The sequence below is a fragment of the Aquarana catesbeiana genome, linkage group LG02 (assembly GCF_042186555.1).
Source record: "Aquarana catesbeiana isolate 2022-GZ linkage group LG02, ASM4218655v1, whole genome shotgun sequence".
NCBI classification, from domain to species: domain Eukaryota; kingdom Metazoa; phylum Chordata; class Amphibia; order Anura; family Ranidae; genus Aquarana; species Aquarana catesbeiana.
Window position 1 is genome coordinate 718,936,015 of NC_133325.1, and position 144,179 is coordinate 719,080,193.

Genomic DNA, 144,179 nt, shown 5'->3' on the forward strand with positions numbered 1-144,179 from the left:
TTTACTAGCTGTAAGCCATACTCATCAAAATGAACCATTTCCAGCTGAGCGTACGCAGATATGCGGCCTCGGCTTTCGGGGGTTATACCGGGATGATGCCCGCAGCTGCAGGCATCATCCTGGTACCGTTTTGTAGAGCGGGCGATCGGCTTTCCAGGAATAACAACTGATGCGGCTAAAATCCACTCGGCTGTTATCCCGGAGGAGCGGTAGGGGATTTCCCCCCCTCCCGCCGCCTCCCGCCACCTCCCGCCACCTCCCGCCGCTCTGAACGGGGCTCCCGTCCCACCGGGAGTCCCACTCATCGATCTGCCTCTTCTGGCAGCTAGGGAAAGACTGGCACAAAGCTGGAAATGGCTTTGTTCCAGTCTCCTGATTGTAAACACGGAAGCGACGTCACGTCACTTCCTGTTTACTCGGCTGCCAATGGCGCCGGTTTTAAAAAATATACAGTATTCAGAATCGTCAAAAATGGTGATCTGAATACTTTGAAGTGCAAAGGAGGGATTGGGGGTCTTTTAGACCCCCGATCCCTCCATAAAGTGTACCTGTCACCACCTATTACTGTCACAAGGGATGTTTACATTCCTTGTGACGGCAATAAAAGTGATCTTTTTTTTTTAACACAATTTAATAATATAAAAATAAATAAGAAAATTTTTTTTAAAGCGCCCCAGTCCCCGCGAGGTCGCGCAGCATACGTGAGGTGCATACGTGAGGTATCACCACGATCGTCAGAGCGAGAGCAATAATTCTAGCACTAGACCTCTTCTGTAACTCTAACCTGGTAACCGTAAAAAAAAGTTTAAAGTGTCGCCTATGGAAATTCTTAGGTACCGTAGTTTGTCGCCATTCCACAAGTGCGTGCAATTCTAAATCAAGACATGTTTGGTATCTATTTACTTGGCGTAACATCATCTTTCACATTATACAAAAAATGGGGCTAACTTTACTGTTTTGTTTTTTAAAATTCATGAAAATGTCCCTTTTCCCAAAAAGTTGCGTTTAAAACACCGCTGCACAAATACCATGTGACATAAAATATTGCAACAATCGCCATTTTATTCTCTAGATTCTCTGCTAAAAATATATATATATATATATATATATATATATATATATATATATATATAATGTTTGGGGGCTCTAAGTAATTTTCTAGCAAAAAATATGGATTTTAACTTGTAAACACCAAATGTCAGAAATAGGCTTAGTCATGAAAGGGTTGCAAGAAAAAAATGCTTGAAATGTATATAAAATATATGTATTTCATTATTTGAAATTAATTACTGAAATAAATTAACTTTTTGATGATATTCTAATTTTATGACATGTACCATACTGTATATACAGTATATGTAAAGAATGTAATTCTATAAATGCCCATGGTATGAGCATTCATGAGTTATTGGTGGATATCTTACCACAGAAATTGAGAAGTTCACACAATTTTAACAATTTACATAGAGACTGTAACAGCATTGTTTTATAATCATTCTTAGCATGTGTAACCTCCTCTTCAGGATGATCTATGATGGATACTCAGAAGCAATCACTGGGCTTTTAAATACTTCCATAGTTTATACTTAATTAACACATGAACTTGTCTTCAATTATCACCAGGATATTTCATCCCGAAATGCTGACTGTTGATTGCATGCTCTTCAATTTAATGCCAATGACAGTACACTTTAATGAGGTGTGCATGTGAGTTTCTACAATATATTAAACATTTGGCAGAGAAACAGAAAATGATTGGGTATTATTTCTGTTAACAATCAACCCAATTAAATTATCATTGCTAACCAAAATGTTTGTTCATGTTAAGAACTGGAGCATATTTTGGCCCTTTGGCATGTGTCTATAGCTTTTCAGGGTTTAGATAGAGATTACTATATCAATGTATAACAGCTGAGAAATGCAAGCTTTCTATCCTGACCTTTTTACTTTATTCCCAACAATCTAGCTATCCAAATTTATATTTCACTGGTATCTTCTTAACTTCTAGTGGTATTTATGGCAGGAAGCTACACAAATGTAATTTATTGTTTGCAGCAGGCCAATTGTGGCAATGGAAAGAATCCCTACCTACTTCCGACTCCCAACTCTCCCTATGTTTTATTTTAAATTTCATATACATATCTTTTTTTCTTGAGGTCTTCACTTCAAAACTGTGACATTGTGGCCACCTGATCACATGGTGCCATTCTCTGCAGCATTCTCATGTGAACCCAGCGTGGCCTGATGACATGACCCTGCATCCAGGGCTCCAAGAAAGTGGCTTAAATGATGCTGGGTGTCTCTGAACTCATGAGAGGTTTACCACTGAATCTCAGAGCAGTAAGTTTGGACAGCACTGGAAAGGAGGTAAATACTACAGTGATGTGTTTTATTTTTAAGTGATGGGCAATACAATTTGTTATTTTTTTTTATAAAGTTGAGTTGGGCTAAAGAATTGTTAATGATTGCTAGTGACACCAATAATAATACTAGTAATACTTCTGTTTACGGTGAAACTGTGGAAGTCTATGAAATATTTAAAGCCTAAATTTACTTTGTTAGTGTAAAGTAGAAGTATGGCCAAAGCTATTTTGGTTATACTTTTTCTGTAGGTCACAGGAGTGCAGTTCATTCTGTACTCCTGTGACCCGTTTTCAGCTGACAGTGGGCACATTGCAATCAAATAAAATATATTTATAGAAAGGAAAAATACTGCAAATAAGCATTCAAAATACTTGATGTTTCTGTGCTTTTACTTACAATTTTTATGTTGGTGACAAAATCTTTTTAAAGAACATAACATTTTGTTTAAGTGATCCTAACATTGAATCAAACAATGCCATGAAGTGTGACTATAAATACATTTTTAACTGAATGCACACAACCCAGTATATACCACAGTTTAAATCTTTAGACCCCAATTTAAAACTTATACAGAGCTTTTACTCAGAATCTTACTGTACTTCCTTTTCATCTCTTAAAAATGAAAACTTCTGAATTTTGCGGCACTTTTTAAATGTTTCATTTGCCACCCCTTTAAATTCAATTAAACTACCAGATTTCATTCTTCTTTATCCTTAATAAATTATGCACCATACCGTACTAAGTAGTCACTGCAAATTCACAATCAGTACAAAATGTATCACTGGTGTGACAGCATGGCTTACCATGTAATCATATGCTGTATCAATTATTCAATGCTTCTTTCAAGAAGAATTCTTTATTTACTTTAATGGATGGTACTTTGTGACAGTTGTCTTCGTTATCTTAGTGATCTTTGTTTTTATACTTCACTGCTCTAGCTTCTCTTCTTCTTTGCCTATCGTAAAATGTATTACAAAAGAATGTACATTTAAACACCTGGTCGGTCAGCTCTTTTGAGATGTTCCTGTATAAAGCAAAAAGAGTCTTTGTAATAAGAAAAAGGATTATCGCAAATAGAACAGTTTTTTTTTCACGCAAATTGAGATTTGGAAAGCATTTTCATTTCAGTGTCTTTACAAGTCTTCATGTTCGTGCCAAAGCAAAGTCAAGGCTTATTTTATTAATGGTATTATAACAGTAAATTACTTGGTGCTGGAGTGCAACTGATGAGTACTGAAATCTTAACAGAGAGTGAGGAGGAGCTGTAACAAGAGGATGCCTTTTGTATCTTTAAAATGTATCATTAAAACAAGGATTGAAATGTTCTAATTATGTGTGGAAATTAGCAGGTATATTAAATGTTACACAAATTGTTTGTCTTGATATGTTATAAATACATGAACAAAATACTAAAAATAAAAAGGATTCTTCAGCATTACATCTCTGTATCAGGACTAGAGACTAGAGAACACTCTCTGGTTCAGTTCCTGCCAGAACTCTCGAACATCACAAAAGTTCAGACCTCAACCACAAACCCCATTGAAGTCTATGGGACCAGAATTAGGAAAGATCAAAAGTCCCCATCTTGAAGGCTTATATGCAAGTTATTGGCCATAAAAAGGTTATGGGGGCCTAGGTACTGCCTTGGGAGGACATGTACCAATGCAATTTTTTTTAAAAGTTTGTTTTTAAAGGTGCAGTGATTTTAATGATGCTTAAAGGGGTTGTAAAGGTTTGTGTTTTTTCACCTTAATGCATCCTATTCATTAAGGTGAAAAAACACCTGTCAGTGACCGGCCCCCCAGCCCCCCCCATTTTACTTACCTGACCCTTCGAACTTGACCCACAGGGACATGCTGTCTCTCTGCCTGGGGTTCTCGGCTGTTAATTGGATAGATTGACAGCAGTGCAGCCATTGGCTCCCACTGCTCTCAATCAAATCCAATGAAGCGAGTGCCGGGGGGGCGGGGCCGAGTCCTGCATTCAGCCTCTATGGACGCCAAATGCTGGACTCGGGAGCGCGCCCACAAGGTAATCCCCTTGGGGAAGCGCTTCTCCAAGGGGGTTATCAGATGTTGTTTGTAATATGAAATATTGCATATTAACATTTTTGCATTTTCATATGTAGCCAGAGGGTGGAGCTGACGGCTCTTTTTTCAAAGACTCTCTGTTTAGAAAAGCCTGCTGCTTACAGAGCTCAATAGCACATTATCCTTTCACTCCCTCTCTGTATGCCTCTAGAGCTAAAGGGGTCAAGGCCCACCCGCCAAGTGGCCGCATATTTGCATGTGGCTGGCGCCAATGGGGTTAAAGATGCCAGCGCCCTAACAATCAATGATTCATACCTGAATGTAAACAAACAAGCCCAGGCAGTAAAAAATGAAAAAAAATAGTGTAGTAGCCCCCCTCCCCACAATCTTTACCAGGCCTTTCAGATCTGGTATAAATTTTAAGGGGGGCTCCACATGTCCTCAACATGCCCATTGCTTGTGGGGGTCTATGGATATTTTATATGCCACAAAATGTCTTACCCAGGGCTAAGTGATATCGTAAAAGCATTTAGGCCTGATCTCTGACTAATACGCATTCCTGTCTGATTGGTTATTAGCAAAGAATAAGAAAACTCAATGTATTTCATAACTTTTGATATAAAAACAATACAACCAGATGTAGGACATATTTACTCATATTTGTTAATTAGCAGTGTTTTAAACCCAAACACCCTTATATTAGAAAGTATGGGAAGCCATGAGACCCATTACACCTCCTAGGTAAAGTAGACATCCAACAAATTTAAACTTATTAAAAAGGGAATTTCACACTGGACAATACTATGCAAGTTAGCAGCTTGTAACCTGTAAGTATTTAAAGTTATTAATATCTATAGAAAACTGGATCTGTGGCATTATGATAAACACAGTAACATCCCATCGGCCACTCCACAGCCACTTAATTGGTCAAATTATGTCTGGCAACACCCCCCTCTGGGGCCAGAAAAGAGGGACTGCAACCTCATTTGACAACTCTCGTTTTACAATCAAAAGAAGGACCATCTGCAAAGACCTGAGAGACACTTAACCATCTTGCTTGTTAATTGGATTTTGCTGAACCAGGACTTGTATTTTTTAAGTATTTTTTTTATTGTTCAACCATTTTATTTTGCTGTTGTATTGTTGTCTCTTTGTTACATTTGTAATACCCCCTTTTTTGTAAAGATTGTATCTGCACCATTTTTTTACCTTTTCATTACTGTATTAAATAATCTATAGAAAGGTGTTAACAGTTGTCTCTAATGCACTAACACAGAACTTAAAGAATCCCTGCCTCTTTGAAGAGCTCTACTATATGATAAATCTCTATATATATACCTGTGTGTGGAGAAAGTGGTGGAGAAAGTGTGTGTATAGACATGTATTTAAAGTCATAAATTGCTATTGCTAATACAGTGAACAGTTGGCAGTGTAAAGAGTTAATTGCTCAGTTAACTAAACCCAGTGACAATCTATCTTAGTCTGTTGGCACTTAGAATGTGGTCCCACAAGCTGGAAAATTTTTTTGTGCAGAGTGAGGCTGAGAGTGTAATTGTGTATCAGTGACAGTGAGGTGTGAGGTTCACTATTTGTCACAAGAAGGTGAAGAGAGAGTGGTCTGGCACCACATTTGTCACAGAGAGCAAGTGGCCTGGTATGGTTCGGGGGGAGGGACATGCTGGGTCCCCCTTTATATGGCGTGAAGTCCCCCTTAAAATTCTTAACAGGCCAGAATTCACCCCCCATAATTTTTTTAACTACTTCCAGACGGCGCCGGCGACCAGCTCCCGGTGTGATTGAACACAGCAGGAGCAAGTAGGCAGGTCTGGCTGCAGTGATGGCTGCCGGCCATGCATGATTATTCGGGGCAATGACAGAACGGCGGATTTTTTTTACCAAAAATATGTAGCAGAATACAAATTGGCCTAAATTGATGAAGAAATTAGATTTTTTACATATTTTTCTTGGATATATTTTATAGCAGAAAGTAAAAAAAAAATGTATTTTTTTTCAAAATTGTCAGTCTTTTTTTGTTTATAGCGCAAAAGATAAAAACCGCAGAGGTGATCAAATACCACCAAAAGAAAGCTCTATTTGTGGGAAAAAAAGGACATTAATTTTATTTGGGTACAACGATGCATGACCGCGCAGTTGTCAGTTAACGTAATGCAGTGCCATATCACAAAAAATGGCCTGGTCATTAAGGAGGTAAATCCTTCTAGGGCTGATTTAGTGGTTAAATTATTTTTACTGTCTGGGCTCCTTGTTTACATTCTGCTGTCAGGCTGGAATGCTGGGCTGACAGAAGAAATTAGTCTGTGACCTGAGAAAAGTGTGTGGGCCTCTCAGGCTCGATGGGAGGGGGTATGTGGACAGTGCATCTGCAGCTGCTGCTAGAGTGCTGACAGAGGATGGAGCCTGTCCTGGCTCCTGCAAAGGTTCAAGAAAGGAACGGTCGCACATTTATGGTGTCCTGCTGCAATGAATGGAGTGGCAACCTCAGCCTGGACTCTGACCAGGCCATGCCCCCAACGCGTTTCACTCCGTCCCCCAAAGTTTTGTCATGGGGAGCAGAAATGAGTCGTTGGTTGTGCGGCTCTTGACACCCAACACAAAACACTGGCAAAAATGCACCTAAAACAAATGTACATGTGTTTTACATGTGTTTTTAGTGAATTTTCAGTAAAGTCTATGGGGCCAAAATCACACTGCAACTGGCAGTAGCTTCCCAAAATGTGTCACAGTTGTGCTGCATTGATGTGAGTGGGTACCATTGGAAATAATATGTTTGGGTATGCTTTTCCACATTCACTTAGCTCTGGGGAACATTGCAAACCTTGCAAACAAAACAACCTATGTGCCTTTGGTAAATTAACCCCAAAGTGTCTAAAAGGGAAAAAAAAATCTTTTGTTTTCTCTCTTAACTGCTTCAGCTATCTAGATGTGTATAGTACATCCAGAATTTGAAGAGTTTAAAACAAGATCACAGCTGCAGCAGCCTTGAGCTTGTTTCTTTTTTTATCAGCAGCCGCCTGGCTTTATAGATCCCAAACTCTATGCTTGATCCGCTGTATCAGCTGTAACAGAGGCCAGGGGAGGCATTAGAATGCCACCTAATGATAATTATTGGTACCATAATTTTTTGCCATTCTCCAAGCACATTCTGTTTGGAGGCATGACATATTTTATATCTTTCTCCATACTACCTCAGGTTTTTATTTTGTACAAAAAAATGGGAGTCAATTGTGTATATGTGCAATAAAATACATTTTATTTAATTTTCTGAAAATATGAAAGTATATTCCAGCCTGAGTGGAGAAGGGTTAGAGCCTTTTTCAGCTTTCCTTTGCTGTCTGAGACTTCAGTGCGGATAAATCACTTTACTTTCGACGGTATTTGCTAAAATTGGTACACACAGAAGCTGGTCCAGCTGTGCATTGTAGCCAATCAGCTTCTAACTTCAGCTTGTTCATATAAGCTTTGACAATAGAGCCTAGAAGCTGTTTGATAACTATGCACAGCGTCACCAGATTCTTTTGCACCAGTTTTACCCCTCTATGCATCTAGGCTGGGAATAAGATTCACACATGTGGTATCCCCATACTCAGGAGGCATAGCAGAATATGTTTTGGGGTGTATTTCTAAGTATGCCTATGCTGTGTGTGAAACTTGTTAAAATGGCAACTTTCTGAAAACATTTTTAAAAATGTAATTTGGGTACAGTGTTGCATGACTGAGTAATTATTAAAAGTGTGACATCGCTGAAATCTGAAAATTGGCCTGTCCTCTTTGCATTGCTTTCCTTGTGTGAAATACCTGGTGATCCTGCCAGCCCCCCTGCTTTTCTATTTCAAACTGACAATGCAAGACATGGAAGCACATGCATCCGGTGCGGTCAGTTTGCTTCCTTGTATTCTACTTGGGAGCACAGCCTGCCTGTACTCCAGTGGTTAGAGTTCTGCCCCCCCTGCACTGGCTCTACACTATAAAGGTTAGTGTACTGCTGTTTTTCTGCCTCCTGCTGACACGCCCCCATTGCCCAGCTCCTAAATGTGTCTTTCTGTCTACATTTTACACTGGACTGTCTGTGATCTGTTCAAGGTGCTGCCCACCATTGTCATAAGGAAAACTGAGGTCATGTGACCACAAAAAAAGAAAAGAGTATTTACATCTTTTGGTAACAAAAAAACACTGAAATTTTCTTGAAAATTTGTTTTGTTTCTGTTTCTGTCCCTATTGACAAGATTTCCCATAACTCTCAGCCCCACTGATTACCTGTCCTTGGGGCAGGAGGTGAGAGAAAATCTTTTGAAAGGCGAAATGGACTGCAATAGAAACCAAACACAGATTCTTACCTTTCCATACTCAATCCAACACATTTTTTTTTTAAGTTGGATTTGAGCTTTATTAGAAATATTAAAGCAGCTCCCCACTGACTGCTGACATCTTCAAGTGACTGGCTTCTAAGTATCAAATGCCAGCTGCTTTCATTGGCTGGGCAGGAATGACATCACTCTAGCACAAGTTCGATGGCACAACTATCTGCCCATCCCCGCATGCCAAGGTTCTAGGTGTAATCCTAAACTTTGAGCTATCCTTTAGGCCCCACATCAAATCACTATCCAAATCTTGCCGCCTTTGCAACATCTCCAAAACACACCCCTTTCTAACCGATGACATCACAAAGCTCCTAGTTCACTCCCTGGTTATCTCTCACCTTGACTACTGCAACTCCCTTCTTATTGGCTTTCCTTTACATACCCTATCCCCCCTTCAGTCCATCATTAATGCTGCTGCCAGGCTCAATCAAATTCAAAATACTGTCAACAACTTACAAAACCATCCACAACTTAGCCCCTACCTACATCACCAGCCAAGTCTCAAAATACCAACCTAATCATTCTCCTCATTCCTCCCAAGACCTCCTGCTCTCTAGCTCCCTCATCACCTCCTCCCATGCTCACCTCCAGGACTTTTTCAGAGCCTTTCCCATCCAATGGAACTCCTTACCCCAATCTGTCTGATTATCTCCTACTCTGTTTGCTTTAAGACGATCCCTGAAAACCCTCCTCTTTATAGAAGCTTATCCAGCCCACAACTGTATTTTGATTTTCTCCATCAGCCCACCCCCCACAGTTAGTACCTTTTGTATGATTTGACCCTCCCTTTTAGATTGTAAGCTCTAACGAGCAGGGCCCTCTGATTCCTCTGCTATTGAATTGTATTGTATCTCTACTGTCTGCCCTCATGTTGTAAAGCACTGTGCAAACTGTTGGCGTTATATAAATCTTGTATAATAATAATACATGGTATGTAATATGCAATATATACAGCAATAGACCCATCTCAGAGTACAAACTGACAGCAGCAGAGGAATAGATAGAATCATTAAATATAATCATCTGGATTGAGGTACTCCCTGCACTCCTCAGTACCCTGGCCATGTTTGATCACATAATAGTGAATGTCTTCACTATTAGGCTGAGACACCACAATTTTATCAATATATATTTAGAAAAAATGTAGCAGCGCTAAAAAAATGTGACAAACACTAAACAAATAGTGATCGACAGTGATATTAATATAAAGTTAATTGAGATATAATTGGAATTTGTCAAAAGTGAAGATGTTCTTCAGTGTGTAGCTAGTCGTGCTCAAATTCCATAACCAAGGTGTAAATGAATGATTGTTAAGGTATAAGATGAATCCTCCACCGCAACCACAGTGTTAACACCACACAGAATGCACGCTTACCCCAAGGCAAGCTATGTAAGCCTGCGACCAATTACCCGGCCAGGGCCTTTATCCGGGGGAGATTTAAGGAGACCGATGCCCCAGCAGATTCTTAGGAAGTGGTCAGCATACAGCCCAGGTCACCCGAGTCCCGGATTCAGATAAAGGTGGTCAAATAAAGATGCCGTTCAGATGTTCCCCAAAATAAAAAGGTTCACCATAGTGTAATTCTGACGGACCATCATTTAATAACAATTAAATTAACACTTACAATATCCAGGAATTAAAACAACATAGCAGCCGGCCGGCTTGTACGAACGCCCGTCCCTTGGACAGCACACGCGATGACGTCAGCACGTCAGCTCCTCCCGACATGCGTTTTGTCATATAATGACGTCGTCTGGGGCACAGGCGACGCACTGACGTATCGCGTAATATATACATGTGAGTGAACCAAGCCTCGATATGTGTCAGAAACCGGAAATCATCTGACGCTTCACCAGGAAAACTGGCAAATGACCAAATCCACCATATTTGATGTTGGAAAAATGGTCTGCCACGAACAATCGAAGGCAGAGAACTATAAAGGACTAAATATTAAAATCAGGAGATCTAATGACACCGAGTGTTTATAAAAACATCCCGGTCATGACCACTTTCTACAAAAATTTCAAAGAACGACATACCCTCACTACCATATTCAATAGACTAAGGCAGCAGGCACCTAAAACTAAATATGGGACACGAGAACAGATGGAATTAGTATGATATTTCATAAGGATTAAGCCTGTTAAAATTTATATGCAACCGCAATGTACCCAAGCATTACTAATGTAGCACTAACTCTCGATGGAGCTGCTGGTTTGGCGGGCTTGTTACCTTCACTTTCCTTCCCTCTGTTTTACGGGCACTGAGTCTAGGGTTCCGTTGAGTTTACCTCTGGACGATACACGCACCAACGTTTTCAATGCTTTATTAAACGATTTACTAAGGAAGTAGCAGGAAAGAGGCAGAAGGGAAACTGCAGAAGAAACTCAAATATCTTCTTATAAGATTCTTGATAAATGTCCTGGTAGAATTTGGATATTACAATAGGATGCGCTCCCCTCGTGGGACACACTCTTTGCTCGCCTGGATAGGCCTCTCTCACTTGCCTAGCAGCCAGTACATAGCACGAACAAAAGTCTCTGCCACAGACTTATTTGGGATAAACCTGTACAATCCTCTGCCACAGGATGTATGGGTTTTCTGCAAAGAACGTCAGTCACAGTGCTTGAACCTTTAAGCCAACCCGGCAACACTATGCTGTATAGTTACTTTTTATGATACGTCCTCCAACCGAGTCACCAGGCCCCTCTCCAGACCAGCACGCTGCATGATCCTTCCTTGACGGGTCCTCCCCTGGGATCTCCTCAGTTGTCCAGCTTCTTCCCTTCTGGATAGACAGCTCAGGACCATTCCTTGGCTGCTGTGGTAGGCCCCAGACAAGCTTCTGTGCCCACCCCTGCGCCGTAGCGGTGTGGGCATCCGGAACGGAGGACCATGAGATTGCTCTCTAACGCATACCTGTCGGCCAGGAGGGCCAGCAGGTGGCTGTAAAACGAACCCCACAATATGGCGTCTGTCCCATAAATACCCTCGCCCAGAATGCAACTCGGAGGACCACCTCCACCAAATTGTCTCCGGGACAGAAGAGCATCCATACGCTTTGACACGTTGCCTTTCCAACACTGGCCAGTGATAACAGCGACACCCACTGGTCAGTATGGAAACACACACAACGTCAGCCAAGCTGAAACAGACCTAACCTATTTAACGAATAAGTTACTAAATTTACCTAACATATGGTAGATCGCAAGTCTATCAGCGCTACATACTCCCCCCCACTACAATAGACGTAGTCGCCAACGTCTGTCCAAAAACAGTAACTCATGCATTAAAAGGGGGATCAACGCAAGAGATAAAATGATAATTCTCCCACTCTACAAGGCTCTGGACCGGCCGCACATGGAATATGCTGTCCAGTTCTGGGCACCAGTCCTCAGGAAGGATGTACTAGAAAGGGAGAGAGTACACAGAAGGGCAACAAAGCTAATAAAGGGTCTGGAGGATCTTAGTTATGAGGAAAGGTTGCAAGCACTGAACTTATTCTCTCTGGAGAAGAGACGCTTGAGAGGGGATATGATTTCAATTTACAAATACTGTACTGGTGACCCCACGATAGGGATAAAACTTTTTCGCAGAAGAGAGTTTAATAAGACTCGTGGCCACTCATTACAATTAGAAGAAAAGAGGTTTAATCTTAAACTACGTAGAGGGTTCTTTACTGTAAGAGCGGCAAGGATGTGGAATTCCCTTCCACAGGCGGTGGTCTCAGCGGGGAGCATTGATAGCTTCAAGAAACTATTAGATAATCACCTGAATGACCGCAACATACAGGGATATACAATGTAATACTGACACATAATCACACACATAGGTTGGACTTGATGGACTTGTGTCTTTTTTCAACCTCACCTACTATGTAACTATGTAACTATGTAATTCCCAAACCTGGGAGTAAGTATTTGAGTTTCTTATAACTTGGATAGACAAAGAGAGAGGAAAAGACGGTGGAAAGTTATTATAAGACTTACATCTATAAACATTATGTTCACATCCGCAAACAAAACCATCCTACGATTGTACATAACCTCACTATCTATCTAGCTGAAAAGCCTCCCAGCTTGATAAGAGATCCAATAATTACTGAAAAGGAAAACTTATTAAACACACACATATATATACTGTACAAAATTGGGAGCAAAGCCTCATTTCTAGAGAAAATGAGCCTCTCTTCTCTTTATCCATATCGGAATAAACTTAAAGAGTCCATTCCTGTACTATGATCTCTTCAAACAAAGGAAAAAAATTAAATCCGGCTAGCAAAAAAGAAGTCCTTGGATTTAAAACACTGAGCATAATATGTAAATCTTGACCACGCAGATTTCTTTACACTGACACTAACTAGCTAACTTCTTGCAAAGTTCTTTTGTCCAGAATTACCAATAAAACCGGGGATCTGGCAATGTCAGTGTTTTTCCCGTTTTATCCACGGTAGTAATGAAATATACAACATCATCTTTTCCCGGCCTGCAGATAACCACTTTGTCAGCATAGATGTGCCGACCGAAGTTCCAGTGCATGAAGCATCCACTAAAACGTTCATCCATCTTAACAGAACATCCAGTCTTTCGGAAAGGCTTAGGCACAGACAAATAGTCCCAAACAGCTTCACTGTACCAAAGTTCCCGATTAGTTTCAGTCACCTGCATTATATCCTGGAGCACATAGGGGAACTCCAAACCATACTCGGCAGCTACACGCTTGTTTAACATCCTCTGCAAACGTGCAAGTTTGGGCAAAGATATGTCTCTCCCCATACCAGGCGGTACACAGGAATCCAATGATTTGCTCACCATAGACCCAACCGGTGTCTGCAGTGAACTAGCAACTTTTGGCAAAGTCCCGGTAACAGTACTGTGTGGCTCCACACAGGGTGATGTCTTCCCAGAACTCAGGGCTGTCCATTCAGGGAAAGTCATAGCAGAGGCAACATCTTCACCTTGTGACCATAACAGCTCTTGTGACATAGTCTCAAATAGGTCATCATCCTCGGAAAGATCCGACATGGATTCTAATTCCGAGTCTCTCAACTCTTCTGCTGGTAGATATTTACTCACAGTCCCAGATACATTCCCCATCAGTGGCTTACCCGTTCCTGACGTGGACTCTGGTAGCTCCGGTTCAGGTAACCTCTGGGGTAGGCCTCGACCATGGCCGCGGGAAGCCTTCACATATCCCACCTTCCTTTGAGTAGATACAACAGGAGTAGGTGTAGTGGATGCAGAAATCAAAGTAATGTCCCCTGACGAGACGACAGCAGCAGTGTCTCTTTCCAAAACATTATCAGCAACAACAGGCAAAGTGGTGGCCTGTCGTTCTCTCTCCGTAGCGGTAGCAGCTTCTACTGTGGCGATACCTGTTGTCCAATCTATCCGATAAGCACGGGGCGACATGGTAGGTTGCTCCACCACAAACCACAAACAAGTACTCTCCACATTGCGGACATCGGCCAAATGGACGGAGATGTACGGCCAATCCTTCACATCGGTGGCAGATCATACCCAGTCCCTTAATATCTCCTGAGGTATACAGGACAAACCTCCCCTGTGGCTTCAAACGAACTCCAGTATCTGTAAGCAGAGTTCCAGATAGCGCAGCATTCATCACGGTGCTTGCAGGGAACATTCTCGGTCCCATGATTGGCTGCATCGCTGGAAAATACATGGCCACACTCTGATCTTCTCAGCACGATCATGAGGCCTTTCCTCTCCTCTGGCGCCAAACACATACACGCGTCCTACGCGGTAACAAGTAGGGTAGGCTCCTCCCACTTGTTCTTCTGGTCACGTAGCTCCCGGGTCCTCACTGGCGCCCACCGTCTACGCATTTAGAAATAAAGTCCTGCAGTTTAGCCTTTTCTCTTCCTGAAGAATTTTTTTTCAAAGTCCAGCTCTCTCCGTAAACTCCCAGTAAAACACCTCTCTGGGTTGTGAGAATTGACGGTCAACAAATCCCGGATGACGCCCCCACATGTAGCACTAACTCTCAATGGAGCTGCTGGTTTAAGCGGGCTTGTTACCTTCACTCTCCTTCCCTCTGTTTTACCGGCAGCCGGTCTAGGGTTCCGTTGAGTTTACCTCTGGACGATACACGCACCAACACTTGAATACATTTTCAATGCTTTATTAACCACTTGCCGACCGCCTCACTACGATGTACGTCGGCAGAATGGCATGGGCAGGCAGAATCATGTACCTGTACGTGATCTGCCTCCCGCGAGCGGGGGGGTCCGGTCAGCTTGTGTCTGGGAGCGATGAGAGGTGAGGGGAAGGCCATCCATTCGTGGCCCCCCCTAGTGATCACTCCCAGCCAATGAGGATCTTCCTCTGCCTCTGTAATGTAAACAGAGGCAGAGGAAGTGATGTGATCTCTCCTCGAGCCGGTCTTTTTTGTTCCGGCGCCGAGGAGAGAAGACATCAAGTAAGTGCACCAACACTACACATTCAGTAGAACATGCAGGCACACTTTTCACCCCCCCAGTCAACCCCCGATCACCCCCCGATCACCCCCCTGTACCCCCTGTCACAGTGACACCAATAGCAGTTTTTTTTTTGCATTGGTGTCAGTTTGTGACAGTTATAAGTGTTAGGGCAGTTAGGGTTAGCCCCCTTTAGGTCTGGGGTACCCCCCTTTAGGTCCAGGGTACCCCCCTAACCCCCCCTAACAAAGGTTAACCCCTTGATCACCCCCCGTCACCAGTGTCACTAAGCGATCATTTTTCTGATCGCTGTATTAGTGTCACTGGTGACGCTAGTTAGGGAGGTAAGTATATAGGTTCGCCGTCAGCGTTTTATAGCGACAGGGACCCCCATATACTACCTACTAAAGGTTTTAACCCCCTGATTGCCCCCTAGTTAACCCTTTCACCAGCGATCACCGTATAAGTGTTACGGGTGACGCTGGTTAGTTAGTTTGTTTTTTATAGTTTATTATAGTTTTAGGGCACCCGCCATTTATTACCTTATAAAGGTTTAACCCCCTAATTGCCCTCCGGTGATATAAGTTACGTTTTTAGGGTCAGATAAGGTCTGCGTCGCCCCAGGCAGCATCAGGTTAGCACCAGTACCACCCACGCACGCAGCATACACCTTCCTTAGTGCTATAGTATCTGAACGGATCGATATCTGATCCGATCAGATCTATACTAGCATCCCCAGCAGTTTAGGGTTCCCATAAATGCAGTGTTAGCGGGATCAGTCCAGATACCTGCTAGCACCTGCGTTTTGCCCCTCGGCCAGCCCTGCCCAGCCCACCCAAGTGCAGTATCGATCGATCACTGACACTTACAAAACACTAAGCACACATAACTGCAGCGTTCACAGAGTCAGGCCTGATCCCTGCGATCGCTAACAGTTTTTTGGTAGTGTTTTGAATCAGTCGCTGACAGTCAGGAGCTTTTTTGCCTGTGAGTCTCACTAGTGTACCCCTAAATTTAGAGCCCAAAATGGCAAATCGAAGGTACACTAGTGAAGAGGCCTACACGTTTCTGAGCATGACAGATAGTCAAGAGGAAGTCACTCATCTGTCAGATTCAGCTCAGAATACGATCCTGTAGAGGACAGTGGCTCCATGACAGATAGCTCTGACGACGGAGTTGTGGTCCCTGCTAAGGTCAGGCGTACCAGACCCCAATCTTCTTCTTCTGTCCTTGAAGTGCAAGAACCGCAGGTCCCTCGTATGGAGCAGAGAAGTACTAGCGCCGCTATTCCTTCTGGTGAACTGGCAAGCACCAGCGGCCTAGTAAACCCTGGTCGTACATCCAGCACTGCAGTATCACATGGTGACATGGCGAGTCCCATAAGTGCAGTTCAAGTTGGTGAGGTGGCAAGCACTAGTAGTGTCCCGCTGCCACCAAGAAGACGAACACAGGCCCGTTGTGCCCATAGTGCCCTTCCTGCTGCATTCGCCAATCCGAATTGGGAACCCACCACTTCTGCAGCACCCGTACTTCCCCCATTCACTGGCCAACCCGGAATTCAGGTGGAAACAGTTGATTTTAAGCCACTGGATTTTTATTCGTTGTTTTTCACCGAAGATCTCTATAGATCTATTGTGGACCAAAGCAATTTATACGCTGGTCAACACATCGCCGCTAATCCCCAGTCCTCCCTTGCCAGAGATTGGAGACCAATTACGGTCTCCAAATTTAAGATCTTTCTGGGCCTTTCCCTCAACATGGGCATAAATAAAAAGAGTGAGTTGCGGTCATATTGGTCCACTGACCCAATTTACCATATGCCCGTGTTCTCTGCTTCCATGGCCAGGGCACGATACGAGCAGATTTCGCGGTTCATGCACTTCAATGACAATGAACTCTGTCGTCCTCGTGGAGACCCTGGATATGATTGGCTCTACAAAATTAGGCCCCTCGTAAACCACTTTAACCAGCGTTTTGAAGACTTGTTTACTCCCCATCAAGTTGTCTGCGTCGATGAGTCCCTGATTAAATTTTTTGGCCCCTTGTCATTCAAACAGTATCTTCCCAGCAAGCGTGCCAGATATGGGGTCAAGATGTATAAGCTCTGTGACAGGGCCACAGGCTATACATGTAAATTTATGGTTTACGAGGGCAAAGATAGTCACGTAGAGCCGACAAACTGCCCTGACTACATAGGAAGCGCTGGCAAGATAGTGTGGGACTTGGTGTAACCCTTGTTCGGAAAGGGGTACCACTTGTACGTGGACAATTATTACACGAGCATGCCACTTTTTAGTCACCTTTTTGATCAACAGATTGGAGCATGTGGCACCGTGCGACCTAATCGCCGGGGCTTTCCCCAGCGGCTTGTAGATTCCCGTCTTAGGCTGGGGGAGAGAGCTTGCTTGCAGTGTAATAATTTGCTCGCTATGAAGTGGAGGGACAATAAGAATGTTTTCGTTCTTACCTCCCTTCATTCAGACATGACGGTCCAAATTACTACGGCGACTGGTGTTGTGGAGAAACCCCTCTGTGTCCATGAATATAACCAAAATATGGGAGGGGTGGACCTCAACGACCAGTTGTTGGCGCCGTACCTAGTTGCCCATAGGGCCAGACTCTGGTACAAAAAAGTGTCTGTTTATTTATTTCAATTGGCTTTGCTGAACGCTCATGTGCTATACAGAGCTTCAGGACGGACTGGATCCTTCCTTAAATTCCAGGAAGAGATCGTCAGAGCCCTTCTGTTTCCAGACAGTGCTCCACCTCACCTTCCCCAACCAAATGCAGTAAGCCGGCTGCATGAGAGGCATTTTCCTTATGTCCTCTTGAGTACCCCTACCCAACGAGTCCCCCAAAGAAGATGTCGTGTCTGTAGCAAGCGCGGATTTAGGCGTGACACCCGGTATTATTGTCCCTCCTGTCCTGACAATCCTGGTCTATGCATTGGTGAATGTTTTGAACGCTACCATACACTAGTTGAGTTTTAGCGTAGGGTACAGCATTGCACAGACTAGGATACACTTTCACAGGGTCTCCCAAGATGCCTTCGCATTTTGAGAGACCCAAACCTGGTACCAGTTACAAAAGTTAAAGTTACTAAAAAAAGTGTAAAAAAAAAAAATAAAAAAAATAAAAACACAAAAAAAAAATAAAATAAAAAAAAAAAAATAATTGTTGTTTTATTGTTCTCTTTCTTTCTATTTTCTCTCTATTGTTCTGCTCTTTTTTACTGTATTCTATTCTGCAATGTTTTATTGTTATTATGTTTTACCATGTTTGCTTTTCAGATATGTGTTTTGTTGGTAACCATTTTTTTGTTTTCAGGTACGCCATTCAGCTGCAGCGCGGATTTATTTATCTTGACAGCAACAGCGTTTGCTCCCACGATATATAAAGCCGTGACTCCAGCGCTGTCGGAGGTGATTTCACCACCACAGTTACATACTTCAGCATATATGCCGAAGCGTGGGGGCAGCAGTGGGTGGAGGAGCGATTTGCTCCTGCCTTTTGTGGGAGGATGCCCCCATGCTTCAGCATATATATATTTTAGGCACAGGTTGCGATAAAAGGCTTTATTTTTAACTATTTTTTTTTGTATTTGCTTTGCAGGTATGGTAAGTCTTACTGTTATACTGTAACGTTACTTTGTTTTATTGTTAACCATCATTTGCTTAGCAGGTACGCCATTCAGTTGCAGCACGGATTTATTTATCTTGACAGAAACAGCGTTTGCTCCCACGATACATAAAGCCGTGACTCCAGCGCTGTCGGAGGTGATTTCACATACTTCAGCATATATGCCGAAGCGTGGGGGCAGCAGAGGGCGGAGGAGCGATTTGCTCCTAACTTTTGCGGGAGGATGCCCCCATGCTTCGGCATATATATACAGCGCATGCATGCCCATCATTAGAAGTGGGTGGATGAAGGGAGGTATTCTAATGGTGGGCATACACACCGATCAATCTCTTTTTTTTGTTCAGCCCACAGGCTGCATGAAAAAAAAGTTTGCTGGACTTTGAGTGGTTATACCAGAATGATGCCTGCAGGTTTAGGTATCATCTTGGTATCATTCTTTTCAGCCAGCGGTCGGCTTTCATGTAAAAGCAATCCTAGCGGCTAATTAGCCTCTAGACTGCTTTTACAAGCAGTGGGAGGGAATCCCCCCCACCATCTTTCATGTTTTTCTCTGGCTCTCCTGTCCCAACAGGGAACCTGAGAATGCAGCCGTTGATTCAGCCAGCTGACCATAGAGGTGATCAGAGACCAGAGTGGCTCCAAACAACTCTATGGCCTAAGAAACCAGAAGCTACGAGCATTTCATGACTTAGATTTTACCAGATGTAAACAGCGCCATTGGTAAATTGGGAAAGCATGCTTTGAGGGCAGAGGAGAGATCTAGGGTCTAACAGACCCCAGTTTTTTCAAAAAAGAGTACCTGTCACTACCTATTGCTATCATAGGGGATATTTACATTCCCTGAGATAACAATAAAAATGATTAAAAAAAAAATAAAAATGAAAGGAACAGTTTAAAAATAAGATAAAAAAGCGAAAAAAAAAAAATAAAAAAAAAAAAAGCACCCCTGTCCCCCCCTGCTCTCGCGCAAAGGCGAACGCAAGCGTCGGTCTGGCTTCAAATGTAAACAGCAATTGCACCATGCATGTGAGGTATCACCGCGAAGGTCAGATTGAGGGCAGTAATTTTAGCAGTAGACCTCCTCTGTAAATCTAAAGTGGTAACCTGTAAAGGCTTTTAAAGGCTTTAAAAATGTATTTAGTTTGTCGCTACTGCACGTTTGTGCGCAATTTTAAAGCATGTCATGTTTGGTATCCATGTACTCGGCCTAAGATCATCTTTTTTATTTCATCAAATATTTGGGCAATATAGTGTGTTTTAGTGCATTAAAATTTAAAAAAGTGTGTTTTTTCCCAAAAAAATGCGTTTGAAAAATCGCTGCGCAAATACTGTGTGAAAAAAATGAAACACCCACCATTTTAATCTGTAGGGCATTTGCTTTAAAAAAATATATAATGTTTGGGGGTTCAAAGTAATTTTCTTGCAAAAAAAAAAAAATTTTTCATGTAAACAAAAAGTGTCAGAAAGGGCTTTGTCTTCAAGTGGTTAGAAGAGTGGGTGATGTGTGACATAAGCTTCTAAATGTTGTGCATAAAATGCCAAGACAGTTCAAACCCCCCCAAATGACCCCATTTTGGAAAGTAGACACCCCAAGCTATTTGCTGAGAGGCATGTAGAGTCCATGGAATATTTTATATTGTGACACAAGTTGCGGAAAAAAGACACATTTTTTTGTGAAATTACACCCCAAAATACATTCTGTTGCTTCTCCTGAGTACGGGGATACCACATGTGTGAGACTTTGTCAGGCTTTCTAAGGGCGTAAATTTTTGATTTCACTCTTCACTGCCTATCACAGTTTCGGAGGCCATGGAATGCCCAGGTGGCACAAAACCCCCCCAAATGACCCTATTTTGGAAAGTAGACACCCCAAGCTATTTGCTGAGAGTATAGTGAGTATTTTGCAGACCTCGCTTTTTGTCACAAAGTTTTGAAAATTGAAAAAAGAAAAAAAAATGTTTTCTTGTCTTTCTTCATTTTCAAAAACAAATGAGAGCTGCAAAATACTCACCATGCCTCTCAGCAAATAGCTTGGGGTGTCTACTTTCCAAAATGGGGTCATTTGGGGTTTTTTTGTTCTATCTTGGCATTTTATGGCCTTCGAAACTGTGATAGGTAGTGAGGAGTGAAATCAAAACTTTACGCCCTTAGAAATCCTGAAGGCAGTGCTTTGTTTTCGGGTCCCCGTGCGCGGCTAGGCTCCCAAAAAGTCCCACACATGTGGTATCCCCTTACTCAGGAGAAGCAGCAGAATGTATTTTGGGGTGTAATTCCACATATGCCCATGGCATGTTTGAGCAATATATCATTTAGTGACAACTTTGTCCAAAAAAAAAAAAATTGTCACTTTCCCGCAACTTGTGTCAAAATATAAAATATTCCATGGACTCAACATGCCTCTCAGCAAATAGCTTGGGGTGTCTACTTTGCAAAATGGGGTCATTTGGGGGGGGTTGTGCCATCTTGGCATTTTATGGCCTTCAAATCTGTGATAGGTAGTGAGGAGTGAAATCAAAAATGTACCTGCTCCAGTGCCCTTGCGGGTTACAGTATGTGGGCAGGACTAGGAGACCCCTCTCCGTCAGACTGAATTAACTCATTACCAATATCAAAAATGGTTTTCCAAAACATTCAGTCTCCAAACATTATTTGACCACGCACAACAAAGACCCCTCTAAAACCATCTTCTTGGGGATTGATAAATATCGCCCCCAATGGAGAGGGAGTTCTCTTGTTAGGAGCATCTCTAGACTCGAAATACTATGGGTTCATAAAATCAAATGCTATACTCCATATGGTCTTAATGTGGACATAGATACCAATGCCTTTATAGACAATTCTTGAGGCAATCTTGGTCTGGTGTGTTTGTTATACGGCACTTTTAATGTATGTGGGGCATTATGTTTTATATATGTGGGGCATTTATGTTCTCTTATTATGTATATGAGAGGATGTTATAGGCTCTTTGTGGGTCAGTGGAAACCATCTCTGATCTAAATATGATGTTAATTGACTAATACCCCGTATTTCCTGTGTACATAATTACTGGGAACACTGCAAATATGAACTGCACAAAGTTTCTAAATGTATCATGCAGTGTTTGTATGATATAGACTCCTTAATTGATTATATTATCTTCACTGCCCTCTATTTGATCATATATATGTTTAAATATTATTTTTAATTTTTAAATTTTAGTTACTGTATGAGCAACTTAGTAATGCTTGGGTACATTGCGGTTGCATATAAATTTTAACAGGGTTGATCCTTATGAAATATCATACTAATTCCATCTGTTCTCGTGTCCCATATTTAGTTTTAGGTGCCTGCTGCCTTAGTCTATTGATTATGGTAGTGAGGGTATGTCGTTCTTTGAAATTTTTGTAGAAGGTGATCATGACCGGGATGTTTTTATAAACACTCGGTGTCATTAGATCTCCTGATTTTAATATTTAGTCCTTTATAGTTCTCTGCCTTCAATTGTTCATGACAGACCAGTTTTCCAACATCAAATATGGTGGATTTGGTCATTTGCCAGTTTTCCTGGTGAAGCGTCAGATGATTTCCGGTTTCTGACTTATATCGAGGCTTGGTTCACTCACATGTATATATTACGCGATACGTCAATGCGTTGCCCGTGCCCCAGACGACGTCATTATATGACGAAATGCGCGTCGGGAGGAGCTGACGTGCTGACGTCATCATGTGTGCTGTCCAAGGGACGGGCGTTTGTACATGCCGGGAGGTTGCTATGTTGTTTTAATTCCTGGATATTGTAAGTGTTATTTTAATTGTTATTAAATGATGGTCCGTCAGAATTACGCTATGGTGAACCTTTCATCCCTTACCTTAACAATCATTTATTTACACCTTGGTTATGGAATCTGAGCACGACTAGCTACACACTGAAGAACATCTTCACTTTTGACAAATTCCAATTATATCTCAATGATCTTTATATTAATATCACTGTCGATCACTATTTGTTTAGTGTTTGTCACATTTTTTTAGCGCTGCTACATTTTTTCCAATTTATTTGTATATGTATCCCACTCTAGCAGCTGATTTAGTTTTTATTTTATTTAATGCATATATTTATATGTTCCAATAGCGCGGTATTTTTTCTATTTTTTAATCAATATATATTTGCCTTTCATGGTTCCTATCTCTGTAGATGTGATTAAATTAGTCACCGGCAAAGGTCCTTTCGGTGAGTACCAGTTGAAGTTTGGGAACCTGCAGGTGTTCCCACATCATTGTCTTGTTATTTGCTGTTGCTGTGACTCAATTATGTGGAAGAGGGCCTCCGGGACAGAAGGGAACTCTAGTCTATAGAGTTCCTGGACCTGCCTGATCAAAGAGCCCTCCCTTCCTCTTCAAGTGATGGGGGCGCCAACTCTTCCATGGGTTGGGCAGTTTCCAATAGCACCCCCTCTATGTTAGTTCCACAGGCACAGGGGCGTCTGCTGGCATACTAGGTGAGATTTGTGCAGTAGGAGTTGCCTGCTTCCCCCCTGACTCCACAACCACTGCTACATGCCTAGGGGCATCCCACAAAGCCCCTGGCCATTCCTTAGGCATATTCTCTTTCACTGGGGACAAGCCCTTCTTCCTTGGACCCAGAGGATCCAACACAGGTGGAACTGCCACTGGTTCCACTGATGCTGTTGCAGGACAGGACTCTGAAGCTGGCTCACTCTTGTCTTGGATGGCAGACAAATGTGCTGTGGATGGAGCAGAAGTATAGCTGGACTGATCCCCCATCTCAGGCTTTTGACAGAGCTCAACCCCACTGCTTTTAGGGGAGTGCTCAACCCCACTGTCCCTAGTGGAACCCTGGTGTGGAAAGCCTTCATCCTGCTGCACTAGGTCCAGAGAGCCCGGATGTCTGTTCTCCAATTTCTGCACGGGTGGTTTTGTCTTTTCCCCCATCTTCCAAGGGGCCCCTTCTGCCAAGGCATCCATCTTTCACATGGTGCCTCTTCAGCTATCAGAACCTCGAACAGGAATGCCTGGCATCGCCCAGAGCATGCCCATGGTGCCAAGGCCAAGGTCAGTGCACCACATTCTGTGCACAGAGGGACCAGGGTCTCAGTTGTCCCAGTGTGACATGCTGCCAGTCTTGCCATAGTCCACAGGCCATCAAGTATAACATCCTTAATAGTAGGGATGGGCCACCCGCACGACAGCATAGTGAAAGGCCTGCATGATGCAAGTATTGCTGTCCACAATCAAAAATGTCCTTTCTTTAGCTCTGCCCAGCCTGGAATGCTCTCAGATGGTATATACTTTTTCAAGCTTCCACCACTACTTACAAATGCTGTTCTACCTTGTTTGGGAATTTCGGCCCTGCAAAGGATCCTCTCGATCAGCTCTGCAAGAGACTACATATTAGCATCTCTGGAGTATCTCACGTCCATGCCCCGTCTACTCTGGGCTCCACCCACCCTGGGGATTTATGTGGGCTCTAACTCCACCCATTGTATCACTAGAGGAGGAAATTATCTAAAAAGGGAGCTAACACCTAATTACAATTTTTGACTTACCATGCTTTAACGGCAAAAGAGCCATCTAGTATACAAACCTTACCTCTGAATTTGACAAATTTTCATCCAAGTCTGAATGATATCACCCAGCTTGAAGATCTTTCTGTTCCAGATTTACCATGAGAGGTCTGCATGAATATACCTCATAGATGTGTCCTGCAGAACTAATAGGGGCGCTAAGGAGATCAGTCACTCAGTGCACCATTAGCCAGCCTCCTTAACAGAGAATGCTGCCACAGCAGCAGTTAGATGGCAGCATTTTTTTTTCTAAATTAGGGACAAAACCAGATAAGAACTACTTAAAGAAGTGTTCCAACAATAACGTTTAGGCACTTGCTTCCATTTTTAACATCAAGAAAAAAACAGCTTTAAAGTGAGTTTTCTGTGATCCACTGCAACCACTTTTCACAAAGCTTCTCACATATGGGGCAGGTGTACCTGCTCCTGAAATCTGAGCTGTAAATTTTATACCTTAATGCTTCACCTTTTTTTAATGTGATTGGTGGTCCTAAGAAACTTATTAAAACTACCATGTTGAAACATCAGGCTTTCATGAATGAAGGTCACCAAAGAACCTTAAGTACATGCTGTATGTTAGTAGGTAATATATATAATGGCTACTCAGTAACATCCTTGGAAATTTGAATATTTATTTGCTACATAGTAGAACACACATATAACAAGCTAACGTGTTCTGGCTGTGATAGCCTTCTTAACGGCACTACTAAGTTGAAACATCAGGCTTTCATGAATAAAGGAAAACGAAGAACCATAAGTACATACTGTATGTTAGTAGATACCAGTGGCAACTGGTGGCCAATATTGTGGGGGGGGGCACTCACATTAAACTCCCCCCCAGCGCTCGCTCGATCGGCGATCCACTCGCACCCCCGTGCGAGTGATCGATTGATCGGGAATGTGGTGATCTACTTGCACCAAACTTCCCACCGGCGCACGATCCATGGCCTTACCTTATGCTGTGGTGCTGTGGTACAGGTGTGGGGAGGAGACCGATGGTGAGCTGAATCCAGGGTAGGGCTCCAGGAAGAGGCTGTTGCTGACGGGGCCATTGTTTTTCCTCCCAGTAAAACAGGAAGTGGGTCCTGAGACCCAATTGGCCGGGTGTCCTAAGACTTTTGGCCAATCAGGTCTCAGGACCCACTTCCTGATTGGCTGGGAGGAGAAGCAGGAAGACATTAGCAAATATTAATTCGCTAATGTCACAGAACTGGGTGGGCTCAGGAACGCTGTACTCTGCGCCTCGAGCCCACCCTTTTTTTAAGCCATTTAGAATCTCAGGCTCTAATCTTGTGCTTAAAAAAAAACACCCCATTAAAATCCATGGGTCTGGCACCCTGCATGGAGATTAGGGCCGGGCGCATAGATTAGGAGGGTGGTGCCCCTGCGCCCCTAATGCATGGGTCGCCACTGGTAGGTACTACTGTATGAAAACTGAAAGCAGAAGGATTTCCTAAATCACCAGAACCATTATAACAGATTTATATTTTTACCGTTTTTGTCTGAATATAGATCTAAGTTTGTCCCAAACATGTTTGAATCCGTTTATTGTTGACTGATGCACAACAGTTAAGCCTGGGTAAAACAAGAAGAAGTTGGGCAGGTAGGCTGTGTTCTTTGTATGAATATCAAGGATTTATTTTCATGTTTGACTAATGTGTGACTTTAGGTGTGGACAGGTGCCTTTCAATGTCACAGAACTCATGCATAGCTCCCAACTGTCCCTGATTTCGAGGGACTGTCCCTGATTTGGAGCAATGTTCCTCTGTCCCTCATCCCGCCTCATTTATCCCTCATTTTGGTCTGATCTATATAGATGTATATAAAATGCACTTTTTATCTATCAAAAAGTGTTTTCTAGCGCTAAACCTTTCATTTGATTCATCTAAATTGCTGCATTTGTAAATTCCAAAAGCCAATATAAAGGAATAGTAGTGGTAAAAAAAGGACTTGTGGGCCAGAGCACTTTTTGCGATTTGGCACTGCGTTGCTTTAAGTGACAATGACACGGTCATGTGATGTTGTACCCAAAAAAAATTGACGTCCTTTTTTTCCCACAAATAGAGCTTTCTTTTTTGTGGTATTTGATCGCCTCTGCGGTTTTTATTTTTTGCGCTATAAACAAAAAAAGAGCGACAATTTTGAAAAAACAGCAGTATTTTTTACTTTTTGCTATAATAAATAAAATATATAATTTTTTTTTCTTCCCTCAGTTTAGGCCGATATGTATTCTTCTACATATTTTTGCTAAAAAAATCACAATAAGCGTATATTGATTGGTTTGCACAAAATTTATAGCGTCTACAAAATAGGGGATAGTTTTATGGCATTTTTATTTTTAATTTTTTTTATTAGTAATGGGGGCGATCTGTGATTTTTATCGGGACTGCGACATTATGGCGGACACATCAGACATTTTTGGAATATTTTGGGTATAGTCTTCACGTTCTTACATTCCTACTGCAGCTGATTCAGGACAAATAAAACCGTTTGATGTCACCATCCTGGTCACTCACAGCCCTCATTTGCCAAAACATTTATTAATACAAGATGGATTCTCTCTTTTTGCTTTTTTTTGTGATAATTTCTGCTAATATAACCATTTAAAGTGAGATATATTAATCCTCCACGCACAAAGGCATGTATAAATTTAGCAGAAAGCAATTAAGACACGCTACTACAGCTTAATTTAGTGTGTTTAAAAAACAAAATCTAATTAAAGTTAATAAGCTATAGATTAGATTCAGAGAGTCATTTATTAAACAAGCCTGTACAAGTAACATATTATGAAGAGGTTGTTTTTCAAAAACAGAAGAAGTTGCTTGAGCATTATTGCATATTTAAGAGTTGGAGCTTCTCAGTGTGATTGCATTATGTTCTGTATTACTTCACACAAATATTACATTGTTAGACAAATATGCTAGAGATTTTTCAGCTTGAACCTTGCTATCTTAAAAAAAAAGGTTTATTACAAAATCTCAATGTAGGGGTTCTCCCACATTTAAAAGATTAAAAGGCCAGACAACTCAAAACCACTATTTCAGTCCATGGGAGGTGCTAGAGCATTAAAGCAGTAATAAACCCAAAAGTAAACAGCGAGCATTCACACTGGGGTGGGGGGCTCTAGTTTTAGCGATGCTTAACCGTAACTGTAGCTGCGCTATTCGGCCACTAGCGGGGCACTTTTAACACCCACTAGCAACCGAATAAAGGGTTAAATGCGCCTGTGTAGCGCCGCTGCCTAAGCGCTTTGCAGGCACTTTGGCAAAGGTACCCATTCATTTCAATGGGCAGGAGAGGTGGAGGAGCGGTGTATACATCGCTGCTTCGCCACCCCAAAGATGCTGCTTGCAGGACTTTTTTTAATGTCCTGCCAGCGCATCGCCCCAGTGTAAAAGCACTCTGGCTTTCACACTGGGACTGCAGGGGAGGTGTTTTACAGGCGCTATTTTTAGCCCAAAAGTGCCTGAAAAACGCCCCAGTGTGAAAGGGGTCATATTGTATTGCAGCTTGCCAATTCTTAGAGGTGATGGCTGCATTTGTTTTTTTAATCTTTCTTTCTTTTATTTTCACCTGGTGATCCAGCCAGTAAGTCTGTTGTTTTTCAACAAAACGCACTGACAGGGATGCTTACAATGATTGGCTTTTATTTATTTATTGATGGATATTATGTATCCCAAAAGGAACAAAAACAGTGGAATGTTGTTATATTTGGACTTGTTTTATTTGTATTTGTTTATAGTTGTGCTACACTATATTTTGTTTTATTTGATATATTGAGAGTCACATGTGGATACACTCTAAGTGGTGTGGGCAGCAATTACACTAAACCTATTAGAGACTAATTACATTATATATTGATTTCACATTATTACATTGATTATTGCACTGATTATATATCCCCCCCCCCCCCAACTGACAAAGCTGCTGCCTAAATGTTTTTCTGTTGCTCCTTCATCCTGAGCATAGGCACTCTAATGCCACACGGTCGGACATTGATCGGGCATTCTGACAACAAAATCCTAGGATTTTTTCCGACGGATGTTGGCTCAAACTTGTTTTGCATACACACGGTCGCACAAAGTTGTTGGAATTTCCGATCGCCAACAACACGGTGACGTCAACCACGTACGACAAGACTAGAAAAGGCCAGTTCAGAACCAAGCGCGGCACCCTTTGGGCTACTTTTGCTACTCTCATGTTAGTAAAAGTTTGGTGAGAGACGATTCGCTCTTTTTCAGACTCGTGGCTTTCAGATCGTTTTCTGCGGTTCAGTTTGTGCTTGTGGGTTTGTATCTGGTCTTCAGTGCGTGCAGCGAGTACCATTGACTTGTCATTGTGTTCTTGTTCGTTCGTTACTGTCTTTCAGGTCGCTCTTCACAGGCCTTGCTGTTCTTCAGTTCGTTCTGTTACTTCGTTCTGAGCAGCCGACCGTTTTCTAGCCATGTTGCGTATACATACTCCTCGTAGAGTTCGTGCTGTGCGGGGGCTTGGTGTTGGGGTCCTGACCTTGACACAATTCCAGTCCATGAACAGAGTGGGGAGGAGTTCATGGACCAAGAATTGGTTGCTTCAGCGTGACCAGTTCTCTCATATGCCTTTGCTCCGTGAGATCCGTGAGAATAATCCTGATGATTTCAGGAACTTTCTCCGGATGACGGACCCAGTATTTCACTGTTTGTTGGCTTCGCTGACCCCCTATATCAGCAGGCAGGATACCTGCATGAGGCAAGCCATCACTCCGGAGCAGAGGCTCGTCGCTACCCTGCGGTACTTGGCGACAGGGAGAAGCCTGCAGGACCTCAAGTTCTCAACAGGCATCTCCCCCCAGGCTCTGGGTATCATTATCCCAGAGACCTGTTCTGCCATCATCCAGGTCCTGCAGAAGGAGTATATGAAGGTAAGATTTATATCCTTTAATATCACATTTTATTGTATTGAATGTTTGCTAATATATTGTATTTCTTTACTCATTCCCTAATTACCATGGTTGTAATATGCTGTAAATGTCCCCTTTGTCCTCATGCATGCTTGAATTTTATGGGGTTTTTTTGGCCTTCATACATATTTGCCTTCACTTACTTCCCCAGCATGCTCTCCTGCCCTATATTCACATCATGTAGTCACTTAACAATGTATTTTATCAGCTCCATAGTAGTGCTTTACCCCAAAGACCCCCTAAAATGTTTATAAATCTGATTTGTGTTTTAAATTCAGGCAGAGTGCCAGAGGCTTTTTTTGTTTTTTTGTAGTGTCCCCAAATCATTTTTATTAACCCTCCCTCCCCCCAACTGCTAAGTCAGCTGATACCAGTTCTCTATCTATCCTCAATCATCTATCTGCTGACTTAGCCAAACCCATACACACTATATCCATCTCTTTTGTGCTCAGATGTATGGATGAATTCCCCAAAGCATGTAGTGCAAGGGCCTGCCTGTATACTTTCAAATGGTACTGTTTAAAGTTTTTGTATCCTATTAATATCTTGATAGGTAATAGCAGAATGTCCAAACGTGCTCAAATGTGTACAGTGTGTATTTATATCTTTGTATTCTGACACTTCTTACCTGTCCAGTGGGCTGCCAATAGTGTAACTAAGGAGGGGCTGTTCCAAGTAATACCCTGTATTTAGGCATTCATCTCTCAATGAAGTGAAGAGGGTTACCTGTCCAAGATTCCCCCCCCTATAATGTTAGAAATGGCCCATGAGAGGGGGGAGGGGGGATATGATAGGTGTACCTTATACTTTGGTGTTGTAAAATTCCCCTTAATAAATGTTATCTGGATGTTGGCCAAGAATGTTTGTGACTAATCTGCTTTCCATATTTATGTGCAAAAATACTAATTTTTTTGTTTTCCTCAACAGTTTCCTTCCACGCCACAGGAATGGCAGACTGTGGCCTCCCAATTTGGCCAGCGGTGGGACTTTCCTAACTGCGGAGGGGCAATTGATGGGAAACACGTCCACATCGTCCCACCACCCAACTCGGAGTCTTACTATTATAATTACAAGGGGTTCAATAGTATTGTGATGTTGGCGGTGGTGTCGGCTAATTACGACTTCCTGTATGTGGACGTGGGGAAGAATGGCCGGATGTCCGATGGTGGAGTCATCACCCAGACGGAGTTTTACAGGCGTCTCCAGAATGACAGCTTGGACTTGCCACCTCCAGAAGAGAATGTGGAAGGACTCCCATTCTTCTTCGTTTCGGATGAAGCATTTGTGCTGGGGGACCATCTTATGCGGCCATTCCCGATGAGGACCCTCACCCCGGAACAGAGGGTTTTTAATTACCGGCTGGCCAGAGCCAGAAGAGTGGTGAAGAACACATTTGGAATCATGGCCAGCCGGTTCCGCCTATTTCTGACACCCATCCATATGGCGGAGTATAAACTTAATCATATAATCCTTGCATGCTGTGTTCTACATAACTTTTTACGCCAACATTCTGCCAACTATGCTGGCTCAGTTGGGCCTGAGGCCAGAATGATGAATGAAACAACCCTGACGGCGCTTGAAAGTGGCCGTCCTGGCTTGCCCTCCCTGAGTGCCCGTAATGTCCGGTTAAGATACCTTGAGTTCTTTGCGGGTAGGGGGGCCATCAATATGCCAGACAATTTGTGAAGCCTTTATCAAATAAAATTTAAAAAAAAGCAAATCTTTGGTGACATTTACTGCTTGTGTTTGTTTTAGCTGATCCTGACAGCAATGTGGGGAGTCCTGAAAATAGCGTGATTGTGTAACCTTATACAAAGCACTGTTAGGTGTTATTTACTAAAGGCGTAGACACTTTGCACTACAAGTGCACTTGAAACTGCACTGAAACTGCACTTGTAGTGCAAAGAGGATTTGCCCTTAGGAAATAACCCCCATTTTCACAGAAAGCAGCAATTACATCACCACAAAAGTGTTCTAGCGTTGAGACAATAATCCACACATTCTTGATTAACAATAATTTTTAATACCTGCAAAATCACATGTGCATTTAGAAAAGGTTTTTAAAACAAACCAACGTGTTTGTTGTATAACAATTTTTGGGGTGACATGATCAAAAATAGAAATGTCCATTTAAGATAAAACAGGCATGGGTAAAACCAACAAGAAAGACACAAATTTTGAACTTACAAAGTTCACATATGGTAAAACTAGAAGGCAATATCAGACATGAGTATTTAGGAACTGTGTTTGATATTGCGTTCAGATGGGGTGAAGTCACCCCAGGAAACGCCAAATTGTGAAGATGCAATTTACGAATGTCAACATGTGCTAGCTGCCATCACGGGGGATCAAGGGACGTGTTTTGGGGGAGCAACCCCTTCCTCTCAGCTACTTTATTATTGAGGAAGGGGTTGCACCCCCAAAACACGTCCATTGATCTCCCGTGATGGCAGATAGCACATGTTGGCACACTGTGTGCAGCCTCAAAATTTGGCTTTTCTAAAAATCGCTAAAATATTTTTAACATTGTAGCACACAAAAAAACAAAGTGATTTGTAGGGGTTTTAAACTCTCCCCAAAACATCAATGATGTTATTATTTTTTTTAATAACATCATTGATGTTTTCCAAAGCTAAATTACACCCCATGATCTCCCCGATCAGGATCTGTGCACTTTCAGAGGTGAAATGCCCTGGGTCCACAACATCACGATCACCTAAAAAGAGAGAAAACCACAAAAAAACAGGTATTATAAATATGCCGGCATCCATCTCTTACCTGAGTCTGTGGTCGCAGACACTCACCTGTTGTGGTGCCAATTTCCACCACGTCTTCTTCCTCCTCCTGCTCTGCTTGGGTTGGGGGTATTTCCCCTTCTTCCCGAGGTGGGGGGTCTGTGGTCTCCTCGGATGAGGGGTGTCCTCCGAGTCTTTTCTCCCCTATGTAAAACAAAAATGGTATAATTAGCACACAGATATTTGATGGCCGAAATATAAAGATGAAACATTGCTTGGAAATGGTGTACAAATGTCTATTTTTGCAGAGTTCCAAGATGTAGCATTTTTATTGTCCGTTGTCAAGCTTCAAGACTTTACCTGTCTTGTACAAGCTTCACAGATGGAGACCCCCCTATAGTATACGCTGGAGCACCTGTGTGGGCCCCCTAATAAAAAGGGTGTTCTGGTGTCCCACACTAGTGCTCCAGCGTCCAGATGTGAAAACAGCTGCTGGGTGTCCTCTCCTCACACAGAATCTAGTTTGCATTTCATTCTAGTCACAAACCCATCTACACAACCAAATATTTTTCATACAAGTAGGCCCTAAAAAATGTTGGCAAATGCATATGGCCTAAACAATGATGTTTTATAGGCCGAAAGAAAAATGTTTGATACGAACGAATAATGGGCCCATGAACATGAAAGTTGCCATTTTAAACTGTACAACACTTAAGAAAAGCACATGGAGCAGCAAGAACGTAATAAAGACAAAAAGAATAGGAACACAGCATAACTACTTACTTTTTTGCAGCACTCTCCGGATCTTTCTGTACTGCTCGGGCTCTCTTAATTTCAGGTCCGACCACCGCTTCCTGAGCTGATCTTTCGATCGTCGTACCCTGAAATTCCTGTGCAAACTTTTGACCACTTTCGCCATGATCTTGGCCTTTCTGATATTGGGGTTGGGGTAAGGTCCATACTTTCCATCATAGTCGGCCTTCTTCAGGATGTTGACCATCTCCAACATCTCCTCAAAGGACATATTTGAGGCCTTAAATCGTCTCCTTCTGGATCGGGACGTTTCCGGATCCGGGCTTTCCTCCTCCTCGTTGCTATAATTAGCACGTACCTGCTCTGACTCCGCCATGTGCTCTTCACCCACTGCGCCGAACAAAAAGGGGCGGGGAATAGACTAGAAAGAACATCAGGGGCGGGCGGAGTTAAACGCATGCGCAGTGTGTATAAAGCGTAACACAGGTGCGTAGTACGTACGATCTGTGAGCGGAGGAAGGAGTATCGGAGGTGCCAATCGTGATAACGAAGGTAAGAGCCAAACTTGGGCCTATACTGCTTCTAGATTGAGGCCTATATTGTAACTAGATTAGGAGAGTTTTGCCTGACATTAGGGTTTGTCTTGTGTTGTGTCTTGCAGTGAAAATGGATATCTTGAACGATACCGACTTTATGGCAATCTTCATTGACATGTTTAGGGAGCTGCCTTGTCTGTGGGAGATCAACCACCCACATTATAAGAACCAAACAAAGCGGAAGGCAGCCCTGGATCAATTGCTTGAAATTGTGAAGCAGGTGATCCCCATGGCAGACACCACCTATTTGAAGATCCTAATTGGTGGCCTGAGGAGCACATATGTAAGGGAGCGCCAAAAAGTCCAGGATTCACAGAGATCCGGAGCAGCAGATGACATCTATGTCCCCAGGATGTGGTACTATGACAGGCTGCATTTTCTGGCAGGCCAGACTGAACCCAGGTCATCACTCTCCAGTTTTCTTTCCATGCTTCCTTCCCCCCCAGCTGAGGCTTCTGACGCCCAACCTGGGCCTTCCAGGCAGCAACATGTGGAGGAGCCCAGCTTGAGCCAGGTATAGCATTCTTCTAAATATTTCTGCTTGTCCAATCAATGATGTTAACTAGATGTTAGTTTGGAGTAATAATTTAGGATTGTGATTGATGATGCAAAACATTAAACCATGTCCCTTTTTCATACACAGGGAAGTCTCAGCCAGGAGGTGGCCGGGCCAAGCAGGCTGCCTGATATGCAGGTCCCTCCCCTACACCTGCAAAGAGAAAGTGTCAGGAAGAGGAGTACCCTAGAGGAGGCTGCCATAGGCCTCTTTTGGAAGGCTACAGAGGCCCTGGGAGCCCCCCACACTGTGGAGGAGGACTTTGCTGGCTTAATTGCGTGTAAAATGCAGTGGATGGAGGAGGGCCAACAACTCATGTGTGAGTCATTCATTTTGGAAGCTCTCAATAAGGGGTTGAGGGGCCAAATAACATCTGATACCCACATTTGTGACCTCACACATGGTCCTCCTCCTCCTCCTCCAGGTCCTACTCCTCCTCCTCCTCCAGGTCCTACTAGTCCTCCTCCTCCTCCAGGTCATACTCCTCCTCCTGCCACATCTCCAACAGCAGAGCCACAGCCAGGAAGGAAGCATGGAAGGAAGACCAGAAAGTGATGACCCTGGATCCAGTCTGGTCTGGCAAAAGATGCAGCCTCTTGTGGTATCACAGCCTGGGGACACAGATGTCATCTACTGCTTTCCGGATCTCTGGGACTTCTGGACCAGACTGCACTCCCTTACATATGGATTCCTCAGGCCACCAATTTTGATGTTCAAGAATTGATGTCTGCCCTGGGGGTCCAAGGCTTCACTAATTTCTGCTGTTTATCCAGCGTTGCCTCCCTCTTTGTTTGGTTCTGAGCCCTTAATAAAGGATTTTTGGTTTCAATTATACTTGCCTATGTGTGTTTTCCTTCAAAAAGGACAGTTTGTTGGTGAGGATTCAGGTACATTTCAAAACTACAATGTGAAATTAACAAGGGACACCAACACCAAACAATCTCCTTGAGATTAAATAATACAAGATAATAATGGTGTTGTGGTAACTTGACACACAAAACACACACAAAAATATTCTAAAAATAAAATAAAACAAAGATCAGCCTTGGAAAAAATACAAACCTAAAATAAAAAAAAAATCTGCCTTAAAAAAAACAAAAAACAAATATATTTTTGTCAGATGTGACAAATCAAAATATATTAAGGGAATCCCGATAAATAATAAAGAAAGAAGTTTGTGAGAAGTCTGTGTGAATATGAGCAGCAAAACTACTTCATTCTTCTCACATTATAAAGAAGAAGAGAGTGCGCTGTATTAAACCATTTTTAACATTGCACCGTGACGAAAGTGTTGTATCCATTGTGAATGCTAAGTTTACCAGACCGAGCTGTTCCGTGTCGGAATTTTTTCTGAACATGCGTGGCACTTTGTGCGTCGGAACAGGCCACACACGGTTGGAATTGACGCGATCGGATTTTGTTGTCGGAAAATTTTATAGCCTGCTCTCAAACTTTGTGTGTCGTAAAATCCGATGGAAAATGTCCGATGGAGCCCACACACGGTCGGAATGTCCGACAACACGCTCTGATTGGACATTTTCCATCGGAAAATCCGACCGTGTGTACGGGGCATTATACAAGAGATGTGAAAACAGAAGGAAAAAACCCTCAAAACCCTAAAAAAAAAAAACAAATGCAGCCACCACATCTAAGAATTGGTAAGCTGTAATACATTACATTTTTGGTTTTGGGTTTATGACCACTTTAAAGAGAACCTGAACTATAGTTCATATGCAAGTTGCTATTGCAGACCTCATTCTAAAAGTGCTAGTTCCTTGCATGACTCTGCTCTTAACAGTCATTGACTAAGCTCTGGTAACTTGAATGTAAAGATATTTTTGTCCCCAGTATATTTATGTAATGTATTTATGTATGTTGTGGAGTTTTGTAGAGCACTTAATCTAGATACACATTTATCACCTTAAGAAATCAAATATTTCATCCAAAATGTAACTCTTAAAGCTTAATGTGGTTCTAAAGGCTCAAGGTTTTTTACAGTTATGTGCATGGGAGCCTCGACTCTGCTGGGTCTCTCCCTCCTCATTGGCTGAGAAAGCAGCGGGAGCCATTGGCTGTCTATCACAGCCAGGGAGCCCATGAGGAGAGTGAGGGGGTGGGGCCAGGAAGCTTCCTGCTCTGGTGGCATTTGGCAGGGGGGAGGGGCCAGAATTGCCGGCGGGGGGCCCACGAAGAGGAGGATCTGGGCTGCCCTGTGCAAAACTACTGCACAGAGCAAGTAAGTACGACATGTTTGTTTTGTTTTTTTAATATTGCCTTTATTATTACTTCAACTGCGGTCAAACAGCTAAATTCAAAACTAAAATGTATGCAATGTACTACCTGCCAAAAATGTCATGATTCTGTTCGACGCCTTTTGTGTGTAGTGCACCCCCCAAAGGAGCCGCTATAGTGAACTGGTCTCTTTCCACAAATTTAGTGCAGAGGCAACCAGACATGTATCATTTTCTTTCTCTGGCTCGATAAACAGTCCAGGGAGTCTTCTATGTATTTTATTGCAGTTTAATCTAGGATGGGGTGAGGGGAGCATGGGATACCCCAAAGGAAAATAAACTAGGAGTTATTAGAGGACACTTCTTCTACCTGCTTATCTGTCTCAATCTCCTCTAACTCCTTTGCTTTGTGACATAAAGTTCCTACAAAGATCTCTTCTGACTGAGTAATAACTAGGGCGTTTTGAAGAGTAGAGGACTGTACGCAGTCACTAATCCTCTGAATTTAGGTCAGTGCTCACAATGTCACATGATCATCGGTTGCCTCCTTCCAATATCCACTGGACACTCTTCAGTGAGGGAGACACAGCTGGACACCCTCCTCCAACTTCCACTGGGTATACTTCAGTAAGCTCTTCCGACTAAAATTCCAGTCCCGGCTTTGAAATAGGCTCCCCTAGCTATGCTGCAGCTGGGGCCTCATTGACTCTCCAGCAACATTCCAGCAGGCTGCCCTTAGGGGCAAGGGACCCTAAGGCATGGACTCCTTCTGCAGGATAGGGCCCAGAACCAACTCTACTCCTCTCCTGCTCCAGGCTTCAGATTGTTTATGGGAACTCTGACCACCTACTGAGCAAACCTCCTAGGGATTGGCTGAGTCCTGCCCTTCTGCCTTACCTCTCACTGCAATTCCAGAATCTTCTAGAATGCAGAAGGAAGTAATCAGACCAGCATCCTGTGAAACACTGAGCAAGCTAAAGTAATCTGTAGCCACTGCTCCACTAGTTACAGAGGAGCGAAATCTGCCTGACATTCTATACCCTAACTAGTAGGGTGCTATATATGATTCACACACCCTTAATACATTTCATAACCCGGAGGGAGACATAATTGTGTCTATTATAGTTAAAGCCTAACACTGGCCTCCTCCCCCTCCCACCACACCCACAGTGCTTTTACAATTTCTTCAGAATATGGTCATTTTTTAATGTTAATAGCCTGGCCACAAGTTTGCTTTAAACTGAACTTAAAGTGACGCCAAACTCTGGTTTAAAAAATAAAATTATTTTCAAGCATGTACTATTAATGCAACAAGTACCTTCTATAGCTTTTAGCCTCCTTCAAATCTCCAAATTCCTTTTCTCTTTGATGCTGTGATCCAACTTCCTGTTAAAGGGAGGTAACGTGTTCTCCATGGTCCCACTGTATGTAGGAACATAGCCAATCCCTATAGGATTTGTACTGTGCATCAACCAGTGCACATGACCGCAACTAACGTGCACTGATTATTTCAAACAAAGGGACAGAGGCAGAAAAATCCAGTAAAAAAAGAGTTCATGAAAAATTGATTACAAGCTCATTAAGTAGTGGATGTGAATGGATTTTGGAGATGAAGGATATTGTTTAATGTCACTTTAAAGCCTAACCCTTCCATCTCTTTCCAGTGCCTACCCCATTTCTCACGGAAGCCCCTCTAGCATGCCTTTTTTGTATACTTGCTCTTTTAAGAAGTCTTCAGGCTGGTCATGTGACATGCAGGGTCTCCTTTTTTCTTCCCCTCTCTTCAGGTGGTTCCCAGTATGTCCCCAGTCTTCTGGGATGAATGGCACTCATGACATCATTCAACCAAGAAGAGTGAGGTCATCTAATGATAAGGGGGTTGTTGCAGGGGACATTGGAGAGGAGGTGAGTATTGCAAGCAGTGATGATTTTTTAATTTTGTAACTTTAAAAAATTCTGTTATTTGATTTGGGCTTTAACCTCTGTTAACTATATCTTATGCCTAATGTCTAACAGCTTTCCTATCACTTTAACCACTTGAGCTCCGGAAGGCTTACCACCCTTCATGACCAGGCCATTTTTGTGATACGGCACTGCATTAAAATTGATGTCCCTTTTTTCCCACAAATAGAGCTTTCTTTTGGTGGTATTTGATCACCCCTTATTTTTTGCACTATAAGGTAAACAAGACCGACCGATGGCACTGCCCATTGATTTCAATGGGCAGGGGCGCTTTAGGAGTGGTATATACACCACTCCTACAGCGCTGCAAAGATGCTGCTTGCAGGGCTTTTTTTACCGACCTGCAAGCGCACCGCTCAGGCACTCAGGCTTTCACACTGGAGTGAGAGGAGAGGCTCTTTACAGGCGCTATGCAGGCACTATTTTTAGTGATATAGTGTCTGTAAAGCACCTCAGTGTGAAAGCAGTCTTAATGTACTAATGACACTGGCAGGGAAGGGGTTGACATCAGGGGTGATCAAAGGGTTAAATGGGTTCCTAGGAAGTGATTACTAACTGTGGGGATGTGCTTTTACTGTAAAAAGGCAGAGATCCATGTTCCTGCTTAGCGGAAACACAGGATCTCTACCTCCCTTTCTCACAGAACGGCAAACTGTCTTGTTTACATCGACGGACCGCCGTTTTGTCTCTTTCGGGAGCGATCGGCGGGTCCCAGCAGACGTCAGGTCCACTGGACCTGCTGATTGGCTCCCGCTGTGTCCAGTCACAGTGGAAGCGGGTCGTCGGCAGTGCACTTGCATGCCCCAGACCCGGAAGTGCAGAATCACGTACGGGTGCGTGAATCTGCACAGGGAAGCCGACTTGCCACTGTATATATACAGTATATGGGCATGCAGTTAAATCGTTTATTTGGACAAAGCTGGCCCAAAAAATGTTCTCAATTAATTAAGTGACAGCTGTCAGTGTTGTATAAACTGTATGTGGCATCAGCTATATACAATATACATTATTGTGTACCAGCAGTGGAAGGGGGACTTCCTGTCTGCAGCTGGAACAAAACTGAGTCGGACTGAGCACTTCTCAACCATTCACAGTAAGTCTTGTCTTGTGTACAGGAAGTCTTGTGTACAGGTCTTTCCCTGGCTAAGGTGGAGATCATGACATCACCTACCCTCGTCTTCATCTCAGAATCAAAAGATGCCTTATACTCATAGATAAATAATACAAGGCTTCCTATGGATGACTGAGAAGCACTGACTAATTTGGTTCCGGTAAGAGAATCAAAATACCAGTACTGCTGCCAGAACACAGCACAGTATCAGCTTTTGTCTGATGATATCATTGCAATAAATATGATGAAAAGTCAATAACCATGCGACTAATACTGTGGCTGCAAATGTAATCATATAGGCACTAATATATTAATGATAAAATCAATACCAAAATAAAACACACCAAATGCAACTGATCAGTTAACCAAAACATCAATCACAATGCTTGATTTCATTTTCTATTGAGCATTGGAAACATGACAGGTGGAATCTGTTATGTTGTTTGCCATGAACAACTCTCCTGCCTTCATATCTTCTTTTTCCTTGGACACCTTGTCTTCGCAATGTCTGCGTCTTTCAATATTTACACCACTGGTCCTGCACTTTATGTATATATTTTGGACTGTCAAACTATTTCAGAAACTTTGTAGTTCTGAGTATTTTACACATAACTGGATTACTGGGGATTTCATACTGATGATTTCTGGATTAAAGGAATTTTGGTTGGTGGTCAGTAATAGTTTTGCCGTCTGTGTCCTGAAGCTGGATGCTGAAAACATACTTCTTCTATCATTGTATACCAGGGAATTATTGTTAGATTTTACCTTCAGTTTGCTGAATTCCTGAAGATATTTGAGAGTATATTGAATTCCTTTTAAATAAAGATATTTGATAAAAGCACTTTATGCCATTTGAAAAGTTGCCAACTCAATTGCTCGCTTACTAGAGGCTTCCAAGCTTTTTGCATAGATTGCATCAAACTGAACTGTTGTAGGATGCACTTCAAAATAATTTTCTATGTGTTCAGGTCAGTAGTCTTGTCCTATGTGTTATTTGTGTGCTACATTTGGTTTTCAACAAGTCTGAACTCGCCACACTTGCGGAACTTCAACACGATTTCCATAACTTGGGTTAATTAAATATGCTGCCCTAATCACAGCAATTTGTGTTGTTGTGGACCTTTTTAACACATTTTGTTCATTTCAATTACGCAAAAATACATATCAACTTCACTGAATTTTCTTTGCTTGTTATGCTCACAGTGTCATATCATCAGATCATTATTGATATTCAAAACATCAGGGTGGCAGCTAGTCAAGAAATATGATGATGGTTATTATTATTATTATTATTATTATTTTTATTTATTATTTAACTTTATTTAACTTGCATCATTTGCTTAAGTAAGATTAATAACAAAATTAAGAACAAAGCATTTTTTTACTTATGGACTTACTTCAGACATTTTATGTATTTTTTTTTTGTTAATATAGCACAAATTATAGCGACTTCTTTGAACACAACCCAAATTATTTTTATTTATTCCTATTATACAGGATTTGTATAGCGCCAGCAGTTTACGCAGTGCTTTACAACTTGGGGGCAGACAGTACAATTACAATACAGTTTAATACAGGAGGAATCAGAGGGCCCTACTTGTTAGAGCTTACAATCTAAGAGGGAGGGTCAAGAGATACAAAAATGTAATAATTGTGGGGGATGGACTGATGAAGAAAATAAATGTACAGTTGTTAGATGGGGGCCGGATAGGCCTTTCGGAAGAGATACATTTTCAGGGATCGTCTAAAAGTGGACAGAGTAGGAAATAGTCAGACAGATTGGGGTAGGGAGTTCCATAGGATGGGAGAGGCTCTGGAGAAGTCCTGGGGGCCTGCATGGGATGTGGTGACAAGAGAGCTAGAGAGCAGGAGATCTTGGAAGGATTGAAGAGAATGATTTGGTTGGTATTTTGAGACTAGGTTAGTAATATAGCTGGGGGCAGAGTTGAGGAAAGTAAGTTTGTAACTTGTTGTTAGTATTTTGAATTTAATTTGTTGGGTGTGTGAAAGCCAGTGGAGGGATTGGCATAGAGGGGTAGAAGACACGGAGCGGTTGGTAAGGTGGATGAGTCTGGCAGCAGCATTCATGGTAGACTGAAGGGAGGATAGCCTATGTAAAAGTAAGCCAATGCAGAGGGAGTTGCAGAAGTTGAGGAGAGAGATGACCAGGGAGTGCTTTAGAAGCTTTGTTGTGTCATTGGTTAGGAAGGGGCGTATCTTGGACATGTTGCGGTTGAGACGGCAAGCTTTGAACAGTGATTGGATGTGGGGCCAGAAGTATAGTTCAGAGTTCAGGATTACACCTAAAATCTTGGCATGTGGGGACAGGTTGATTGTTGAGCTGTTGATTTTGACAGAGAAATCAGGGGAGGCACGGGGGGGAGGGGAAATATTATGAGCTCAGTTTTGGATAGATTGAGTTTGAGGAAGTGGTGTGACATCCATACTGATATGTCTGTTAGTAAATTAGTGATGCATAAGTAAATTAGAAATGCAAATCGGATGTATATGGATGGATTTGCACTGTTGCACAAACCCCTGGCATGGTATAACGATGCAACTTTACTCTGCCTCATTATGTTAGTCTTCAGATATACAATACCATATGTTTTACCTTAACCGACCCTTAAAATGAACTTTACCACATTTTTCTAAAGGCAGGGTGATAGAGTTCAGCTTCAACCAGCTGTAAACCTGTTGCCAGTTACTCAAAAAGTATTAAATTCAGATGACGACCAAGACAATCAGCCACCTACACATTTTCATTATGGGTTTCAATGACAAGGTCCTTAGACCTAAGAATGCAAGCCATGCAGTTTCCATACACTGCATAGATGATGGCCAACTACACTAAAACAATTGTAAGCAGTTTGGTATTTATAGCTCTATAAAATTAGATTGCATCTGTGCTATAAACCAGCCTAATCCAAGAGTTCTGAGTGTAGGGTTGGCCACGGAAGCAAATTAGGATTGAGTTGTATGCTCCACCCACTATCCTAAAATAAGGAATAATCCCCTTATTGTTTTTAAATATATGATGAAAATGAGTCATGCAAATAAATTCTATACTGCTGTGCTTAATAAAATCTGGCAAACCTTATTCAATATGAACTGACAGAATGAATGACAGTTTAATCTCTCTTGTCATGGTAGAATAGCTAGCAGGTTATGCTATTGCATACTGAATAGCAAAACCCTCTAACTGCAACAGGAAGGAAAGGACTGGTAAGCCTGTCTTTTGCCGCAATGTTGACATCCACAAAACATCAGTGGTGTGTTTTGAGGCTTGGTGATTACTCATGAAAGTGAGACAAACCTAATTTCTTTTACATCAATTGTTCTAAAATATCACGTATACCATGGATCTTTTTTTTTAAGTCCTTTAGTCCTGATACTCCACTGATGCATCTCACCTCTACTAGCGAAGAGGAAGCAGTGCCATTATTTCTGGTCACATGCTCCACTCTATGTGTACTATAATTACCATAGTACTGAAAGCATTTTGATGTAGACCTATAGTTCATCTCGGTAGCAAGCAGGAAAGGGTGGCAATGATCACATACACAAAGGGGGCATGGAGAACGAACTTAACCAACTTAGAACAACAAGTCTGAGAACAGCAGAAAAAAAAGCTTGTATTTGAGAGATGAAATGAAAAAAAAGAGAGAAAAGAGGGTACATTCTAATGATATATATATATATATATATATATATATATATATATATATATGTATATATATATATATATATATATATATGTATATATATATATATATATATATATATATATATATATATATACATATATATATATATATATATATATATATACTGAATTTATTTTATTTTATTTAAAAAAATAAATATAAGTAAATGTCACTTTAGGTGATTTTGTCAAGACAAAAGTTCATGCTCTGTCATTGCTGGTCTTATTCAAAAAAATGTATTTGCCTGACTATGTCCAATGTCAATTATTTTTGCGTTACAGTGTCAGAACATGTATGCTATAATTGAGTATTAAAATGTTGTCAGAATTCCTCATTTCTGTACCTATTTTTGGTCAGTGACTTTAGTATTTAAAGGGGTTGTAAAGGTTCTTTTTTTTAAATAACAAACACGTTATACTTACCACTCTGTGCAAAAACCGTGCACAGAGTGGTAAGTATAACATGTTTCTTAAGTATAACATGTTTGTGCACAGGTTTTGCACAGAGTGGCCCCCGATCCTCCTCTTCTGGGGTCCCCTCGCGGCGATCGTTGCCCCTTCTCTTCTCGAGTGCCCCCACAGAGTACCGCTTTCCATGGGGGCATTTGTTTGGGCACGCTCCCGAGTCCTGCTGCGTCCATTGCTGTAGACAGCAGGACTCAGCCCCGCCCCTGTTTCCCGTGTCACTGGATTTGATTGACAGCAGCGGGAGCCAATGGCTCCCGCTGCTATCAATCAATCCAATGAGGACCCCAGACAGCACCTGGAGCTGCTGTGCTCATCCCCGTCGATGGAACAAACAGGTTCAGGTAAGTAAAAGGGGAGCTATGGGGGCTTCTGCACCACAGAAGGTTTTTCATCTTAATGCATAGAATGCATTAAGGTGAAAAAGCTTGAGGGTTTACAACCCCTTTAAACCAATGCCTCAGCATTAGAGCCAGGCAACTTACAAGAAAGAGTCCCCCATGAAAGGTTTCCTTTAACCCTTTTGCTGCCAGATCCATTTTTGCATTTTTTGCACACATGCTTGAAAATCATTTTAGGTCTGAAGATTTCATAAACCCACCAAAACATATATTTTCTGAAAGCAGACACCCTAGAGAATAAAATAGTTATAGTTACAACTTTTTATGTCACACGATATTACCTCAGAGGTAAAATATAAAAGACCAGTTTGCACTAAGTAAATAAATACCCAACATCTCAAACCTTAAATTTGCGTGCGCCCATGAAATGGTGACAAACTTCAGTACCCTATGTTTTCCATAGACAATGGTTTAAATGCCCCCTATAGGTCATCAGTTTAGTGTTATGGAGGAGGTCTAGTGCTAGAAATATTGCTCTCAATCCAGCGTGTGTGGCGATATGTAACATGTGTATTGCAATCGGTGGTTTCATGTGTAGGCGCCCCCTATGAGTGCATTTACGTTCATACTTGGGTATATGTGGGGATGGGGGGCCCTTAAAAATTATTTGATTTGGGGGTTCACCTTAACCTTCATACTTCTCACCTTCTTTCTTTCTTAGGATAGACACCCACCATGCAATAGTCGGCCCTCCTGGCCTACCACCGTTTGGGACTCCTATGCTGCCCCTTTTTTCTGCCTCACCAGCAGACTTTGGAATGTTTTTTATGTTCAGTATCTGCATTTCTTTTGCAGCAACACATTAGGCTGATATTGTGTTTTGGACGCCAAGTGTCCACTGTTTTCTAATAATATATTTTCCGTTGGACTCTTTCCTAACCGATATACTGAACTCTGAGTACCCTTCTTATCTATAATGAACTGACTGTACCTTTCACATTATGTTTTGTTGTTTACCTGCGACATGTTCTTCTGTATTTTGCCTATTTCTACAAATCAATAAACTGTTTGAACAAGAAAAAAATGGGGGGGGGGGGGGGGGGATTTTATGTGCTTGTGTGTAACTTGAATTGTTTTACAATTAAACATTTTTTTTTTTTACTTAACTATTTTTTCATCGCAGGGGACACAAAGTCCCCTATGTGATGATTTTTTTTGGTGACAGGTTCTCTTTAATGAGACATCCAGTGCTCCACATATGATGTATGGACCTGTCAGCAAAAGGGTTAAAGTCCCACTCTGGGACAACCCTTTTTTACATAACTGTAGCAGTGGTCACGTGGTCATGATGCTCCAGCCCCAGCCTTCTTCTCTTCTGTTCCTGTATAGGTCCTTCTTCAGGTGTCCACATCACTGTATACACTTCCTATTGGATGGCCTGTAGTCATCTCAGAACTGAGGAAAAGACTGACATCAGAAGAAGGAAGTGGAGGGGACTGGTCATCTCATGGGGCCATGGCAGCATTGGATTAGTGGTCCCCCTACCCGGAATCAGCAGCAGTGTGGGATCTGGTTGAGGGACTTAGGTGAGTATAGCTGGCTTTACAAAGTAACCACTAGGCCTGACAGGATGGTTGGAAGAGGATGAGAGGGAGGGGTGGTAGGAAAATGGATTTTGCCAGGAACTGGACTTTTAGTATGCCCACTAATCCCTTCAGCTCTGTGATCAGTTTATCTTTCTTTTCCAGGCTAATAGAGAAAAAAAACTATAGAAAGCTCTCAACTGCAACTCAAGTGAAACTAAAGCCTAGCATGAACTATTCTTACAAATGTTCCTCCCCCTACGCCTACTTTCTTGTCTACCCTATGTTAAAAAAGGTCTGTATATTTGTCTTTTAGTCTGTTCTGGTCCAGTCATGTGATCCTGAATCTCCAGCTTCCCTGTGTCAGAGAGCTACTGCTGCAGAATAGATGAGGGAAAGCAGCAGTTTTCAGTATTCTGTGATTCAAATTAATGCTTGGCCATCCTAATCTTGATAGTGCTATATTTTGCTAGCTCCCTCCAGCCTCCCTAACATTCCTATTATGCAGGGATAAACCCCATTATAGCCATGGACTAGTAGGAATGTGTGAAGGCAGGGCATAATGGTAGGCTCTTCCATCTGGAGGTCTTGGAACTTTGCTTGATTAGAACAGGACAATGCTTGGGCTTTAGTCACATCAGTTATCTGCAATAAAGGATGCCCTACACTGCGTAGGCAGCTGAATCCTTGTCGGATTCTTCAATGAAGGGATGGCTGTCCCCTTCATGTCTCTGAACTTCCAGTGTTGCAATGATTAACAGTTTCAGTTCTTCAGGCAGAACAACAATGCAGACGGTCCAACAAAATTATGTCCCCACCTTCCTCCTCCTCCTATATTAAGAAAAAATATCTAATTGATTACACTGCTTGTAACACTGATCTGTGAAGTCTGATCAGTCACAGGATCCTCTCCCTCATTTACAGATCATGCAATCATTTAAAAAACTTTTCTCAGTGGAGGGGTAGGAAGAAGGGGGCATGTCCTTGTTGTACCATCTGTACTGCTGTTCTGCCTGAAGACCCGAAGCTGCGCCAAACCATTGCAACACCAGCTGTTCAAAGACAAGAAGAGGACAGGCATCACTGCAGTAAAGATGTTTTCAGGATACAGCTGCCTGCACAATGTGTGACATCTTTCATTGCAGGTAATTAAAGTGGTTGTAAAGTCTCATAAACACACTCCCATTATCCATTCTCTTATGGGGCAATAGTAATGGGAATGTGTTTTTGTTTTTTTTTTTTTTGCAAAATCCTCTCTAAGTACCTTTAGATAGGAGCTCTTCTGTGCAGTCACAGGGTTCAGTCTGCTCTCAGTCCCGAGCAGTGGGACTCCAGTGGGAGGGGTTGTTATTCCTCTTTCACTCTGACCTTGTGAGAACTGGTTTCAGTTTCTTCTTGTCGGCATCATAGAGGAGGGGGAGGAGCAGCTGCCAGGAAATGGTATTACTCAGTGAAGGCAGGAAGAGAGGGGAGGAATGGGGAGCAGATCGGCTTTGCATACAGGCTACAGAAATGACAGGGAGAGAGGGAGGGGGAGATGCTGAGGAGAGAGCTGGATGATGGACGCACGTAATCTGGCCACGCTATTATTGATCAGTAGCCATGATAAACATTGTCAGTTTAAACAGGAGGACACAGGAATAGGCAGGATCAACCAGGTATTGTACAACATAGAAAGGGACAAGTGACATGGCAAAAGCACCGGGCTATATCTCATGCCTTAAAGAGACAGGAGCATTTTTTTTAGGGTTACAACCACTCTAAGTGATGTGACTAAAGCTGTAAGGATTTTATTTTTAGCTAAATGTCAGTTTTAAGTGGCGGATTCTCTGTGAATACACAGATACTCAGAAAGGGAGTGAAGGTGAAAGCCACAAGCGTGTCCCTGTGCTCTTTGTTTGCAGCTGCTGACGTTCTTGTTCCTGCACCATCAAGAAGTTTTAAAAAAAATCTTGGGAAACCCACTTCTAGTGTTTCATAAATAATATGACACTTTCCTAAGCATAAGCATCAACTCCCATGGTAAATAATTTTACCCACTTGATCTAAACAAAGGTCTCCTGCAAAGCTAAACTGTAATTTCTGACAAAAATCTCCAGTATCAGAAAGGAAATATCTCATGCCATTATATCCGAGAAGCTGAAATATCATACCAATCAATAACAGCAAAAGTGATGCCCTGCAGTTTGCTATTTTTCAGCTGTTTGTACCAAGGAGACAAGGGAGAAACCTAATTCAGGGCTGTAAAGTTCAAATAGCCTGATTGTTTTTGAAAACTACATTGTCAAATTACCCCTCGGAGAAGGAAACTAATAGGAATGCAGTTGGGAAATCTGAAACACTTTTAGGAAAGTAAGTTTCTATATCTCCAGAATAATCTGAGTTTTTTCAGCTGAAGCCTGTATTTTTCCTCACAGGAGCTGAAGCAAGTTGATGTACCAGAGTAATAGAGATGTGTGGATGATTGGAGACTCCATCATTTTCCAACATTTACTGCCTGTGTGAAATGTGTCCAGTCATAGTCAATAAATATGCATACAAGTAAAAGGGATCTGATGGCATTTGAGAATCATACTCTGATAACAAATGCAGGAATATTATCACTTTCTAAATCATGTCTCTATAAATTCAAAATTGAGAAGTTTAGTCTTCATCCTGAGAAACTGTGGATACAAGTATGTAAACTGTCATATATACATCTCAAATATGTTTCTAGAACTGCTGGTATGCAAAGGGAAAATGCTGCAATGCCTGGCATTGAGGTTTACAGTATAAGAAAATAGTGGTCAATGTACAATGTTTACCTTACCTTAACTGTGGCCCTTGATATCACCAAAGGGCTGCACGTGATGTTCAATATATGTAAAGCTAAAGAAGATTGTCAAAGAAGAGGTGTAACTACAGGGGTCACCACTGCAATCTGGCCCCATGCTCCAGGGGGCCTGTGCGGCTCCCCTCTGCATCTGGACAGGAGGGGCGGGATAAAGAGGAACCAATGCCCTCCATGTTCCTCCTGCAGCCATTGAATGCCTGCTTCTCCTCTCCCTTCCACAGGCATTCAGCTGATGCAGGAGGAACACGGAGGGCACCTGTTCCTCTATATTATGCCCCCCTCCTGTCCAGCTTTCTTCTGCTGCCTGAGGGGCCCCTCTGCTCTTTCCTGGCCCCCCTGTGATTGTCCCTGGCAACTTCTCTACTGTCTCTCGACCCCTGTGCTGTTCTCTGATCCCCCACTGTTCTCTGGTCTGTTCACCTGCTGTTCTCTGGTCTGGTCCCCTGGTGTTCTCTGCGTCCTGCTGTAGTCCGGTCCCCTGCTGTTCTCTGGTCCGGTACCCTGCTGTTCTCTGGTTCAGTCCTCTGCTGTTTTTCAGGTCCTGCTGTGCTTTGGTCCCCCACTGTGCTCTTCTTCGGTCCCCGTGTTCTCTCCTGCCCCCCTGAACTCTCTCCTGGTCCCCCCCTTCTGCCTCTGCAGCTCTGCCAGGTTCCCCCCTCCCCTCTCCCGCTGGCTGCTGTGGGGGATATTCAGGATGGAGATCGATCACTGACTCTGTCCATTTGTAACTGTGGCATAGTAAACTGTGTTTACTATGCTTCTCTTTATGAATGAACAGGAAATTCTGTACAGAGCTATTCATGTCCATTCCTTCAGTGCAGCTGAGGCTGCAGAGATAGAGATTGAGGGCTGTGTTCTCACTATCCTTTCTCTGTTTCAAAGGTGAGATGTCAGGGGTCTGTGTAGACCCCTGATATCTCACCAAAGCCCCCCAACAGGGCTCATAAAAATGGTAAAAAAATAATATTGTAAAGAAAAAAAATGGTAAATAATATAAAAAAATAAAAAACTACTGACACCATTTTTGACCAGGCCCTGGCATTCCACGACTGGGCTCAGAGGTAAGGCACCGGGCCCTGAAGGTTCTAGTTATGCCTCTGTGTAAGAGATTGTACATGTTCTGCAATTAACCATCAAAGACTAAAAGCATTTTATAGGAGATGAGCAGAGGCTATGGACATGGTACAGGTGTGAAGACTGGAAACATGACACAGGTAATAGTCATTTGCCACGTACACACGATCGCACATTCCAACAACAAAATCCATGTTTTTTTCAGATGGATGTTGGCTCAAACTTGTCTTGCATACACACAGTCCCACAAATCTTATCAGAAATTCCGACCGTCAAGAACGCGGTGATGTACAACATGTACGACTAGCCGAGAAAAAGGAAGTGCGGCTCTTCTGCTTGATTCCGAGCATACGTGGAGTTTTGTGCATCGGAATTGTGTACACACGACCGGAATTTCCGACAACGGATTTTGTTGTCGGAAAATTTGAGATCCAGATCTCAAATTTTGTTTGTCGGAAAAACGAAAAATGTCTGATGGAGCCTACACACGGTCAGAATTTCTGACAACAAGCTCCCATTGAACATTTGTTGTTGGAAAATCAGATCGTGTGTACGTGGCAATAGAGTAGGAAAATGTTACATGAAAATGGTAGCTATCACTGCCATTTCAGCCCCTTTAAAAATTTACCTCCTCCTTTCTCAGCTACAAGTATAAAGGAGCTACTAGTTGAGCACCAAATGTATAAGATATTCAACATGGTTTTGGTTGGCATGCAGATACTGTAAATGATACTTGCAAATCTTTCAGTAAAAAAAATGAAAAGTCTCTCCCTTGTTCATCTAAGTTTGCTCCCAGTTTGACCCTATTTAGGTAAAATGGGCCAACTTTAAGGAAGCCAGATGCTTTTTGGTCCCATGGAATACTAATCCATTTACACGAGAACAAGACTATATGGAGTTGATGTACCAAAAAAACTACCGAACACAGCTTCGCAATATTATGTTACATGTCACACAATATTGTGAAGCTGTGTTTATTTCAATGGTCCCATAGTTTGCAAGCAAACGTTTTATTTTGCTTGCACATGAGATAATCAAGGTGAGTAAGCATTATCTACACTTTTAATAAATTAATACTTATGAAGATCTTTCATCAAGTACAATGGTATCTTTTTTATAAAGTGGTCAAGTGCAAAGTGCACTTTTCAGTATATCTAAATATTACTTTTTTAGAATGTTTTGCTGTCTTTGTGCTGTTGGGGAGATTATCCTCCACTTACTGTTTTGAAAACAATAGGAAGTGGAGAGAATATCTCTCCAAAGAAACAAAAATCTTCTTAAACAGTTAAACTAGAAGAAGAGTCCCATTTGGAAGATTTCCCCTCTATTTCTGATCCACCGACAATTTAAAATTTAGATTTACCCTCACTTCAGTCCTTATGACAATGGTCAAGAAGACAAAAAGAGAGGGTAAATCTCCCCAGAGGAAATGCAGACAGCAGCAAAAGCCTGAAAGATGGTCTAACTCCTCTCTACTCCATCTAAAACAGAGATAATGATACAAATGAATCTTTTGGTCAGCTGACTTTAGTACGCAATTTGATTGGAGGTTTTAAGCTACAGTAGCTTGCACAAAGCTTCAACACCATGTGCAGTCTTACTATGTAGCGGTATCCCCGTAGGGGCTGCTAAGTGATATGGCCCACCTGTCACTCTGCCCAGCCTGACATTCACTTCCCAATCACCTTGGAGACAATGAACAGTCCAGATGTTTGTTTTGTTGTTTTTATTGAGTGAATGGAACTTAGATGGGTAAGGGAATTTTTGGGATGTCCAGTGGAACAAACAATTGGACAATTGTATAGCAATCCATTGGGACAGTTATATACACTTTGCTACTCCAGTCTTCTCCAGCATATCTCTTGCTTGCAGACTGTTACACTCTCTCTCTCTCTCTCCAGAACATCTCTTACCTCTCAGGCACAGCTAGCACATGTTTAGGCCGACACTGGCTCAGCCAGGCCTAAGTAACTTGCCCTTTGCAGGCAGGGAGCACGGGCCCCTTTAATGTAGCCCTCCTGGCTGCAGCCATCTGACTTCACTGCCTGTGACATTGCAATCCTCACTGGCTCCATAGCCAGCTCTGACTGTTTCCTCTCAGTCCTTTCTGGCATGCCTCTCCAGTCCTCCCGTCTGCCCATGTCACTCACCAGCCCTCCTGGCTGTAACCGGTGGTTCTCTCCTGAGACTTGCCTGGCAGTAATAACTCCTGCTGTTCTCTCTGACTCCTCTCTGTGCCTCCTGTTCAGATCCTTCATGGGTTCTTGAAGGGCTCCATCCTGCACCCGAGTCCCAGGCCTAAGGTCACCCCCCCCCCAGACTAGGGAGCTCCCTCAAAGGCCCTGACAGCCTAGTACTCCATCCTTAGTTCTTCTACCTGACAACTCCTCCCAAGCTGTTCTGACTCTGGGTATTTCAAGGAGGCCTGCCTCCTGCCTTGGGGATTGGTCAGGGCTCCCTGAGGCACCCCACACAGATCCACCTCTCTTCCCCTCCTCTTCTTCTAGAATCCTCTATAAGCAAGTGGGAGATGACAGTGGAGTGATGCTGTCTGTGAGTCACAGCTACTACTCTAGGCCACTACCAGCCCACACAGATCAAAACAAACAGGCCTAGCTTTCAGCTAGGCCTGCCTAAATTTACATGCACTACAAAAATCCTAGCCTCTAGCACCTATCTATGTAGAGGGTGCTACACTATATATAACACAGTTGCTATAATAATTGATGTCTTAACTTGATTGATGTCAACAAAAAAATGATCCTTCAATCATAATTTTTACTTCTCCAAGCCACAGATGGTATAAGCTTTGTGTTACAGGAAGATAGCTAATGATAGCTTTGTAGTTTTAAGAACCCAATGCTGATTTTTATACAGCTTTACTTGATATAAATACAATTTCTCAGCATGCAGCAAAGCAGCAGCATTATAATGAGTTCTCAAAGTACTTGGTTGGCATTGTGGCTAAGAGAGAAAAGCTAAATTTTGGTCTCTCTAATTGCCAGTTTATATGCCCTACAATCTTGCATGGTCAGCTAGTTGAGATCTGCAAACAAATAATAAGAGGACTGTATGCAACTAAAACATTCTAACTTATACTTATATTGCCCAATCATGAGCCCATCAAATCCTTGTGTCCTTAGAGGCCTATGTTTGTAGACAGGTTGCAGTATATGTTAGCAGCTGGCCCAGGCTGCGGGAAAGGGTTAAAAAATGTTGGCTCTTCTGCAACAGAGGTTTATTAATGGTATATTGGTACATAGGGAAGCTGGAATTTAGAAAAAAGCATATGGGGGCTGTCAGTGCTGACCTCTTTTCTGACAATGCAGGTTGTCTGAATGTAATATTCCATGCTTTGAATTGTTAAGCTGGAATTAGCATGCTTCATATCAATGAAGCAAGAGAAAAGTCGGAATTCCTTATTTGAGTAGAATTGAAATCTTTTTTTGGTAAAAGCCACTCTGAGAAAGAGTGGAACCCTCTCAAAGTGTGTAAGCCTATTAGATCCAGACAGCATCTTCCTGGGTCAAGGAGCATGTGCAGTGGATCAGTAAACATTGTCTTTAGTTGATTTTGATGATCTTGTTGTATACAGTCATGTGTGAGTATACGTCTATTTTGCTTTTATCGATAAGGAGTTTGCAGAAGTAATGAATTAGCCTGGCGTACCTTCTTTTTTTTTTTCTTGGAGGAACCGCAGTGCTCTGTGGAAGACCAGGCACATCAGAAGAGAGTGGAGATCTAGAATACAGTTTTTCTTTTGAATATATAGACAAAGACCAGGCCTTATGAAGCAATGTGCTGTGGATTGATCAATCAGCGTTCTTTGGGTACAGTAATGCCCCGTACACACGGTCGGACTTTGTTCGGACATTCCGACAACAAAATCCTAGGATTTTTTCCGACGGATGTTGGCTCAAACTTGTCTTGCATACACATGGTCACACAAAGTTGTCGGAAAATCCGATCGTTCTGAATGCGGTGACGTAAAACACGTACGTCGGGACTATAAACGGGGCAGTGGCCAATAGCTTTCATCTCTTTATTTATTCTGAGCATGCCTGGCACTTTGTCCGTCGGATTTGTGTACACACGATCGGAATTTCCGACAACGGATTTTGTTGTCGGAAAATTTTATCTCCTGCTCTCCAACTTTGTGTGTCGGAAAATCCGATGGAAAATGTCCGATGGAGCCCACACACGGTCGGAATTTCCGACAACACGCTCCGATCGGACATTTTCCATCGGAAAATCCGACCGTGTGTACGGAGCATAACAGTCGACAGGTTTGGCACAAACTGAAGACAGTATTTCAAGGAAAGGACCTGATAGCAACTGTAAAGCATTGTGGTGAAAATATTATGGTGCTTTGCTGCTTCAGATTCTGGGCAGCTCTCGTTCATCAAGTCAGCTGTGATTTCTACATCATAGCAAAGTATACTTGATGAGGATGGAAGGCCATTATTATTATTATTATTATACAGGATTTATATAGCGCCGACAGTTTACGCAGCACTTTACAACATTAGGGCAGACAGTACAATTACAATACAATTCAATACAGGAGGAATCAGAGGGCCCTGCTCGCTAGAGCTTACAATCTAGGAGGGAGGGTCAAGTTATACAAAAGGGTAATAGCTGTAGGGGATGAGCTAATGGAGAAAATAGTGCAGTTGTTAGATGGAGGCAGGATAGGCTTCTCTGAATAGGAAAGTTTTCAGGGATCACCTAAAAGTGGATAAATTTGGAGACAGTCTGACAGATTGGGGTAGGGAATTCCAGAGGATGGGCGAGGCTCGGGAGAAGTCCTGAAGGCGGATATGGGAGGAGGTGATGAGGGAGCTAGAGAGCAGGAGGTCTTGGGAGGAACGAAGAGGGCGATTAGGTTGGTATCTTGAGACTAGGCTAGTTATGTAGCTGGGGGCAGAGTTGTGGATGGCTTTGTAACTTATTGTTAGTATTTTGAATTTAATTTGTTGGGCGAGTGGCAGCCAATGGAGGGATTGGCAGAGAGGGGTAGCAGACACTGAGCGGTTTGTAAGGTGGATGAGTCTGGCAGCAGCATTCATGATGGACTGAAGGGGGGATAGTCTATTTAAAGGTAGGCCAATGAGGAGGGAGTTGCAGTAGTCGAGGCGAGAGATAACCAGGGAGTGAATCACGAGCTTTGTGGTTTCATTGGTTAGAAAGGGACGTAGTTTAGAAATATTGCAGAGGTTGAGGTGGCAAGCTTTGGAAAGTGATTGGATGTGGGGCCGAAAGGAGAGTTCAGAATCCAGGATAACACCTAGCACCCTGACATGTGGGGACGGGTGGATGGTTTTGCCATTGCTCTTGACAGACAAGTCAGGGGAAGAGGCACGTGGGGGAGGAAATATTATAAGCTCGGTTTTGGACAAGTTGAGTTTGAGGAAGTGGTGTGACATCCATACAGATATGCCGGTTAGTAAGTTAGTGATGCGTGAGGAGACTGATGGAGTGAGTTGAGAGGTGGAGAGATAGATTTGTATGTTGTCAGAAAGCCGTGAAAGCCATGAGAGGCTATCAGCTGACCCAGGGAAGAGGTGTAGATTGAAAATAAAAGAGGTCCAAGAATAGAACCTTGGGGGACCCCGACAGAGAAGGGAAGGGGAGTGGAGGAAGTATAATTGTAAGTGACACTGAAGGTGCGTTGGGATAGGTAGGCTGAGAGCCACTGAAGAGCACAGTCACGGAGACCGGGGGAGTAAAGTTTTTTGAGGAGGAGGGGGTGGTCAACCGTGTCAAAGGCAGCTGAAAGATCCAGAAGTAGGAGTACAGAATAGTGTCCATTGGTTTTTGCAGTTAGTAGGTCATTTGTGAGTTTTAAAAGAGCAGTTTCTGTGGAGTGTTGAGGGTGAAATCCTGATTGAAGGGATCAAGAAGGTTGGTTTTAATGAGATGGTCACTCAGTTGGTTGTAAACCAGGCGTTCAAGGAGTTTAGAGGAAAAGGGGAGCAAGGAGATAGGGCATAGGTTGTTAAGATTGGTAGGGTCCAAGGATGGCTTTTTAAGTATGGGGGTGACCAGTGCATGTTTTAGAGCATTGGGGAAGATGCCAGACGTGAGGGAGAGATTGAAGATGTGGGTTAGAGAGTGTAGGATGGAGTCAGAGGGCGACCATAGCATTTGAGAGGGAATAGGGTCCAGGGGACAGGTGGTTAGGTGGCCATCTGCCTAAAAGTTGAAATGAATCTTTCCTCATGATAATAATCCCAAGCACACTAGCAAAAATCACCATGGACTGTGCCAGAGAGAAGGTGAGTATTGCAGTCACAACTTTTAATTTCTTTTTTAATATATTCAGCTGCATTTTCTAAAGCACTGTGTATCATAAATACATGCCTTTTTTCTTTTTATTAAAATACGTTTTCACTTTTTCATTGTTGTCGCATCACAGTGTTGCTGATGTCCTGCAGTCTCCTTGCAGCCACTTCCTGTCTACAAGTACTCTACAATGGAGAACTATGCCTTTGCAGTGATTGTCTTATAGCCACTAGTCTTAAAGTGACACTAATGCCTAGCTTTTTGTGTTTAAAAATAACAAACATGTCATGCTTACCTGTTCTGTGTAGTAGTTTTGCACAGATCAGCCCTGATCCTCCTCTTCTCGTGTCCCTCTTAGGCTCTACTGGACTCTGCCTCCTGCCGAGTGCCGAGCCAAGCCGCTGCTCCCTGTGTCCATTCAGACATGGAGCTAGGTCCCGACCCTTCTCTCTCCTTATAGTCTCACTGACTTTGATTGACATCAGGGGGAGCCAATGGTGTACCGCTGCTGTGTCAGCCAATAAGGAGGGAGAGTCCCGGGCAGCTGAGTCTCTCCTGCAACATCACTGGATAGAGATGGAGCTCAGGTAATTATTGGGGGGCTGAGGGGGGCTGCTGCACACAGAAGGTTTTAAATCTGAATGCATAGAATGCATTAGGATAAAAACACCTTCTGCCTCTACAACCACTTTAACTAGAAGCCCTTTAAACCTAAGTTTAGCCCAAAAAATATCAGCACCTGGGGCATTACTTACAATCAATGCAATGTGTCCCTTGTGCTGCTGGTGTTTTGGTTAAAATCTTCCAGCCTCTGATGACCCCCTATATCCATCACTGTAATGTCTGGATGTGGTTAGGGCTAATAGAGCTAAGGGACGTGCCATATGTGCTCATCAAGAGTGCCGATTATGCCCGCCCTTTCCACCCCCCTCCTCTATTCATAGAAGCTGTACTATGTTCTATGAATCAAATGCAATCTATGGAGCAGGAACGGACTGACCATTTGGGCACTGGGGTACTACCTGAAGGCCCAAGGTCAGTAGCACCCGAGGTCAGTAGGGGTCTATCAGGGTTGGCAACTGTCCCCTTTTTTACAAGGCCCCAGCATTCAGAAGAGGAGGATATAACGTCCTCCTTTAGCTGTTCTGCTTTCCAGCGCTGCACTTCCGAGGTTCTATTTCACCTGAGGGGACCACCTGGTCAACCCAGGAGTCTGGGACACTGAGTGATTGATAATGATTATGATCAAGTGATTGAGGGTATTGGGAGAGGGAAGTCCGAGATGGGGTCAGTCAGTCTAGGCGCAGTGGAGAGGGCATAAGTACTCAATGAGGAGTGGAGGAGTGTCCGCACACAGCGACACCTAACCTGTTCTGCACACAAAAGAGGACATGGATCACACTGCGTAAGTCACTGACTGTGTGTGTACTTGTACACGCTGACTGCAACATCACTTACTCTACTCTATGTGAGTGGGGGCTCTGATCACCAGAGTCCCCGTCCCCGTCCCCACATCAAAGTTCCTAGCATCCCCCCTTAACTTGGTTCTCCTTTACATCAGTATCTGCAGGGTTCTCCCTTACAATGCAAGGGGGAGTTCTGCGGATCCTGATGTAAAGGGGAACTCTGATCTAAAGAGCAATACTGTGGATCATGATGTAAAAGGAAACTCTGATATAAAGGGGTAAGCTGCAGACAATGACGTAAATGGCAATGCTGCAGACTGTGATGTAAAGGGAGAAATCTGTGGACTCTGCTGTAAGAGAGGTTCTGGTGACCAGAAATCACCTTACATCAGAGCTCCCCTTTACACCAAAGTTTGCAGTATTTCCCCTATACATCATGGTCCACAGAGTTCCCCTTTACATCAGGGTCCAAAAAGCTCCCCTTTATGTCAGGGTCCACAGAGTTCCCCCTTCCATGGTAAGGTTCTGATGTAAAGGAGAACTCTGATGTAAGGGGGTCTCTGTGGACCTGGATCTGTGGACTTTTGAGTAAGGGATGGCTCTGGTGACCAAATACACCCTTACATAAGAGTTCCCCTTTACATCACGATCTGCAGCATTCCCCCTTACATTAGAGTCTGCAGACTTTTCTTATGCATCAGGGTTTGCAAAGTTTCCCTTTACCGCAGTTCCCCTTTGCACCATAAAAGAGGAACCCTGCAGACTCTGATGTAAGGGAGGAACCCTGCAGACTATGATGTAAGGGAGAACACTGCAGACTCTGATGTAAGGGGGAACTCTGGGGTTTCTGATGTAAGGGGGAACACTGGGGACTCTGATATAAGGCAGGAATCTTGAAACCGTAATGTATAGGTAAATTCTGGGGACTTTGATATAAGGGGGGCTCTGATATGAACACAGGGTTCACCCTTATCTGACTGCTGCACTCTAGTTTTGTATGTTGCTTACTCTTGGCCCCTGCACTCTATATTTGTGCTGTACAATACACAGTCCTGACCAAGGTGTTCATTATCCTAGCAATATCTGTTTTTTTATAAAATTCTTCTTTAAGGTTGGTTTAGTCAGACAAAATTATATCTTTTTTGTGCGCGTCAAAGCATATACAATGGAAATGTTTTTTTTTTTTTTTAAATTATCCTTTATCCTGAGGTTTATTTGTGTCTGTCAGTTGTGGTACAGAAGTTAGGAATATTTTTTGAGTACAAGGATTGTTGTTCTCATATTTATATAGAAAAAGTGGTCTGAGTTTATGTCTCCTTTCATGGAGTTCAGTGGCTAATGTGTGGGAGGGGGTTCGTTTGTTCTGGGATTCCAATTGAGAAATTTTGGTAAGTACCTCTTCAATTTGTCGGGACCTCTGGTTTTTGGTTCTGCTATGCATTTTGATGAGGAACCCCCTCATGTATGCTTTGTAGGTGGTCCATAATACAAACTGATCAGTTTCTGGTTGGTTGTTTAGATAAAAAAAAGCATGGTGTTTGTTTGCAATTGAGAAGAGGTTGTCCTCCTCTGCCAGAAGGGAAGCATTGAGACTCCATAGACGAGGCAATCCAGGTCCTGAGTGTCCCACGGTTATGGAGATAGGTACGTGATCTGTCCACGAGATGGTTCCTATCGTAGAATTTGTGATGTCTTGGAGTGTGTGTTTGTCCACAATGAAAAAGTCAATGCAGGAGTATTAGAGTTGGGAAGATGAAAAGTAAGAATAGTCCCGATCTGATCCATGTTGGCATCGCCATACATCGAAAAGGAAGGAGTTCAGGGCAGAGCGGTGGGTTCAGGCTTTTGAGGTGTTGCCCATCTCAGGGTTACGAATTATGTTAAAGTCCCCACCCATGATAACACTTCCTTTCTGGACTTGCGTAATTGTCTTGTGTAATCTTTGTGGAATCACAGTTGTTGCTTATTCAGGCCATAGACGTTGACCAGGGTGTAGGTGGTTCAGTTGAAGTCGCAAATCAGATAGCGACCTTGGGGGTCTGTAACAGTTTGGTGTAGGTTGAATTGAGGAGATTCCTTGATAGCATTTTTCTTCCTATGTCCTGTGGCTTGGAAGATATGGTTATATTTTTTCCATGCGAATGAAGGGATTTGGAGGTTGCAAAGTGGATTTCTTGTACTAGCCTTTTGGTTGATGTACGTCAGCCTTTTGGTTGGTGGCTTCTCTTAGTTGTGCAGATCTTTTCTGAGGGGAGTTTAAGCCTCTGAGCATTTATGGAGACAACTTTGAAGGCCATTTTGAGGTGCTTGGCGTGGGTTAGATAGTTCAATGGTGAGGGGCTGTAGGCCCTGAGTGAGGGGATGTGATGTTGTATGCATGTGATGTGGATGAAGATCGGTCGTCGGGTGGACAGTAGATAGAAAGTTCAGTTCAACTTGTTTGGAAGATATACAATGGTATGGAGTTTAGGTAGGGAGTCTTTAAAAAATGAGAGCTTGAAAAAATACGGGCTCATTGTGCAGAAACTTTTGCTAACGTTCAACAGGGGAATTGGTCCTCTACTTGTCAAGTAGATCAGGGACCACTTAGAAAGCCTTCAGGTTTCAAGGAGCTTTGCAGTATGCAACCAGCCATTAATCAGATTGAGTGCAGAGAAGGGTACTTGGTGATCTGTCAGGCATTTTGATATGATTCGCCAGTCTTCATTTATATATGGGGTTCAGCAGAGCGATTTGGTTCTTCTTCTGGGATGATTTGCCATTGTCTTAGGAGGTTGAGGCCCACACTGTGTGGATTTTATTTTGGCGAGTAATCAGTAGCTTGGTGGGGAAGCTCCATTTGCATTGAATTTTGTGATTTTGAAGGGCCTTGGTTATGCTTACGAGTTGCCTGCAATTTTCCATAGTTGCCTTGGATAGATCAGCATAGAAAGCGACAGTGGAGAATGAGTCAGGCATTCTTGCTGTACGCTTAGTTGCGAACATGACTCTCTCCTTAGTTGTAAAAAAATGGATGCGGGCCAGCACGTCTCTGGGTGTAGACGCAGGGACATGTGGAGGTTTAGGAAACCTGTGGGCTCTATCAATTTCCAGGTCAGTTAATTCCGGTACCAAGGTGCACATAAGGGATATCAGGTATTGTACTAGGTCTGATTGTTGGACCGTTTCTGGTACATTGCGCAGCTTGATCTGGATTAATTGGAGCTCATCATCATGATCAGTGAACCTGTCCACCATGTCATTATGAGCAGAGCATAGATCACCCATTTTGGTTTCTATTAAGTGGATTCTCTGATCGTGTTACAGTACAGTGCTTGATAAGGAGGACACTGCTGTGGACAGGTCAGTGTAGAGGGTTTGTCTGAGTGAGAGCAGCATATTTTTCCTTGTGCTCTCATTAAGCAGTTTGATCTGTGGCTGGGAATGTGTCCAGCACTGATGAGTGCTGTGGAGGAAGGAGAGAGAACGGGCAGGCAGCTGCACTGCTAGGAGAGCTCGCTGGCTCTTCTGTTTTGAGCTGTGTCTTCGCTGGACTGGCTGTGGAGGGTGAGTTAGGGGGGATGACTCACCATTTGGTTCCAGAGAGTGGGGGAGCTCCCAACGGTTAAGTCTCAGGTCTGATGAAGGATAGGAGAGCCACGCCGAGGTCCTGCGATTCACGCCAGGCCTGACGAGCAGAAGAATGCTGTCAGCTTTTTGGGAGGTTTGGCGTCCTTTTTCTATTTGGACATTGTGCCCACGAGTTACAGGGGTCTCCGATGTATAAGTATGCCTGATTGTATCCTTTCTGGTGCCGCTGTGTGGTGGCTAAACCTGGATGAGCTGCCAAGCAGAGAGATTAAGCAGCCATCTTCTTCAGGCGGCAAGCCACGCCTCCCCCCTACAAGGATTGTTATATGTGTGAAATGTATATAGCAAGGAGGCAAATATTCTGTTTAATAATCCCCTTTAAGCTCCTGCTACTGTTAGCCTAAAGCAGGCCATGTGTATGGATCTCTTTTCTAAATGAACACAGTGAGTGATCAGTACTGATCATTCACTGTATTCATTCATAACGGAAGCGTAGTAAACTGTGTTTAGTAATCTAAGTTTATGAATGAACAGGAGCTTCTGTCTCCTGTAAATTCATCTGAAGTGCAGCTGAAGCCACAGAGAAAGGGACTGGGGACTGTGTCCTCAGTCCCTTTCTCTGCCTCAAAAGTGAGACTTCAGGCATCTGGTAGGGGCCCTAGTGCATGAAAAGGCCCACAATGCTGTTAAGGTGGCAGTGTCACCTTAATTGGGTTGCCAGCTTTAAGTCTCCTGCCATGCTACATGTCGCCGACCTGCGTGCCCCTCTGCGTGGGCCTGCTGCATTAAAGGGGGCCCCCATGATCTCCTATTGCCCGGGGTCCCATGACTTGTCAGTCCGCCCCTGCTATGGAGTGAATAAATGACAGGTCCACCTCTTCCATTCATAGATTGTTTATAATTTATACAAGCTGTAGTACAGCGTCTATGAATGGAGGAGAGGGGCGTGAGGGGCGGGCAAGTATTGTCCCTTGTGCTGATTTTTTTAAAGTTTTTTTTTTTACTAAATTTAGGCTTTAGAGAAAGATGACATCACAAGAGAGTGATTAAGAAACAGGGACAGAGCACTGTCAGCTATCAGCAGGAAATGACTGAACAAGGACCACATGCCAGGATCACCAGGTATTATTGTAATAAAAGCTACATATTTAAAACATTTAGAAAATTTATTATGGAATTACATTTACATGTTAAAGGTTATGAGATGCTATAATTGAGTAAATATATATATATATATATATATATATATATATATATATATATATACATTCAATTTTTAAAGAGCAACTGGAAGTCAATCAGTGAACCGTTGATGCTTTGGAAAAATAATTCTGACGATACCAGGAAATTGAACTAGTATGGCAGCTAAGTAGATTTCTTTTTTTCTTTAAAGGTGATAAAATTGCCTTACCAAGTTTGTTTTGAGAGATTTAAAGTTAGCACTGTTAATTGACATTATTACAGTCCAATTGTCAGATTTATTAGCTCCTGTCTGTGAAAAACAGGGAGGGAGAAAAACGAGAAGGCTGACAAGATCTACAGTATGGACGTGATCAGCTTTTCGTATGGGCTTGCACAGTTCAGGAACAGACCTGTGGGTGGAGCTAGTGCACAGCAAATCCAAAGAAGTAACTTGGGAACTGTACTTTCAATAACTTTCAGCCACTTTACTCTTTTGTTGAGGCCAGGGAAAATGTCCTTAAGTCTGTGAACATGAATGCAAATACAATTTTTGATAAACACTTTCCGATGTTCATAAAACAATCCTTGACGTCTAATTTGTTTGAATTTTGCATGTATTGACCACCACATTCTAAGCGTGTCTTTACAGATGGAACAATGTAACATGAAAATAAATTGGATCAATTTTCTCATTATACCGAATCGCTCTACAGCAAAAGTAAAGTGTAAGAACAATAAAGGTCAGTATTAAACAACAAATATACGTAGGTAGGAAATTCCCAGATAGGTGATTGGAGAGAAGTTAAGAGATGTGTAGTACCTACAGTCTGTAAAAAATTGTATTAAATCTATCTATCTATCTATCTATCTATCTATCTATCTATCTATCTATCTATCTATCTATCTATCTATCTATCTATCTATCTATCTATCTATCTATCTATCTATCTATCTATCTATCTATCTATCTATCTATCTTTGAGACTTAGTTAGACAACACATAAGGAAAGGTCATGAACAATTCAGGAGTCAGAGGTGAGACTCCTCAAAGAAGTAATTGTGGACTCCGGGAAGTAGAGTCTCATCTTTTTTGGATAAAGCCAGGATAACACATTAGGGGCAATTAAGGAACCAAAAACTGACTTAGAAGTCAATATATTAAATTAGAAGTCAATATACACAATATACAATATACACTATGGGATAGTGCAAATCCATTTTGCACTACAAGTGCCCTGCAAGTGCACTTGGAAGTGCAGTCGCTGTAGATCCAAGGGGAAGATCTGAAATGAGGGGAAGCTCTGCTGATTTTATCATCCAATCATATACAAGCAAAACTGCTGTTTTTTATTTTCCTTGCATGTCCCCCTCAGATCTACAGTGACTGCATTTCCAAGTGCACTTGCAGTGCAAAGTGGATTTGCCTTTAGTAAATGAATCCCTGTATTACCAAAAGTATTGGGACACCTACCTTTACACGCACAAGAACTTTAATGGCATCCCAGTCTTATTCCATAGGGTTCAATATTGAGTTGGCCCACCCTTTCCAGCTATAACAGCCCCAACTCTTCTGGGAAGGCTGTCCACAAGGTTTAGGAGTGTGTCTATGGGAATGTTTAACCATTCTTCCAGAAGCGCATTTTTTATGTCAGGCACTGATGTGGACGAGAAGGCCTGGCTTGCAGTCTCTGCTCTAATTCATCCCAAAGGTGTTCTATGGGGTTGATGTCAGAACTCTGTGCAGGCCAGTCAAGTTCCTCCACCCCAAACTTGCTCATCCATGTCTTTATGGACCTTGCTTTGTGCACTGGTCCAAATCGTTTGGTGGAGGGGGATTATGGTGTGGCATTGGGCTTGGCCCCTTAGTTCCAGTGAAGGGAACTCTTAAGACACCAAGACATTTTGGACAATTTCATGCTCCCAACATTGTGTGAATAGTTTGGGGATGGCCCCTTCCTGTTCCAACTTGACTGCACACCAGTGCACAAACAAGGTCCATAAAGACATGGATGAGCGAGTTTGGGGTGGAGGAACTTGACTGGCCTGCACAGAGTCCTGACCTGAACCTGATAGAACACCTTTGGGATGAATTAGAGAAGAGACTGCGAGTCAGGCCTTCTCATCCACATCAGTGCCTGAGCTTGCAAATCTGGAAGAATGGTCAAACATTCCCATAGACACACTCCTAAACCTTGTGGACAGCCTTCCCAGAAGAGTTGAAGCTGTTATAGCTGCAAAGGGTGGGCCAACTCAATATTGAACCCTACGGGCTAAGACTGAGATGCCATTAAAATTTATGTGCGTGAAAGGGCAGGTGTCCCAATACTTTTGGTAATATAGTGTATATACTTTGCCCTTTTATGGTTAAGGCCCTTTTCGCACTGATGGACCGATTAGGTCCGCTTGTCAGTTTTTCAGGTGGACCCAATCGGACCATCTATTGCTCTATGGAGCAGAGAATGTCAGCGAACATGTGTCCTCTGATACCCGCTGACATCTGATCAGATCCTGTCTGCTAATAACAGAAGGACAAGTTAAGGGAAAATTTCCTTGGAAAGTGAATAGCCAATTTGCCTTTGGTAAATCAACCCCTTTGTCCTACAAAGCACTTACTGCATTTGTTCACTTTCTCTGTCTGTCTTTCGTATCTCCCCTTAGAACTTTGTACACTTATTTGTGATTATTTTGTTTCTTATCTATTGTTCTATTTAGGGTATTTCACAGCTTCTCAAAAAGAATTAACACTCTATGGGGAAGTCTCTGTGACCACCTCAGTCATTACCTTTACCACCATAGTAGTGTAACTTCGCTCTTTGGCAAGAAGGCACTGCTTTGAGACATGGGGGTTGATTTGCCCAAACTGGAGAGTGCAAAATCTGGTGCAGGTGTGCATGGTAGCCGATCAGCTTCTAACTTCTGCTTGTTCAATTAAAGTGATATTAAAGACTTTTTTTTTTTTAATAACAGACATGTTATACTCAACTGCTCTGTGCATCCTCCTCTTCTCGGATCCCTCACCAGCACTCTTGGCCCCTCCCTCCTGCCGAGTGCCACCAGAGGAAGCCGCTTGCAATGGGGGCATTCAAGTAGGTTTGTTCCTGAGGTACCACTCTGCGTGTCTATTCACACAAAGAGCAGTGGCTCAGACCCCGCCCCCTCTCACCCCTCATTGGCTCACTGGCCATGATTGACAGCAGCAGGAGCCAATGCTGTCTCAGCCAACGAGGAGGGAGAGTCCACAGAGAGCCAAGGAATGCCCCTGGCAATATGGTAGCTTCAGACATTGCGTGAGGAGGGACTCTGTGGTCAGCCTAGTACCTCTTTGGAAGAACCCCAGCATCACAGCATCATTCTGGGGCAACATAGTATCACCTTGGGCCACCATAATAAAATATTATCACTGTAACTATGATAGAGTATCACTTTGATCTGTTATGTGATGCTGCTCAGGATACAGTCTATCATTCAGATTTTTGTGATGCAGCGATACACTCAGATAACTGGGCAATATACGCTAAACAGTCAACCCCCAACCCCCAAAGCACCTCTGTATGAGCATTACTTTGATTTATGGGCTGCATTTATTTCTAATAGATGTGACCTAGGTAGTTGTTAATGTTTATTAATGTGTTTGGTGGGTTAAAAAGGTTAATTTTCACTCTGGGAGCTGTATTCCCTAGAGCAGCCCTGGTGTGACTTAAAGAGTGGCTCTGAGAGGTATAAAGGCAGTGATAGAGAGCACAGGCAATGTTCTGAGATATTGTTTGTAAATTGTCAAACTGCTGGATTTAACTTAACAGAAAAAAGTTATACCTTTATTGTACTGCAATAGATTGCAAGCAAATATTTAAAATGGTTACGTTTATATACAGTGGGGACAGAAAATATTCAGACCCCCTTAAATTTTTCACTCTTTGTTATATTGCAGCCATTTGCTAAAATCACTTAAGTTCATTTTTTTTCCTCATTAATGTACACACAGCACCCCATATTGACAGAAAAACACAGAATTTTTGACATTTTTTCAGATTTATTAAAAAAAAAAAAAAATGAAATATCACATGGCACATGGTCCTAAGTATTCAGACCCCTTGCTAAGTATTTAGTAGAAGCACCCATTTGATCTAATACAGCCATGCGTCTTCTTGGGAAAGATGCAACAAGTTTTTCACACCTGGATTTGGGGATCCTCTGCCATTCCTCCTTGCAGATCCTCTCCAGTTCTGTCAGGTTGGATGGTAAACGTTGGTGGACAGCCATTTTTAGGTCTCTCTCTCTGCTTCACTGTTGGGACTGTATTGGACAGGCAATGAGCAGTGCCTGGTTTTCTCCACACATACCGCTTAGAATTAAGGCCAAAAAGTTCTATCTTGGTCTCATCAGACCAGAGAATCCTATTTCTCACCATCTTGGAGTCCTTCAGGTGTTTTTTAGCAAATTCCATGCAGGCTTTCATGTGTTTTGCACTGAGGAGAGGCTTCCGTCGGGCCACTCTGCCATAGAGCCCCGACTGATGGAGAGCTGCAGTGATGGTTGACTTTCTACAACTTTCTCCCATCTCCCGACTGCATCTCTGGAGCTCAGCCACAGTGATCTTTGGGTTCTTCTTTACCTCTCTCACCAAGGCTCTTCTCCCCCCATATAGCTCAGTTTGGCCGGACGGCCAGCTCTAGGAAGGGTTCTGGTCATCCCAAACGTCTTCCATTTAAGGATTATGGAGGCCATTGTGCTCTTAGGAACCTTAAGTGCAGCAGAATTTTTTTTGTAACCTTGGCCAGATCTGTGCCTTGCCACAATTATGTCTCTGATCTCTTCAGGCAGTTCCTTTGACCTCATGATTCTCGTTTGCTCTGACATGCACTGTGAGCTGTAAGGTCTTATATAGACAGGTGTGTGGCTTTCCTAATCAAGTCCAATCAGTATAATCAAACACAGCTGGACTCAAATGAAGGCATAGAACCATCTCAAGGATGATCAGAAGAAATGGACAGCACCTGAGTTACATATATGAGTGTCACAGCAAAGGGTCTGAATACTTAGGACCATGTGATATTTCAGTTTTTCTTTTTTAATAAATCCGCAAAAATGTCAACAATTCTGTGTTTTTCTGTCAATATGGGGTGCTCTGTGTACATTAATGAGGAAAAAATTTAACCTAAATGATTTTAGCAAATGGCTGCAATATAACAAAGAGTGAAAAATTTAAGGGGTCTGAATACTTTCCATCCCTACTGTATTGGGCATGGATGGGTTATAATTTTTCACAGTGTATATTTACAGGCTCAATTTATAATATGATATATACTAGATTACGTATTTTAATTTCAGCTCAGGAAGATTTTACCCCCTTCATGACCAGGCCATTTTTGCTTTTTGGCTCTGCACTACTAGTGATTGCGCAGTCATGAAATGCTGTGCTCAAACAAAATTTATATATTTTTTCCCCACAAATAAAGCTTTCTTTTGGCTCTATTTTTTTGTTAAATATTTTTTTATTGAAAGAGATAGTCATAAAACACCATTACAATATGAATTTCAAAGTGTAATATACATAGTTCGAAATTTTTATGCCACGTACACACGGGCGGACTTTTTGACCGGACTGGTCCGACAAACTTTCCAGTGGATTTTCGACGGACTTTTGACAGACTTCCGACAGACTTTCTACCGAACGGACTTCCCTACACACGATAACACCAAAGTCCGACGGATTCGTACGTGACGACGTACCCAGGACTAAAATAAGGAAGTTGATAGCCAGTAGCCAATAGCTGCCCTAGCGTGGGTTTTTGTCCGTCGGACTAGCATACAGACGAGCGGATTTCTGGGTCCGGCTGAGTTACGATGTAAAGATTTGAAGCATGTTCCAAATCTAAAGTCTGTCAGATTTGTGACTGGAAAAGTCCGCTGAAGGTCCAGAGAAGCCCACACACGATGGGATTGTCCTCCGGATTTGGTCCGTCAGCGTCCGTCAGACCAGTCCGGTCGAAAAGTCTGACTGTGTGTACGCCCCATTAGGCGTACACATCGCATATTCTTATCCAAACCAGATAAACGTTGACATAAACTTTCAACCCATCAATAGTCAAAGAACAGTGTATTTGAAAAGAGGCATAGAGCCCATGCCAAGAAGGAAAAAGGAAAAGTAGAAAATAAGAGGGGTAAGGGAGAAGGGGTAGGGTGGAAAGAAAAAAAAATTATGGAGAGAGGAGGTGGGGCAGAGTGAAGCTGCCTCATACACATAGTAACATAAATAGATATGCTGTGTTAAAAATGTTCACTCAGATTGGGACATAATATCTGCATATGCAGAGGCAAAGGTAAATGTGAACCAGCAGGCCCATATCCTATGTGAGGCCTGGTCTCTAAATTCATATGTAAGATCTTCCATATGATAGATATGATCCACAACTTGTAGCCATTGTGGTAATGTAGGGATGGTGGTCTGTTTCCAGTATCTAGGTATGAGTAATTTCGCCGCATTCAGAAGAAGTGGGGTAATAGATTTTTTATATCAGCCTACTGGTTTGCCCATACAATGAAATTACACAACCCATGAATCATTGGCAACAGATCAATCTTGTATTACTTTAATCCAGTATAAAACAGATGACCAATAGGGGCGAATGAGTGGACACTGCCAGCAGATATGTTCATGTGTGGCTACCGCTCCGCAGCCTCTACAGCATAGTTCAGATGTATCTGAAAAAAAATTATGAAGAGCAGGTGTATAGTGCCATCTGGTCAGAAGTTTATAATTGGTCTCTCTAATTTTAGAAGAGATGGAGGAAGTGTGAGCCATTTGAAGAAAAATGGAGCCTTGGTTATCTGTTAGTGGATGATGTAGGTCCTTTTCCCAGCTTGTTAGAAAGGTAGGCCAGGAGTTTGGCTCCAATGAGATTAATGCTTTGTAAAGTAGAGAGATAATTTTTTGCAAAGGTTGCATGTAGGCCATTATGCTTTCCACTGGTGTTAGGTCTGTGAGTGTGCGCAGATGTTTCGGCAGAGACTTGCCAAACGTGGCAAGTTGGTTGTATCTCCATTGATCCATAACTGTAACTTTGGTAGATTTTAGTAGAGAGGTTAGTGGGAGAAGAGCTGGTGCATAGGGGATCCAAGTGCGAAAGTTTGGATCCAGCTCCCCTGGTGGAAAGAATGAGTGGCCTGTTAAGTGCATCAAGGGTGAATTGTAGAGCCAGTTATGTGACTTATAAAGGGAGTCCCAAATTTTGAAGGTAGACCTGGTCAGAGGTGAGGTACTTTCAGACAGGGTGCGGAAGCCCTGAGGTCATGTTCCAGTTGCATCCACAGCTTGGACTCTCTATGATGTTTTCAGACTGATATTCTATTCAGGATGATCTCTAAGAAATATTTTTTAAAATCAGAGAGAACTAACCCCCCCTTCGGATTTCAATTTAGAGAGTTGAACTCGTGAGATGCAGGGGTGTTTATGGTGCCAGATGTACATAAAAGAGGTCAGCACTGTAAAGAAGCCGGGTGGAACTTTGTAAGGAATCATTTGGAATAGAAACAGCAGTCTGGGTAAGATGTTCATTTTCACAACGTTAATTCTTCCCAACCATGAGTGTACTAACTGGTTCCATTTATAGAGGTCTTGGCAGATTGAATAAGGGGATGTCATTTTCACAAAGTGAAACTGGGTTAGGTGTGAGAAAGATTCCTAAATATTTTAGTTTGTGAGGTTGTCAGGAGAAGGGGAAGGAGTGTTTCAGGAGGGAGGCTTGTTTATGTGGTACACAAATATTCAGGATTTTGGATTTAGATAAATTGATTTTGAAGTTGGAAAGGGATCCAAAGATCTTAAAAAGCTGACATGAGATTACGCAAAGTGACATTAGGCTGTTGGACATAGAAAAATAGGTCATCAGCGTAAGCAGCGTATTTATGTACGTAGCTCCCAACTTTGATTCCATAGATACTAGTGTTGTGTCATACTGTCGCGAGAAAGGGTTCTAAGTTTTGGCGATATTTGATCACCACTGAATTTATTTATTGTATTCTGCTAAAAACGAAAAAAGGGAATACATTTTGAAAAAAAAAAAATACATTTTTCTACTTTCTGTTATGAAACATATCCAATAAAAAAATGTTTTAAAAAATCTAATTTCTTCATATATTTAGGCCAAAAAGTTTTTTGCTACATGTCTTTGGTAAAAAAAAATCCCAATAAATGTATATTGATTGGTTTGGGTGAAAGTTATAGCATCTACAAACTATGAGATATATAGCAGATTTTTTTTTTATACTAGTAATGGCGGTGATCAGCAACTTATAGCGGGGCAACCATCAATCTGACTCTAACTGACACTTTGTGGAAACTGGCTAACTGCCACTGGCATTGCCTAAGACACTAATACAGTGATCAGTGCTAATAATATACACTGACACAGTACCAATGACATTGGCTGGATAGGGGTTAACATCTGAGGCAATCAAAGGGTTAAATGTGTACCTAACAATGTTTCCTATGTGTAATGTGTGCTGATTTTACTTAACAATGTGCTGGTTTTTATTCCCTGCTTTGCAGGGAAACAAAAACCAGCACATCACCACTGTCAGGCGAGAGCTTTGTGTTGTTTACATACACAAAGATTTCTCCTGTCACTTACTCCAATGATTGACAGGTTCCTGCCATAAATCATTGGATGGGAACTGCTGATCGGCATGTGCTGGATAGAGCTGGCCAAACAATCCGAGCCGAGTTGCACAATCAGGGCACAGTGAATAGCGGGTTGTTAGGGAGCGGGCCGGGAAGCTGCATCCTTAACTACAGATGAGTTATCGACTGTCAATGGGCTTACCTTCTAACAACTGAATGAAAATATTATTTTTTTTGCCAGCAATAGAAAAAAGTGAAAAAAATGTCATGGGGGTCTCCCCCAATCCATACTAGGCCCTTCTAATCTAGTATGAATTTTAAGGGGAACCCCACACCAAAATGTAAAAACAAAATCCATACCAGACCCTTATCCAAGCAAGCAGTCTGGCAGGACAAGAAAGGGGTGGAAATGAGGAAGCGCCCCCTCCTGAACCATACCAGGCCACATGCTCTCAACAGAGCCCCCTCATCCCAAAGAATCCTGTCCCCATGTTGGTTGGGACAAGGGACTCTTCCTGACAACCCTGGGAGGTGGTTGTGGGGATCTGCAGGCAGGGGGCTTATCTGAATCTGGAAGCCACCTTTAACAAGGGGATCCCCAGATCCCACCCCCATGTAAATGAGTATGGGGTACATTGTACCCCTACCCATTCACCAAAAAATAATAAAAAATAATGACAGGAGGCAGTTTTTGACAATTCCTTTATTAAAAACATGTCCCCAGATGTAGATTCATCGCCAAGCATGACATCCGCCCCCACCACCGCACCTGAAAAAAGCCAGATGATGACGTTGCAAGGGGCGGTGCCACCAGGTGGGTCTGCTCCTTACCGATTTAAAAACTGTCAAACAGCGGAGCAGGCATTTGGCAGTTAGCCGTTGTCACGAGTGGATCATTTTTTTTCGGGTCAGGCGGTGCAGCGGGCGTTGTGATTTAAGATGCAACTACATCGTGGGACCTCCTGTCTTTATTTATTTTTGACACTTTTTTTTTGGTGAATGGGTAGGGGTACAATGTACCCCATACTCATTAAAATAGGGGGGGAGGATATGGGGGCCCCCTTGTTAAAGAGGGCTTCTATATTCTGATAAGCTCTCTGTCCGCCACCCCCACAATCACAGCCCAGGGTTGTCGGGAAGAGTCCCTTGTCTCCATCAACATAGGGACAAGGTGCTTTGCAAAGCACCCCCCAGGTTGAGGGCATGTGACCTGGTATGGTTTGGGGGGGCACTCACTCGTCCCCGCACCTTTACTGACCTCCCAGGCTGCATGCTTGGATAAGGGTCAGGTATGGATATTTTTTTATTTTGGTATGGGGTTCCCCTAAAATCCATACCAGACCCAAAGGGCCTGGTATGGATTGGGGGGGACCCCCGCGTAGTTTTTTTAAACATTTTTGTCTTATCAGCAATAGTATTGTATTGCCAGCAATTTAAAAGTCATTTTTTTACCTTTATAAATGTGTCAGGAACCATGAATCAGACAGAGACAGAAAATGCAGTTAAAATCACACCTTTTAATGTAATGGTAAAATGCTACAAATAGTAAACATATTCAAAACATAGCCAGGGTACGGTAGCCAAAGTGGGTAGTCAGAACAAGCCAGTAAATGAGGAAGCCAGAGATCAGCGTAGTTGGAGGCAGCAGACAGGATTAGGAACTAGAAGGGACCTCATCCAGGCAAGTCTTCAACAGGAACACAGCAGAGAGTCTCCAGATATGTTTGACCAAGGTAAAGGCACAGAAGAAATGAACCAGGCAGTTTAAATAGCCAGAAGGGGCTGGCTGTAGGCTGGACTGATAAACAGGAAATGATCACCAGGTGAGCTGCTGTGGAACGATAAGTGCTGGCAATTAACCGACAGCTGAGCAACCTGAGCACTGAGAAGGGAGGGCTGAGTGCCCAGCCCTAACAGTACTCCCTCCTCAATGACCCCTCAGGGGGCCACCAGATTTGAGGGAAAAACTACTATGGAAAGTACGGAGGAGGACAGGAGCATGTACTCCTGAGGATGAGACCATACCCTTTCCAATGAACCAGTTACTGTATGTGCCCACTGAACCTATGGGAGTCAATGATCGATTGTATCTCATACTCTTCATGCTTTTCAACCTGAACCAGGCGAGGACATGGTACCGTGTTTGTGAAATGGTTGCATATCAAAGGTTTTAATAAGGAGACATGAAAAACACCAGAAAGGGAATTGGCGCTGTTCCATGTAAAAAATAATAAATAATAAATAAAAGTGTGTACATGCCTACTTATAATATGTGTACCACCAATTAGACGTATATATATATGTGTGTGCATACATATAAGGAGTGTAAGCTGTGTGCAATTAAGCAAGGATAAATCCTCCCTACCAAGTGACCATAAAAGTGACTTATACTTGAAAATTAATACAGGGAAAATCAAAAAAGAAAAATACAAAAAGTGTAATCTATAATTAACAACTGATGCTAATAATATCCATCATTGCACAAAAAAACACACATGTGATAAATTCAAAGTGTAAACATAATATGACTGCTAAAAGTGTTGTTAAAATAGTAAAAAAAATGAGTGTCCATATTAAGTGATGAAGTGCTTCTTCCAATTAGTGAGAGTTTATCCAATAGTAAACAATGAATGTGCCAAAACAAGTGACGGTGCTCCCCTCTTGTGCCTTCACTCACCAGAGAGCTTCACCCCTGCAGGGGTACAAGCGTAAAGTGTAGATGATACAATCCCAATCTCAAAGCTGCGATATCCACCTCATTCCCAGCATCGGGGCGAAAAAATCATCCACGGGCGGAAGGAAAGGAGACTCCAGTGTCTCACTTCTGCACTCTAAATCCCAGCCAGGTATCCACATGCATATGTTTAAAAAAGAAAAAAAACATCCACATAGCGTAATCCCATTTTATTGACAGAAAGAAGATTTAATAGATTAAAAAAGAGGAGAGGGAGCTAACTAGCTCACAGAAGGGCGTCTACTCCAGTCTTGAATGCATCAACCCCAAGGATAAAAGGTAACATAGGAACAGGATGTGCCAGCACGGGAGCTGAAACAAAGGCAGCCTTGAGAGACTCAAAGGCTTTACTGGAATCCGGAGACCAATTCTGTGGGTTACTGTCCTTTCTGGTCATATCAGTCAGGGGTTTCACCAGAGAAGAGAAGTTCCAAATAAATTTCTGATAATAATTGACAAAGCCAAGAAAACGTTGTAGCGGACATAGACCTACAGGTCAAGACCACTGTAGAACAGCAGATAGTTTCTCTGGGTCCATCGAAAAACCAGCAGTAGAAATTATGTAACCCAGAAATGTAACCTTTTCGTGATGGAACTCGCACTTCTCGAACTTACAATACAGGTTATTATCTCTCAGTCTCTGTAGCACACAAGAGTCATCTGTGTGGTGGCTCTCTAGGGATTTAGAATATATGAGGATATCGTTGAGATAAACCACCACATATGCTGATATATATGGATATCAATATGTCATTTTATCTTGCAGAAATTTGTATGGTAACTATATTCAGGTGCGCTACTAATGTCACAAACAAACGGACTGAGGGAACTCCCTCAGCTTGGATGTGTATGTGAATTATACCTTAGAGCATCCAGCAGAGGAGGAAGCTATTGGACGCCGGCCATGTCTTTGTTTTATTAAAGAAGTTTTTACCTATTACACTATGGAGTTTCTCCTGTTTTTTTAATTCACATACAGCGAGAGTCACTATTGAAGACAGTCCAGCTGCAGAGAACTAAACAGCGCCTGTGAAGGAGTGAGTCTGTGTGATCCGATCAGCTGTTCCATCTGATCAGCTGCTCCAGTGTATGGGATTTCTTTACACTGCTACCTTGATGCCAGTGGAGGATCCCGGGTGGATGGATGACTGAGTAAGAGGATCTTATCAGCTGTTCCTGGATACTCTATGAGCCCATAAGACCCCCGTGATAGTGGTCCCACGGATCTGGTAAGCGGCCACCTTTTCTCATTCTATCACAAGAGTCTGGTTCACAGAGAAAGGATTAATTTACCCAGGAAGCATACACATATATTTATGTTGCAGGACTTTCTTTGTCTTCCTTCAACTATCTATTCCTTCAGTGGACTTTTTTGCTACATTGTAATCATTCACATATTACCTCACTTGAAGGTGCAATACCCAACATTTGTGTTGTTACAATTTTTTTGTTATTTACTATTGTTGCTCTAAGGTATAATTCACATACACATCCAGGCTGAGGGAGTTCTCTCAGTCCGTTTGTTTGTGACATTAGTGGCGCACCTGAATATAGTTACCATATTGCTAAAACTGAAAATTCCGTTTTTTTTAAGGTTGCAGCACTTTTTGTCATTTGTTTCATTTCACTCACTGGATAGTTTATTGTTTGTTTATTTATATAGTTTTTTGTAATCTAAAGAAAATTATTTCACTTTATATGTGCAGAATTGTGTGGAAATATTCTGCTTTTCACTTTTGAACCCTCATCACGTTTTAAATAAGATAGCAATTTTGGGGTTAGCGCAGATTTTTTGCGATATACCAGACCTATTAGAAATTTGTATGTACTATATATTGAAGACACCTCTGAAGAAGGAGTTTTGAAATGCGTTAGGTGTCTATATCTAATCTTTCCAATATGCATGTATGTTTGTCATACACCATTTTCACTTGATGTTTTGTATATGTACAGTTTATAATAAAATATGATATTTTTACAATTCTTACTACCTCTTTGACTTTAATCTACCAGTGCCGCTACAATCTCACCCCTTGAGGGATTTCTCCATTTACATACAGTTTTTAGGGTTCCCGGTTCGGGTCCAAACTTTTGCGATGTTCAAAAATTCTGCCACAAACCGAACCGGGTTTGCTTCAACTCTAGTGCTGGAGCCAGTAACAGCACGAAAGGCTGGTGGGGGTGTGCCCCTTACCTGGAAATGCAGAATCACAGGTAGCAATGTGGACTACAATTGCAAAGTATGGCGTTTCCCTGTCATTTCTGTGGATTGTATTGTCCTTCTAGTGCCCAGTGCCACCAATTGAATCATATTTGTGGGCCAAACCAAAGGGATTGTGGGATTAGTAGTTCCTCGGAATGGCTATTCCTCCGCAAGACTATACACCCAGACTACATATCCCAGGGATCTTTGCTACCATCAGAGAGACTGCTGGGTAGAGAATAAAACCCACCCCGCGCTCTTTTCTTCCTGGGCCTTGTGTGTGATGGACCTACCACGAGGTGCACAACATTCCAGCCCGACTGAGAAGGGCCTAGCACTGCTTGCTGTCCTTCAGATATCCATCTAGCATCACTCGGCTGTCCGATAACCCACGTTCTGTGCTTCGCATCAGGTGGTCACCGCGAGCTGATCCGCTGCAAGGACACCTCTTCAGGAGTCGTTGTTCGGAAGGCATCTCATCGGCCTGGTCATTGGTTAGAGGGCAATTTCCCACCTTTGACTGTAGGGGGCGTTATGTAATAATAGTGCTTGATAACTAATTGATATTTTAGTACCAAACAATTGAAAAAATATTGATTTGTAATCGTCTCCTAAGATATAAATGGGTGTAGATACAATTCCAACAAAAATGACAAGTGTAAACACATAAATAAGTGAAAGAAAGATCCACAGAAAAGTCCACAACAAAACATATATATGCAGAAGCTTCAATCTTCTGAATAGGGCAGTGTCTTCCAACAAAGATTTGAAAATCCTTCACCAAGCTTTTAGGGAGATATGGACACCAATAAGTGAATAGATAAGTGATCTGCTTACCAGACCAATTTGACTTCTTTCCTAGTAAAGATAGTCAAACTGCGCTTGTGCAGGATAGTGCCTGCTCACATAGATGGGATGGATATGATAAAGACCTTCCTCCTCAATTAAAAAGGCAAGATATACAGAAGAAGCAAGAAAACATCCATAGCATAATTCTGTTTTTTAATATTAAAATCAAAGTATAAAAAAGTGGCCAAATGGCCCCTTACATTTAAAAGTGCCTATCCCGGCACTGGGGCTGCCAAGGGAATCCTGTGTGGAGTCACCTCCCACCTCCATGGATGGCGTGCGTTCTACCAGCTTAAACTGACAACCAGCCGGACCGGAAATATCGTAAGTAAAAACGTGACCAGGTACTGCCTCGACGTACGTTGTTTACGTCTTTAGGATGCATACCTGGTCACTAATGGGCACGTTTTTTATAGTAGGAGTGATTAATAGGGAGAACTTTGTGCGCAGCCGCGCAGCCTCAGTCCCGGTCAGAGAACAATAATGGATTAAATCTCTTACATTAACACAAAAAAAACCCCAAATAAATGTACCAATAACAATATTTCCTTTAACCTTTTTTAAGTAAAACCTTTTTTAAGGAAACCATTTTTAAGGTAACTGATAGGAACGGGTATGTGCCAACACATAGTTGCCATCGCCCAAAGTGGATAGGAGCAGTCCCCAAAGGACAATACATGAGACTCAAATGCAATTGTGCAAGTGATGCCAATTTTTACACCCAGGCTAAGGTGCTCGCTGGAAGATTCCTGGAAAAGGGCTACCCAGAGAGCACCCTGACCAAAGTGTTGGCACAGGTATCTTCAATGGACAGACAATCTCTACTGGTAACTAAACCGAAACCTGAATATAAGGGTGAAATGGCCTTTGTATCAGGTTTTAACAGACAATATAAACAGGTCGAAACCATAATAAAAAAACATTGGCCCATTCTGCTAAAAGATAAGGATTTGTCATCCGCTATTCCATCAAAACCTAAATTCATCTACAGGAGGGCCCCAGGGCTGAGGAATAGAATAGCCCGTAATGTACCAGACCCCCCTAGTAAATTTCTCACCTTTCTGGATGGGTCTGGTTTCCACTTTTGCACTAGATGCAAAGCCTGTAGAACGACTAGGAGACCAGAAACATCTAAGAAGGTTTCACAGTTCCAGTCAGTAGTAACTAAAGAGAACTTTATAATCAAACCCCTTATCATGTGTAATTCGGATCATATCACCTATGTGCAGGAATGTCCCTGTTCCCTCCAATATGTAGGTAGAACAACGAGGCAATTAAAAATTAGAATAAATGAACACTTAACAAACATCAAGAAAGGCTTCCCAAACCACAGCGTTTCAAGACATTTTAAACTCTATCACAATGGTGATCCTACACTTTGCACCTTTTATGGAATTGACAAAATAGTTAAACATTGGAGTGGAACGCACATGAAAAGAGAAATCTCCAAAAATTAGACTAGGTGGATATATAAATTGAGAAGTATGCAACCATTGGGAATGAATATAGAATTGGACCTAAATTGTTTTTTATCCAATGATTAGCCCTTTTTCAATTATTAAAGTCCAATTTAAAATATACTCTTCTTACACATGTCACCATTGTTCTCCCAAAAATAGTGATACAGTGCTCTTGACCATGGTGGCATTTGTCTTAGGCAGCGAGTTGTGGCTGGCAGTGAGTTGCAGCACACTGCAGGTTGCTGTCGGAACACTTGCCGCCATCTAGAGGAATCTGTTGGAATCACCTAGTATACTGTATTTAGAGGGGGGGTACACTATTTACTGTCTAACTATAGATTCACAGTATTCTCTATGTGTGTGGGATAAAGGAAATATTGTTATTGGTACATTGGGGTTTTTTTGTGTTAATGTAATGGAGATTCAATCCATTATTGTTCCCTGACCAGGACTGAGGCTGCGCAGCTGCGCACAAAGTTCTCCCTATTAATCACTCCTGCTATAAAAAACATGCCTATTAGTGACCAGATACGCTTCCTAAAGACATAAACAATCAAACGTACGTCGAGGCGGTACCTGGTCACGTTTTTACGGTGTAAGCCGGTGGAAAGCACGCTATCCACAGAGGTGGGACAGAGGTGACTCCACACAGGATTGACAAGCCAGCAGCCCCAGTGCCGGGATAGGCACTTTTAAATGTAAGGGGCCATTTGGCCACTTTTTTATACTTTGATTTTAACATTAAAAAACGGAATTATGCTATGGATGTTTTCTTTCTTTTTCTGTATATCCTGCCTTTGTCATTGAGGAGGAAGGTCCTTATCATATCCATCCCATCTATGTGAGCAGGCACTATCCTGCACAAGCGCAGTTTGACTATCTTTCCTAGGAAAGAAGTCAAATTGGTCTGGTAAGCAGATCACTTATCTATTCACTTATTGGTGTCCATATCTCCCTAAAAGCTTGGTGAAGGATTTTCAAATCTTTGTCGGAAGACACTGCCCTATTCGGAAGATTGAAGCTTCTTCATATGTATGTTTTGTTGTGGACATTTCTGTGGATCTTTCTTTCAGTTATTTATGTGTTTACACTTGTCATTTTTGTTGGAATTGCATCTACACCCATTTATATCTTAGGAGATGATTTCAATTGTTTGATATGAAAAATATCAATTAGTTATCAAACACTATTATTATATAGCGCCCCCTACGCTCAATTTTTTCATATACCATTAGGAGCACACCACTCTTTGAGGGAAGCAGCAATCTATCTATATATATTTTTTTGTATTTTCTAGTAGTTTGGCGCAGAGTTTTTCACTTTTCCCATTTTTGCAAACCTTTCTTTGGTACTTCATTGGGACACTGTGTACAGACAGCTTTACCTTGGGAATACTTTACTGCACTCCTATTTGAACACTGTACATAGACATCCTTAGCTTCTTCCATTCCAAGAAATACCATTACCTTGTTATTGCACCTTATTGGATATAATTAATGAGCTCTGACTGCTGCTGAAGACCATCAGGCCTGGAACAGAGACATTGCTGTTATTACGGCTTAAAGGGCCCTCATACCATTCTTTGGTTTTGCTTGATCTCTTATTAAGATTAAAGGTTAAAATAGGCCTGCCTGGGTTTCTCTTTAGAAGTACTGCCAGAATTAATGCTTCACTAATGCTTAGGCCTTTCAGGTCATGTTCAAGTGGTATTTCATTGTACAAATGTGTATATAATATTCTGTTATTGCTAAACTCGTTTAGCTTGTATTATTTTAGAGGAATTCTTCTACTGAACTAGTATTGTTATTCAAAACTCAGTTGATCTATTACCTCTCCTGTGCAACAAGATCTTTTTTTACTTACTCCAGTAAAAGTTATTAGAGTTGTTTGACTTATTACTTCAGGTGGTGCAAAGATGTCTGAATCCAGAGTGTCAGGTGGGTTGGAATGTTTACAGAGTCACGGTGATGCAGATGGGCAGGTAAATCTAAGCAGTCCGCAAGGGTGTCCTGCTACATTTGGGGGCTCGTCCGGGATGTCATCTGCAGCCGGTCCTAGTCAACCCAGACAAGAGCCACAATCTGTGTGAGAAGCAGTTTCAGTGGCCGCAGTTGTTTGGGGCGGAATTCAGGGAGCTTAAATGGAGAGGAGCACCATTCTAGAGATCCCTGAGAGTGAACACACTGAGATAGAGATTAGAAAGTGGGTGAGAGCTCTGGCCCCAGGACACTGGGATTACATTGTGGATATGGAAGCTGAGTATGACCTGGACCAAGTCAAGGTGCCGTTGGAATGGCAGGAAGAGATACCTGTGTGCTTTCAGGGGGAAGAGGCTCATCTAGTTGAAGGGGTGATTGCTAGAGTGATCCCACTTAAAGTGGTGGGAGAGTCTGCTGAGAAGCAGCCATCATCAAGGGCTCAGGAGAAGGGGTTCTGTATCTGTGGGAGCCGACTCTCAAGGGGCCAATGCCTCCCCCTTTCTTTCTACATGGATATGAGCTGGTTAGTTGACTGCCTAGTGAAGAAAGGGTCTGGAAATGCCAAGGAGAGCTAGCGGAGACTCAGGTTTTTCTCAGGGCAGCTACTGACTCCTATGGGGAAGATGAGTTTGAAACCTGGATGAGACAGGTTCTTCAAGCCATGGAAGAGTGGTGTGTTTCAGAAGCTGTGAAACAGCAACGACAGCAACGAAGTCAGAGCCTTCGAGGCCCGGTGGCTGATTTGATCAATAATTTGAGGATAGGAAAGAAAACTTGTGTTGCCATGGACTACATAGATGCTCTGTATGCTGTATTTGGGAGGGTTAAAACTACCGCAGATCTGATGTACAAATTCAACCACACTCACCAACAAAAGGGGGAGAGTCTGTCTGAATACATATCCCGAGTAGACAGAATGCTGAACCAAATTATTCTCAAGAGGGGTATTGATCCCAAGGATGTTGATCAAGTTCATCTAAACCTGGTTTTGCAAAGGGCTTGGCCAAACCATCCTATTGTATTAAAGTTGTTACTAAAAAGGACCCAGGTGGTACCTACGTACCCCTAACAAGAGAAGTACGAGAAGAGGAGGCTCTATTAGAAGAGAAAAGCCAAATAACAAGAGAATTGAGCTCTAGTGCTGGAAATAGAGAGAAAGTGGTGGCTCGAGCTGTTCATGCGGACATGGGTTTCTCAGGTGAGGATAGTGGAAGCCAGTAAGTGAACTTGGGCCAACTGAACTAATGGCCCAGGTAGCTCGGGCCCAGACCCAGATGTATCATGCCTTAATGCAAGTGATGGAGACTCAAACGAAGGTTAAAGAACAAGGGACTTGTCAAGGTGAGCAAAAACTCTCCCAAGGGCGAGAAAAGAGATGTTACAGAGAGAGGTTGGACACTTTTGGGCCGAGTGTCCCAAGATTAGCATCAGCCCTCAATTACTCACGGAAGTTCTAAAGGCCTTATAGAAGTTACTCTTACTCTTCCCAAATCCAGCGGGAAACTTCAGGGGACCTTAGTGAAGGAGAGTCCAAAGGAAAAACTGCGCTCCAACTTCAAGAAAAGATCTAAGAAGAAGAAAAGGCGCAAGCCACCTGTCACCCTTTCCCCTTCCTAACCAAAAAAATCTAAAGAAAGAAAACCCTCAGGGAAGGGAAGACAAGGGCAAGAAATCAATGCACACCTTACTGAGCGAGTAGTTAGACCAACTCCACTGATTTCAGGGAAGCTGATTAGAACACAAACTATAGAGTCACCCACTGGAAACCTGCCAAAGAACCTAATGGGGCCTTCCCCCATAGTCTCGCCATAGGTAGAGGGCAGCTATACTCAAGCCCTACTGGATACTGGAGCCCAGGTGACGTTGCTGTACCGAGACTTTTATCACAAGTACTTGAGGCATATCCCCTTATGCAAACTGGATAAGTTAGAGATTTAGGGCATAGGAACCCAGAAGTGCCCATGCGACGGATATATATCCATCAAGATAACCTTTGATGCTGCCCTGGCTGGAAAACCAGAGACTTTTGACACATTGGCTGTTGTCTATCCCCGACCCCCAGGGGCACCCGAAATTCCTTATTGATAGGCACCAACACCAATCTTATGAGGAGACTACTTACTCCACTAGCCGTGGAGGGTGCTCCAGTAGGGAAGATCCATCCTCAGTTGCGGCAGGCTTTCCAGTGAGTATTGCAGGAGAAGAAGGCCCCCGCAGAAGGGGTAGGAAGACTGTGGTGATTGGATACCCATGAAAGGGTGTTGCAGCCTGGTGAGAGGGCCTACCTGAAAGCCATGGTTAAGCTGTCATGGGATCAGCCGGGTCCTTATGTGGTGGTGGAAGTTGATTCAACAGAGGAGGAGGTTGGAATAGAATTGGTCCAGGAGATCATACTCACTAAGGCCTTATTGAGAAGCAGGGGTGAATTCCTGTCAGTGTGAAGAACATCACGGGTCCCCCAATCAGCCTGAAGCCCTGGATGGTGATTGGAAAAGTGAGTGCTGCCAACCCAGTGATGTGAGATCTAGTCCAGAAGGGGAATGGAAGAAAGACTACCGTCCACTGCTCAAGTCTGCCCTCCAGATGGAAGAGATGATCAAAGCACAACTAGTCTGATGGGAGAAAGAATGATTTTGATGTGGGCTGTGCCAGGAGTGCTCAACATCGAATTTGGCTAACTGAAGATAAGCCCTTTCGTGAAAGAGCCAGGCGAATTCCTTTGTGTGATTTGGAGGATCTCTGAGAACAGCTGGCTGAACTGAAGAAGTTAAGGGTCATTAAGGAATCAAAGAGCCCTTATGCTTCCTCGATTGTGGTAGTGAGGAAGAAGAATGGGTCCCTCCGAATGTGTATTGACTACTGAACCTTGAACTATAGGACTATCCCAGATCAGTACACAACCCCCTGCATAGAAGAGGCACTGCAATACTTATCAGGAGCTAAATGAGACAGTGTGCTGGATCTAAAAAGTGGATACTACCAGATACCCATGCATTCAGATAACCTAGAAAAAATGGCCTTCATCAGTCCTCTAGAGTTTTTCGAGTTCAACCGAATGCCACAAGGATTAACAGGGGCTCCTGCCACTTTCCAGAGACTGATGGAGAACACTGTGGGTGATATGAACTTGGCAGAAGTGCTAGTGTATCTTGATGATATCATCGTGTTAGGCAAAACGTTGGAGGAGCATGAATCTCAATTCGAGAAAGTTTTCCGACGATTACAAACGGAGAGGCTGAAGCTGTCGTTAGAGAAGTGCCAGTTCTACCAGACTTCGCTCATGTATCTTGGGCATGTAGTCTCAGCCGAGGGAATAGATACTGACCTTCAGAAGTTGGAGGCAGTTACTTCCTGGCCTCGCCTGAGCACTGTCACTGGGTTGAGGTCGTTTTTGGGTTTCTGCTCCTACTATAGAAGATTTGTGAAAAACGTCTCACAGATTCTCTGGCCGTTGAATGAGCTTTTACAGAACCAAACTGAAGGGGATCAGCAGAAAGCTCAGAAAGGAGGCCCCAGGAAGCCACTGGAATCTATCCATGAGCAGTGGACAATGAAGTGTGAAAGGTCTTTTGAACGACTGAAGGGGAGCCTTGTGGAAGCATTGGTGTTGGCATATGCTGATCCATCCAAACCTTATTAATTGCACGTAGATGCCAGCAGAGATGGCCTTGGGGGAGTGTTCTATCAAGAGTCGAACGGGAGACTCCGCCCAGCGACTTATGTGAGTCATAGTCTCACTCCCCCTGAGAAGAACTATACTGTACACAAATTGGAATTCCTGGCCCTCAAGTGGGCTGTGGTAGATAAGCTACGTGATTACTTGTATGGGGCTACCTTTGTGGTGAGAACAAATATTAACCCTTTGACTTATCTACTGTCCACTGCCAAGCTGGATGCCATTGGACATCGGTGGTTAGCCGCCCTGTGTAAATTTTGTTTCAGCTTGAAATACCGGCCAGGAGTGGGAAATCGAGATGCTGGCGCTCTTTCCCGAAGGCCTCACTCCACAAACGCTGGCCAGAGGAGTTGGGTCCATTTACCCCTGAAAGGAGTGTTGGCTGTGTGTCAAGGAGTAGAGCATAAACACAGAGGGGGAATAGGGGCCGAAGCTGCAGGAGTGCCAAGATATTATTGTGATTTGACCCAAGTGCACAGCCAACAACTGCCCCAGTTGACGAGAGGGGACATAAGACGGGACCAACCTGAAGATCCGTTGGGGAATTTTATAAGAAAATCTTTATCCACCCAGGATCCCCAGATATTGATGAAGAGCTCCATTGAGGGAGCAAGAGTAATCTATAGAGAGTGGGAACGAATGCGGTTGGAAGATGGAGTCATATACTGGAGAGTCCCCTCTGACGAACTAGGGGGTGTTCATCAACTGCTCCTTCCTGAGAAACACTGACTAACAGTTTTAACCGCCTTTCATGATGATCATGGTCACTTAGGCCCAGATAGAACCTTCAAGTTAGTCAGGGAACAGTTTTATTGGCCATCCATGGGAACTGAAGTGGAAAGCTACTGTCGTTCTTGCATCAGATGTATTCAGAGAAAGACTTTACCAAGCAGGCAGCCCCAATGCACCATCTTCATAGCCAGGGGCCAATGGAGCTGGTGTGCATTGACTTCCTGTGTTTGGAACCTGACTTGAGTGGATGGAGTAATGTCCTGGTTGTGACAGATCATTTTACCTGTTATGCTCAAGCTTTCCCTACTCTGGACCAATAGGCCAGTACTGTAGTGAAAACCCTAGTGGAGAAGTTTTTCGTTCATTATGGGCTGCCACAGTGCCTACACTCAGATCAAGGTCGGGATTTTAGAGCAAACCAGAAGATTGTGTGAACTCTTAAGCATAAAGAAATCCAGGACCACTTCTTACCACCCTCAAGGGGATCCACAACCTGAGCTTTCAACCGCAATCTACTGAGCATTTTGGGAACCCTTTCTTCAGGGAAGAAACAACATTGGGGGACCATATAGCTGGGAGGTTTATGCTTATTATAGCACGTCAAATGATTCTACTTGATAATCTCCCTACAGATTAATGTTCGAAAATGAAGCTCGTCTGCCAGTGAACCTGGCCTTTGGAACGTCGCTAGATCACACCTCACAGGCCTCCTACCGGGGGTATGTTGACAGACTTCAGAAGAATCTAAAAATGGCCTATGAGAAATCCAAGGAAACATCTACCATCCGAGAACAGAGGAACAAGAAAAACTTTGACCGGAGATTGAGTGTTGTTGCGCAATCTAGGGGTGCCTGGGAAACATAAGCTGGCTAATCGATGGCGCTCTCAACCCTACATTGTCTGTAAACATTTACCTGGGCCCCCTGTGTACCAGATTCAGCCAGAAGGGAAGAATGGCCCTCTGAAGACTTGGAATCAAAACCATTTGCTGCCTATATCCGAGGCTGTTCGAGTAACCCCATCCTCTTGTTCAGAGACTTATGAGTCCCCTACGCTGAGGCCTAGGGCTGAAAACACCTGCCCACCCATGGCACCTGAAGAGGAGAGCAATGGGGGAGAACTAACTCTTGATTGGTTATGGGTCCCCTCTCCTGAAGACAATCTCATCACTCCTGGGACTGGTGAGGAAGACAGTTAGGGGACACCCTTTATGAGGAAGACACGTCTCCCACTGCAGGAAGTTGGAACACTAGATCTTCACCCACTAAGGAGATGAGGAAATCAAGATGGAATCCAATGAAGTATCTAATGTGTTGGAAACTCCCACTTTCCCTATTAATGAAATAGAGAGAGAGACTGTTCCTGAACCAGAACCTGAACCAGAGCCTGAACAAGGACCTGAGCCAAAGCCCGACTCGGAACCGGAGCCTGAATCCGGATGTAGTTTCTGAGGAACAGATCAAGGAACGGAGCCACTGGAAAATATCTACTCCAGGTTGAGATGGAAAATATGCCCCCGAAAAGACTGACATATGATACCTTTGGGGAAAATTCTGACGAACTTATCCCTACCGCTCAACATTCTAGTCAAGCACTTGCCTCCTGTATTGAACCTTTAGTAAAGGATGACCTTGATCCACCCCCTGACACTACCGGATGGGCCACTAATTTGTTACTGGCCTGTCACAAAATTGATATGACTTCGCTTGACAGTGTATATAATTTATTGTTAGAAGATCCTTCTTTGGATCAGGTATTGGCTGTTAAAATTTCTGGTTTGTCACATAATTAACCATTCAATTTGTTATGATACAGTAAGGTGATTCCACAGGTTGTGTTCTGTCTTCAGGGACCAAAGACTTTTAAGTGGGGGGAAAATGTAGCAATGTGGGCTGCAATTGCAAAGTACGGCGAGTCCTTGTCATTTCTATGGATCGTATTGTCCCTCTAGTGTCCAGTGCCACCAAATGACATCATATTTGTGCCAAACCAAAGGGATTGTGGGATTAGTAGTTCCTCGGATTGGCTATTCCTCCGCAAGACTATACACCCGGACTACATATCCCAGGGATCTTTGCTACCATCGGAGAGATTGCTGGGAGGAGCATAAAAGAAGCCGGAGACCCGTGGGACATGCTTATGGGCAACTTAGGCAGGTTCTCTTCTAGTTGTGATAAGCATTCTGGGATTACGATCATAACACCCATAATGGGAAATACTGTGTTTCTTAATAGTTGGCCCAATACTCAATTTTCCATTTCTCAGTATGATAAATCATCTTGTCAAGTTGGCATCCATAATAGATATCTTGGATATTAATATTGTGACATATATACCTGCCTATCTTTGGTTTAGTTCATTTGTCAATATTGCATTGTCAATAATGCTGATGCGTTGTCACTTTTTGTAAACATTACTGCTTTCATCAAAATACAAAAAATTATTGAAAGGAAAAAAAAAGAGAGAGACCAGAGACCCACCCATGCTCTCTTTTTCCTGGGCCTTGTGTGTGATGGACCTCTCTGTACAGGGAGAGCAAGGTTGCGGCCTACCATGCAGTGCAAAACATTCCAGCCCAACCGAGAAGGGCCTAGCACTGCTTGCTGTCCTTCAGACATCCATCTAGCATCACTCGGCTGTTCGATAACCTACGTTCTGTGCTTCCCATCAGGTGGTCGCCACGAGCAGATGCACTGCAAGGACACCTCTACGGGAGTCGCTGTTTGGAAAGCATCTGATCGGCCTGGTCATTGGTGAGAGGGCAATTGCCCACCTTTGCGAACCTTTCTTTGGTGCTTCATTGGGACACTGTGTACAGACAGCTTTACCTTGGGAATACTTTACTACACTCCTATTTGAACACTGTACATAGACATCTTTGGCTTCAACCATTCCAAGAAATACCTTTACCTTGTTATCGCACCTTATTGGATATAATTAATGAGCTCCGACTGCTGGTGAAGACCATCAGGCCTGCAACGGGACATTGCTGTTATTACTGCTTAAAGGGCCCTCATACCATTCTTTGGTTTTGCGTGATCTCTTATTAGGATTAAAGATTAAAATAGGCCGCCCTGAGTTTCCCTTTAGAAGTACTGCCAGAATTAATGCTTAACTCTTGCTTATCCTTTCAGGTCATGTTCAAGTGGTATTTCATTGTACATACGTGTATATAATATTCTGTTTTTACTAAACTGCTTTAGCTTGTATTATTTTATAATAATTCTTCTAATGAGCTAGTATTGTTATTCAAAGCTCAGTTGATCTATTACCTCTCCTGTGCAACAAGATCTTCTTTAAAGTACTACATTAAAATGTATTAGAATATAAATGCACTTATATTGCACTTATATTATATTATTGTTTGACTTATTACTTCAGGTGGCTCAAAGATGTCTGAACACAGAGTGTCAGGTGGGTTGGAATTTGGAGTTTACAGGGTAATAGTGATTCAGATGAGGAGGTAAATCGAAGCAGTCCCCATGCTACACATGTATATATTGTATGTGTGTGTATATATATATAGATATATCTATCTATATATATATATATAGATAGATATATCTATATACCGTATTTATCGGCGTATAACACGCGCCGGCGTATAACACACACCCAAGTTAAGGAGGGAATTTTAAGGAAAAAAACTTTTAGGAGTAAAGTTTAAGGAAGAAAAACTTACATTAAAATGCCCATCAATGCAGCATTATCGGTGTCCATCTGCAGCCTTGTCAGTGTCAGTGCAGCCTTGCCCCAGTGTCCATTGCAGCCTTGTCAGTGCAGCCTTGTCAGTGCAGCTTTGCCCCAGTGCAGAATTGTCAGTGCAGCCTTGCCCCAGTGTCCATTGCAGCCTTGTCAGTGCAGCTTTGCCCCAGTGCAGCCTTGTCAGTGCAGATATGTCAGTGCAGCCATGTCAGTGCAGCCATGTCAGTGCAGCCATGTCAGTGCAGCCTTGTCAGTGCAGCCTTGTCAGTGCAGCTTTTCTCCAGTGCAGCTTTGCCCCCATGCAGCCTTGCCCCAGTGCAGCCTTGCCCCCCCGTGCAGCCTTGCCCCCCCGTGCAGCCTTGCCCCCGTGCAGCTTTGTGGGATCGCCGCGATCCCTGCCGTCATACACAGCCCTGTGTAAATTTAAATATGGCGCAGAGACTGCAGGGACTCGGCGGAGCGCTGATACACATAGCCGAGAGTCCTCGGGTTTTCTCGGCGCCGCTTACAGTCCCGCCCAGTTCCGCCCTATGGGCGGGACTGTAAGCGGCGCCGAGAAAACCCGAGGACTCTCGGCTATGTGTAGCTCCGCTCCGCCGAGTCCCTGCAGTCTCGGCGCCGTATTTGAATTTCCACACGGCTGTGTATGTCGGCGCCGATCGCGGCAATTGCCGCGATCGCTCCGATCACACACAATTGGGGGGGGATCGGCCTATAACACGCACCCACGATTTTCCCCTGATTTTCAGGGGAAAAAAGTGCGTGTTATATGCCGATAAATACGGTATCTATCTATATATATACATATATATATATATATCTATATATATAGATATATATATATATACAGTGGGGACGGAAAGTATTCAGACCCCCTTAAATTTTTCTCTCTTTGTTATATTGCAGCCATTTGCTAAAATCATTTAAGTTCATTTTTTTTCCTCATTAATGTACACACAGCACCCCATATTGACAGAAAAACACAGAATTGTTGACATTTTTGCAGATTTATTAAAAAAAGAAAAACTGAAATATCACATTGTCCTAAGTATTCAGACCCTTTTGCTCAGTATTTAGTAGAAGCACCCTTTTGATCTAATATAGCCATGAGTCTTTTTGGGAAAGATGCAGCAAGTTTTTCACACCTGGAATTGGGGATCCTCCGCCACCCCCCCTTGCAGATCCTCTCCAGTTCTGTCTGGTTGGATGGTAAACATTGGTGGACAGCCATTTTTAGGTCTCTCCAGAGATGCTCAATTGGATTTAAGTCAGGGCTCTGGCTGGGCCATTCAAGAACAGTCATGGAGTTGTTGTGAAGCCACTTCTTTGTTATTTTAGCTGTGTGCTTAGGGTCATTGTCTTGTTGGAAGGTAAACCTTCGGCCCAATCTGAGGTCCTGAGCACTCTGGAGAAGGTTTTCATCCAGGATATCCCTGTACTTGGCCGCATTCATCTTTCTCTCGATTGCAACCAGTCGTCCTGTCCCTGCAGCTGAAAAACACTCCCACAGCATGATGCTGCCACCACCATGCTTCACTGTTGGGACTGTATTAGACAGGTGATGAGCAGTGCCTGGTTTTCTCCACGCATAGCGCTTAGAATTAAGGACAAAAAGTTCTATCTTGGTCTCATCAGACCAGAGCATCTTATTTCTCACCATCTTGGAGTCCTTCATGTGTTTTTTAGCAAACTCCATGCGGGCTTTCATGTGTCTTGCATTGAGGAGAGGCTTCCGTCGGGCCACTCTGCCATAAAGCCCCAACTGGTGGAGTGCTGCAGTGATGGTTGACCTTCTACAACTTTCTCCCATCTCCCGACTGCATCTCTGGAGCTTAGCCACAGTGATCTTTGGGTTCTTGTTTACCTCTCTCACCAAGGCTCTTCTCCCCCGATAGCTCAGTTTGGCCAGACGGCCAGCTCTAGGAAGGGTTCTGGTTGTCCCAAACGTCTTCCATTTAAGGATTATGGAGGCCACTGTCCTCTTAGGAACCTTAAGTGCAGCAGAGATTTTTTGTAACCTTGGCCAGATCTGTGCCTTACCACAATTCTGTCTCTGAGCGCTTCAGGCAGTTCCTTTGACATCATGATTCTCATTTGCTTTGACATGCACTGTGAGCTGTAAGGTCTTATATAGACAGGTGTGTGGCTTTCCTAATCAAGTCCAATCAGTATAATCTGCGGCGAGTCAAACTCATGTTCGACCCAAACATAAAACCCATCCCTAGTGTATATATACAGTGGGGACGGAAAGTATTCAGACCCCCTTAAATTTTTCACTCTTTGTTATATTGCAGCCATTTGCTAAAATCATTTAAGCTCATTTTTTTTTCCTCATTAATGTACACACAGCACCCCATATTGACAGAAAAACACACAATTGTTGACATTTTTGCAGATTTCTTAAAAAAGAAAAACTGAAATATCAAATGGTCCTAAGTATTCAGACCCTTTGCTGTGACACTCATATATTTAACTCAGGTGCTGTCCATTTCTTCTGATCATCAGCTGGACTCAAATGAAGGTGTAGAACCATCTCAAGGATGATCAGAAGAAATGGACAGCACCTGAGTTAAATATATGAGTGTCACAGCAAAGGGTCTGAATACTTAGGACCATTTGATATTTCAGTTTTTCTTTTTTAAGAAATCTGCAAAAATGTCAACAATTGTGTGTTTTTCTGTCAATATGGGGTGCTGTGTGTACATTAATGAGGAAAAAAAATGAGCTTAAATGATTTTAGCAAATGGCTGCAATATAACAAAGAGTGAAAAATTTAAGGGGGTCTGAATACTTTCCGTCCCCACTGTATATATACACTAGGGATGGGTTTTATGTTTGGGTCGAACATGAGTTCGACTCGCCGCAGAACACCCTTTAAAAGTGTATGGGAGAAATCAAAAGTGCTAATTTTAAAGGCTTATATGCATGGTATTGTCATGAAAAGTGTTTGGGGACCCGGTCCTGCCCCAGGGGACATGTATCAGTGCAAAAAAAAGTTTTAAAAATTGCCATTTTTTCGGGAGCAGTGGTTTTAATAAAGCTTAAAGTGAAACAGTAAAAGTGAAATATTCCTTTAAATTTCGTACCTGGGGGGTCTCTATAGTATGCCTGTAAAGTGACGCTTTTTTCCTGTGTTTAGAATAGTCTGACAGCAAAATTACATTTCTAAAGGGAAAAAAAAGTCATGAAGTAACAGCGGTGTCGGATATTGTGAATTGTCTATGGGAGAAATCAAAAGTGCAAATTTTAAGGATTAATATGCAAGTTATTGTCATAAAAAGTGTTTGGGGACCTGGGTCCTGCCCCAGGAGACAAGTATCAATGCAAAAAAAAGTTTTAAAAACGGCCGTTTTTTCGGAAGCAGTGATTTTAATAATGCTTAACCACTTCAGCCCCGGAAGGATTTACCCCCTTCCTGACCAGAGCACTTTTTACAATTCGGCACTGCGTCGCTTTAACTGCTAATTGCGCGGTCATGCAATGCTGTACCCAAACGAAATTTGCGTCCTTTTCTTCCCACAAATAGAGCTTTCTTTTGATAGTATTTGATCACCTCTGCCGTTTTTATTTTTTGCGCTATACACGGAAAAAGACCGAAAATTTTGAAAAAAAATGATATTTTCTACTTTTTGTTCTAAAAAAAATCCAATAAACTCAATTTTAGTCATACATTTAGGCCAAAATGTATTCGGCCACATGTCTTTGGTAAAAAAAATGTCAATAAGTGTATATTTATTGGTTTGCGCAAAAGTTATAGCGTCTACAAACTAGGGTACATTTTCTGGAATTTACACAGCCTTTAATTTATGACTGCCTATGTCGTTTCTTGAGGTGCTAAAATGGCAGGGCAGTACAAAACCCCCACAAATGACCCCATTTTGGAAAGTAGACACCCCAAGGAATTTGCTGAGAGGCATGTTGAGCCCATTGAATATTCATTTTTTTTGTCCCAAGTGATTGAACAATGACAAAAAAAAAAAAAAAAAAAAAAAATTACAAAAAGTTGTCACTAAATGATATATTGCTCACACAGGCCATGGGCATATGTGGAATTGCACCCCAAAATACATTTAGCTGCTTCTCCTGAGTATGGGGATACCACATGTGTGGGACTTTTTGGGAGCCTAGCCGCGTACGGGGCCCCGAAAACCAATCACTGCCTTCAGGATTTCTAAGGGCGTACATTTTTGATTTTACTCCTCACTACCTATCACAGTTTTGAAGGCCATAAAATGCCCAGATGACATAAAACCCCCCCAAATGACCCCATTTTGGAAAGTAGACACCCCAAGCTATTTGCTTTGAGGCATGTTGAGTCCATGGAATATTTTATATTTTGACACAAGTTGCGGGAAAGTGACAAATTTTTTTTTTTTTTTTTTTTTTTTGCACAAAGTTGTCACTAAATGATATATTGCTCACACAGGCCATGGGCATATGTGGAATTGCACCCCAAAATACATTTAGCTGCTTCTCCTGAGTACGGGGATACCACATGTGTGGGACTTTTTGGGAGCCTAGCCGCGTACGGGACCCCGAAAACCAATCACTGCCTTCAGGATTTCTAAGGGCGTACATTTTTGATTTTACTCCTCACTGCCTATCACAGTTTCGGAGGCCATGGAATGCCCAGGTGGCACAAACCCCCCCCAAATGACCCCATTTTGGAAAGTAGACACCCCAAGCTATTTGCTGAGAGGCATGGTGAGTATTTTGCAGCTCTCATTTGTTTTTGAAAATAAAGAAAGACGAGAAAAAACATTTTTTTTTTTTCTTTTTTCAATTTTCAAAACTTTGTGACAAAAAGTGAGGTCTGCAAAATACTCACTATACCTCTCATCAAATAGCTTGGGGTGTCTACTTTCCAAAATGGGGTCATTTGGGGTTTTTTTTTGCCACCTGGGCATTCCATGGCCTCCGAAACTGTGATAGGCAGTGAAGAGTGAAATCAAAAATTTACGGCCTTAGAAAGCCTGAAGGCAGTGATTGGTTTTCGGGGTCCCGTACGCGGCTAGGCTCCCAAAAAGTCTCACACATGTGGTATCCCCGTACTCAGGAGAAGCAGCAGAATGTATTTTGGGGTGTAATTTCACATATTCCCATGGCATGTTTGAGCAATATATCATTTAGTGACAACTTTGCGCAAAAAAAAATTAAAAAAATAAAAAATTGTCTCTTTCCCGCAACTTGTGTCACAATATAAATTATTCCATGGACTCAACATGACTCTCAGCAAATAGCTTGGGGTGTCTACTTTCCAAAATGGGGTCATTTGGGGGGGTTTTGAACTGTCCTGGCATTTTATGCACAACATCTAGAAGCTTATGTCACACATCACCCACACTTCTAACCACTTGAAGACAAAGCCCTTTCTGACACTTATTGTTTACATAAAAAAATAATTTTTTTTTGCAAGAAAATTACTTTGAACCCCCAAACATTATATATTTTTTTTAAAGCAAATGCCCTACAGATTAAAATGGTGGGTGTTTCATTTTTTTTTTTCACACAGTATTTGCGCAGCGATTTTTCAAACGCATTTTTTGGGGAAAAAACACACTTTTTTACATTTTAATGCACTAAAACACACTATATTGCCCAAATGTTTGATGGAATAAAAAAGATGATCTTAGGCCGAGTACATGGATACCAAACATGACATGCTTTAAAATTGCGCACAAACGTGCAGTGGCGACAAACTAAATACATTTTTAAAAGCCTTTAAAAGCCTTTACAGGTTACCACTTTAGATTTACAGAGGAGGTCTACTGCTAAAAATACTGCCCTCGATCTGACCTTCGCGGCGATACCTCACATGCATGGTGCAATTGCTGTTTACATTTGACGCCAGACCGACGCTTGCGTTCGCCTTAGCGCGAGAGCAGGGGGGACAGGGGTGCTTTTTTTTTTTTTTTTTTTTTTCCTTTATTATTATTATTTTTTTATCTTATTTTTAAACTGTTCCTTTCATTTTTTTTTTTTTAATCATTTTTATTGTTATCTCAGGGAATGTAAATATCCCCTATCATAGCAATAGGTAGTGACAGGTACTCTTTTTTGCAAAAATTGGGGTCTATTAGACCCTAGATTTCTCCTCTGCCCTCAAAGCATCTGACCACACCAAGATCGGTGTGATAAAATGCTTTCCCAATTTCCCAATGGCGCTGTTTACATCCGGCGAAATCTAAGTCATAAAATGCTCGTAGCTTCCGGTTTCTTAGGCCATAGAGATGTTTGGAGCCACTCTGGTCTCTGATCAGCTCTATGGTCAGCTGGCTGAATCACCGGCTGCATTTTCAGGTTCCCTGTTGAGACAGGAGAGCCAGAGAAAAACACGGAAGACGTTGGGGGGGGAGGGGCATTCCCTCCCACTGCTTGTAAAAGCAGTCTAGAGGCTAATTAGCCGCTAGGATTGCTTTTACATGAAAGCCGACCGCTGGCTGAAAAGAATGATACCAAGATGATACCTAAACCTGCAGGCATCATTCTGGTATAACCACTCAAAGTCGTGAATGGCGTACCTGAAGACAAAAAAATGGTTAACAATAAAGCACAGTAAACGGTAAGGTATAAAAAATTGCATACCTGAAAAGCAAACATGATAAAACATAACAACAATAAAACATTGCAGAATAGAATACAGTAAAAAAGAACAGAACAATAGAGAGAGAGAAAGAACAATAAAACGACAACTATTTTTTTTTTTATTTTATATTTTTGTATGTGTTTTTTTTTTTTTTTTTTTTTTACACTTTTTTTTGTAACTAACTTTTATAACTGTAACCGGTTCCAGGTTCGGGTCTCTCAAAATGCGATGGCATCTTGGGAGACCCTGTGAAAGTGTGCCTAGTCTGTGCAATGCTGTACCCTACGCTAATACTCAACTAGTGAATGGTAGTGTTCAAAACATTCACCAATGCAAAGACCAGGATTGTCAGGACAGGAGGGACAATAATAGCGGGTGTCACGCCTATATCTGCGCTTGCTGCAGACACGACATCTTTTTTGGGGGGGTTCGTTGGGTAGGGGTACTCGGGAGGACATAAAGAAAATGCCTCTCATGCAGCCGACTGCATTTGGTTGGGGATGTGAATGGGGGAAGTACGGGCGCTGCAGAAGTGGTGGGTTCCCAATTAGGATTGGCGAATGCAGCAGGAAGGGCACTATGGACACGACGGGCCTGTGTTTGTCTTCTTGGTGGCAGCGGGACACTACTTGTGCTTGTCACCTCACCAGCTTGAACTGCACTTATGGGACTCGCCACGTCACCAAGTGTTACTGCAGTGCTGGTTTGACTACAACCGGGGTGTACTAGGCCGCTGGGGCTTGCCAGTTCACCAAAACGCTACCAAAAAAACTGTTAGCGATCGCAAGGATCAGGCCTGACTCTGCGAACGCTGCAGTTATGCGTTTAGTGTTTTGTAAGTGTCAGTGATCGATCGATACTGCACTTGGGTGGGCTGGGCTGGGCCGGGCGGAGGGGCAAAACGCAGGTGCTAGCAGGTATCTGGGCTGATCCCGCTAACACTGCGTTTGTGGGAACCCTAAACTGCTGGGGACGCTAGTATAGATCTGATCAGATCAGATATTGATCCGATCAGATACTATACCACTAAGGGAGGCGTATGCTGCGTGCGTGGGTGTTAGCGGTACTGGCGCTAATCTGACGCTGCCTGGGGCTGGTGCTTGCCAGTTCACCAAAACGCTACCAAAAAAACTGTTAGCGATCGCAGGGATCAGGCCTGACTATGCGAACGCTGCAGTTATGCGTTTAGTGTTTTGTAAGTGACAGTGATCGATCGATACTGCACTTGGGTGGGCCGGGCAGAGGGGCAAAACGCAGGTGCTAGCGGGTATCTGGGCTGATCCCGCTAACACTGCGTTTTCGGGAACCCTAAACTGCTGGGGACGCTAGTATAGATCTGATTGGATCAGATATTGATCCGTACAGATACTATACCACTAAGGGAGGCGTATGCTGCGTGCGTGGGTGTTAGCGGTACTGGCGCTAATCTGACGCTGCCTGGGGCGACGCATATCACCGCCGGGCGACCGGGGGGCTAAACCTTTATTCGGTAATAAACGGCGGGTGCCCTGACACTATAAAAAATAAACAAACTAACCAGCGTCACCGTAACAGTTATACGGTGATCAGTGGTGAAAGGGTTAACTAGGGGGCAATCAAGGGGTTAAAACATTTATTAGGTAGTATATGGGGGTCCCTGTCGCTATAAAACGCTGACGGCGAACCTAAATATTTACGTTCCTAACTAGCGTCACCAGCGACACTAATACAGCGATCAGAAAAATGATCGCTTAGTGACACTGGTGACAGGGGGTGATCAAGGGGTTAAAACTTTATTAGGGGGGGTTAGGGGGGTATCCTAGACCTAAAGGGGGTAATACTACCTGCCCTAACACTGTAACTGTCACAAACTGACACTATGCAGTAATCAGAAAAAAAAAAAAAAAAAATACTGCTAATGTCAGTTTGTGACAGGGGGGGGGGGTGATTGGGGGGGGATCGGGGGGCGATCGGGGGGGGATCGGGGGTGTAAGGTATGCCTGGCATGTTCTACTGTGTGTGTGTGTGTGTTGTGTGCACTTACATGTCTTCTCTCCTCGGCGCTGGACGGAAACTGCCGAGCCGAGGAGAGATGACATCACATCCTCTGCCTGTGTGAAACTACACACAGGCAGGGGAGGATTCCTATTGGCTGGGAGCGATCGCGAGGGGGGGGGCCACGATCGGATGGTCTCCCCCTCGCCTCCCGACGCTCCCAGTCAGATGCCGACCGCCGATGGCACCGGGGGGGGGTCCGATCGGACCCCCCGCCCGCGGGAGGCAGATCACGTATATATACGTGATTCTGCCTGCCCGTGCCATTCTGCCGACGTATATCTACGTTAGGCGGTCGGCAAGTGGTTAAAGTGAAACAATAAAAGTGTAATATTCCTTTAAATTTCTAAAGTCTATAGTATGCCTGTAAAGGGGTGCATGTTTCCTGTATTTAGAACAGTCTGACAGCAAAATGACATTTGTAAAGGAAAAAAGTAATTTAAAACTACTCCGACAATACACATAAAAGTTCATTGATAAAAACAGCATGGGATTTCCCCACAGGGGAACCCCGAACCAAAATTTAAAAAAAAATGGGTGGGGGTCCCCCTAAATTCCATACCAGGCCTTTTGGGGCCCCCCAAAGCACCTTGTCCCCATGTTGATGGGGAGAAGGGCCTCATCCCCACAACTCTTGCCCGGTGGTTGTGGGGGTCTGTGGGAGGGGGGCTTATCGGAATCTGGAAGCCCCCTTTAACAAGGGGACCCCCAGATCCCACGCCCCTGTGTGAATTGGTAATGGGGTACAAATGTACCTCTACCATTTCACAAAAAAAGTGTCAAAAAGGTGAGGACAAGGTGCTTTGGATGGCTACCCCAAAGCACCCTCCCAATGTTGAGGGCATGTGGCCTGGTACGGTTCAGGAGGGGGGGCGCTCTCTCATCCCCCCTCTTTTCTTGCGGCCTGCCAGGTTGCGTGCTCGGAAAAAGGTCTGGTAAGGATTTTTGGGGGGACCCCACACCATTTTTTAAAAAATTTTGGCATGGGGTTCCCCTTAAAATCCATACCAGACCTGAAGGGTCTGGTATGGATTTTGAGGGGGACCCCCACGCCATTTTTTTTTAACTTTGGCGCGGGGTTCCCCTTAATACCCATACCAAACCTAAAGGGCCTGGTATGGAATTTAGGGGGACCCCCACCCATTTTTTTAAATTTTGGTTTGGGGTTCCCCTGTGGGGAAACTCCATGCCGTTTTTATCAATGAACTTTTATGTGTATTGTCGGACCGACAATTCATTATAGCTGCGAGTAGGGATGAGCTTCGACTTCGAGTCAAACTCATGTTCGACTCGAACATCAGCTGTTCGCAAGTTCGCCGAAAAGCGAACAATTTGGGGTGTTTGCGGCAAATTCGAATGCCGCAGAACACCCTTTAAAAGTCTATGGGAGAAATCAAAAGTGCTAATTTTAAAGGCTTATATTCATAGTATTGTCATAAAAAGTGTTTGGGGACCTGGGTCCTGCCCCAGGGGACAAGGATCAATGCAAAAAAAAAGTTTTAAAAGCGTCCGTTTTTTCAGGAGCAGTGATTTTAATAATGCTTAAAGTGAAACAATAAAAGTGTAAAAGTGTAATATCCCTTTAAATTTCATATCTAGGGGGTGTCTTTAGTATACCTGTAAAGGGGCGCACGTTTCCCGTGTTTAGAACAGTCTGACAGCAAAATGACATTTCAAAGGAAAAAAAGTCATTTAAACTACTCGCGGTTATTAATGAATTGCCGGTCCGACAATACACATAAAAGTTATTAAAAGTTAATTGATAAAAAACGGCATGGGAATTCCCCACAGGGGAACCCCAAACCAAAATTTAAAAAAAAAAATGACGTGGGGGGGTCCCCCTAAATTCTATACCAGGCCCTTCAGGTCTGGTATGGATATTAAGGGGAACCCCGGCCAAAATTAAAAAAAAAAAAAATTGTGTGTGGTCCCTCTCAAAATCTATACCAGACCCAACAGGTCTGGTATGGATTTTAAGGGGAACCCCGTGCCAAAATTTAAAAAAAAAACGGCGTGGGGTCCCCCCCAAAAATCCATACCAGACCCTTATCCGAGCACGCAACCTGGCAGGCCCCAGGAAAAGAGAGGGGGACGAGAGCGGCCCCCCTCCTGAACCGTACCAGGCCACATGCCCTCAACATTGGGAGGGTGCTTTGGGGTAGCCCCCAAAACACCTTGTCCCCATGTTGATGAGGACAAGGACCTCATCCCCGCAACCCTGGCCGGTGGTTGTGGGGGTCTGCAGGTGGGGGGCTTATTGGAATCTGGAAGCCCCCTTTAACAAGGGGACCCCTAGATCCCGGCCCCCCCCCCCTGTGTGAAATGGTAAGGAGGTACCCCTACCATTTCACTAAAAAACTGTCAAAAATGTTAAAAATGACAAGAGACAGTTTTTGACAATTCCTTTATTTAAATGCTTCTTCTTTCTTCTTTCTTCTTTCTTCTATCTTCATCCATCATGGATGCGGAGCGGCCCAAGGAGAAGAAGGGAAGAAGACGCTGACGCCGCGGAGGAAGATGCCGGACGAGAACACTGGAGGAAGAACCAGAAGAACCAGAAGAAGAAGAAGATGGAGGAAGAAACCGAAGGAGCATAGAAGATAGAAGAAAGAAGAAAGAAGAAGCATTTAAATAAAGGAATTGTCAAAAACTTTCTCTTGTCATTTTTAACATTTTTGACAGTTTTGTTAGTGAAATGGTAGGGGTACTTTTGTACCCCCTTACCATTTCACACAGGGGGGGCTGGGATCTGGGGGTCCCCTTGTTAAAGGGGGCTTCCAGATTCCAATAAGCCCCCCGCCCGCAGACCCCCACAACCACCGGCCAGGGTTGTGGGGATGAGGCCCTTCTCCCCATCAACATGGGGACAAGGTGCTTTGGGTGGCTACCCCAAAGCACCCTCCCAATGTTGAGGGCATGTGGCCTGGTAAGGTTCAGGAGGGGGGGCGCTCTCTCGTCCCCCCTCTTTTCCTGCGGCCTGCCAGGTTGCGTGCTCGGAAAAAGGTCTGGTAAGGATTTTTGGGGGGACCCCACACCATTTTTTAAAAAATTTTGGCATGGGGTTCCCCTTAAAATCCATACCAGACCTGAAGGGTCTGGTATGGATTTTGAGGGGGACCCCCACGCCATTTTTTTTTAACTTTGGCGCGGGGTTCCCCTTAATACCCATACCAAACCTAAAGGGCCTGGTATGGAATTTAGGGGGACCCCCACCCATTTTTTTAAATTTTGGTTTGGGGTTCCCCTGTGGGGAAACTCCATGCCGTTTTTATCAATGAACTTTTATGTGTATTGTCGGACCGACAATTCATTATAGCTGCGAGTAGGGATGAGCTTCGACTTCGAGTCGAACTCATGTTCGACTCGAACATCAGCTTTTCGCAAGTTCGCCGAACAGCGAACAATTTGGGGTGTTTGCGGCAAATTCGAATGCCGCAGAACACCCTTTAAAAGTCTATTGGAGAAATCAAAAGTGCGAATTTTAAAGGCTTATATTCATAGTATTGTCATAAAAAGTGTTTGGGGACCTGGGTCCTGCCCCAGGGGACAAGGATCAATGCAAAAAAAAAGTTTTAAAAGCGTCCGTTTTTTCAGGAGCAGTGATTTTAATAATGCTTAAAGTGAAACAATAAAAGTGTAAAAGTGTAATATCCCTTTAAATTTCATATCTAGGGGGTGACTTTAGTATACCTGTAAAGGGGCGCACGTTTCCCGTGTTTAGAACAGTCTGACAGCAAAATGACATTTCAAAGGAAAAAAAGTCATTTAAACTACTTGCGGTTATTAATGAATTGCCGGTCTGACAATACACATAAAAGTTATTAAAAGTTAATTGATAAAAACGGCATGGGAATTCCCCACAGGGGAACCCCAAACCAAAAAAAAAAAAAAAAAAATGACGTGGGGGGGTCCCCCTAAATTCTATACCAGGCCCTTCAGGTCTGGTATGGATATTAAGGGGAACCCCGGCCAAAATTAAAAAAAAAAAAATTGTGTGTGGTCCCTCTCAAAATCTATACCAGACCCAACAGGTCTGGTATGGATTTTAAGGGGAACCCCGTGCCAAAATTAAAAAAAAAAACGGCGTGGGGTCCCCCACAAAAATCCATACCAGACCCTTATCCGAGCACGCAACCTGGCAGGCCCCAGGAAAAGAGAGGGGGATGAGAGCGGCCCCCCTCCTGAACCATACCAGGCCACATGCCCTCAACATTGGGAGGGTGCTTTGGGGTAGCCCCCAAAACACCTTTTCCCCATGTTGATGAGGACAAGGGCCTCATCCCCACAACCCTGGCCGGTGGTTGTGGGGGTCTGCAGGTGGGGGGCTTATTGGAATCTGGAAGCCCCCTTTAACAAGGGGACCCCTAGATCCCGGCCCTCCCCCCTGTGTGAAATGGTAAGGAGGTACCCCTACCATTTCACTAAAAAACTGTCAAAAATGTTAAAAATGACAAGAGACAGTTTTTGACAATTCCTTTATTTAAATGCTTCTTCTTTCTTCTATCTTCATCCATCATGGATGCGGAGCGGCCCAAGGAGAAGAAGGGAAGAAGACGCTGACGCCGCGGAGGAAGATGCCGGACGAGAACACCGGAGGAAGAACCAGAAGACCCAGAAGAAGAAGAAGATGGAGGAAGAAACCGAAGGAGCATAGAAGATAGAAGAAAGAAGAAAGAAGAAGCATTTAAATAAAGGAATTGTCAAAAACTGTCTCTTGTCATTTTTAACATTTTTGACAGTTTTGTTAGTGAAATGGTAGGGGTACTTTTGTACCCCCTTACCATTTCACACAGGGGGGGCTGGGATCTGGGGGTCCCCTTGTTAAAGGGGGCTTCCAGATTCCAATAAGCCCCCCCGCCCGCAGACCCCCACAACCACCGGCCAGGGTTGTGGGGATGAGGCCCTTGTCCTCATCAACACGGGGACAAGGTGTTTTGGGGGGCTACCCCAAAGCACCCTGCCAATGTTGAGGGCATGTGGCCTGGTACGGTTCAGGAGGGGAGGCGCTCTCTCGTCCCCCCTCTTTTCCTGCGGCCTGCCAGGTTGCGTGCTCAGATAAGGGTCTGGTATGGCTTTTTAGGGGGACCCCACGCTGTTTTTTTTTTTAATTTTGGCGCGGGGTTCCCCTTAAAATCCATACCAGACCTGAAGGGCCTGGTATGGAATTTAGGGGGACCCCCATGTCATTTTTTTTTAAATTTTGGTTCGGGGTTCCCCTGTGGGGATTTCCCATGCCGATTTTATCAATGAACTTCTATGAGTATTGTCCGGCCGGCAATTCATTAATAGCCGCAAGTAGTTTTAAATGACTTTTTTTCCTTTGAAATGTCATTTTGCTGTCAGACTGTTCTAAACACGGGAAACATGCGTCCCTTTACAGGCATACTATAGACACCCCCCAGGTATGAAATTTAAAGGGATATTACACTTTTATTGTTATAACGGCCGTTTTTAAAACTTTTTTTTGCATTGATCCATGTCCCCTGGGGCAGGACCCAGGTCCCCAAACACTTTTTATGACAATAACTTGCATATAAGCCTTTAAAATTAGCACTTTTGATTATTCATGTTCGTGTCCCATAGATTTTAACGGTGTTCACGTGTTCGAATGAATTTTTTGCCTGTTCGCATGTTCTGGTGCGAACCGAACAGGGGGGTGTTCGGCTCATCCCTAGCCGCGAGTAGTTTTAAATTACTTTTTTTCCTTTAGAAATTACATTTTGCTGTCAGACTGTTCTAAATATGGGAAACATGCGCCCCTTTACAGGCATACTATAGACACCCCCCCAGGTACGAAATTTAAAGGAATATTACACTATTATTGTTTCACTTTAAGCATTATTAAAATCACTGCTCCCGAAAAAAACGGCTGTTTTTAAAACTTTTTTTTGCACTGATACATGTCCCCTGGGGCAGGACCCAGGTCCCCAAACACTTTTTATGACAATAACTTGCATATTAACCCTTAAAATTAGCACTTTTGATTTCTCCCATAGACAATTCACTATAGCCGACACCGCTATTACTTCATGACTTTTTTTCCCTTTAGAAATGTCATTTTGCTCTCGGACTGTTCTAAACACGGGAAAAAAGCGCCACTTTAAGCTTTATTAAAATCACTGCTCCCGAAAAAATTGACATTTTTAAATGTTTTTTTTGTACTGATACATGTCCCCTGGGGCAGGACCCAGGTCCCCAAACACTTTTTATGATAATGACTTGCATATAAGCCTTTAAAATTAGCACTTTTGATTATTCATGTTCGTGTCCCATAGACTTTAACGGTGTTCGCGTGTTCAAACAAATTTTTTGCCTGTTCGCATGTTCTGGATGCGAACCGAACCAGGGGGTGTTCGGCTCATCCCTAATTTATACACATGTGATTCTGCGCAACCAGCCTGCACTGTAGCAGTGGAACTATAGCGTGTGGTTGGTAAGCGGTTAATAAAGAAGATGTAGATGGATGAAATAGGATTACATTTAAAATTTGATGTAGCACATACGTGGACTCTAACCAGAGTGGTAATGCCGATTTAGAGCTCCGCTCCAGGGAGAACCACACCGGAGGTCACAGCACAGCTTTTGCTCCCAAGACGACACCTGCTGATACCCACTGCTTCGGGGCACTCGCTGATCACGTCGCCATGGTCCTCGGAGGCTCAAAAGCAAAATTAAAGACCCATCTGCTAAGATGGCGCCGACCTCTCCTCGCAACACAGCACTCCGTGCTCAGCCAAGTCCCTGATCTACTTGCAGGCACAGCATGAAGATGACGGTGAGTCTGATTCAGATGCGGGCAGCACACACTGTCATTCAGTCTGGTATGTTCAAGCAGTTTGAATGGATGTTACAGAAAGCCCCGAAACAGACATCAGACCAAATAACAGACAAATTGACACGTGAGATCAGGGGGCTGGGACACAGAACTGCTGAGTTGGAAGGGAGGGTGGATGAGCTGGAAAATCACACTCAGCACTACACTGCTGAAATTGAGAATCTTAAGAAGGAGAACTTGGTGCTGCAGACACACTTAGAAGACCAGGAGAATAGGGCCTGATGCTCTAATTTACAGTTGGGGATCCCTGAAACGGCCCTTGATTTACAAGCCACTATAATTGCCATGTTTCAGGAACTGCAACCAGCAATCCCTGTTGAAAGATTAGAGATGGACAGGGTTCAGCTACAGCCAGTTGGGGACCATTATATGTAGAGCCTTTCCTTAGATCGCTGACTTGGCGCACGGGGGCCTCCTGCGCCAATCACCTTCTATTCTGGCGCAGCTGGCCTTCATCTAATTGGGCGCTTTTGGCCAAGCGTCGCCCGTTGCCATGGCACCCATTGTGCACGCCGTGGGTCTCTGACACGGACGCTGGTCACCCAGACAGTACGCCTCCGTTCCTTCGGGTGGATGACCTCACAACGCTGATTGTCAGCGTCACCTTCATCCCTGCGATTCCATGCTGAGCTGCTGTCTGGGGGGCGGACCTCATTGCCACCGATTTGGAGGGTGCCTCCACCTCCTCTGTCCCTATCTACATCCAGCCTGTACAGTTGGGCTGGTTTATACTAGGAAGGAGTGAATGGGAGGATATTCTTTCTCCCTTCAGCTGCATAATGATCCTGCCTATACTTCCAGCTGATTAAGATTAAATCAATTAGCAGAACACAATGCATATAAGACCAACACTTCAGTGTTCAGTTTTATGCTGCAGCCAGCACCGTGCAGATGAGGCAACAGTGATCCCAGACCAGAGGTAACAATCAGCTCAGTAATCTATACATATATATTTTTTGAGCAGTAATGCTGTCCAATATTTTATGGATATGCAGTCTTTAAATTTTGCACACTATTTTGTGCATCATATATTAATTCATATATTATCTTGTAGATCCTCTTTCTCCTGTGTTGGGAATATATGCTGTCTTTTTTCAAAATCTGCATGTTGTCAACTTCAAGCCTACAACAAAGTGTGTTTTTCATTGGCCCAATCTTTTTTCTATAGTAGATTACACCATTCCATGTTGAAACCATTTTTGTATTTATAAATGGATATTCCTTCTGATGTTTTTCTTTCATCCATCATGTTTTCTACTATAGACTGTTGGAGGGTCTGCCCGGCTCACTGCACGGTCAAAAAATACTCCCCTCCCCCTCCTTTCTTGGTTGGAGGTTAGACGCCCTCTGTGTGTGATCTTTTTTGGCTTGGGCCCATCATTTATGACCTCCCTGGCTTTTCCACCTGGAAAATGAGGAGGAAAGAGGTGAAAACCAACCAGGGATAGGGGAACCCCATACTCTGTGTCACATCCCAAAAATATAAATGAAAAAAGATTAGGCCCCGAGGATAATGCGGACACAGAAGGAATGCAAATTAGGGTACACCCAAATTATATATAAAAATAAACATTCACTTTATTATTACAAAGTACAAAAATATGACAATGGAAATATACAGAAAATGATAAAAACAATGATACATCTCAATTGGAGATAGGAATAGCTGCTAGCCTTAAATCACGACATGTTTCGGAAGCCAAAAAGAAATGTTTTGACATATATATATCCTTCTTCAAGGTTAATAGAAAAGCAGACTATTCCATATTCTATCGAGAGAAAAGAGAAAGGGGAGGGAGTAATATACCAGGTGAATACAATCAAAGCAATTGATAGTCTGTATTGTTCAATGGGAAGGGGGGAGGAAGGGGCGGAGACAAGTGCTATGGAGCGTCAGCTGACAGCTCCCTCGAACACCCGTCACATCGTCCCGGTCTCTACATCATCTCCCATAGGCATTCCCTGGCCAATGCGGCATCCGGCGTCACCGCGTCTAGCGCGGTGACATCAGACATCGACACGGTCGCCGACACAAAGGTGAGCGGATGGACTGAGCGATGGAGGTGCTTTTCCACCTGGGCTGATCTGGGGCAGCGGAACAATTCTTCCCATTTCATTTCTTTTAACTGGATGCATTTTCCCTGACTTCTTAAGAAACATGGTTAGATCTCATGTTGCTATTCTATTATATGTTCAATATGTAATGCTTATTCATATATTCTGTATCATAATTGCTTATTATGTTTGTTTTTGCTTTTTATTAATTTACAGACATCCAATGAACCACTAGCCCCTGAAGAAGAGGTTAAATCGCTACAAACCTCGAAATGCGTCGGACATTGTCTGACCCAGTTCACTACTGGCCAGTCTCAAGTGGTTGTCTGTATACATATACACATGTTTCTTGATATTGTATTTTGTATTTGTACCTCCCACTACACCTTCATTCACACACACACCCACCCCCCCTCCTCCCCCCCCTACTTGGGTGTGCAATAGGGTTTTACTGGATATTTTGATATTGTATCTATGGGCGTTTTCTCCTGCGTGGGGCTCATGTCCGTGTATTCTATCCTATTTCATTTGATTTTACTCTTTGATTCCAATTTCTTATATTTCATCCTTCATCTTCATTTTTTCATTTTCATACTTTTTGTATTTTCATTTCATTTTATGATACAGACTTCGCAGGTATCACTCACCCAGAGAACACACTAATCACTCATAATTCCCGTTAATGGCAAAGTGTGCAGTGCCAACATGAATTCACTGGCTCCTCATACACTTTTTTAAGATTGAATCTTTACACCAGGTATGTTGGATCCCTATATTTGCCAACCTTGATATGTTTTGATGTCCTATGCCTATATACATGTCTCTTTATATATATATCTTTTATTTGAATATCATCACCTCTTATATCTTGACCAAGGATCCTTTTTTGACCATATGGGTCATATGTGATATACTCTTCTACATATACTCTGACTGTTATGTGATATCTGACAGTGTCTTTTTGTAATTTTAGAATGTATTTTGAACACTAAATTTTCTGAACCCCTGGCCCCCGAAGAAGGTATAGGACCATCTGATACCGGAAACGCGTTGGGCATTTGGGCATTTATATTGCATGCGTTTTTTATAACACATTGGTTTGTCATATGTAGCACATGTTGTGTATCCTGTCATATATGTGATCTTTTGTATCTGTATTTTAACTCATTATATTAAAGATTCAATATTTTTTACAATTTCTGAGTTGGTGGTTCATTTAAAGTCCCAACAAAGGGGGCACTCATTTCCATGTCTATTCAAAGGGATGGGACCACCAGACTCTATATGAGATGATGGGAGTCTCTTTCTTATCTATAAAGGTGAGCAGATGAACTGGGCGATGGAGGTGCTTTTCCACCTGGGCTGATCTGGGGCAGCGGAACAATTCTTCCCGTTTCATTTCTTTTAACCGGATGCATTTTCCCTGACTTCTTAAGAAACATGGTTAGATCTCATGTTGCTATTCTATTATATGTTCAATATGTAATGCTTATTCATATATTCTGTATGATAATTGCTTATTATGTTTGTTTTTGCTTTTTATTAATTTACAGACATCCAATGAACCACTAGCCCCTGAAGAAGACATTAAATTGCTACAAACCTCGAAATGCGTCGGCCATTGTCTGACCCAGTTCACTACTGGCCAGTCTCAAGTGGTTGTCTGTATACATATATACACATGTTTCTTGATATTGTATTTTGTATTTTTGTATAATAGATATATGCATCCTATTGTGAATTCCCATAAGTCACCAATTAATTTTTAAACTTTTCTAATAAAACATTTTCATTACATTTATTTGTCAAGAAATGTCTTCCTTTAAAAGTCCCACAGAGGAACCTGCTTGTTTTTGTACTCCTTTTTGTGGGCAGATCATTTTGCAGTATGCACCACAATAGTTTCCCCAATCCCCAAGTCGCAAGTTACCTCCTGGTGTATTAACAACACCACACTCACCCACCCCTCCCACTGCTTAGACATAGAAATAGCTCTCAAAGAATACCTCTCAGATAATGCTAACGATGATATATCGGCATTGACGTGGGAAGTGCATAAATCTGTTATACGGGGCAGATTGATTCAGCAAGCAACGACCTTTAAGCGAGAACACAAAGCCCTATTCCAAAAGCTAGAATCAAATTTCGATGCATGCCACATTGCCTTCCAGACTGACCCCAATCCCATTACTAACTCATGTCTCGATAAGGCTCGACACAATTTTGACTTGTTCCTTGCTGACTCTGCTGACAAACTTATCCACAGCCATCAACATATATCCTATCTCAAGGGTAATAAATCCAGTATGAATACCAAATGAGTGCAGCGCTAAGTGAACAGGAATAAACGATAAATGTGATATGTGACCCTCCTATTATGGATGGTTAGTAGTGTACAGTGCTCAATACAATCTCCTGATCCTCAATAAAGTACAAGTGCTGAGAAACTCCACATGGATTCCCAATCATAAACAGCAAATAAATAAAATGTTATAGATATAAGTAATCAATGCAATGATGAAACAATGGTTTGTAGCAAGAGAAATACAAATAAGCCGCCCCTGAATCCCTCTTACTCCATCTGGTGAGTTCGCTCTTCAGAGAGAGTGGTGTCACGATCACGGTGGTGTGGTGGAAGAGTAGAAGATTTTTTCACACAAGAAGATTGAAAAACAACTGTTGAACTTGATCATTAAATTCTTGTAATTTTTTTCTTGTAATTTATTATATATAGTAACACTTTTCACTGGGTGTTGAAAATTTTTTTCATGATAAGATTCATTTTTTTTCATGATACTAATATTTTTATGTATAATTAGAGGGTCATAGGCATCATGCTGCTCTGACTCATTATTTTACACAATTTATATTAGCGCCACTATCTCTATCTGTACACATGTGAGAGGTATAGTTTTGGGATTCTGATCAATGATGAAACAATGTTCTTACAAACACTAAATAAATAACGAATAGTCCAATCTATAGTGAAGATGAACAAACATAGTCCAAGGTGTATGAATAAAGGTGAGAAGCTATAGATAACTCTTCACTTTGATCCACCTCTGTGCATGCAACAAATCACTCCTTATGGGACCCTTCACCGGATGTGCCCTTACCTTAAGGCTTAATGAAACACATGTAACAGTGGTTAATCCCCTAGGGTATTCCTCTTATTTGTTCCTCCTTCCTTTGGTATATATCTTTAGGCAACCGATTCCACCATGTAATACTCCTTCCTGATAATCACCAGAGCCCTCCTCTTAATTTTCCATATTTAAAACCAGCCTGTATGCAAACAACATGTGTGTAGAGATGGTGGTTTCACCTGAGATCCGGCTCGCAGCTCCGGTCGGCAGTGTTCCGCTATCTACAGATCAAAAATTTCTATATGCCATTCCTCAGAACGGGATCATTACTGAGTCAAATGACACAATTCGAATGAATATGTAAAAGTGACCCATACGTTTGAGGTCTCATCTCAATTCTATACTGGCAATTAAACACTGCTCCAGATAATGCACCACCATCATACACAGATAAATGGGCACAGGATTTGGAGCACACATTTGAGATCGCAAATTAATCCAGTATCTGGATGGCCACTAAATCCTCCTCACCAAATGTCCTAGCAACCGAGACTACAAGTTACTAGCACGTTGGTACCTGATACGAGCAAGGATAGGAAAGTGAAACGCAGAATGAATAGGGGCCTTATATTTGCCCTGATATTTGCTAAAATGACTGCTATTGAAAATGATAAAATACGGAAATTTAAAAAGTTTGGCAACCCTGAGTCAAGCACTTTTTACCCCCTGATTTCGACAAATCCTTATTATTGCCTTGGTAAACTGGATCTCTTTTATTCGTTTAAATCATGTCCTGTATAGGAACCGCACTACCGTTCTGTGAGTCTTCTTCTTCTCACCTGCACTTGTACTATTTCTTTCCTCTGTCTGTCCTTTGGGATGTGAGTGTTTAACAGTATTCACTCACGGACTAAGTAACCACAGGTCACTGGACCCGCTCACATTCACACTTTTTTCTCTCACTACCCCTTTTTTTTCATGATACTTCCCTAATAACCTTCAACATCCACTTGGGACATCTGAGTCACCAACTGATAATAAGCTCTAATTATCTACCACACTAGCGATGATTGATTACTCCTTTACTTTTGTTTGCAAACTATGCAGATAATCGATTGTAAGCATACCCTTCCTTTGTAAGCTATGTTTCTATTCTTTCAATACGTGAAAGTGTATGCTCGGATGTTTATTATCTTGTCTATACAATGCATGATGGCTCTCATATGTTTGAGTACCATCTTTACTTTCCATTGTATTGTAAATCTTAATAAAATTATTTGACAAGAATATGTTTGATGTACAGTATACAGAATATGCAAGATTCATAGTGTAGTGTTTTGAGTTTGTAAAGTCCTGAATTCGGGGTCCTTCTATTGTGTTGTATCCTTTTTATTTACCTGTGGATTCTGAACTCTTTACTCTGCACCTGGAGCCAGATGTTATTGGTATTTTTAAAGTTTCTAAACCAAATTGTACAAAAAACTGATGTTGGTGGTGGGGGCTGGTATCAGACTCTTTTATACTTAACTGGAGAGACTCTTTATCAGCTCACCATAGAATGGGTAGCAAACTGCCTGGCTACCATGAAGAGGTGAACTACCTAAAACCTCTCCTAACCCTCACACCTTCCTAAGAAAATCAATGACATGGTTAGAGTTCAGTATCTGTTATCGCATGGATTGTACATTGTAAAGGTAGAGCCCCTACATTAAAGGATCTTCTTCTTTTGAAGGGCATACCCATAGGCTCTCCAGCTAAAGAGATACCAAACTGTGCACCAACTTGGCAAACTGGTATTTTTATTACAATTCTTTTTAAAGTCAAGAAAAAATTTCATTGGATCAATGGAAGATTGGGTATTATAAATGAATCATTGAAGTCTATGAATCGATCCAGTGTGAGCTGTATCACAAACTTGGTACACTAATTTGTTCATCTCAGGTTGCTAGGATTACGCCATGTGACTTGCATGCTATTAGCAAAAAACAAACTCTCATCAATAAATGCGTTAAGATGTCATGAGTAATCTGGCAGTAGATAGAGAAGCAAGTTTTTAAATACTACACTTTTGTTTTCAGTTCTGTAAGAATGGGCTGAGTGTGCTATATTGTATCTGAAAGTCAGGCGGCCCAGATTGCTGCACTAATAACAGGCAAGGAGAGATGTTTGAAGACCCACTATTAAGTTGTCATGGTTGTGTAGATAATAACATCTCCTTGCCATGCATGTGTTAATTGTGTCACATTTTAAAGTCAACAGGATCTAAGTATTCTTTTAATTTTCACCCAATTATATCTATTTTCTTCCATATTTCTATGCATCCTTTAGCACTTCTATAAGCACGTTAGCTCAATTACCAACCCAAGTAAATGACAAAATAAAGGAAAATTACTCATGGACGTCCTGCTCGTAGGAGTGCATTGGCAATCTACTATTTTTATCCTTACAGTAAGAAAACAAACTTTATCCTCCTGCCTTTCTTACTAAATTATATAGTATGGCAGAGAGCATCTGTCACAATTGCTGGTTCGTTGCTTAGCTTATGGTACCAGAATGTTCAAGAATGTTTTGACTTGTAATGCCTACATTAAAATAAAATGCTAAGCGTATTATTTATTTATTTATTTTTAAGTAAATGACAGTATCAGGACCAAAATACTATGCAGGATTTTTTCTGTTCTGTGTAGTAAAAGAAAGGCATGCCCTCCATACCCCCATAAATGATGGGGTATCTATAGCAGTTTTTTCCATCTTCCTATAAATATGAAATCTTTCAGAAAAGCCAATATACATGTAGCACCCTCCTAGGTAGGTGCTAGGATTAGTGTAGAATAGTTTTTGGTTTCTCTGCTTAACAAAGAGACAGCTGGGTAAAGTTATTTGCTGTCTGCTTATCAGAGAGGAGTGATCGGCTAGTGTAGTCTGCTCAGTGTGCTCTGGTGCTGCTCATGCTGTCTTGAAAGTTTCCCTGTATCCAAGCAACTAAGGAAAGTTCTGGATAAGAGGCAGAAACCCAGGGCCGTCTTATCAAGCGGGCACCTCTGGCCACTGCCCGGGGGCCCCAAGTGCTCATGGGGCCCCATCAGGGCCGGCTCTGATCTAGGGGATGCAGTGGTATGGTAACCTCACTGCGCGCAAGTTACTTAGCGTCACTATGGGGGTGCCATGTGGGGGGGCTGGACCAGGAAGCAGTTGTTGTAGTGGGTGCCATCGAGCCCCCCCGCCCCCCCATCGGTACAGGGAAATTGGCAGAGGCGATATGACAGGGGAGAGGAGAGCTGCAAGTGCATATTATTCTCTCGCTCGCCCCTCCCCTTTCTGCTGTCAGCCTGCCCGCTCTCCCCATTGTACAGAGCAGAGGGCCAATCAGAAGACACTGGGGAATCATCATAGGAAATGTAGTCCCAGAAGATTGGCAGCCCCAGATGTGTCCACAGACAACAAGCTACAGCCTCCAGCATGTTTGCACTCTGGAGGGAGAGAGAGAGAGAGCCTGGAACCCGGAAGAAGCAGAGGAATTGAGTACAGAGGAGAAAGAGAGGACTATGCTGAGAGAAGCCAGAGAGAGAGCCACGCTATACCCACACTACCAGAGAGAGAGCCATGCTTTACCCGCACCACCAGAGAGAGAGCCATGCTGTACCCAAACCACCAGAGAAGGAGCCACGCTTTACCCGCACCACCAGAGAGAGAGCCACGCTGTACCCGCACTACCAGAGAAGGAGCCACGCTTTAACCGCACCACCAGAGAGAGAGCCACGCTGTACCCGCACTACTAGAGAAGGAGCCACGCTGTACCCACACCACCAGAGAGAGAGCCACGCTGTACATGCACCACCAGAGAGAGCCATGAAGTACCCTCACAACCAGAGAAAGAGCCGCCCTGTACCCACAGCACCAGAGAAAGAGCTGCGCTATACCCAAACCACCAGAGAGAGAGCCACGCTGTACCCGCACCACCAGAGAGAGAGCCACGCTGTAACCGCACCATCAGAAAGAGAGAGCCATGCTGTACCCTCACCAACAGAAAGAGAGCCACACTGTACCCGCACCACCAGAGAGCCATGCTGTACCTGCACCACTAGTGAGAGAGCCACGCTGTACGCACACCACCCGAGAGAGCCACGCTGTACCTGCACCACCAGAGAAGGAGCCATGCTGTACCCACATCACTAGAGAGAGCCAAGCTGTACCCGCACCACCAGAGAGAGAGCCACGCTGTACCCGCACCACCAGAGAAGGACCCACGCTGTACCCGCACCACCAGAGAGAGGCACTTTGTACCTGCACCAACAGAGAGAGAGCCACGCAGTACCCGCACCACCAGAGAGAAAGCCACGCTGTACCCTCACCACCAGAGAGAGAGTCACGCTGTACCCGCACCGCCAGAGAGAGAGCCATGCTGTACTCGCACCACCAGAGAGAGAGAGCTGCACTGTACCCACACCACCAGAGAGAGAGCCGCGCTGTACCCGCACCACGAGAGAGAGAGAGCCACACTGTACCTGCACCACCGGAGAAGGAGCCACGCTGTACCCATACCACCAGAGAGAGGGCCATGGTGTACCCGCTCCACCAGAGAGAGAGCCACTCTGTACCCGCACCACCAAAAGGGGAGAAAGGCGAAGCCACTGCCAAGGTACAGGTACACACTACTGACCAGAGATGGCCTGGCAACCCAGAGTAAGCGAACATCCAGCCGGAGGGATCACTGCTGCGGTTTCGCTGGGTCTGATAAGACGGCCTGATGGCCATTATCCATTACTGTTCCTAGAGACTGAGCTATTAGAAAGTGCCTAACCTGCTGCCCTCTAGGCCTCATTGACCTCTGGCCCAATAATAGGGGGTGGGGGTCGACACCATTTTTACCGCACCAGGTAACACCAACCCTAGTGACACCACTGCTTTAGTCTTAGCAGCAGGGCTGACTGAGCGGGTACCGGCAGCCATGATAAAGAAGAGTCATGTGTCGTCGGTAGTTCCCTTCTCTGCACGTGAAGAAAAATTCTGCTTTCCTGTGAGCCCCTGTACACACATGTCACTGCTCTACTAACTAACCTCATCCTCTGCCCTACTTACTGTCACCATCCACAGCCCTACTAACTGTCACCATCCACAGCCTTACTAACTGTCACCATCCACAGCCTTACTAACTGTCACCATCCACAGTCTTACTAACTGACACGACCCACAGTCCTACTAACTGCCACCATATTCTGTTCTACTAACTGACACCATCCACTGCTCTACTGAATTACACTGTCCACTGCCCTACTGACAATGTTCACTGCTCCCTTGACCCCTATAATCTGTCCTACAAACTGCTGACTCCTATACTCTGCACTATCTACTCTTTATACTTCCCTACCTTTACTGACCTATACACACCACCCTACCTATTACTGACCTTTATACACCACCCTACCTATTACTGACCTCTACACACCACCCTACCTATTACTGACCTCTACACACCCCCCCTACCTATGACTGACCTCTACACACCGTCCTACCTATCACTGACCTCTACACACCACCCTAATTATGACTGACCTCTACATACCGCCCTACCTATGACTGACCTCTACACACCACCCTACTTATGACTGACCTCTACACACCGCCCTACCTATGACTGACCTCTACATAGCGCCCTACCTATGACTGACCTCTACACAGTGCCCTACCTATGACTGACCTCTACACACCGCCCTACCTATGATTGACCTCTACACACTGCCCTACCTATGACTGACCTCTACACATTGCCCTACCTTTTACTTACCTCTATACACTGTCCTGCAATTAGACCTGAAACTAGTTGTTCACTAAAGTCAACTCTAGGCTCGATTCACACAGGGGCAACACGACTTCAATGCGACTTTGCAACGCGACTTCAACACGACTTGTGGATCCGACTTTGCCCTGCGACATGTGTCCGACTTTCAATGAACGGGGATCCGACTTGGATCCCCGCCACTGTGTTTGGTATGAATCTTTAGGGGGAACTCTGCGCCAAATTTTAAATAAAAAACCGGCATAGGTTCCCCCTCCGGGAGCATACCAGGCCCTTGGGTCTGGTATGGACCTTGAGGGGAACCCCCTACGCCGAAAAAACGGCGTGGGGGTCCCCCCCAATCCATACCAGACCCTTATCCGAGCACGCAGCCCGGCCGGACAGGAATGGGAGTGGGGACGAGCGAGCGCCCCCCCCCCTCCTGAACCGTACCAGGCCGCATGCCCTCAACATGGGGGGTTGGTGCCTTGGGGGAGGGGGCGCGTTGCGGGTCCCCCCCCAAAGCACCTTGTCCCCATGTTGATGAGGACAAGGGCCTCTTCCCGACAACCCTGGCCATTGGTTGTCGGGGTCTGCGGGCGGAGGGCTTATTGGAATCCGGGAGCCCCCTTTAATAAGGGGGCCCCCAGATCCCGGCCCCCCACCCTATGTGAATGAGTATGGGGTACATCGTACCCCTACCCATTCACCTAGGGAAAAAGTGTCAATTTAAAAAAAAACACTACATAGATTTTTAAAGTATTTTATTAGACAGCTCCTGGGGTCTTCTTCCGACTTCGGGGGTCTCTCCGGTTCTTCTCCACGCTCTCCGGATCTTCCTCCGGGCTCCTCCGCTCTCTTCTGCCGCTCTTTTGCTAAAGCGGAGGAGCCTGGTCTTCCGTCTTCTGCCCTCTTCTCTTCTTCTGAAGTTGACACGACGCTCTCTCCGGCTAGAATGCTCTCTGTGCGCTCTGCTCTGACTTATATAGGCGGTGACCCCGCCCCCTTATGCCGTCACAGTCCCTGGGCATGCTGGGACTATGACTGCATAAGGGGGCGTGGTCATTGGGTGATGACCACGCCCCCTAAAACGTCACAGTCCCAGCATGCCCAGGGACTGTGACGGCATAAGGGGGCATGGTCACCACCTATATAAGTCAGAGCGGAGCGCTCAGAGCGCATTCCAGCCCCAGAGAGCATCGTGTCAACATCAGGAGAAGAGGGCAGAAGGCAGAAGATTGAAGACCGGGCTCCTTCGCTATAGCAAAAGAGCGGCAAAAGAGCAGAAAATAGCGGAGGAGCCCGGCAGAAGATCCGGAGAGCGCGGAGAAGAACCGGAGAGAGTTGGAAGTTGGAAGAAGACCCCCGGAGCTGTCTAATAAATTACTTTAAAAATCTGTGTAGTGTTTTTTTTTTAAATTGACACTTTCCCTAGGTGAATGGGTAGGGGTTCGATGTACCCCATACTCATTCACATAGGGTGGGGGGCCGGGATCTGGGGGCCCTCTTATTAAAGGGGGCTCCCGGATTCCGATAAGCCCTCCGCCCGCAGACCCCGACAACCAACGGCCAGGGTTGTCGGGAAGAGGCCCTTGTCCTCATCAACATGGGGACAAGGTGCTTTGGGGTGGGGGGGCCGCAGCGCGCCCCCCTCCCCCAAGGCACCAACCCCCCCATGTTGAGGGCATGCGGCCTGGTACGGTTCAGGATGGGGGGGGCGCTCGCTCGTCCCCCACCCCCATTCCTGTCCGGCCGGGCTGCGCGCTCGGATAAGGGTCTGGTATGGATTGGGGGACCCCCACGCCGTTTTTTCGGCGTAGGGGGTTCCTCTCAAGGTCCATACCAGACCCAAGGGCCTGGTATGCTCTTGGAGGGGGAACCCATGCCGGATTTTTATTTAAAATTTGGCGCGGAGTTCCCCCTCAAGATCATCTGAGCACAAGTCGCATGCCGAAGTCGGATCATGCGAGACGGCGATCCGACTTTGATCCGACTTCAATGATAGTCAATAGGCTGAAGTCGGATCAAAGTAGTACAGGGAGTACGCTCTGAAGTCGGAGCGACTTCAGTAGTGTATATTAAGACGCTCCCATTCACTTAAATGTGAATCTCTTTCTGGGGCGACTTCGGGCGACTTGAGGGCGTACAAGTCGGATCCCAAGTCGTCCCAGTGTGAACCAACCCTTAAGGCAAGCTAAGTTTATATTTTTACAATGACATCAGTTTTATTATAATTTTCAAGTAGATATCCACATCTCAAAGGTTGCCTACCCCTGCTTTAAATGCTGCATTACCCCGGTTGTGGGGAACTTGCAGCGCAGACCCTTTTATTTAACTGGGTTGCATTTGGTGAGCGGTAGTGCAGGCTTGTGGTGGCCCCAGTGCATTACTTTGCCCAGGGGCCCATGCTGCTATTAAGATGGCCCTGCAGAAACCATGCAGGTGGGAGCATGAATATCCATACAGCCCTGGCCAATTACAAGGGGAGTTGCCCCTATGAATGTTGGGTGCCTTTATTTATATTCTAGGAGCACATGGGTTTTTGGTCTTTTCAAGCAGAGGAGTGTAACAGCTGAGGGAGAGGATCTGCCTTCCCTGGCTTTTGCTGCCATGTGGCCTCAAGTGGGAGTCCTGAGGGCCTGAATTTAATGAGAGTGACCCTGATTCTACAGAGAGCTGGCTGAAGGGGCTGTCTATTTAAGATCTGGTCTGGCATCACTGGTATAGAGTGTCGCTTGGAAGTTGGAAGGAGGCTACCAGCTGTTCCTGGACACCTTGTGAGTACATACAACCTAAAGAATCTATAGATGTGTGCTTTTAACCCCTTCTGGTGTGCTATATAGACAGCTGAGGGTCCAAACAAAGGGAACACTGGCTAGTGTTCTGAATAACTTGTCCATCTGTTTGCTACCGAATAGGACTTTGCTCAGTTCTATTACTTTTGGACTGCCACAGTTTGCCTTAACTGGCTTGTACCTGAGTAGCTTTGCCCTGCTACCTCTACTACTGAGGGCTTTGCTTACTCCTGAAACTACTTTGTGCTACTTTCAATAAGAAGTCTGCTATCTGCTTTCAGAGCTTAAAGTGATTGTTATTTTAAGAGAATAAAAAACAAGACTTTAAAAACAGGTTATATTTACCTGCCCTGTGCAGTGGTTTTGCACAGGGCAGCCCGGATCCTCCTTTTCTCTGCTTCCTCTTCAGCTCTCCTGGCCCCTCCATCCTGTCGAGTGCTCCCACAGCAAGCAGCTTGTTTTGGGGGCAACCAAGTTGGGTCACCGCTCCCTGTTTCCATTCAGACATGGAGCCCTGTTTCTGCCCCTCCTCCTCTCTCTCCTGATTAGCTAACTGACTTTGATTGACAGCAGCGGGAGCCAATGGCGCCACTGCTGTGTCTTAGCCAATCAGGAGGAGAGTCCCGGATGGCAGAGGAACTTGTGGACATCGCTGGAGGAAGATGGGGCTCAGGTAAGTAATAGGGGGTGCTGGAGGGCAGCTGCTGCACACAGAAGTTTTCTTATCTTAATGCATAGAATGCATTAAGATTAAAAACTTTCTGACTTCACAACCCCTTTAACCGAGAAATCAGTTAAATGGCCTCAACTGTGAATAGTTCTCTTTCTTATAGTATGCTACTAAATCCCCTTCCCTAATCTAAGTTCTTGAAAAATAAAAAAACAAAAACAAAATCCCTAGATGAGTGGAAGTGTGTGTGCACCTGGACGTGTGAATCTACATTGTGCCTGGCTGAGGGACAAAAAAGGGGGACTACCTGGGCCAAATACCAGCAGCTCCTACGGGTGTAGCACTATATACAGTGTACCAAGTACTCCCTAGTTTATGCTACCATATCTCAAATACCCCTTGAAAGGTATACATGTGAGTATAAACATTAGTATAAGGTGACCACTGGTAATTTATGAGGGTTTGGGAAGGCAAAATTCCTGTATTAGGTATTCAAAAGACTATTTTCTCTTTTTTTCTCTCTTTCTTTCTTTCTTTCTTTCTTTCTTTCTTTCTTTCTTTCTTTCTTTCTTTCTTTCTTTCTTTCTTTCTTTCTTTCTTTCTTTCTTTCTTTCTTTCTTTCTTTCTTTCAGTCTGATTTACACAATTTCTTGTAAAAGCAAGGATTCATCCAAAAATATTTATTTTCTATTATGTTGCAGCAAAAGAGTTAAGCATAAAGGTAATTACAGTTTATACAGCAGTAAATTCTTCAGCCTGTAAAAAATGGAGAGAGAGAGGGATCAGAATTAAAATAGACTTTCCATAACAGGTTGCTGTCTCATCCTGTCATCAGAGAAGATAGGCAATGAAAAGTTGACAAGGTGTTGAGCTTCTCTTTCTCATCCTACATGGGAAGAGACAACTAGAAATGTACAATACTGTGGTTCCTTTTATAGAAGTCAGCTCTACAATTCTAAAATCTCTATTAATGAGGGTGATGCTTGGATGATTGATGTGTTTGATTCTGCTGAGATACTTTCCAAATTTTTTTCAACGCAAGACATGGGTCTGCATTAGGTTGATGGCTCAGTGTCAGAGACAAACTGATCCTTAAAGGGCTTGTGTAAGCGAAATATAAAACACAAACACTCTCAGGAATTCAATGAAGGTTAACGCTATGACAAGGTACATGTGTATTTCTTTCTAGTACTAGTAGTAGTAGTTGTGTGTTACTGTTTACACAATTCTTCAAGTCTGTCAATCAAACGCTAGCTTACAGAGCCTGGGGCATTTTCTAAATGCATTGGGTCTGTGTGCAAGATCATGCTTTGGGCCCCTTCACCTTTCTGTGTCCAGGCTCATTTCACCTCCAAAGTTGGGTGTCCTACAGGTGTGGATGGTGATGCAATATGTAAAAATATTAGTTTTTTTTTTTTTACATTTGAGAATGGGCTGTGTTAGGATCAATTAGCTCCACCTGGCCACACCTGCTGGGAGGGTACTTAACCACTTCAATACAGGGTACTTTCACCCCTTTCCTGCCCAGACCAATTTTCAGCTTTCAGTGCTCTAACACTTTGAATGAGAATTACTTAGTCATGCAACACTGTACCCAAACAAATTACCTGTCCTCAGCCCATCAGAGTACCATAGTACCTCTCTGCAGCCCATTAGAGTACCCGAGTACCTATCTGCTGAGTACCAATCGGGGATGGGCCGTGTTAGAGTGACACGCCTCATCCCTGATCGCCCCACTGCACTCCCCCCTGGGGGCGCTCACAAGCGGCGTGCATGAAGACAGTGCATGTGACCAGCTGTGATTGGATACAGCCAGTCACGTGGTAATGAGCCATTTTCATCTGCTCTTTACCCTGATCGGGGGGCATCATATTAATATGTGCCAGTAGTGGTTAAATTTCACTTCTACTATGGCTCCTTACCTCAGTGTTTTGGCTGCTCTTGCTTTGTTCCCCGATTGCTGTGTTGCTGCCAGACTCTGTTGTCATTTATCCTTGATCACGTCCTGTATCCAGTACCCTGTTGCCTTGTTCCTTTCTCAGTCTTGTTTCCCTTCTTCCCATCTGCTCCCCCAGTTTTTTCCCTGCCTTGTATATTTCCTGTGTATATATTTGTATATTTAGTTAGGTTTCTGCATTTTGGTTGTTAAGTATTTATTTTCAGTCGTTCTCATGTTTATGGTTGTTGGTGTGTAGTTACTGTTCACTATAAATAAATCTCACTTTAAAGATATACACTTTATACACTTTAAAGATACACACTTGGTCTGGTTCCAATTTCTTGGTGTAGCTACATATATCTGGTCTCCCAGCTACTGAATCCTGAAATAACATTGAGGCCCACTAACAACCAGATCAGCTACACCTGGGAATTGGGCACCATTTGCTTGGATTATTTACTTACTTTTTTGTCAAGATGCTTAGAGCAAAGGTTATTTTTTTTTTATAAATTAATAATCATACCACCAATACATTAATAACTCCCCTCATATCCCCCATAGGCCATAGGAGATCTATCTGGTTGGTATTTGTTGATTTTATCCGGCGTAGCATACCATCTGGATAAGCACTTGTAGTTTGTCTCTGTCATTTTAGTATCCATTGTCGAACTGTGTGTGTTGCCTTCAGAATGTTACTCACTGCGTTTTCCTCTAAAGTTGCCCTCAAATCCCTTTCCCATTTTTTAATGAATGGCGGCATTTCCATCTCTTCACTGTTTAAAAACATTTTGTAAATCACAGAAACATATCCTCTGGACCTGATACTGCTAAATATTTTTTCTATTGGTCTAAGATCTTTTTCCTCTCTTATGGGCCCAGGGAGACTTTCAACAAAATGAGAGAGCTGTATATACCGCCAACCATTTACTTTCTTTAAATCCTTTTGTGTAACTAAGTGCTGAAAAGTGCAAATTTTCCCATTCTTCGTGATATCTTTTAATTGTGTTTCGTTATTTATGATCCAGTTTCCGCCTCTTCCCTCCCTCCCCGGGGGAAACAGTTCATTATTTTTTAAGTATATCAGCGGTGAATTATATTCCCAGCTATTATTTGTGTGCATCAAGTCCCAGGTTTTGAAGGTGAGTTGTGTGATAATGTGTGTATCAGGGCCTAAACCGTGGGGGATTCCATAACAAATATTTCAAACGTGAACCACTTAACCCCATTTCTAAACTAACCCATCTTTTATTGTGCCCTCCCTTAACCCAATCCACCGCCCGTGCAATTACTATTGCATTAAAGTATTTTTTTAAATCTGGAATGGCCAGCCCCCCTTGTGCTTTTTCTCTGCAAATCACTTTATGTGCTACTCTGGGTTTCTTATTATTCCACACAAACCCATTTAATATTAGTGTTAATTTTTTAAAATAAATTTGGGGCAACGGGATTGGCAGCATCTGCATTTTATAGAACACTTTTGGGGCCAGCACCATTTTTATTGAGTTGATTCGCCCAATCCATGAGATCGGGCGATGAACCAGCCTTTTAACTTCTGCTCGGATTTCATCCAATAGCGGGATAAAATTTAATAAGTAGGTCTTCTTTACCGAATTTGATAACTTGACTCCTAAGTACTTTATGTTTTCTCTTACTGGGAAGGGGAATGTTTCTCTGATCCACGCCTCTTCCTTCTTGTCTATGTTGATGTTTAGCGCTTCGGATTTCCCCAAATTAATTTTATAATTTAGGATCTCTCCGAACCTCTTCACTGTAGCTAATATATTAGGAATCGAGATCCTAGGGTTTGTAACGTATAGAAGAACGTCATCGGCATAAGCAGCCACCTTATGCTCCTCCCCTCCAACAGTACAACCCCTTATGTCCGGGTTTTTTCGTATAGCAGCCAACAGGGGTTCTAGTGTCAGAACAAAAAGGAGAGGAGAAAGAGAGCAGCCTTGCCTGGTACCGTTCCTCATTTCGAACTGGGCTGAGGCGATATTGTTGACTTTTACATAAGCTGGGGGATGATTATTTAAAATTTTAATCCACTTTATCATTTTTTTCTCCAACACCTACTGCTTCTATCGTATTGATCATGGAACCCCAGTCTACTCTGTCAAAGGCCTTTTCGGCATCTATTGACAGAAATAGTCCTGGGGTTCCGCTGCTCTTGATGGCTTCTGTAATGAGCAAGGACCACACCCCATTGTCTCTGCTCTCTCTCCCTGGGACAAAACCCACCTGGTCCGGATGGATCAGGTGAGCCATCTTCTCCTTAAACCATGTTGCCAGCACCTTCGCATACACTTTAATGTCTGCGTTTATAAGCACTATAGGCCTATAACTGGAACACAGGGTGCGGTCCTTACCCTCCTTTGGTATTAAGGTCACAGCCGCCAACAGAGCACCCTCACTCAGCTCTCCCTACGTCCCAAGCTCATTCCATAATTGGCATAGCCCCGGGACCAAAGAGTCCCCAAATGTTTTAAAGAAACAAGCCGTGAAACCATCAGGGCCGGGGCTCTTCCCGGAGGGAGATGATCTTAAAGCCGAGCGGATTTCTTCTTCCGTTATGGGGTTCGCCAGATCTTTTATGTCCTCTTCGGTCAGCTTATTTATCCCTGCCTCCTTTAAGAAGGCCTCTACCCTTTCCTTTTTTCCCCTCCTACATCCTTTTGTGTCGACAGAATATAGAGATGCAAAATACTGTCTGAATTCCTCGCCAATTTCTTTTGATGAAAACCTCAGGTCCCCTTTTTTATTTTGAATCTGATCAATAAAGTTTTTATCACGTTTTCGCTGCAGAATTTTTGCCAGATGTTTACCTACTTTATTACCCCACCTTAATTTGTCTCTCAAATGTCTATTCATAATTTGATTCGTCTCCTCTTCCATTAAGTCTCTTAATTCATCTCGCCTGCTGATCAACAGTTGTAATGTGGTCCTACCGGATCCTGTTTGGGTTTTATGCATCTGTTCTAATTTAAAAATTTCTGCTATAAGCATTTCCTTTCTTTTTTTCCTTTCTTTTTTCAATCCTGCTCCCACAGAGATCAGGACCCCTCTAATATATGCCTTGAAGGCTTCCCATACTGTGGCCCCCGGTATCTCTCCCGTATCATTAATTAGAAAAAACGAATCTATTTCCTGTTGGATCTTTTCAGCAATCTTAACATCTCTAATTAGACTCTCATTTAGCCGCCATGTAAACGGGGTTTATGGACTTCTTTAAATCTTAGTTTCATCGTAGCAGGGGCGTGATCTGACAGTGTTCTGATCTCAATCCTGGTTTCTTCAACTGCCTCCAGCAACCTATGATCCACCATCAGATAGTCCAATCTGGAATAAGTCCCATGCACGGGGGAGAAGAAAGTAAAGTCCCTGACCCCCGCATGTTGAATCCTCCACACATCTATCAGCTGACAGTCATGTAATTTTTTCCCTATTCTTCTCAGAGTACTCTTACTCATCCCCCATGCATTTGATGAACTATCCAAGGATGGATCCAAGCTGAAGTTAAAATCTCCTGCTACTATCATTTCCCCCTCTCTAAATTCCAGCAGACTGTTGAGTACCTTAGAAAGAAACTTGGTCGGATCCCTATTTGGGCAATAGACGTTAGCCAGGGTGAGGGTCCTCTCTCCGATTCTAATCTTCAAGAAGAGAAAACGCCCTTCTGGATCTGTCTTCCTATCTATTAAGACATAATTCAAACCTTGCGCTAAGCCATTTGCCACCCCTTTTGCCCGTCTCCTAGGAGTATCGCTGTATATCCAATTTGGAAAATACCTAGAATAAAGCTTTATACCGGATTCCCACATTAGGTGGGTCTCCTGTAAAAAAAACACGTCTGCCTCATAGTGTTGCAGCTCTCTCAGCACTTTATGCCTCTTTTTTGGGCGAATTTAACCCTTTAACATTATAAGTCAAGCATTTCAAATTCATTTAACCTGTACCATGAACCTTGTTTAGGACCTGGTGTTTACCTAAAGTGCCCTTCGAAGAGCGAGTCTGCACAGGAGAGAACCCCCCCTTCCTCCACCCTCCCCCACCCCTCCCCCTCTCCCCCCACCAACCGCCCTACCCCCCACCTCCCACCCTCACCCCGCATCCCCCCCTCCCCCCCACCCCCCACCAACCTCCCTCCCACCTCCCACCCCCCCCACCCTCCGCCACTACTAGGCCGCTGGGTCACAGTGCCGAGTTTACCATACTCATGCCCTGCACACCCTTGTGCCATGGAGTGGGGCCCTGGTGATGGACAGCGGTGACAATAGACCTCCCATCTTCAACAAACTTCAACATCACCTACCTACCTCCCCCCTCCCGCCCCACCAACCCCCCCCACACCGCCAATTGCTACTTTCATGGCCTTCTACTACGGGAATACCCTCTCAGGGATATTCGGGGCAACAATATTTAAATTTCTACAGAAGTCCTGCAAGTCTTTGTTATGTCTTATTTTAAAGGTTCTACCCTCTTTTGTCACACTTAGAGACAACGGGAAACCCCAGCTGTATCTTAGATTTGCCCCCCTTAATAAGTCCAGTAACGGTTTCAGTTGACGTCTTCTCGCTAGGGTTCCAGCAGAAAGATCTGAATATATTTGAATTTCTTGATTGTTGAATTTCACTGGTTGGGCCCCTCTTAAATTCATCCAAATTTTTGCTTTGTCCTCAAATTGGTGGAACTTCACGATGACGTCCCTGGGTGCTTCATCCCTCGCATTTGGTGACTTTCTATTCCTGTGTACTCAATCGATTTTTAACTCACACTCTGGATTTCTTCCCAGTAGCGGATTGAAAATTTCTTTAAGAATCATGGTCAAATCTTCTCCTCTCTGCTCTGGTAGGGATCTAATTCTTAAATTTTGTCGCCTATTTTGATTTTCCTGTTCTTCTAATTTATGCTGCAATTCGCGTTGGCCCCTCTGTAGTGTTTTTACTTGTTTTTCTAGCGTTGAGATTTCTTCGCCCTGCTGTTCCACCACCTTCTCCACTTCTTCCACTCTTTTAAGAAGATGGCCCATATCTGTCCTTACATTAAGAATTTCCACTTTAATTACTTTTTCCAGCTTCGAGAACATGTCTTGTATCTCCACTTTCGTGGGAAAAGCTTCACCTGCAGATCCTGCAAGGTCCGTCTCCATACTTTGATCTGGTTCTCCTTCAGAATGGGTCCCTGCATTAGCCGACCCCCCCTGGGCCCCTTTATTTTTAGCTAAAGCCTTTTTTTTTTCCTTTGTCTCTTGTTGTTTGTTTTCCATGCCGGGACTTTTTAAGTATTTTTGAATTGTACTGGAGTTCAAACTGTCTCTGGGTTTATTAGGATCTGCTGATTTTTGGGGACGTCCTCTCATATTCATCCCTCCTTTGCACACCCCCTGTCCCCCTTTATGTGTTGGCTTTAATCACGCACTATGATGACAGTCCTGTTCTTAGCCCAGATATATCTCGTAAATAGGGACATTTTTACAGCTTGTATTCAAATCTTCCCAGCTCGTCACTTTAAGGGGTTGAAACAATTCACTTCACTGATATGATTACTTGATAAGGGTACAGGCAATAGATACAGCTCCACTCTGTATGATTGTTGATTTCTCAAACAGTAGCACCCAAAAGTCCCTTTACAAACCTTCAGTATAATTGATCAGTTTTCTTTCTGCAATCAGCTATCGCTAGCAATTAACTCAGGCATGTAACACAGTTCTTATAGAAAGAGTTCAGCCAGGCTGATCCTACCTGGATCCTGGGGACCTCCGGGGGGGGGGGGGGGGGATTCTCGAGGTTCTGTGTGGGCTGCTTGATCCTTTTTCACTGTCAGCACTGCGATGTGGGAGAGGGGGGGGGACCTCCGCACCACCCGTTCCCCCGGTCACTGCCACTGATCGTCCTGTTTTAGGATGAGAAGGCACATCCACTTTCCATGCTCCATCTCCACGCGACCGCCAGGCTGAGGTGGGCAGGACGGAGCACTGTCAGGAATCCACAGGCGAGGAAGGGGGGGGAGAGCCAGAGGGGGGAGAGCCAGGGGACGCCGCAGCCGCGCACCTCCGCTCCACAAATCCTCCGTAAGCTGCGCTGATGTCAATACTGGCCCGCGGCTTCTGTACGGCCGCCTCTGCTACTCTCTGGCGCCAGCTCCCTGCCGCCTCGGAGGAGGTATATTCTTCAGTCACGGGCTCTCACCCCGTGCTTTCTGGAACGCCATCCCGCCATCCCGTTCAAAGATGCCTCGTCCACCGCCCCACCACCGGACCCCGCCCTCAAACCTCGGCACATCACATCCTCTCCCTCAGCAAAGGTTATTTGTCATGTGCAATTTGTAATAGGAAATGAAGACTTTTGTCGCTCATTTTGGCAGGGTCTCACTGATGAGGAATTTTAGTTGGTGAGGACAGATTCTCATTTAAGCCGCGCACACACAAGTGGAATGTCCGACAGAAAAAGTCCGACGGAAGCTTTTCATCGTCTATTCGTGTGTATGCCTCATCAGACTTTTTTTTTCGAAAATTCTGACAGACCTAGAAATGGAACATGTTCTAAATATTTCTGATGGAACCAATTCCTATCGGGAAAACTGCTCATCTGTATGCTGTTCCGACGGACCAAAAACGAGGCATGCTCTGAAGCAAGTACGAGACGGAAGCTATTGGCTACTGGCTATTGCACTTCCTTTTTCTAGTCCTGTCGTACGTGTTGTACGTCACCTCTTTCTAGACGGTCGGACTTTGGTGTGACCGTGTGTAGGCAAGACCGCTTGAGCGGAATTCCATCTGAGTTCCGTCGGAGAAACCTTCGGAGTTTATTTCGATGGCAAAACCAGTTGTGTGTACGTGGCATTAGTGAAATACAGACTTTGATTCGGGTCTGTTCTGAATTGTGATTTTCGTTGCCTCTCAGGGCCATGATGTTTTCACTCCTCCTTTCGCTATGTTTCAGGCTGGATTTTTGGGATGGTTGCTGAAATATTGTACAAGTTCTTTTTCCTACAGTATTCAGACTATTCACAATAGGTGTTAATAGATTGTATTACTGCTGTGCGCTCTTTAATTGGGCAATTTGAGCAAGGGAAAGACAAAGTGACCTTAGTTCAGCCTATGCTACAAGCCTAGACAGAGATCCTATCCCCAGTGTTAGATGATTCTCACAAAGTCAAATCTTCCGCTAAATTTTAAGAATCTCTTCCTTTGTTACCTTTAACAACCACAGCTGTCACTGAGTGTTCTTTACCTCTTGTAGATCAGTACCTTGCTATCAGTAACCACACTTCCTCTGTATGTAATCCATTGAAGGCTCCACGCACAGTGCCATTAACCATATCAATCTCTCAGACCTCTTCCTGTACTTTTGTTACTTATCCATGCAATTACCTGCAGGACTCCAGTATCTAAGCCAAAAAAGAAAAATATTTTTTCTCTTGCTCATACAACTCTGCCACTATCCATGCTGCCTGCTAATGGGATCCAGTCTTCGACCATGCTGCCTACTGATCAAGTCTATTGCTCTTCCATGCTGCTTACTGTTGGGGTTCATTCCTCCTCCATGCTGCCTGCTGATGGGGAGCATTACTCCTCCATGCTGCCTGCTGATGGGGTCCATTGTTTCACCATGATGCCTGCTGATGGGGTCCATTGCTCTATCATGATGCCCGCTGATGGGGTCCATCCCTCCTTCATGCTGCCTGCTGATGGTTTCCATTCCTCCTCCATGCTGCCTGCTGATGTAGTCCAACCTGTTTCCATGCTGCCTGCTGATGTAGTCCAACCTGTTTCCATGCTGCCTGCCGATGGGGTTCAGCCTGCCTCTGTGCTTGCCGATAGGGTTCAGTCTGCTTCTCTGCTTGCCAATGGGATTCAGCCTGCCGCTGGTGACCCGCCCTCCTCTCCTTTTCTGATCCCCTTCAGTAACTCTCTGTGCAGCTCCTCTCATCTACTTCCAGTGCCCCTGTTGTACAGCCTTTCACAGTCTCTTCTAGTATCTCTATACTGCTCCTCTCTCCCAGTTCCATTTCTTTTCTGTACTGTTCCTATCATTGATCTTCAGTATCCCTCTGTCTTTTGATCCCTTCTAGTACCCCCCTGTACTGCTCTTCTCACCTACCTCCTGTGCTCTTCTGCACTGCTCCTCTTATCCTATTACAGTGAATCTCACTACTGCTTCTTTTGTTTACCACCAGTGTCTCTCTGTACTGCTCCAAGTCCTCTTATCCTGTTGCAGTGCATCTCTGTACTACTTCTCTACCCAACCAAACTTTCCCCTCTGTAGTGTTCTTTTCATTCACATTCAGTATCCCTCGGTATTTGTCCTCTCATCCACCTCCAGTATCACTCTGTACTGTTCTCATTCACCCAAAATACCTTTCTGTATTGGTACTGTCAGCACTGCTCCAGTGCGTCTCTACCTCTTATCCATCTTCAGTGCTCCTCGGTACTGTTCCTCTTATCCAACTCCAGGGCTTCTTTGTACTGCTCCTCTTACTTACCCCAAGTGCTCCTTTGTACTGCTCCTCTTACTCACCTCTAGTGCTCCTTTGTACTGCTCCTCTTACTTACCCCAAGTGCTCCTTTCTACTGCTCCTCTTACTCACCTCTTGTGCTCCTTTGTACTGCTCCTCTTACTTACCCCCAGTGCTCCTTTGTACTGCTCCGCTTACTTACCCCCAGTGCTCCTTTGTACTGCTCCTCTTACTTACCCCAAGTGCTCCTTTGTACTGCCCCTCTTACTCACCTCTAGTGCTCCTTTGTACTGCTCCTCTTACTTACCCCCAGTGCTCCTTTGTACTGTTCCTCTTACTTGCCCCCAGTGCTCCTTTGTACTGCTCCTCTTACCCCCAGTGCTCCTTTGTACAGCTCCTCTTACTTACCCCCAGTGCTCCTTTGTACTGCTCCTCTTACTTACCCCCAGTGCTCCTTTGTACTGCTCCTCTTACTTACCCCCAGTGCTCCTATGTACTGCTCCTCTTACTCACCTCTAGTGCTTCTTTGTACTGCTCCTCTTACTTACCCCAAGTGCTCCTTTGTACGGCCCCATTTAGTTGAAAGGGGGGATAATTTTTGCTGCGGCCATTCACTAAAATTAGAAGAAAAGCGGTTTTACCTTAAACTGCATAGAGGGTTCTTTACAGTAAGAGCGGTAAGAATGTAGAATTCTCTTCCACAAGCAGTGGTTTCAGCAGGGAACATTGGTAATTTCAAAAAACAATTAGATAGGCACCTAAACAACAACATACAGGGGTATAAAATGTAATATTGACATAAAAGCACACACACAGGTTGGACTTGATGGACTTGTCTTTTTTCAACCTCACCAACTATGTAACTATGTAACTATGATGCCAAGCATTGTGGCCACAGCTTGTGTACACCCCCATCCGCTGTTTTTTCAGCTTAAAGGGTATTGTTTGGGGGGTGGGAACTGTGGCTCAACCACATACTTTTACCACCCCCCAACCACAGCTGTAAACAAGGCCTTATTTAATGTGGAAATGCAGTTAAATATGTGCAAAATGCTGCAACCTATAGCAACCACTCAGCAGGCCAAACTATTTACTTTACATATTTCTGACCCCTGAACTATGTGCTTTACCCATTCCTGTCCCCTGCACTCTATGCATTATGCACTCTTAGCCATTGCATTCTATACGGTACATACACTTGACTCCTGCATTCTGTATGTTACCCACTCCTAACTCTTGAGCTATATACATTTTCCACTCCTAACCCTTGAGCTATATACATTTTCCACTCCTAACCCTTGCACTATGTACATTATGCACTCCTGGCCCCTGTACTCAATGCATTACCCACTCATGACCCCTGCACTCTGTATGTTATAAGCTCCTTACTCCTGAGCTATGTACATTACCCACTCCTAACCTCTGCAAACTGAAAAGTGCATACTTCTGACCCCTGTACTCTATGCTCTACTCACTCTAGACTCCTGAACTCTGTACATTACTCACTCATGACCCCTGTACATTAGACATTCTCGACCATGAACTATGTGTATTACCCTCCCACTCTGCACACTGTACAGTACATACTTCTGACACCCCTGCAATGTGTACATTACATACTCCTGACCCCTTCACCCTCTACATTACATATTCATGACACCTGCATTTTGTATGTTAAATACACCTGATACCTGCACTCTGTGTGTTACATATTCCAGATGCCTGCACACTGTATGTTACATACTTTCGACCCCTGGTCTTTGTACAAGTTTTAAACCCCTCCCACTGTAAATGCAATGTTGTAACAACCACGGTGCACAGTGCATTTCCCTTTATTCTCCACCAGCTGCCTGTGGATCTGTGTCTCAAGGAAGGGGGTGTGGCTCTGTCAGGTGGGGTCCCTGTCAGGTAGGCTGTATGATTCCCCATGATTTCTAATGGCTACCCTGCCCACCTCTATTAAAATACACATAACATCCAACTTTAACCACTTCAGCCCCAGAAGGTTTTACCCCCTTAATGACCAGGCCATTTTTTGCGATACGTCACTGCGTTATTTTAACTGACAATTGCGCAGTCAAGCAATGCTGTACCCAAATAAAATTCATGTCCTTTTTTTCCCACAAATAAAGCTTTCTTTTGGTGGTATTTGATCACCTCTGCGTTTTTCATTTTTTGCACTATAAACAAAAAAGGAGCGACAATTTTGAAAAAAAAAAACAAATGTTTTACTTTCTGCTATAAAACACATCCAATAAATTTTTTTAAAAAAAAATCTAATTTATTCATCAATTTAGGCCAATATGTATTCTACTACATATTTTTAGTAAAAAAAAATCTCAATAAGCGTACATTGATTGGTTTGTGCAAAAATGATCATGTCTAGGAACGATGGGATATTTTTATGGCATTTTTATTTATTTATTTTTTTACTTGTAATAGCGTCGATCAGCTATTTTCTAGCGGGACTGCTACATTGCAGCGGACAAATCGGACACCAAACTGACAATTTTGACACTTTTTTGGGACATTATTACAGTTAATCATTACAGCTAAAAATATGCACTGTCACTGTACTAATGACACTAGCAGGGAAGGGGTTAACATCAGGGTGATCAAAGGGTTAAATGTGTCCCTAGGGGGTGCTTGCTAACTGTGTGGGGGTTTCTCTGACTGGGTGAAAACAGAAATCCATGTTCTTGCTTAGCAGGAACACAAGATCTCTATCTTCTCCCAGTCAGAACATCGATCTGCCTTGTTTACAAGCCATTCTGTCTTGCTCGGGAACAATCGCGGGTAGCCGGTGGACACCGGGTCCACCTGACCCGCTGTTTTGCTCCCCCTCTGCCCAATCAAAATTGGGGGCTCCTGCCACCTATAGTTCTGGAGATACGGGGCTCCTTGCACAGCCTGACAGAAACTACATACAGAGCTGCCAGTTTAAATACAAGCTGGCAGACTCTGTGTGCAGCGACCGAGAGGCTGAGCTTACAGTGCCTCTGACTTCTTGTCAGAGGCACTGAGCTTAATGGACAGCATGGAGCCTTGGACCAATGGTAAAGCACCATTGGAACAAGCTGTCCAATAAAAATGCTGCAGTGGAGGATGTCCTCTCACTGTAGTGTCATAGAAGCGAGCATGTGTATAAAAGACAAATGCTCCCTTTCAGCCCAGCCCTCTTAACTTGAAGGAAAAGGCATTTGTTTATGGGTATAAGATTTACCCATAATCCCATGTTTTTCTCACACCGTTAAGAGGGAGAATGAGAATCTGCTGCCTGCTGAAAAGGTACTGTTTAAATCAAGCTAAACCCTATATTATTATGCTATATGTTATAAAATAAGTTATTATTTATCTATTTACTGTGAAATTACTGGTTTGAAGTCATAATCCCAAAGTTCAGTAATTTGTCCATTAAGCCACCTGCTTGAGTACAGTTTTTGAAAATATAGTAAATTACCTTAAAAACAATATATAATAATTATTTGTATTATACTTACTTATCGTAAATAATCACTTGCCACCACTCAGGCCAATTCAGACACTTCTCTCCTAAATCATATTTTTGCTAGAAAATTACTCAGAACCCCCCAAACATTATATATACGTCCCTGATGTACATTAAGAAGTTGGCAAGTGGTTAAACCTTGAGAAATAAGATCACCCCAGTACAAGGATGTGAACAAATGCAGGTTGGTTGAGGGTTTGGTTATAGCTTCTATTATATTCTCTAATGCACATTTTATGTACATAAGTCTTATTGAGCAATGTAAATGTATTTTTCCTGTTTATACATTTGTACATGCGTTTTACTTTGATTCAAACAGGTTATGATTTACATGCTGCAGTTATTGCTGATAGCTGGGGACTTAGTAGTTGTTAACCTTTTAGAAATACCTTAAAATGTCTTAGTATGTGTAGGAGGGTGATAGCAAAGGTGAAATTGACTGCAATCAGTGTATAAGCAAGCTTTTTTGATCGTTAAAAAAACATAATTATATTAAAGCATGCAGCAGCAATATCAAAGATGGAAAAGTTTACAATTTATTTAAGTATTAAGAAGAGATACAGAATAATGGACAGCTTACAGCCTATTAGAATATTTGGTGAACTATAATACCTATAATCAATTGTTTAATTTAGAAGAGATAAGAAGGTAAAATAGTGTGCAATCCATCAGACAATAGAGTAGTAATCCAAAAATAGATCTGTAAAAACAGTGTTTTAAAAATAATCTAAAAACAGACTAAATTATTACACTAAACAGTGCTGATGTTGAGCAAACTATGATAAACATGTGGCCAACTACACATGCAAAAAAAGGCCTTTAAAAGAAAAAGTGATGTAATGTTCAGAGTGTAGTTCATAAAGCGTTCATCAAGTGATCATGAAAAAATTCCTCAACGTGCACCTTCCACCGATCACTCCAGATTCCACCCAGTGCGAACACACTCCCCTCAGGGGGCCAAACTCACCAGAGCTGGAAAGTAATAAAGCATCCAAAATAACACTTTACGCCAACAGCTGCTGTTACCACCACTCCAGAGGGGTCATAGATGTTCAGGGCTCACAATAAGTCAAAAAACAAAGAGAGAGGCGCACATAGCGTAATCCTGTTTATTGACTGTAATCCCTTCCAACACATACATACATTCCCCTTCAATATATATATACGTACATCAATATTCATAATAAACTTGCAATCAATCAAGCAGGTAGGTAAGGAGCATTTTACTTCACAGTAACAAGCCAGTACCGCTGCCCAGGAGACGTCATCCACTTCCTGGTTGTGTAGCTGGCTGTGGTGGAGCGCACACGTCACTTCCTACGTCGCGTAAGCCACGCCCTGATGCGTTTTGTCATATCCTGACTTCAACAGAGGGCGTGGCTACACGACGCACCGATCGGCTTATATTTCCCTCTTCAACCCACTTAGCCAATCTCAGCGCGACGCAGGTGCCGGCGGGTGCACGTCGCCAACCCCAGTCACCACTGACGGCTCACTATAGGGGGGGGGGACAATAAGGCTCTGCACATCTTAAAAAAGCAAAAAATAAAAACCCCGGAATATGTAGATCCACATACCCGCTAACCACACAGGCCAGTCCCTAGGTATATAAATCGGCATTATACACTATCCACACGGGGCACAGTAAGCTAAACTTCTACCCAGCAAACCTCATCATTATGCTAGTAGGTATACTAATAAAGCAATCTATGTCATTCACTGTGCATAGGTTACAGAAAATCATGCTCACCAAATTTCCATTAAAAATAAAGGATATACCAAATAAAAACATTCATATTCGCAGAATATAAATGTACATAGTTATAACACAGCAGGTAATATAAATCATGATAAATTAAAGGGAGACACCTGCAATCACTAAATATTCACTGTTACATAGTGTCTCTCTCATAATAATTTAAACAACGCAGCTAAATCTTAATTAAAAAACTTAATCCGGGAGAAATAAGATTATACATATATAGATGGACAGCATATATCCACAATTAAAATATATCTATATGATAAGAAGGCACTCCTAGAGGCATCAATAAAAAAGGGGGGGAATATCCCCAAAAAATAAATAAAATATCAAGCAATATTCGAATTCAACGAACGACGTTACTCATAGATATTAGTAATCACTTATGAAGCAGTTAATATCGAGATCCACGTTTAACCCCTTTGGCGATAATGTGTCTGCCAAGAAGATCCACTGGGTCTCTCTCCTAGAGAGGTCTCGAACTAAATTAGAACCCCTCCATTTTGGTTTCAAATGATCCACACCCCAAAATTTGAGGCCTGATGGATCTTGATTATGTTTTAGTATGAAATGGAGTGATGCATTGTGGTCTTTAAAACCTATTTTTATGTTTGCTATATGCTCTGCAATCCTGACCCTCAAGAGCCTCTTAGTGCGTCCTATATAAATAAGACCGCAAGGGCATTGCATAGCATAGACCACAAAGGCCATGTTGCACGTAATAAATTTGTTTACGGTAAATTGGTCTGTCCACTTCCCTACATGCACGGCACCTCCTACAACTGAAAAAACCTTTTCTATCCCAAAAGGTCAAGGGTCTTGAAGGAGGGTCCAACACTTTCCGCACTACCTTGTCCGCAAAACTATGGGATCTTCTGTAGATAAATTTGGGCCTACAGGGTAACACCGGACACAACGTTTTATCCATACATAAAACGTGCCAGTGGGCATTAAAAATGTCTTCCACCTCCCTATACTGAGAGTGAAAGCCCAAAATGAAACTCCATTCATTGTCCGTATTTCGAACTCCTGGTACTTCTCCTAAAAAAAGAGTCCCTAGGTGGTACAGCCAATTCATGAATAGTGGAGTCCAGTGCTTCCTCCAAATACCCCTTTTCCATAAACTTTTTCTTAATAATCTGGGCCTGCAATATAAAATCAGCATCCTCCGAACAGTTCCTTTTCACTCTAGTGAGTTGTCCCTTAGGTATATTTTTTAACCACTTAGGGTGATGTCCACTATTAACTGGTAGGTAACTGTTGGAGTCTGTAGGCTTGAAATAAACTTTGGTCCCTAGTCTATTCCCCTGCCTAAAGATATTCACTTTCAAGAAGTGAATATCACTCTGACTATATTCGCTAGTCAGTTTGATATTGTTAACATTAGAATTAAGCTCATTCAAAAACTCTTGTAGACTCTCGCTAGACCCTTCCCAAATAAAAAACAGGTCATCAATATACCTTTTGTATAGCAAAAGTTGGGTACGGGTGGCAGAAAATATCGTTTTATCCTCCCATTCCCCCATAAACAAATTTGCTATACTCGGGGCGAATTTTGCCCCCATAGCAATGCCTCTACGCTGGGAGAAAAACTGACCATCAAACCAAAAAAAGTTATGGCTTAAACAAAAGTCTAGCGCATTCCTGATAAAAACTTTTTGGTTATGTGGCAAATCATCCCGCTGACAAAGGGCCCAATTAAGGGCTAGGAGGGCATCATCGTGTTGTATGATTGAATAAAGAGATGCCACATCCGGCATTATCAAGTACAGCTCTTGCTTCCCTGTTAGATCAACCTGTTGTAGGATCTGTAGGAGGCTCTTAGTGTCCCTAAGATACGCCTAAGTGTGTATGACACTATCTTGAAGAAAGTGGTCAAGGTATTGACCCATCCGAGATGTGATGAAGCCAGTCCCATTGACTATCGGTCTCCCTGGAGGCTTATTCAGATCCTTATGTATCTTAGGCAAGGTATAAATCATGGGGATTCTGCTATCACTCGGCACAAGATACCTTCTTTCTCTATTAGACAGAACCCCCGTTGAGTAGCCTATTTCAACAAGATTCCTAAGATCCTTCTCATATTGTGCAGTAGGGTCCTTTGGTAATTTTACATATGTCTCGCCATCATTCAACATCTCAGTAAGTTGATTCAAATAAAAATCCTTATTTAAAATCACTACCCCCCCCCCCTTTATCAGCCGGCCTAATGACTATCTCCTTCCTTTTTTCGAGCAAGGAGATCCCATCCATAATGTGCTGGGGATTAACATTCTTTTTCGGCACTAGCTGCTCCAAATCGCACATCACCAACCCTTTAAACACCTCAATGTGTTGATTAGTGCTATTGAAGAGGGACTTGTTCCTCAGTCCACTATCCATAGGCCCTAAGGTATTCATAACAACTGGTCGGGGACCCTTGTTTAAAAAATATTTCTTGATATTTGCTTTCCTCATATACCTATGTATGTCAATAAAAACATCAAACTTGTTAATGGGCCTTTTCAGGCCACACTTCAAACCCAGATGTAAAATGTTAGTTTCTTTGTGGGATAAAATCACATTACTTAAATTAAAAATGCCTCCTAGTCCTGCCCTCTCCTTTTTCTGGGCCCTTCTTCCTGCCCTACAGCCCCTTGTTCTTCTCTCCACTGGTTGGGGTAATGAGAATACTCCCCCTCTCGTCGCGACTGTTCCCTCCAATGTGATTCGTTGTAGTCCTGTCTTGGCTGCCCCTGGCCTGGAGGCCTCCCTCTTCGGTGAGAGTTCCCCCGACCCTGTTTTATCCCACATTTTATCCCGACCACGTTTTATCCCACAAAGAAACTAACATTTTACATCTGGGTTTGAAGTGTGGCCTGAAAAGGCCCATTAACAAGTTTGATGTTTTTATTGACATACATAGGTATATGAGGAAAGTAAATATCAAGAAATATTTTTTAAACAAGGGTCCCCGACCAGTTGTTATGAATACCTTAGGGCCTATGGATAGTGGACTGAGGAACAAGTCCCTCTTCAATCCCCTTAATAGCGCTAATCAACACATTGAGGTGTTTAAAGGGTTGGTGATGCGCGATTTGGAGCAGCTAGTGCCGAAAAAGAATGTTAATCCCCAGCACATTATGGATGGGATCTCCTTGCTCGAAAAAAGGAAGGAGATAGTCATTAGGTCGGCTGATAAAGGGGGGGGTAGTGATTTTAAATAAGGATTTTTATTTGAATCAACTTACTGAGATGTTGAATGATGGCGAGACATATGTAAAATTACCAAAGGACCCTACTGCACAATATGAGAAGGATCATAGGAATCTTGTTGAAATAGGCTACTCAACGGGGGTTCTGTCTAATAGAGAAAGAAGGTATCTTGTGCCGAGTGATAGCAGAATCCCCATGATTTATACCTTGCCTAAGATACATAAGGATCTGAATAAGCCTCCATGGAGACCGATAGTCAATGGGATTGGCTCCATCACGTCTCGGATGGGTCAATACCTTGACCACTTTCTTCAAGATAGTGTCATACACACTAAGGCGTATCTTAGGGACACTAAGAGCCTCCTACAGATCCTACAACAGGTTGATCCAACAGGGAAGCAAGAGCTGTACTTGATAACGGCGGATGTGGCATCTCTTTATTCAATCATACAACACGATGATGCCCTCCTAGCCCTTAATTGGGCCCTTTGTCAGCGGGATGATTTGCCACATAACCAAAAAGTTTTTATCAGGAATGCGCTAGACTTTTGTTTAAGCCATAACTTTTTTTGGTTTGATGGTCAGTTTTTCTCCCAGCGTAGAGGCGTTGCTATGGGGGCAAAATTCGCCCCGAGTATAGCAAATTTGTTTATTGGGGAATGGGAGGATAAAACGATATTTTCTGCCACCCGTACCCAACTTTTGCTATACAAAAGGTATATTGATGACCTGTTTTTTTATTTGGGAAGGGTCTAGCGAGAGTCTACAAGAGTTTTTGAATGAGCTCAATTCTAATGTTAACAATATCAAACTGACTAGCGAATTCAGTCAGAGTGATATTCACTTCTTGAAAGTGAATATCTTTAGGCAGGGGAATAGACTAGGGACCAAAGTTTATTTCAAGCCTACAGACTCCAACAGTTACCTACCAGTTAATAGTGGATATCACCCTAAGTGGTTAAAAAATATACCTAAGGAACAACTCACTAGAGTGAAAAGGAACTGTTCGGAGGATGCTGATTTTATATTGCAGGCCCAGATTATTAAGAAAAAGGTTATTGATTGGCTAAGTGGGTTGAAGAGGGAAATATAAGCAGGTTGGTGCGTCGTGTAGCCATGCCCTCTGTTGAAGTCAGGATATGACGAAACGCATCAGGACGTGGCTTACGCGATGTAGGAAGTGACGTGTGCGCTCCACCACAGCCAGCTACACAACCAGGAAGTGGATGATGTCTCCTGGGCAGCGGTACTGGCTTGTTACGGTGAAGTAAAACGCTCCTTACCTACCTGCTTGATTGATTGCAAGTTTATTATGAATATTGATGTACGTATATATATTGAAGGGGAATGTATGTATGTGTTGGAAGGGATTACAGTCAATAAACAGGATTACGCTATGTGTGCCTCTCTCTTTGTTTTTTGACTTATTGTGAGCCCTGAACATCTATGACCCCTCTGGAGTGGTGGTAACAGCGGCTGTTGGCGTAAAGTGTTATTTTGGATGCTTTATTACTTTCCAGCTCTGGTGAATTTGGCCCCCTGAGGGGAGTGTGTTCGCACTGGGTGGAATCTGGAGTGATCGGTGGAAGGTGCACGTTGAGGAATTTTTTCATGATCACTTGATGAACGCTTTATGAACTACACTCTGAACTTTACATCACTTTTTCTTTTAAAGGCCTTTTTTTTGCATGTGTAGTTGGCCACATGTTTATCATAGTTTGCTCAACATCAGCGCTGTTTAGGCCTCTTTCACACGGGGCAGATCAGTCATGATCCGCCCCGTGAACATCCGCTTGCTCAGCGGGGATAGCTCCGCCGATCCCCGCTGAGCAGGAAGATGACAGGTGCATCGCTGCACACTGTGCAGCGACGGACCTGTCAGAGCGCCGCTCTCCCCTATGGGGGGATCGGATGATGACGGTCCGTAGTGTCCGTCGTCATCCGATCCGATCCGAAAACGGAGGAAAAAGTAGGTTTTTCCTCCGTTACACTTTTCGGATCGGAGCGGGTCGGATGTCAGCGGACATGTCACCGCTGACATCCGACGCTCCATAGGGATGACTGTATGTCCGTTTTTCATCCGAAAACGGATGGATGAAAAACGGACATACGGATCATCCGTGTGAAAGAGGCCTTAGTGTAATAATTTACCCTGTTTTTAGATTATTTTTAAAACATTGTTTTTACATTTTATGTAGCGATTTCTTAAACGGCTGCTCTTCCTGCCTTAGGACTTTATACCTCTCTGCATATTTGCAGATTAGATTTACTTATATATATATGAATTTTATCTGTATCTTTATATATATATTTTTTCTATTTTTTCTGCATTGAGAACAGTATCGTGACCTGGCGCTGAGTGGTGTATCTGCAGGCCTGGTGAAAACACCTATTTATCCAAAAATAGATCTCTTTGAGTTGAAGATGTGTGTTTGATTTTTCCTTCTTTACTCTATATTTATAACAACATATTAAAGATTCCACACATTCATAAGCCTTAATATACAACAGATCAAAACAAGAACTATAAATATACACTATACAATCTAATTGTCAAGTACAGTATTCGCATTTACAATGCACCCATATGTACCTGGCGCGCCTGCTCGGCTCATGGCTCTTAAGAGAACAACAAATGACTATTACATTTCTACCTAAGAACCTTATGTATATGTCATTTTTGAGGATATAATTTTCTCTCTCTTCTCTCTTCCCCTCTCCCTTTCCCTGCCCCCCTTCCTATCGCTCCCTCCACCCCACAAAAAATAAATAAATAACAATATAAATGAAAAAATAAATAAATAATAAATCTGAAAAAAAAAAACGTTTTCCTTCCATAGTGTTATTGGCCACCATATTAAATGATAAAAGAATGCCTGATATTTCACCGTAAAACCTGGAGTGGGTGGATTCATTTCACCTCAACGTTGTGTTTGATTTTAATATATTATTGAAATATATGTACAGGGTACTCATATGGAAAGTGGCTTGAGGACAGATGGGTACCCGAAGTTGTTAACCTGCCAAGGGCATTGTTTGGTCTTGAAATAAATGTAAAACTGGAACCAAATTACATTTCGTTTTCTAAAGTACCAGGTATCATAAATGCTTTAAGCCACATGGCTGTTTGGGGTTGATTAAAGGATTAGCTTAGTTCACTTTGAAATTGAATTTTCATCAAACAAATGCCCTTAACTCTACCCCCTGGCTATTATCATCTTGCAGCAGTTGTCAGTTTTCTGGGCTGGGCTCCTGTCAGCCCTACCCACTTGGTACTTAAAAAAATAATATTGGAGTTCATACATAATCAGCAGAGTTTATTTATTCAAAATCAAGTGATCCAGGAACAGCAACATCTAACGCATTTTGGTTTACAAAGTATTACTCATAGCTATGAACAAGGCTTTGAGAGCCGAAACGTGTTAGCTTTCTACTTTATACAGGTTCACTTGATTTTTAATTAAGCAACTCTACAGAATATGCATGGACTCCAAATTTTCACCTAGCTTAACCATTTGACCTCTGGAAGATTTACCCCCTTCATGACCAGGCCATTTTTTGCGATATGGCACTGCGTCGCTTTTTTTACGGACAATTGCGCGGTCATGTGACGCTATACCCAAACAAAATTGACATCCTTTTTTCCCCATAAATAGAGACTTCTTTTGATGGTATTTGATCACCTCTGCGTTTTTAATTTTTTGCGCTATTAAACAAAAAAAGAGCGACAATTTTGAAAGAAGAGCAATATTTTTAATTTTTTGCTATAATAAATATGCCCCCCCCCAAAAATATAAAAAAAACACATTTCTTCCTCAGTTTAGGCAGATATATATTCTTCTACATATTTTTGGTAAAAAAAAATAACACAATAAGTGTATATTGATTGGTTTGCACAAAAGTTATAGCATTTTTCAATTATGGGATATTTTTATTCATTTATTTTTTACTAGCAATGGCGTTGACTGTGATATTGTGGTGGACAAATCGGACCCTAACTGACACTTTTGACACTTTTTAGGGACCAGTGACACTAATACAGTGATCAGTGCTAAAAAATATGCACTGTTACTATACTAATAACACTGGCTGGGAAGGGGTTAACATCAAAGGCAATCAAATGGTTAACTGTGTGCCTAACCTGTGATTCGGTGTAGTGGCGGAGGTGCTTTTACTAGTGAAAGGCATGGATTGGTGTTTCTGATTTACAGGAACACAGGGCCCATGCCTTCTGTAATAACAGAACAGAAATCTGCCCTGCTTACATAGGCAGACTGCCATTCTGCCTGCGTACAGAAGCATCAGTGGGTGCTGGCAGACATCGAGTCCACTGCACCTGTCGATTAGCTCCCGCTGTGTAGAATAAAAGCGGGAGCAGGCCGCTGACAGCGCGTGCGTACGCCCCAGACCCGGAAGTGTCAGATCACATACTAGGTATAGAGCGGCCTCCCTGCCACAGTAATTGTACAGTGGGCGGTCCACAAGTGGTTAATGAATATGGTTACATACACAAAGACATAATTAGTCAGGTTGAATAAGACACAGGTCTATCTAATTCAATGAATGGTGATGGTGAACTATCAATACAGAAGCAAAAAAAAATATCCAATCAAGTGGAGGAATAATAAAAACAATAGAATTTTTGCTTGTTTTTGGATGTTTGAAGTCAGCAGCGGTTCACCTCATTCAAAAAGCTTAGTTAAAATTGGCTTTGCAAAGTTAACATGCTCTATTCTTTAGCAAAACCACCCTAACTAGCAAGAAGTAAAAGAACACTGCTATCACTATTCTACAACCCCTGGCAAAAAGTATGGAATCACCACTCTTGTTTAGTTGTGTAAAAAAAAAAGAAAAACTAATTACAGACATGCCTGAAAACTATTTTTATTTAACATTCCAACCTTCTGGCTTTAAGAAACACTTAAAACAAAGAAAGAAAAAGAAAGAAAGAAAACTGTAGTCAGTTGCAACTTTTTTTGCAGATCAAGCAGAGGAAAAAAATATGGAATCACTCAATTCTGAGGAAAATATTACATGGGATCTCCATGTACTTTGCAGTTCTAAAACAAACATCTGCATCAGATTACATCCTGAAAAATGATGTCATCATCACCAAACTTTTTTTTAAACTTCTTCATTTATTGAAAATTAAATGACTCATCTCCCCCGTACCTTTATCTGACATGCAATCCCATATCATCAATGATTGTGGAAATTTGCATGTTTTCTTCAGGCGGTTGTCTTCATACAGTTCATTGGAACAGCACCAAGCAAAAGTTCCAGCTTCATCGCCCTGCCCAATGCAGACTCATAATTCATCACTGAATATCACTCCCATCCAGTCATCCAAAGTCCATGATTTTCTTTAGCCCACTGTAACCTTGTTTTTTTCTGTTTAGGTGTTAATGATGGTTTGTGTTTGGCTTTTCTGTATGTAAATCCCATCTCCTTTAGCCGATGTCTTACAGAGTCAGACATTGACTCCAGTTTCTGACCATTTGTTCCTCACTGGTTTTGTTGTGCATTTTCTGTTTTCAAGGCTTATTGCTTTAAGTTTTCTTGACGCTTTGATGTCTTCCTTGGTCTACCAGTACGCTTCCCTTTAGCAACCTTTCCATTTAATTTGTACTAATGGAAACCATTATTAACACCTAAACAGAAAAAATCAAGGTTACAGTGGGTTAAAGAAAAGCAATCATGGACTGTGGAATGTTGGAATGTTAAATGAAAATAGTTTTGAGGCATGTCTTTGATTCATTTTTTTTTCTTTTTACACAATTAAACAATTGAATGAACATTTTCCAAGAGTGGTGAGTCCATACTTTTTGCCCATGGTTCTATGTACTATTTTACAAGTTCACTGAATCAGGTTCTCTAGAAAGCAGCTCACACAGTACAAAAAATGTCTGGATTTTTTTAGTTCTGGCTTGCATGAATCAATTTGTTAATTCCCGTCCATAATAAGAAACCCCAATGTGTAAATCTGAATAGAATGATGGTTAGTACTTATGCTTTGTAGCACTGGGGTCCCTAGTTTGAATCCTTGTCAGGACACTATCTGCATGGAATTTGCATGTGTTTACGTGGGTTTTCTTTCCTACTCCAAAGACATGCTTTTAGGTTAATTTAATACTGTAAATTGGCCTTAGTATGCATATGTATGCATGTAAGCTAGGGACTTTAGATTGTAATCTTCATGAGGGCAGCGACTGATGTGAATATACAATATGTAAATTGTCTGCACTATATTCACTGATCAGCCATAACATTAAAATTACTGACAGGTAAAGTGAGCATCTTGTTACAATGGCATCTGAAAGCCAGTGGTGTATATTAGACAAGTGCACAGTTAGTCAGGTTAAAAAAAGACACTAGTCCATCATGTTTTTTACAAATTTTTACTACATGTATAGTTCAACCAATAAATGAAAAAAAATAATGCAAATAGAAAACTAGCCTATACCCATAGTTAATCCAAAGGAAGGCAAAAAAAAAACACAATAAAGTATGATCCAATTTGCTCCAGTCAGGGTAAAAAAATTCCCTCTTGATCCCCTAGGAGGCAATAAATATTATTTCGATCAACTACCCTTGATGTTAATGTGGAAAGAAAAGAAGAGCTCCTGCATAGTGCAGATAAAAACGGTGGTATCTTTTTATTGTAATAAAACAAGATACATAAAAACAGAGTGATCACTAAATAAAAAATATTGGGGCAGAAGAAAAAAAATGGGCAATGCAGTTTGTTATGTATAGGGCTGCATAGCCACAGACTGGACAGGTGTCCATGCTGACTCGTGAAAAACTGTCTACAATGGACACGTGGGCATCAGAACTGGACCATGAAACAATAGAAAAAGGTCATGAAGGATGCTAAATAGTTTTTATTAAGAGATTTTTTTTTTGTTATTTTTTCCTTTTCCACTACATTTTTGCGTATGTTTTATGTTTTTCTTAATGTGTATACATGTGTATGTTTGATACATATTGTGAATATCAGCCAAAAATGTATTTAGCCTTCTTGACTCTAAATGAGAATATGAATAGTTTGTTACCATTTTTTTACCATCCACCACTAGGTGGTGAGAAATGTTAGGTACACACATGTATTGGGATTGATTATGGTAGAATTATGTTTTACTTAATTATTTAGAGAGAGCTTTCATTGTTTATTGCATAAGTTATTATTGATCAAATATTTAGAAGTTTGGCATCCAAATCGTTAAGAGTACTGTATTTAGAGAGTGGAGGATGTGGTGTTGGTTCCACTTCCTGAAGATGTCCGGATGTGACGAAAAGTGTAGGATTACTGGTGTGACATTACTTTGCTCTCAGTGGAACGTATGCTGGCTCCTTTGTTATTGCGGAGCAGTGGCACTTCCCCCACTGTCAGTTTATGCTAGTCATCTGTGCTGTCATGTTCAGGCACTGAATAATGTGAGTGCATCCACCTTGTTTTTATAGTTGATCTTAAAGGTGTTGTAAAGTTAGGAGGTTATTTATCTTAATGCATTCTGTGCATTAAGATAAAAAGCCTTCTGTGTGCAGCAGCCCCCCTCAACCAACCTCAGACTCCCTAGTACTTACTGGAGCCCCATCTCTGTCTAGCGATGTCCACAAATTTCTCTGCCGTCCGAGACACTCCCTCCTGATTGGCTCAGACACAGTAGCTGCACCATTGGCTCCCACTGCTGCCAATCAAAGTCAGTCAGCCAATCAGGAGGGAGAGGGGGTGGGGCCAGGCCACAGCTCCTTGTCTTAATGGACACAGGGAGCTGTGAC